General features: G+C 36.2%; 1 protein-coding gene across 1 annotated transcript; it reads left to right on the top strand.

The window, feature by feature from the left end:
• The first annotated feature begins 57,983 nt into the window (after positions 1 to 57,983).
• On the top strand, positions 57,984 to 138,119 carry pnpla8 (patatin-like phospholipase domain containing 8). Its single transcript, XM_039760937.1, has 10 exons — positions 57,984 to 58,117; positions 61,991 to 63,213; positions 70,690 to 70,839; positions 81,307 to 81,458; positions 92,490 to 92,584; positions 94,130 to 94,301; positions 96,540 to 96,597; positions 100,648 to 100,842; positions 132,847 to 133,042; positions 137,015 to 138,119. Exons 2-10 carry the CDS (start codon positions 62,422 to 62,424, stop codon positions 137,287 to 137,289), a joined length of 2,085 nt encoding a protein of 694 aa, XP_039616871.1. The 5' UTR covers positions 57,984 to 58,117; positions 61,991 to 62,421; the 3' UTR covers positions 137,290 to 138,119.
• The last annotated feature ends 6,060 nt before the right edge of the window (positions 138,120 to 144,179 follow it).

Below are 144,179 nucleotides of genomic sequence, written 5' to 3'. Positions count from 1 at the left end.
TCCAATAAATGGCAGAAGTGATTCTACTCCATTGGGCACCTAAACAAGGCCCTTAACCTGCAATTGCTCCACCCAAGGTATGATGTTAATCTGCACAGACCTCTGAAAGCAGGTCATCCAACTTGCAGGGAAAACCTGAGGGTAGGTGGCAGGATTGGCACTCCAGCCACTGTAAAAAAAAACCTCACACTTTTCAGTGTGATGCTGAGGTGTCACCCGTTGCACAGCTACACTGGGATCTCAATCCAGGTGGTTTGCCGTGTGGTGGGTGCAGCAACGCGCTGTAATCAGTGCATGCTCCCTAACTCTTTCTCTCTCTCTCTGTCTATAATTATAAAAAGTAATATAATATTGAAGAGATTCAATTGCACACCTTTATAGTTAATTGCATTTGTCCTTTTATATTATTTTTATAATAGCCCATATTGTACTGTTTTCATTATTGGAACATTAAAAAGACAAAATGTTTCATAATTGAGGATCTGCCAATAAAATAGAAACATTCATTATAAAAATTGGCAAGAATTGCCTGGTACATGCAATGATGATTTGCATACAAATGTTTGTGGTTACACTAAATGCATAAAAAGTTGAAGTTTGCTTTCAACAATGCTGGCGTACCAATTTCTTGAATATCTGATTAATGATGGAACTCTGATTGTTCATAAATAATATTGTTAAAGGACAGCACAGACTCTTTGGTCTTTCCTGTTGACCACAGATTCTCAAAAACAAACATTATATGCAATTAGATAAAGCCATACATTGTGAAGTCAGCATGCCCAAACAAATGCCTGAACTTTGTGCCTCGCTTTACTTTACATCTGGTACAGTGTTCACTGTTGTACATTGTTGATGAGGCAGTGAACATTGCAAAAGGCTTTGGTTTGTCAGAAGGTTTTCTGGCCATCTTACAATGAAAGATGTATATTTACCTGGTAAAATACATTTATCCAACGTTTACCAGTGATTTTTTTGTTTCCCAAAGCACTGCCAAGCACATTCCATTAATATACTGATATACTGTACTGATTTTTAAATAGCACTAATGTATGGCCAGTTGTACTGTGCTATCACTACTCAGGAGTATCATTCTTAGTTAATCCAAAACCAAAGCAGAGGTCGCAGCCTTCTCTTTGAATTTCCAAATTGTACAATATGTATTTGTATGTAAATGTATATTTCAGTATGTTCTTGTATATAATTCTCACTTGCTATGAAATGCTCTTCACTTTGCCAATGAATACATAATTCTTCTAAGTGTTTAAAGTGTGTCATTAACCAAGTCAAAGAAAACTTTTTTTTATTTGAGTAATGCTATTAACATTAATTATCCAATGCAAACATTCACAACAGTAATGTACTTTGTCTGCTATTTAATGTACTTGGTCTGCAATTGATTGTGAATGTCCTCTATCACTTTCTTAATAGCAGATGCATTTCTTTTTTTTTTTGTTATTAATGATCAAGTATTATTTCTAGTTCAGCTGCTGAATTGACTATGTGTTTCTGTGTTTTACTTCAATTAGATAAAACTGTACTTTTCCGGGATATCTCATAATACACCGTACATCCCATCACCTTCACACTTAGAGTCACATGTGCTCAGTTTGCAGATGTTTCACTCTCTTCTGTGCTTTTTGATTTATCATAAATGTTGTCAATGTTTCTCAGAGTAGTTTAAATATCATGAGAGCTCTCATAATTGTGAATTGCACAAGTCTGTCCTGATTACATTAATTTAAATTATACTTTGTGTTCTTGTAAAAGATTGAGCTTCACTTGTAAAATGAGAATTATTCAGCTACAATATATCTTGATTTCATTACTGTGCTTTGCAGAATATCTCCACTGTCTCTGCTTTTCTTTGCATTCTGTCCTGCCAATTTCCAAAAAAGAACAACAACTGAAAATCTGAGAGGCCTCACTTTATGGTATTTTCTGACAAGATTCTCCAGATAAACCCCTGGAATAACAGTGTCATAGTTCAGCCAACCTTTTTGTTGTTGTTTAAATATTATTTTAACTATTATTGTAAAAATAATGATTTTTTTTTTCTTTTTTTAAGTATGATTTGATTCATATAAATTTTGTTTAGTAATATCTTTGTGTTTATGAATAATGTTAGTTTTATGGTGTCTCACAAATGCTGTATCTGAAGAACTTCACCTACTGCAGCAGATAAAATGGATACTTCGGCATTGGTACTGTTCCTCTCTTTTGGTTTGAGTTTATTGAGATTATTGGATAATCTGGTTTTGACCTACGTTATTATTTAAATGTACTATTTTTCATTTATGTTTGTTTTGTTTGGTTTTAGGAAAATGTATTTGTTTTCTTGCCTTAGTTTTTTAATTTCAAACTTTTTGAATTAAAATAAATAATTATTTATCAAAGGAGCCTTTTATTATTTTAGAGCCAGAGGTTTTTTGTAGGGTTTTTTTCCTCTCTTCCCAACTGTGGGCATTTTGTACTTTTAAATCTTTTGCCCCATTCTTGGGCTCATAGAGGCCATTAGCATGACATTTGGGTTTGAGGCCTGAAATGATGAGGCATGTTATTTTGATGCAGACCTGTGGTGAGAGCAGGACTTTATTTTGTATTTTGAGGGCTGCATTCACTTCTGAGCCTTGTGAGTGGCAGGATCATGACTAACAGCAGCTCTCTACCCCAAATGAATTTGAAGTCAGCATCCACCTTTGTCAGATATTACCTTTCTGCTGCCTTCAGTGGCCCCTGGGGCTTCAGCTGTTCACATTTCAGTCTCCAAGGTTTCTCACTTTGCTACCCTGAGGGATTTCACTTTGGGGACATTCCTTACAGTGAGAGGATTTGCAATCTACTATATACTGCAGTCTTACTCTGAAGTGCTATCTATTCATCAGTATGAGTGTCTTTCAAAGTGTAGCCTTTACTGAGCCCAACCACAGAGCGCCACACTCCCATTCATTCTGCACCTTCATTTGCCATCTGTCATAAAGCAAACAACAGAGGGAAAATAATAAAATGTTCTTCTCTGTCTCTCTCAGTAGGAAAAAAAAACGTTGAAGCTTTTTCTTCTGCTCTGTGTCTGCCTGATTTCTAACCAGAATGTTATAGTATTCTTATCTGAAAATATGTAACTAGGCACATCTCTGTACTTGTTTATGACTTCATTAGACAGAAAAGGACACACATTTCATCCTGTTAACAAGCCTCTCAGGATCTTACAGTAAGAACAGACAAATTTCTTTCCGTAAAGCATAAGTGTGAATGACATCAAAGACGGTCAAATTAAAGACACACAGAGCAAAGCTTCAGTGGTACAGAATATCTTCACGGAAAAAGAAAATTCTCCATTTCTATTCCTAATCTATCAAATCTGTCAAAATGAATCTTGTGTTAATAGTAAAGACTTGCCCAAACATAAATAAATGACAAAATAAGGAGACGCTTGTTAAATGAGGGATATGAATCATGTGGAAAGTAGATGTGGTTTTTGAGTTAACTAAACATTGTGGTGGATGGCCGGATTCCATTCCTGGCTGGAACTCCCCTTTGACACTTGGTCTGGTACGGGGGAACAGCCATGGACGGCATACTAATTCCCCTGGAAAGTTTGGTGGCATCCCCCTGGGTTCCATCGGGGCCACAGATATGAGACTCCAGAGCTCAGCCCTGTTGGGCTCCGTGGCCACCGCCAGGGCGAGCTACATGGCTTCCTGAGCCCGTGTGGGCGAGGATGCAGCCACACCCGGAAGTGCAGCCGGATCTAGTTCATCAATCACCTGAAGCACTTCTGGGTGGGCTATGAAAGGGAACCAGCTGCCACCATTGGCAGCCAGAGTCAGGAGGAGGAGGACAACGTTTGCCGGGAGGAGTGGTATTGAAGACCAGTGTGCTTTGTTTTGCTGTATTTAATTTGTGCTTGTAGAACTGTGCTGTGGCTGAGGGACACGGGAAAGATGTGCCCCCCCAGCTGAAGAAAAATAAATTTCTTTTATTTTTATGTGTGCCTCCGGGTCTCTGTGTGGTGGGTCTTTCACAACATATACAAGTATGCTTAATATGCAGTACAGATTCAGTTACTCATTATTGTGGCAAAATCACTTGAGCAAGAAATCTCAATAACTCCACAAAAGAGTACTGGAGTAAAGAAAACTGCTGCACTTGATGATTTACATGTGATATCAGTCTAAAGTCAGAGAGAGGATACCATGGTTAGGTTATAGTGCATCAAACCTTCACTACATGCACAAATTCACTTGGCTGATGAAGTGGAGGAAAATAACAAGCATACATTCTGCATACTAATCAGTTAAAAAGTCTCATAGTTAGATAAGTCATCTTTAATTTTGTCCTTAAGAGGCAGAATAGTATACCCAAAAGAAGTAACGAGGCCTGGATTGTTACTGAGGAGAGGGCAAAAGGATGATAACAGTGTTCTTTGGGAGGGTCAATTCAAGGGCAGAAGAAGAAATCATTAAAGAGGTGTGACATTTACTCTCTTCACTTTTGCAACCTTAAAATTGGTCCACATGAGGTACTCACCAGACTCATGTGTATGACACAATATATAATGAGCAATACTGGGGATACATGTTCACCCAGTTGTGAACCATTTCTGGAAAACTGCATGATAATTAAATTCCCTTCAGTATGCACAGTCAATGAATAGTATGAAGAAAATGTCACAACCCTCCTGTACTGTTACAGTTAGTAGCAGAAACTATACCATGGAAGTCGTTTTATTTTATCATGAAGTCCTAGAGTTCTATTACTATGTTAGTCATTGAGCAGATTACCAACTTTTTGTTCATGGTTCATATCATTTGAACTAGACTTACAGTTCAAATATTATGTCATATTGTCTATAGTAGTACATAGAAAAAATAGCTTTGAAATAACAAAACCCAACATTAGAATGGCGGAGAATTTCAGTGTTGATGGTATTTTAGCCATGGAACACCTGCAGATTTTGTTTTTAAGTGGATTTTTTTTCTGTCCTCACATCCACCTGACTTTATCATTGTACTGTACTCATCTTTAGAGATTTTGAATATGATACAATATATAAGGACTCTGCCCTTTTTCTAATTATACTAGCTGTGCTGCCTGTCTTAAACCTGTTGAAGTCTAAGTAGTTAACCCAGACTTTAGCTTTTTCAGCATTAACCATTTACAGTACACCTTCTTTATTAATGTAATTCGTAATGCATGCAGTAATAAAATGAATTGCATTTGTCATTCCAACAGAAGGTATATCACAAACATTAGAACTCCTCTGCAAATCCCATACCAAATGACATAAAAGACAGACATAGGGACTGGACAGACACAGCCACATACACATATTTGTCCTTTTATTAAGGTAGATATTTACTTTATTGATTTATTTATTGTTATTTATTCATTATTATTTTAACTACAGTAATTCAATTAGTTATCTTTTCTTTGACATGTTGTAAAGCACTTTGACCTACATCCTGTGTATGAAAATGTGTAATAGAAATAAATATCTCTCTGATGGCCCATAGCATTCACTACTGCAGGGCAATTCGGTTTACAGTTTTAATGATCCCCTGCAGGAGTCTGATATAGACTAGTATGTTGCTGTTGCTGTTGCTGTTGCTGCTGTATGCTAGGAGTGGTACTACTTTATGCCAAGTTCTCTATTATTCTTTCTGTCTTCCCATCCAGGGAATGTTCCTGACACCCTCCTAGCCAGAGTTTTGGCATCCTGTCCAGGAATTGTTACTGACACCATCTCAGACCAACCTCTTGCAATTCTTTCTTTTATGTACAGTTGCCTAACAATAATTCCTAGAACTGACTTAAAATACAACATTACCTTTGACAGGTAGATTCATGCAAGCTTTTTCTGTTGTGATCTATGTATTTAAGTTTGCTGGCTGTTAAATAATGATGTTATGTTATGCTTTAGTAGATGTGGTGAAAAAATATTGTGTGGTATGAGAAAGCAAGCACCCATACATTCTATAAAGTGTTGTTTATACTAATTGGAGTAGTGGAGCTTTTCATTTGAATATTTCCTACAAATTTGCTATTAAATTTACCTAGATATTTCTTTTTTTTTTGGTAGTTCTGTTTACATTTATCACTGCTTTTTGGTTTCCAGCAAAATGTTTAAAGCATTAGAAAAGCTGAATTATGTGATTATAGTGCTATTGATACAGTTCCGTACTTATCAGTTCTGCTGTTCAATTTCATATATTTAAATCTTTCTGTTGCTGCTTGTTTCGAAATGATTTCTCTCTGTTTGCTAAAGTTCGAGATGTAATCAAAAATATGGTGAATGCTTAAATAAAAAAAAATGATTAGAGCAAAAGACACATTGCCACTAATCCCCCACAAAATACTCCCCCTCACTTCAAACACACTTATCCCATTGCTCTTGCCACTTTCTGAAGATGTTCTGGAAGTCCTCTTTCATGAGTATCTTTAGTTGCGCTATCGTGGCTGCCTTGATGTCAATGTATCTAATTTAAATCAATGATCAGGCAAGCATTTGCATGTTGGACACAGTGAGCTTAGGCATATCTTTCCTCATGTAACCTTGAGGTGAGGCATTGCCTGCAGTCAGCTGCTCAAGCATTTGTTGTCAACAGAGTAAGGTCATCTCCCCATGGTAGTACGATCCCCACTTTTGCCAATTATGATGACAATCTTGGAGACTGCAATCCTAAAGGGCTGCGGCTTAAGTAGTGAAATTTTCCTGTAAAGAAAACACAGTAATGTATATAATGGTGCGTTTTAGTGTCTTCATGAGAAAAACATATAGCATGTCACGTTTTTAAAAAATGCACTATGCTTCTTTGCAGTGCTATGATCAAGAGGCATAATTTACATCGGAAATGATTTTACTGGTTTGTGACAGATTACATGTACTTCACAGCTGCAGCAAAGAACACAGAAGCATGAACAAGACTTTATGGGGTAATATTCCTTATTTTTCATCCCAAAATGAACACCAGAAAACCATTTTTTAGTGATTTTTTTTTTCATTTTGCAGTTGTGAAATCGCCTGTAAAACCAACTTTAGTGTCATTCTAATAACACTATGCAAATCAAAACTTGCCAGTTACTCTCGTTACTAGAAACATCTATGTACTGTAGTAGAAAGACGTAGTAAGCCAGAACAAAAGATTTTTGTTCATTCTGACATTCATTTCTGTTAATTTCTGATGGTGGATATGCAGTGGAATTGTGGAAAGGCTTAATATTTGTAGAAACAAACACAATTAGTTGAACTAAAGTTGGAATATTACCATTGTGATTTCATTTTGTGCATGCTGTAATTCTGAAACAATTCAAAAAAATCTCATCAGATGAATCAAAGAATGCAAAGGAAAGTTTATATGTTATTACTGAGCCATACTGTAGTTACATACTGTGGGAAATTCCTTTTTCCTTTATAATCTTTATTTTGTTTTTCAAGTAATTGTATTTAAGTTGTAGAAAGAAACAGAAAAAAATGCATTGTGCAAATTGTTATTTGTACTGATTGTGATTGGATGGTCTTAGACATAGTCTGTGTACAGCAAACCTTCCACTTTTTAAATGTGTTCTGCTGATTATTTTATCTGATTATTGGAAGTATAACACAGTATAAAGACAATTTTTTATTCATGTACTCTTCATTTTCAACTTATTATTCTCTAGAGCGCTGTGTTCTCTGTCTCTTAACAAACAATTAGCATGTTTTCAAGCCAGCAGAGACTACAGTCACCTACAAGAGCACAGAATTAGTGCTGGCTCTCCATCACCATCTGCTGGCAGAAAGTTGTTTTGTCATTAATATGGAATGAGGGGAAATGGGTAGCATTAAATAGAACATCTAAAACTGAGACACACCAGTAAATTTCACATATTCTAAAAATAAATTTATTATCAGCATTGTTCAGATCTTTATGTTCTTTAGCAAATGGGTTTGATAGACTGGATGTGCTTGTCTTGTCAGATTTTCTTTCTTCTTAAACTTACACAAAGCACATTATTTTTTCTGCTATTATAGTACTTTTTCAAGGTCTGAATACTTGACTGTTATGCAAAATCATTACAGCTCTATAGGTAAATATTTATTATTGATTACATGATTTAACACTGAAAGAACCAATGCTATTCTGTGCTCTTGATCCATTCCTTAATTTTTCTGAACCTTCTTCTTCTGCACTGGCAAGCAGAAAGCTGGAGCCTCCCCTGACACCAATAGGCACAAGGCACAATCATTCAACATTGGAATGGATAACACTCTATTGCCAGTTTAGAATTGTCAATCAAGCTGACTAGATGCCTTTAGACTGTGTGAATAAACTACATGAATCCAAATAAACCAGTGATAACTGCACACAGGAGCCAAACCAGCTAAGATGTGAACAACAAGTGCTGTGAGATGGAATGGCTCTCTGCTGCTCAAGCATCACACCAAGTTTTATTTTGCTCTTACTAATATATTACTAATAAATCTCAGAAATGTGTGTGCATTAGCCCTGTCATCTTCCAAAATCACTTCGTAGGGTTACTGGAGAAGATGGAGCATCATATAGTTGTAGCTCAGTACAATAAATGTTACATTCAGTGGCAAACCTCAGAAAAGTTTTTCCTTTATTCCTTCAGCCGTGCTCTGGTTCCAATTGTTAATTTTGTCGAGGCTCTAGAGATGTCACCAAAACAATAAGTCTTGTAGGTTGCCTTACACCAGCTCTAACTCTCGCTTCACTTTGCACTGTTTTCTCCATTTCTCCTCCCTGACACTGAATGTTCCATCTTCCACTTCCTGAAGTTTTTCGCACTCAAGCTTAAGGTCGCTGTGGATGAAACAAACTTGACCATTGATTTGTTACCTTCTTAACAACTAAAGCACTACATTAATAATAATATGGCAGATGTAGCCAAGGCAGTCCTGGGGGTAGCAGATGTTGAATAAATAATCTAAATATTCTAAGTTGTAATCATCTGCATAACTTTCTAAAGTTCTCTTAACTATTCCAATTAGGTATTTGTTTCACATTCTGGCTAGAATTACTTGTCGCTGTAATCCTTATATAATCTTTGATGTTCAATGTGAGCAATCTGAAGCTAAAATTCAGTTGCTGGGCACTGTCAAAATGTAGGCATGACAATAAAGAATTTTGAGATCCCTAACATGACTGTGACAATATATTCAGTGACAATTCCCAGCAAAAGTTACTTTTTTACACAGCCTATGCTAAGTGAAATTGCCATCTGTTCTATACCTGCTGAGGACACATTTATATGTTGTGTGACCTGTAGTACGTACAGCTTATGTTTTCCTACCAACAATATGTACAGTTTAGCTTCCTTAGCATTACATTTTTTATGAAATTATATAAAAAGTGTTGCATGTTTTGACTTGATAAATGACATTTTTATTAAATCTCACCTTTCTACTGTAAAATATGAAAAACACTAAAAGTACAAAGTCAGAAGTGTAGAAAGTATAATAATGATAATAATAATAATATGCACATGTATGAGTGATGCAAACGTCACGTTACAATACAATACAATACAATTTATTTTTGTATAGCCCAAAATCACACAAGGAGTGCCGCAATGGGCTTTAACAGGCCCTGCCTCTTGACAGCCCCCAGCCTTGACTCTCTAAGAACACAAGGAAAAACTCCCAAAAAACCTTGTAGGGAAAAATGGAAGAAACCTCGGAAAGGCAGTTCAAAGAGAGACCCCTTTCCAGGTAGGTTGGGCGTGCAGTGGGTGTCAAAAGAAAGGGGGGTCAATACAATACACAGAACAGAACAAATCCTCAAACAGCATAAAAATAAAAATTTTAGAAGTATGGAGCAGAATTTAACAGTAGATGATATCACATAATAGATTTGGATTTTTTAGAGTCCTGGAGACCTCATCCATCAAGCTGCCTCCCCATTTGGCCATTCCACGGCTGAAACAGTGCTCCAGCCAATCCATGAAAGGACCTCTTTTCCCATGATTCCTGTGATCCTCCATCAGGGATGACTTTACCATAGGCAGGCAAACAACTTGGCAGGTGGGCCATGCACCAATGCCACATTTGAGTACCGAGAAAGAAACAGAATAGGTGAGGGTTAGTATTCAAATATAATTATCATGTTACTTATGTTTTAGTGCTAATGACTAACAACAGAGATGCAGTATGTACAGTTAATCAGCAGCTCTAGTCAGGATATGCTAAACTGAAGTAGTGAGTCTTCAGCCGGGATTTAAAGGCTGAGACCGAAGGGGCATCTCTTATGGAAGCAGGAAGACCATTCCACAGTTTAGGGGCCCTGTAACTAAAAGCTCGACCTCCCACTGTTATTTTATTAATCCTTGGAATCCTAAGCAGACCGGCATCTTGAGATCTTAATGTGCGCTCAGGTTTGTAAGTCATGATAAGTTCAGACAAGTAAGCGGACCTTGGCCATTTAATGCTTTATATGTTAAAAGGAGGATTTTGAAATCTGCTCTAAACTTAACTGGGAGCTAGTGTAAGGATTTAAGAACTGGAGTTATGTGTTCATATTTTCTTGTTCTTGTAATAATTCTTGCAGCAGCATTTTGGATTAACTGGAGGCTGTATAGAGAACAGTCTGAACATCACATTGCAGTAGTCAATCCTACTATAAATAAATGCATGAATCCTGTTTATTTAGAAAGCACCTTAATTTCCTAACATTTTTAAGATGGAAGAAACATGATTTGGACAACTTTGTAATATGTGCTTTAAATGACATGCTAGAGTCAAAGATAACTCCTAGATTGGGCTGATTCAGTAAAATTAATTGGGATTCCAACTGAGTTAAATGATGACAAAATATTGCTGTGATCAGCGTCATTCCCTCCAACAATTAACATCTCTGTTTTATCTGTATTTAAAGACAAGTAGTTCTCATCATCCATTCCTTTAATTCACTAACACAACTAATTAAAGACAACATCGGAGAAACTTCATTTGATTTAAATGAAAGGTATAACTGGGTGTCATCTGCATACGAGTGAAAATTAACATTATGTTTCCTAATGAGAGATCCCAGTGGAAGCATGTAAAGTGAAAACAGTAAAGGTCCCAGTACTGAGCCCTGTGGGACACCATATTGAACTTCTGTGTATAATGATGGAGTACTGTCAGCACATTTCTGTACATATTGGAATCGATTTGATAAATAAGAACTAAACCAAGCGAGCACGGGCCTGTAAGCCCAACACCATTTTCTAGCCTGTGCAGTAAAATAGAATGGTCAATGGTGTCAAATGCTGCACTTAAGTCCAACAACATAATTACAGTGGAGTTTCCTTCATCAGAGGATATCAGAATGTCATTTACAACCCGTGTTAGTGCGTTTCTGTACTATGACCAGTGCGAAAGCCAGACTGGAATTTCTCAAATAAATTGTAATGCGTGTGACTGAAGCTGACTGGCGACTACTTTTCTAGTATTTTAGAGAGAAATGGTAAATTTGAAATAGGCCTATAATTATTTAGTATGTGTGGGTCTAGGTCTGACTTTTTAAGTAAAGGTTTAATGACTGACACTTTTAGTGCATCAGGTACTGTGCCATGCAATAATGAACTATTGATAATGTTTAGAATAGGTGCTGCAAGAACATCCATTGCACTTTTTACTAGTTTTGTTGGCACTGGATCTAGGGAACAAGTAGTGGGCTTCATTTTAGAAATTAAAGTTAAGACTTGCTGCTCAGTTACAGGATTAAAATTACTAAAGTGTTGAATGCAATGTGTGGTAGGGTCTGCTAAGCTAGTATTTGGTTTGTACTGTGATGCTGAGATCTGGGATCTTATATTTTTAATTTTCTCATTGAAGAAGTTCATAAAGTCTGTACTGCTAATATCTGTTGGTATTTTGCACTGTTGATCTGAATTCCCATTTGTTAATTTAGCCACTGCTCTAAACAGTACCCCAGAATTTTTATTATTGTCATCTATTATTGTAGAGTAGTATTCTGAGCGAGCATTAAAGAGGGCTTTTTTATATTTATTAACACTCTCTGTCCATGCAATTTGAAAGACATGTAGCTTTGTTGTTCTCCATCTGCGCTCCAGTTTTCACACTCTAATTTAAGAGCTCGAGTGTTTTCATTAAACCAGGGAGAGTTTCTATGTGCTTTGATCACTTTTGTTTTAGGGAGCCACTGTGTCCAGAGCATCTCTCAAGGTCACATTATAATGTGATGTTAGCTGATCTAAATTGTTTTCCACGTTTACATTTGATGTTAACTGATCTAAATGGTTTTCCACAATTACACTCGACTTACTCAAGGTATCTATAAATTTTGAAGCAGAATTACAATCTAAATGTCTCACTGTCTTTGTTTTAATCTGTGAGTGTGTTGGTAAGGTCAGAACTAAATGAAATGTAATTAAGTAGTGATAACTTCATTTAATGGAGTAATATTTAAATTTTGAATTTCAACTTTGTAAGTTATAATTAAATCTAATGTGTGGTTATGATTATGAGTTGGACCTTTGACAATCTGACAAAATCCTACTGAATTTAACAAATAAGTAAAACATTTGCTAAAAGTGTCAGTTTCCACATCAATGTGTACATTAAAATCCCCATCAGAACTACGTGATCATAATTTATAGCCAAATCAGACAGAAGGTTGCTAAATTCAGTCATGAACAATGAATATGGCCCTGGTGGTCTGTAGACTAGCACTATAATTGTGTTGGAATCTGTTTTAATATTTAAAATGAATGCCTCAAAGGATGTAAAGTTGCCTAAATTTTTAGGAGTGATTTGCATTTTGTTACAATGAATTATTCCAAGGCCTCCTCCTCGACCAGAATCTCTAGACTTATGAAGGAACAGTATCCATCTGGTGACGCCTCAGCTAGGGAACAGTGTCACATTTACTAAGCCAGGTTTCAGTAAGAAGACACAGATCAGATTTTGTACTTAATATATATCATTTACCAAAACAGCTTTAGTGCCAAGAGAGTGAATGTTCAATAAACAGCATTTAAAACTGCATGGTTCTTTCTGAACTGCTGATATATTTTTGTTTTAATTTGAATTAAATTTCTATTACAGATGCCCTGGTGGAGGTCTGGTTTTATCCCTTGGTCTAATTATACACCTTATTTTTGGTTATCAATTAATTTATGGTTTGTATCAAGACTAAATTTACTGGATGCCCCACAACAGGGATTATGGGTAACAGCTTCAGGAAAATAACAGGTGGGATAAACAACAGCCTGTGATTTAAGATCACATGACTGCGCCTGGATGGTGCTCTAATCAGTCAACCAGGCAGTTTTGCTGCCATATTTTGGGATAATACATAAGATCCCTCCAGTTAGGATGAAGACCATCTCTTCTGAAAAATCCAGGCCTTTCCCAAAAATCATCCCAATTGTTCACAAATGCTATGCTTTTATTTGCACACCAGGTTTCTAGCCAGCAGTGAAAGGAATGCAATCTGCTATAAATCACATCCCCTCTATATAATCTTGGTAAGGGACCAGATACAATTAAATTCCGACATTTTGTTTTAGCTTTGGTGCATAGAGAGATAAAGTTTTGCTTTAATACCTCAGATTGCTGTAAATAAATATCATTAGTGTCGACATGCAGCAATAAGGTAGATACTTCATCGCCGGCAACACGGTCCAATGGCCTTATGCCAGAAATCTTGGCCCCTGCGAGGCATTTAACATTACTGCTGGTTTAACATAGTTTGGAATTCTAACATTCCGCACTATGGAATCGCCAATTATGAGCACTTTCTTATTCTCATTTTCCACAGGCGCGCTGTGAGTTAGCTGAGAATCTGTTCTGGGTCCAATTGGTGACCTGGGTGCTAGGGGACTAAATTTTGGCTTCTTAGACCCCGTCTTACTGTTACCCACTCGCCTTGTGGCTGAATTGGTGCTGCTGATTTCAGCCGTGCACTGACTACAGTGGGACCTGGAGAGACTGAAGCAATCAGATGTAGGCGAATTGTCTAAACAAACCGAGTCGATCCAATTTTCGGTTTGCCTAATTGCTATCAGGTTCCTAACACGGTCCTCCAATTCGCGTATTTTCCCGACCAACTCTAAATTAACTAAACATTTTGGCAGGTGAAGCTGTCTACACTGTTGGCCGGAAAACCTGAGCTGTACATGCTTCAGGACACACAACATATAAACGTGCCCTTACGGGCAGAGAGCAGATAGAACTTACGTTTAGTGTTGATGTCATCTTCTCCGTTTTTGTAGGTGCTTCGGCGCTTTCCGTGTTCAGCTGAATCACTAAGAGACTGACGGCTTTAACATTCCACCACCTGCTGAGTGATCAACTTTGATTTCTCACTGCCGGTTATTTCTCCTGGTCAGCTGCCAGCTTTACTGCAGTTGAACTTACTCGGGTGTTTGTGAAGGGCTATGTGCCTGTGGGAGACACTGCCACTCTGTGCTGTGCTTCCGCTTACCAGAATCACTTTCAGTTTTATTGTCCATTTCAATTTCCCTGCCTTAAGTTTTATTCACCTTGTCACCACAGCTGATGAGAGGAGTTTCTTAGACACCAATATGAGGCTAGGAGAAGACAGCGTTGCCTGGGTGGCATGTTGGCCTGACAATTATGCAAGACATGACTTTACCGTTCACCGAGTAATGCTTGATACTACTGCTGTTAGCACTTTTACATCCCAAGTAATCTTAATGTTTTATGCAAAACACGTCAATACCATTCCTGAGTGACACTCGGAACTAATGTTTTTAGCACTTCTTTTAAAGCACGAGTGATGCTTGGGTCCAATATGCTAAGAAAGTTAATTTGTCAAAAATATACGGTTAACTAAGAGATGGTGGGAAAATACATCCTATGTAGGAATGCATTAGGTACCAGATAGTGATCAGGAAAACAGAAAAATGGATTGGCTTAGTTTGTCAACCAAACATTTAAAGTAAGGTGCTTTCCAGGTGTCATGGCTCTGACACTGAGGCTAAATTGGACTCCTTAGCTGACAATGAAGTGTCCATCTTACTGCCACTTGTCTGCACTAACAATGTTATTAGGAAGCTATCTGACTTCTTAAGGAGTAACTTCATATCCTCATACACCAACGTTAAAAGAATATGCAAAAAACTTAATTAAGTCTGGTCTCTTATCAAGATTATATAGTGTGGATGTGATCTATAGCAGACAGCATTTCCTTCACTACCGGTAAGAGACCAGAGGCCTCATTTATAAAATTTTACATGGATTTGAGGATGAAAATATGCGTATGACAAAAGAACAGGAAAATGTGTATGTGAAAAAAAAATCTGATTTATAAAACCTGGTATACACACAATTCTACAGAATTGAACCTTTTTAAATCACTTTGTAAATATGCATATATGAATATGCCTTGAGCACTGCCTAGTTGCCACCCTTAAACAATCATACATGGACTTTGCTAATCATCCCTATACATATGCACTTGCAATGCTGCAGAACTTCATTGTCTGGTAGAGCAGCCTCCCTCCTGAGACATCAAAATGTAGCCACTTGTAAGTGAAGAGTTGAATGCTGCACTAAGCAATTGAGCGCGCAAGAGCATACATGACATTGTAATGCCTGTCCTCTGTATTCTGAGGTTTGGGAAAAGGTTTAAGGTACCAGCATCTGAGAGGGTAGCCATTATCCCCTGGCCCATGTAATAGCATGATTGAATAAATTGAATAAATGATTGATTGCTGTTACATTGAATAGTACAAACTGTAGGTGATAGAAATGGCATAAACATGTGGTTCTGGTAAGAAAAGATTATATATCTTCGAATTGTACATTCAAACCTATCCATTTTATACAACATGACAACCTAAAGTATAATAATTCAGGTCAGAAATGAAATCTTATCCAATGGAACAAAGTGTGGTACTCTTAAACTTCAGTATATATATATATATATATATATATATATATATATATATATATATATATATATATAGTGTCAGAGATGTATCGGGGACACTGCCCGCCGGACGCTGGACAGTCCCAAGGGGACAATACTTCTCCTCGCCACGAGGGCAGCCGCCTGGGTCTATTTGGGGGCCACAGAGACGGAGCTGGGATGCCCGTGTGAGGATGTGGCCACCGCCAGGGGGCGCCCGGTCAGTTGGGGAGTCCTGGATGGCAACATTTCCGCCATACCAGGAAGTGCTCCCGAAACAGTTCTAAGACGACCGGAGTGCTTCCAGGGGCTTTCCTGACACTTCCGCCACACCAGGAAGTGACGCCAAGGGGAGCACCTGGGACTCATCCGGTCCTGATAAAGGAGCCGCCTCCTTCCAGACGGAGAGCCAGAGTTGGGAGGAAGGAGACGAAGCTTGTGAGGAGGAGGAGGTCCAAGAGAAAGAGAAAGAGAAAGAGAAAGAGAGAGAGAGAAAGAGCGAAAGAAGAAGAGAAAGAAGAAGAAAGGAAAGAGTTAATGAGAGAAGGCATTGTGGTGCAGTAAATAAAGGAGCGTGTTTCATACATCCTGGTGTCGGTCTGTCTGTGTTGGGGGTTCGGTTTCCACAATATATATATATATATATATATATATAAAAACTTAAGACATTTTGAGCAAAGAAAAAGACTGCAAACCCATTTTTATACTTTTGGAGAATACTGTAATTATAGCATACTTTTCTGAAAATAAACAAAAAAAAACAATTTAGGATCAAACAAATATCTCACATATCAAAAAAAGATCTTAAATTAATTCCAATAATCTGTAGTGATTAAAAACTACATGTCTGTCCACTCTGTAAATGCCTTGAAAAACAGGTGTTTTCAATGTCCCTGAAAATGATATTTAGATTTTAAAATTTAAGGAAGTTATTTGTTATATGAAGTGACAACATTGGATGTTGGTGATGATAAGCCACAACCACAGCAGATCCAGTCCTACCTGTAGAATCACTGGTTAGGAGTTTTCTAGTCTTTCTGGTGAGGCCCACTTGAGCGCATCACTTTTTCCACATTTTGTTGTTACAGCCTTAATCAAAAATGGATTAAATTCATTTTTTTTCTCAGAATTCTACACACAACACTCCATAATGACAACGTGACAAATGTTTACTCGAGGTTTTTGCAAATTTATTAAAAATAAAAAAACTAATAATGGAAAAATCACCTGTGACTGTGCAGAGCTGCTGTTTTTATAGGTTTCCAGCTATATATGATGTAATGTCAGCTCATTCTTTTGGTGATTCATCCCTGGCTGATATAACTTGTCCTAACAATAGACATGTGCGTGCTGTTGACTGCTCCAATTACATTTGGAAAACTGAACATTGGTGTGAATTGCGCTCTTATGTTTGTCAGTTGAACCACAGTGCAAGGAAATCTTATATATCTGGATGACAAGCAGGTAATCCTATATTGCTGGCATGGCGCAACTTAGTGATGATTGTGAAATACCCGATTGGTCTGCAAGTTCAAGTTGAAAAGTTCCTGCGGCCTTCAGCTTGCAAAGAAGCAGCTACAGCACAATTCCTCAAAGTCTGCCTTTGTAATGCCAGCGCCAGTTCAGCACACAGCTCCAAGAGGTATAACTGTTGGAAATCAAAATCAACTTAGAAGCCAGTCGTCATCATCTGTAAATATGCGCTCTCTTCTAATTCTTCTATTTGCAATGTCTAGCAACACTAAAGCAGCCATGGTAGTTGGAATAGTTTGGCAATTCTGTGCAAACAATGATCAAAGCCAAGTACAGTATATCAAATATTGAACAAAAGTTCTAGAAGCTAACTTCGGTTCTAAGGCTTGAGCCTGATTAAACATGATATTTCTTATTTAATTTAACTACTACTTGTGGTTTAATTGTTTTATTAATGTTATTAATGCTGATTGTTTTACCCTGGGAAAGGCTTTTGGGAACACCTCTGTTTTAAACATAATTCCCTTTCTCAAATGAATAGGTTCTTTTCCTGTAGACTCTCAGTTATATGCTACACCTCAGTTGTTACTTTTGTTTTTCTATTCTTACATCTACAAACCTTTATAAATAAACACTTCACAGTTGCAATGCACAGCTCTATCTCAAACTTTATCCAGGTATGACTATCACTGTAGCATATTTCTTAGGAGAGTTCTCACTTCATCACCCTAAATTGATATAACTTTTTTCCAGACCCAGCAGTAAAATACAGAAAAGAGTGCAAGCAGAAAAACAGGATTTTTGAGAATTATGGTTTGTGCTGTAAACAAAACTAAAGAGAATATGGCAATCTAAACCAATTACCTTGTAATTCTCAGAACAGACAATAATTAGCCACACATTGAATAAGTGTATCCACACATCACCTAAATTCATTTTACTTGAAGTCTCAATTTTACTTTCTTCTCTCTCTCCATCCACTTTTCTTTCAGAAATGTTCTCTCTTCCTGAGGTAATTTCTCTGAATTTATATTGTCCTCTTAATCGTGAGGCTCATGGACATACAATACCACAGAGCCTTTGACAATTTTTACGTAATACCTATGGTATGCCTACTGCCAATAGGCTAGTTTTGACACAAAAAAGAGGTTTGGGGTAGCCATCTATATACTTGAATAAGGCTGCAAAATATGAGGTTTGGTAGTACAGAAGTGTACAGGTTGAGTCCAAAACAGAACTGAATTCAAAGTGGAAGCTGTCTTGCTATTAAGGTAGGTCGGCTGAAGTGAGGTCAGCAGGGCTGGAATTGGTAGTGATGTCTTCGGGGTCAGAACCGGAAGTGATGTCATCGGGACCAGGCAGAATTTCCCATGTCTGGTCTGCAGGGATAAAAGAGAAAGGTTTACTGCACCCTGGAACCTCCTGGCCTGGTATGGAATTACCTTCTTTTGGTCCTTCTAACTGCCTCCCATTGTGTGTGACACAATTCAAACCTAACCCTTAAAGACATTGTGTGTACATTTATCACAATATAACACCTGTTACAAAAACACTGCAACAGAGTGAAACAGAAGGCATAGAGCAAGTTTCAGAAAACAATAACATTTTGTGCAGTTCTTATCTCAGTTCTTTTCTTCTTATTCCTGTGCATAATTTTAGTGCTCATTACACTCCAACTCTTGATAATTGGCAATACAATCAAACAGTCTTAATCATTATAATTGTTTTACAAATACTGCCTGAACTTGCAACCTTAGCTTTTTCTTGCTATCAGAATTGGCTGCATCAATTTGTTCAGTACCTCACTGGGTGTTGGTGATCAGTTTTCAAAAACATCTCACCAGTGATCTGTCAATACCTTCCTAATATCAGAGGCTGTCTGAAAGACTTTTGTATACAAATAATGACCTTCTTTCCACTTCAGATTACTTCTGTTTCTACTTCATGTTATTTATCATCAAGTGTGGTAGTTCAAAATGAGTCGTCCATTCCTCCCACTAAACTAGCCTAATCCCACTCTGAATCTTGTGTGAGAAAGTTTTTCTGTCCTTTAGAATCATTTGCCCAACCTATTTTATTTTTCTCTGCATACAGTACATATACAACACTCACTGAATTAGAAAGTAAAAGAGTATTATTAAAAACCTCAGTCACAGTTGCTTTTCTCACTCCTTCCTTCTAACAAATAATAGCAGACCATTAGTGCTCGTACCAGCAGACTCAGGGACAGTTTCTTTCCACAGGTTGTAAGATTACACAACAGATAAACATAATAACAAATATTGTCACGTAAAACACTGTGCATGCATCTATATATGTATGTGTGTATAAATGTACATACAGTGTTTTGTGTAGAAGTATAACTGTCACATTCAACCAATTTCTAACATGTCCCCATTACTTGTTCTATAGTTGCTTGTAACACTGGAACACCTGCTTCCAGAGTTGCATCTATAGCAGGGGTGGGCAGATTCAGTCCTGGAGGGCCGCAGTGGCTGCAGGTTTTTGCTCCAACCCAATTGCTTAATAAGAAGCACTTATTGCTCAAGTAACACTTGTGCTTCACTTTAGTTGTCTCGCTCGTTATGATTCTGAACCCTTATTGCTTGTTTTAGTCTTAAACAGCTGTTCTCTTGGTTATTAATGGCTTTTTATTATCAATAAGATTCAAATGACAAAAGAAAGCAGCTTTTCTCTATTTAGCTTGTTACCATTTACACCTGTGTGTTTTATCATGCACTATTGGCTTTAATTAAATACTTGGAAGGAAAGTGAAGAGAAAAAAGTGAAAGATTGAGTATTACTCCATTTTAGCCTTCAAATCATTTAGATGATATCCTTACAAAGGGGAAGAACATCTAGGATGCGAGACTGGCCTGATATGGCAGAGTTAAAGCACTAACAAGCCATCAAATTAAATTATTGTTTTCTAATTAAGCAACTGGGTTGGAGCAAAAACCTGCAGCCTCTGCGGCCCTCCAGGACTGAATTTGCCCACCCCGGTCTATAGTAAGATGTTTCTTAGAAAGGAAAATTGTTTTATTCCACCGTTTCTGGTATAGCTTTGTGCATGCAGAGCCTTGGCTGTATAGAATGCAATTTCTAGTTCAGTTTGTTGAATTTCTACAGCTAGCAGTCTCATATGGAACTGCCCTCAGTCTTATAAAGGCCGAGTTAACCCACAGTCTTTTGTTGTTCATTCGAATACGCTAGGGAGATGGTGAGTGTTTCCTTGCGATGATGCTGTACTTTTGTGATTTCTGAAATTCTGACGTTTTTGCTTTGTTTTTTGACTATATTACTGTATTATTTCTGTACAGATATAATACTGTACAGATTACTGTATTATCAAGTCAAGTTGGGGAGCATGCACTGGTACAGTGCGTTGCCGCACCCACTATATGAAGAAACAACTCAGGATCCCAGAGACATGAATGTCACTGCCAAGGTAAGTAAACCTCTCGACAAGGTCGACACTCTCTCCGCAAACAGTCACACTGCTGGTGGCAGTGCCCAAGAGGTCATTACAGCCTGGATCTTGGTTTTTATCCAGGACACTCACAAGCCCAGACACTCAGATTCCTCACTCAGTCTCTTGAGCGCCCCGATCACAGTCTCCATTGACTCCGTAAAGATCACAGCATCATCAGCAAAGTTGAAACCCATAAATCTTTCTTCACCAACAGATGCCCCACAGCCGCTGGACCCCACGACCTTTCCCAACACCTAGTCCATACAAGTATTGAACAGAGTAGGAGCAAGAACACAACCCTGACGAACCCCAGAATCAACTGGTAAAAACGCAGAGGTCCTGCTTCCACTCTTCACAGCAATCATAGTACCAGTGTACAGGCCGGCCATGATATCCAGCAACTTCAAGGGGATCCCATGAACCCTCAGGATGTCTCACAGGGCAGCTCGATCAACTGAGTTGAACGCTTTGTGAAAATCGACAAAGGCTGCAAAGAAACTCTGCCGATATTCATGTTTGTGCTCCATGAGAACCCTCAGTGCCAGGATCTGGTCGACTAGACGTCTTAGGCGTAAAACCAGACTGTTCCGGTCACTGATAGTTGAACAAGTGATCACAGATCCTATTGAGGATGACCCTACCAAGGACCTTCCCCGGCTCCAAGAGCAGTGTTATCCCTTTGTAGTTGCTGCAATCCAGGCGATCACCCTTCCCTTTCCAGATAGGGACGACAAGTCCCGTTTTCCAGTCAATTGGAATGATGCCATTCTCCCAAATGGAAGCAAAGCTTGCTTGCAATGCCAGGAGGACAGCCTTATCACCAGCCTGGAGAAGTTCACCCTGGATACCATAGATCCCTGCAGCCTTTCACCCTCTCAGCTGGTTCACCACCTGTGCAGTCTCAGTGAGATTGGGTGGTTCACAGCTAATTGGAGGATCAGCCTCAAGAAACGTGAACTCAGAGATATCCAACGTCCTAGCCGGAGGATCAGCTTTGAACAATTGCTCAAAGTAGCCAGCCCAGCGGGTCACAACTGCAGTGTCATCCGTAAGGACCGTTCCATCAACTGCCCTGACTGCGACTCGCCAAGGAACAGATTTAGATGTGTGTAATTCTTCAATTCCTCTGTAAGCAGGACGTGGGTCGCTAGACCACAGATGGTGTGTCTCACGGATTCCTCTAACAAACGCCTCTTTATCTGTCCTCATAGTCCTTGCAGCTGCTGTCCTTCTCAGTTCCCGGTACACACCAGAGCTGCCACTGAGCCGTGCGCTGCGACTCCTCTCGATAATATCCAGGGTGCCCTGCGAAATGAAACTCTTCCTTCTGGGAACACTGGTAACATATATGTATTATTTCTGCTTCTGAATGTTAATTAGCATAATTAAAGGATACATTTGGTATTTTTTTAAGTCAAAGTTATTTCTTCACCATCATTGTATATATTATTTTTTAACATAAAATTGTGTTCTAAATGTAAGCATTTTTAAATGCATTTTAAAAATACTGTTCTTCCACCTTACATTAGAGCTGAAGATAACCCAGGTCCAAACATGAAAAAAGGCTTAAAATTACCAAGTACTTCCATTTTTTATGGCAAGAATGTTATTGGATAGTAATCTGTGTCTTGAGATTGCACAGATATTGTAAAACAGTGTATCCATGTTACTTTAGAAAGGAATTTGAAAAGTAAACTGTTTTTGAGATTTGGCCATTTTAAAACCAGGAACCAGCTCTGTGCCTCATCTTGGAGAATTTCTCTCCCTCCACGATAACCTTTCACCTCTGAAGAGCTTGATTTCCTCTAGCTGATATTATGTATATTATACACATTTTGAGAATTTACTACTTTTGGGTTGTGGCGGGCGGCCGGGTCCCATGCCTGGCCGGGATGCCTCTTCAATATATGTTCCTGGAGAGCAACCATGGGCTACTCAGTACCTCCCCCGGGATGCTTGGTGGCAGCCTCCCTGGATGACGAAGATGTCTCAGCCTCCCACAGGGCTCCATGGGGGATGGAGTTCTCCACAGCCCTGTTGGGATCTGGAGTGGTCGCCAGGTGGTGCTGCAGCAGGAGCGGCTGGACCTTTTTGGGCACTGGTTTTGTCACACCCGGAAGTACAGCTGTCGGTAATCAACCACCTGGAGCATTTCCAGGTACCCATAAAAGGAGCCAGCAACCACCACTCCACGTCCAGAGTCTAGAGAAGGAAGACTAAGCTTGGTGAGGGGGAGTGGTGGTGGAAGAAGAGAGTGTTTTGGTGGTGTAGTTTTGTGCTTGGGACTGTGTTGTGGCTAAGGGGATTACAGGGAAGACGTGCCCTCCAGCTGAAGAAAAATTAAAACATTCTTTATTTTATATGTGCCTCCGGTGTCAAATCTGTGTCGGGTTGGGCGCAATATAGCACCTTTTGTTACAAGGTATATTTTCCTTCAAAATTTAGACAAATAAGCTATTTAAAACAGCAAAGTTTTCAACTATGAAAATGATGATACATATAGCATTATCACTGAACTGTATTTGTACAAACCAGAATATACTGATGAGGAGACCCAACAGATTGAAAAGGAAAGAACAAAGATGAGAACAGAACTGGGGAGAAAGAGCAAAATACTGTATGGAATTGGAAGTGATACAACAGACAAATGGAGATTGATGGTGCACATGTGGAAAATATAAAGCTATGGCTGCTCATGAAAAGTGCCTCTAGTGTAGGGAGTGCCACTCCCCAAACTCCTCCCAGAATTACGCGTCTTTGAATATGCCAATCAATATAAATAGCCCATAAGCTCAGCATTCTGTGAAAAGGCAATGGAAAAGCACAGGGGGAAACAGAAGAATTTCAGTGAATACCAAGTGGAGGCAAGGAAAACATGCTATTTGTTGGTTTAAATAGTTGTATAAACAACAAAAGGAAGTTGATCGAGTGACATAGAGTGTCGGAAAAACTGGAAAGCTCAAGTTCACAAAGTGGCACAGTGCCCTAAATAAAAAAGAAGTTGTCAGATATCAAAGTCTCCATGAAAAGGTGAGTCATAGCCCACCGTCTGAGTGTCATATGAAAGTTTATTAGGGTTCAGAGAAAAGAAAAAAAAAATATGGAAAAAAGCTTGAAATGTCAACTTTAGTCTTGGAATTTCCACTTTAATCACATAGTTTATTTTGTCATTAAAGTAGAACATCATAAACTTCATCTTAAAATCGTTTAATTTACTAGTTTCTCAAATTCCATTGTAACTAAAGTAGCACGTTAAATGCTTTGTTTTATATGTGTGTGAATCACTACGTGCTTCTTAAACAGGCTTTCTCTTCCTCCAAAAGGACACAGAATCCATTACATCCATGATGTTTCAGCTCTCTGAATAATTTAAATACTGAGATGTATACTTGATATCATTTTCAGGAATGATAGGAATTAAAGCATGTATTAAATAATGACGAGCTGGCACCTTGTCCAGAGATTGTACATGCCTCACGCAAGATGCTTGCTGCGCCATGTGTGGCCTTTGATGAAATAATTTTTTGCAGCAACACTGTCTCTTTCAAACGTACTAACCCCCAATTCTTGTCCTTCCTTTTCTTTCTCCAAATACCCAATCGCCACACAATCATCTCTGTAATAGATGTAAAGCCATCTGTAAGCTGAGAACACCGATTCTTCAAAACTTTTAAGGAACATTGAAATATCTTCGTAATACATGTTTAATTATTCTATGCATCTGTCCTTCCAGTGTCATGCCAGCCCCAGCAATAATACAGTGCAAGGTAGGAACAATCCCTGAACTAGCTAGCGCTGCAACACCGTGTCCTTGCATGTTTAATTATTAACAATACAGATTATTTAAATGAGGTTAAATTTTTATTTGTATAATATAATAAACATATGTTGCTGCATTTCATCTTAAAAATAACATTGTCATCATACGTAAATAAGCTCTAAAGTGGCTCTGGTTGTGCAATATTTTAATTGTATTGCAAGTTTACAGTGAGGTAACTGTACTTATAAGTGCAAACAATTCTACAAGGAGCACTTGATGGACTGATTGAGTGTGTTTATAGTTCTTGGGATTAAACTGTCCGTACAGGAAAGGCTCTGAAGCGTCTGCGAGCAGTTCAATAGACAGCATGGCTGAAGCAGCGTGTGCTTGATGCTGTATCCCGATAATTCTCTTTCCAATCAGCTGCTGAGCTATAATTCCCCACTCAAATACAGTGATATAAATACTCTGAGTGGTGCAGTGAGAATAATTTGGAAAAAGATGATCGGCTATGGCAACCCCTAACGGGAGCAGTTGAAAGAAGAAGAAGAAGGTGCAGTGAGAGTAACAACGCTAATGCAGCTATGGTATTTGGAATAGTTTGGCCATTCCGTGGACCATTATATTGTTACAGGTTAATTACAATTAGATGCCTTAAACTAATAAATAATATGCGATTAATTTCAGTGTATTTGATAAAGCCGTGTCAGGGATGTGGATCTAAAAAGGAAAGGGAAACCACAATGGAACAAAAGCACTGCTTTGACGCTGGGTGCCGCCAGTTTGTAAAACCAAGCGGAGAACTTACGTATGCCAAGCATTTAGCTGGCGTGAAAATGTGCGTGGCTTTACACCAAGTTTAGGTTTTACACATCACGATTTGAGCGTGGAAACTGGAATATGCAACATTTTTGTGTGTACACACCGTTTATACATGAGGCCCCAAGATTTGTTCCTATCTTCTGCCTGATGCTGCTGGAATAGGCTTCACCCCACCTTGATTCTGTATTTAAATAATGGTAGACAGCCAGAAAAAGGATTAACTGAATGAATATAAAACAATGTCTGTCCTCCATATACTTGATTTATTCCAAATCGTCTCTGCTTCTTTGTGAATATGTATCTCTCATTTAAAACATGCTCCAGGATCAGTGTTTAGTTTGGTGAACTAACTCTATAGATGATAGAGTATATCATTTATTTCATTGTTGTTATCCACAAATTACTACAGTGACATACCAGTATATTTTTTCCTGCTAACATAAACTAGTCATGTACTGTTAGATTCTCTGTGGCTTAGCTGTTCATTTGAATTTTTTTACATTTAAATGGTTCAATTACACATTTGTCATTTCATTCAAGCTTATGCATTGCTCCACATTCCCCTATTATGTTGGTAATTTTTTTAACAATTGTTAAGTTAGAGTTGAATGTGTCTACTTATGGAGTTATACTATTATACTTTTCAGTTGTGATAATTTAGTAAATATTAATGTGCTGATGTCATTAATTTTCTGATATGTTATTTTCTAGTTGGATATCATCTACATGACAACATGTACATAATAAACAGGGAAGAACTGAGCTACAAATCTTGAGGCACACAACAGAGAGAGGCTGCAGGGATAACTTACTGCATATACCCAGGAGTAGCAAGCACAGCACAGTTCTTTAGAGCTGCCATTATTTTGTAACAGTAGGGTGTAGCCACATTAAAGGCCAAGAAGAAACAGTGAAGAGGGAGATTCCTCATCTGCAGCAAAGAGGAAGCAGTTAACTGATTTTAAGAGTTCTCTCTGAGCCATAGCCGAGTCAAAATCCAATTGGGTTGATTTAGACAGATACTTGTCAATTAATGGCTGGGCAAGTGGAGCATAAGCAAAGCATTTTCAGGTTTAAACAGAGATGGAAGATTTGAAATTCAGTGGAAGTTTGTCAGACACAAATTGTAAAAGAATAAGTGTCTGTGGCTAAATGTTACATTATTTTGTCATAAAACAAAAAAAAAGAGAAATATATCACTCAAATCACCAGGGGCCTCATGTATAAATGGTGCATATGCACAAAAATGTTGTGTACGCCCATTTCAACACTCACATCTCAATGAATTAAATCTAAACTTGTTGTAAAGCCACACACATTCTCATGGCATCCTCACGTACACACTTTTATGCTTGGTTTTGCAAACTGGCGACACCCAGTACCAGAGCAGTGCTACGGTTTTTGTGTTGTCTCCCTTTTTTCAGACACACATCATTGACACGAGATTTATCAAATACACCAAAATTAATTGCATATTGTTTACAAATTTATTTCACTTGATTGTAATCATTCTGTAACAATGTAATAGTGCACGGAATGAACAAACTATTCCAAAAACTATAGCTGCTTTAGTGTTGTTACTCTCAGTGCACCGCTCAGAGTATTTTAACCTATTGTATGTGTGTGTGGTATCATAGCTGCACAGCAGCTGATCAGAAATCTCTATAGTGAGTTGTGTCAAGAGTGCAGAGGATTATCGGGATACAGCTTCCAGCCCTGGAGGACATTTATAGCACACGATGTCTCTGGAAAACCACCAGCATCTGCATAGAATCCACTAAGCCATGCCACAGCCTGTTTGTACTTCTCCAATCCGGCAAACGCTTCAGAGCCTTTCCTGCATGGACTTCGAGGCTCAGAAACAGTTTCATCCTAAACTCACTCAATCAATCAATTCATCAAGTGCTCCTGGTAGAATTGCTTGTACTTATAAATATAATTACTCCACTGTAAACTTGCACTACAACTGTAACATTGCACAACCTGAGCCACATTATGAACCATTTGCATCTGCATTGTATGTAAGTGTTTATTGTTCTTTTGTTTTCATATGGTATATTTTTAATTGTTTTTTATTGTATTATTGTTATTTTATCATTTTATAGGAAGATTTATGAAAGTTTATGGATGATTTGCAAATTGAATCTCATTGTACCATACAATGTCAATAAATACATTCAGTTAAATTCAATAGAAGAGAGCGTGTATTTACAGATGATTTACAGATTACGATGACTTTCTTCTAAGTCAGTTTAGATTTCCAAATGCTATCCTCTTGGAGCTGTGTACTGTTAGAATACTAGGATGTATGCTTGATATCATTTTTATGATGAAATCCATTAAAGTGTGCATATTTCATTTTACTGCAGTGGTGCAGCAGTAGCGACGAGCTGTATTACAAAGATTTTTCAATTTTCCATAAAAGTTTTGAAGAATCAGTGTTCTAAGGTTACAGCTGGTTTTACATTTATTGCAGAACTTATTGTGTGGTGATTGGTTATGTGGAGAAAGAAAACGGAAGGACAGGAATTGATGGTTGGTACATTTGACAGAGATAATACTGTTGCATTAAATGATTCCATTCAGGGTCATGGTTGTCCCAGCAAGCATTTTGCGGGAGGCAGGGGCAATCCTTGAAGGGGGAGGCAAGAACAGTCCCTGGATGGGGTGCCAGCTCATTCCTACCACTGTGCCACCATGCTCCCACATGTTTAATACATGCTTTAATGCATTTAATCATGAAAATGATATCAAGTATACATCTTACTATTCTAAAATGTTCAGAGAGCTGTGAGATCTTGAATGTAATGTATTCTGTGTGGCGATCAATGCCTGCATGCTCCTGTCTACGAAAGAGAAAACCTGTTTAACAAGCACGTACTACTTTAGTTACAATGGGATCTGAGAAACTCTAGTAAATTAAACAACAATTTTAACACAAAGTTTACAACATTCTACTTTAATGACAAAATAAACTACAAAATTAAAGTGTAAATTTCGAGATAGATTTTTTCTTTTCTCTGTGCCCTAATATACTCCTGTATGACACTCTGAACTTTTGAGTGCCATTCCATCAATTTCCTTCTGTTGCTCATACCACTGCCTAACCCACCAAAAAGTAGCTTTTTCCTTGGCTCCAACTGAGTAGGACCTCCACTTCACATTCACTGAAGTCTTTTTTTCTCTGTGCTTTTGCCATTGTCTTTTTACTGAACAATGAATGTAACAGGCTATTTATATTAATTTCCATATTCAAAGGGGAATAATTCTGGGAGGAGTCAGGATGGGGTGGCAGGTGTGTTCACATGTGTTACATTTCCCGCTGACCGGGATTTATGGAGCATAAGTGAGTAGAAATTGACTTACACACAGTTTTGTGCATCTGAATTTTTTTTGTGCGTACACACATTTCCACTTTTTTCCGTACACCATGTTTTAGTGTGAATTCTATGCACTGCGTTATATATGAGGCCTCAGGTCTTTGATGCATGCTGTTTTAAACCCTTATTCATCTGATCATATCCCTAACACTTATTCTTCTCTGTTATGCCAAATAACACATTTCAATTTTTCCACTTCAAAGGGCAGATAATGAATTAAAATGACACAATACCTAATTGAACACAAATACATTAAATTGAACAGCAAATAAACAGACTGGATATTTTCAATGTTACTGAAAGTGTCCATGTGGAATTTTCAATGATTAAAAGAAAAATGTTGCCATTTTTCTATGTTAATTGGTTTTTGCTATTTTCAAATTATATATAAAAATTTGTAAATAAGCAATTAGGTAGGTGCTAAAATGATATATTGTTGCTATGATCATCCCAGAGTACACTTTCTCTCTCCCAATTAAAGTGTATTGAATGATTTCTGTGACAGATATAAAGTTATTAATACTGATGTTGAAAACAGTAGTGCTTATGTTTTATGAGTTGTTAGGGGCTGAAAGCAAAACAAGAAAAACAAAAGCATCATAGAAAGTGTGTTGGAAGTGCATAAAAAGCAGAGAAAATACCCAATAATGGCTAACTCAAAGCTTTTATAGGAGTGTTCTTTCATTCTTGTCACAGAATATTGCACATTCATCCTGGCTTTGATCCTATTGCTATAGGAAGTGTTGAATTGAATTGCCAGTATAATCCAACACACAGAGGTCCTTCATATAATTCATTTTCAGAAATGTTTGTCAGTGAAGAAAGCTTCACTGTGTTTTGTAGCATTTCTCATGTACAATTTTTATGTGAATATGGATTTTATATTTATGCAAATTATACTGTTTACCAGTTTTTGGTTAAAAACCTTGTGTTCTCAATGAAGTGCATTTTTTCCAAAATATTTTTGATCTAAAGCACACTACAAATATATAATTTCCTACCCTGTTAATAGTATATTAAAGTGTAAAACTATACTTTAAAAAAAATTATTTAATGTTAGACTTTTTAGCAAAAGTCGAATATTGTTACCTTCTTTATTTCCAGGAATTGAGTTTACGCAAGAACATTTATTACTTGTCTCCAAGAAACACAGCAAGAAGGAACTCAAATTCTAATAATTTAAATTCTAATTGTACATTGGAGAGTGAGAAAAAAATAAACAAGATGAGGTTTAAAATGTATTATTATATTATTATTATCCCTGATAGGACAAAAGAATGTAGGCATCCTCAGGGCTGGCCAGATGTTTATCCCTTTAAATCATTCTTTTTCAAACTATAGTCTCCTGTATGCTGAATTTCAAATTCACAGAATTTAGTATAGAAGTCGGATATATGATATGTAAAGAACAACTTTAAAACACATAAGAACAGTTCAAACAAATATGCAGACATAGTATGCAATATCTTGAGGCAAATTAGGATCATGGAATAAGGCTCCGTTCCATTCAAGTACAGTATTCTGCGATTAAAAAAAAAAAGAAAAAAAAAGCACATCATGAAAGGACAGAATTGAAGACAATCTAAAAGCCTATCAAGAGAATCACAGCGGGTTTAAGCATCTGCCTATAAGAGATGCAGAGTTTACAACCTGTGGGCTTGCATTCGAGACCTACAGTGGCAAAGATATGCATTGCCTTGAACCTTACAAATAATTTGTGGATTTGTTTTCCTATCTTCTTAGTGAGTTTTTTTTGTCTTATTAGTGAGTAAAGCTTGAGCAGATGTCAAAAACAGGGTCTGTTAAAGCTCATTGAGGCATTCCTTGTATGATTTTGGGCTATACAACAAATACATTGTTGTTGTTTTGTTCCTTTTGTGGTTCTCCAATGATTATAACAAAAATGTTTCCTTCTTCTGGTGCCGTGGGCAGTGATGTCATGGAATTCAGGTCAAAAGGCACACTGAATAGCATAATGGTAGAATTGCTGCCTCAGAACCAGATCATAAAGGTTTATGCACAAGTCCTGCCACATGCAGCCCAAATCACCCAAAAGTCACCGTCAAGCCACCATCAGCAAAGTATACTGCATCACATGGCAGCCAAGCCAACTGGCAACCAGGAAATCATACACGCGATCTGAACAAAGGCCACAAAGAGCATGGATACGTTACAAGAAGGAAAAAATTGCATGACCAGCATCCCACAGCCAGCAATGCCAACTACTCCTGACTAATCCACACACCGTGCAGTATGCCCTACAAGGAAAGATCATTTATAGGCCAAGAGAATGTAAGCATCCTCAGAGTTGGCCATATTTATTCCTTTAAATCATTCTTTTTCAAACTAAATCCTCCTGTGTGCTGAATTTCAGATTCACACAATTACAGCAGAATAGAAAACAGAAAAAATCGGGAGTGGACTCCCCTCGACTTTCTCGTATAGTCAGATATCGGGATGGGCATTTGAGGAGTAAACCACAAGACAATCATTATATTTTTATATTATGTACATTAAAGAACCATAAACAAAGAATCAAATCAGATTAATAATATTTTGAACAATTGTTATGAAAGTAAAGTTGAATAAATCATACTCTGCAGCTGCATTAATAAAATGAAAAGTACCAGTTGATAAAAATCTACATTTTATACCTAATACTTGTATGTAAACTTGGTTAACCTAAGTGAAAGCATACTCAAGTTTTGTGTTTACATACACACACACATAGACAGACTCACTGACATAATTCCAAAAATGGTATTTTTGGATTCAGGGATGTCTAAAACATCGAGATTCATCAAAATGTCGAAATGGAATTTTTGGAGGATTCCAATACTTTCCCTATACTTTGTATACAAGAAAGTAAAAATGTACACCATGTAAGGTCAGAATTCAAGGCAATGTAAAACTTCACACTGATCACAATAGCACATTCAAGTAGCTGCCTCAGGCGGCACTGTGGTTACAGCCTGTGGGGTTGCAGTTGAGACCTATAGTAGTAGGAAGCTGAGTTGCCTTGAACCTTTCAAATAATTTGTTGAATATGGAGGATTCAAGATGGCTTCCTGCGTGGACATGCATATGGGGCTTCTGAGTAGCTTTTATTACTTTTCTGCAACAAAAAATTGAGAAAGAATGATAAAAGCCTTCTAACTCATCAGTGACTTCATCTCAGAGTTTGAAAGTTAGTTTATTAACTTTTTATGCAGTTTAATGTACAATAGTTGTACATTAACACAGTCTTCCTCAGCCGAGGCTAGTGTATTACCTGTCGGTGGCCATGACTACAATAGAGACATGAGTGAGGAAGACTCTATTTGCACAGCTGAGGAGGACTCTCCATTACTGCCTGCCACGTTGAGTAAATCCCCTGCTGTGAAGAAGAAATCATTAGAAGTCGGCTCTCAATTAGATGACATAGAACAAGATGGTGGAAACTGTCATTGCTGACCTCAAGACTGTTAATGTGAATGTTTGCAGTGGTGAGATGAAGGAATGGAGCAGCCTGTGAAATTCAAATGGAGAAGATTTTTATTACACATTTTATTGTTTATTAGATTTTTTCTGTTATTTTGTTAAATGCCACAATGTCCTGATATATTATAAAACATAACACATTGTTTTTATTTACCAGACAATTTAAAACTGATTTTGTCATTTTCCAAGAAACACATCCTACTGTCAGTTAATTTTTGAAGATTTCAATGAAGTGGTGGTGCCTGGCTGTCTCATGGGTCAGAGCATTCTTGAAAAATAATTTTTAAGGAAATGTTCTAAACACTCATTATGACCTTCACTGTCATTGTATTTGTTCAGTCTTCAGATTTAATAATATAATATGGGTTAATAATATGGGTTAACTCTAACACTGGTAATGAACAATTACTTAGTGTGTTGGAGGCTAGACTTGTGCATTGGCTATCTTCTGATCCTGATGATTATTTGTTGATAGGGTGACTTTAATGTTGTTTTGAGTAGGGTTATTGACAGATCACCTCCAGGTCAGCCCTTTCATTTAAATTCTATATTAAAGTTACTCCTGACCAAGTTTGACATTGTAGATATTTGGAGGGAGACGTATTTAAATAATACAGTATATACATGGAGCAATAGTAAAGGCTCTAGATAACCACTTATAGATGCTTGGCTTGTTTCTCATCTTTAGACAAAAATAGTATTACAGTTAACATTTTGTCAACTCCTCTGACTAATCATAAAGTTTCTAACAGTATTTTTTTCTTAATATGACTAATAACAGATTATTTTGTTATTGGAAGAAGAATAGTTCTTTACTCGGTCAAAACTGTGTAAAAGTTTAATGTTTACTGGGCTAAAGCCCAAAGGGAAGGATTCTTTTCTTGTAATTGGAAGCTCTCTAAATTTGAAATAGGCAAACACTTAAGAAAATATAGTAGCTCACTTGTCAAATCTAGACATGCTCTGGAGGAAAAGCTTATTTCAGATATTACATCCTTTTCCAATTTATCACCAGGGAGTTTGTCAGATGAGCAGAAGTTAAAGTTAAAAGTGTTACAAAGCAAATTAAATGATTCACATAAAAGAAGAGCAAACACCATTTATAAAAGGTCTAGACATAAATGGATGGAGCATGGGATCAAATCTCATCTCTGGTTACTTACATCTCTATTTTGAAAAATCCTATGCAAAACTTAATTGTGCAATGGAATATTGAAGGGACTGTTACTGATAATGTAGTGAAAATTTTCAATTTCTGTTGTAACTATTACCACACTTTGTACAAATCTAAATTAAATGATGATAAAATTGCATTTTTTTTCAAAGTTTCACACTAATTTGCATTCTCTTATTCAGGAAGAAAAAAAAAATATGTGTGACTCTCCAGTTACTGCAGGGGAAATAACAGAGGCAATTAATAGCCTTATTCACCAGGGAATGTTATAAACGTTTTGCTGAGTTGCTAGTGCCTTTTGTTTTTGAAGTTTACTCTGAGCGTATTGCACTAGGCTCACTTCTCACTAACATGACACGAGGCATAATTTGTCTAATAACTAAAACAAAAAAAGATTTGTTGTTCATTGATAACTGCAGGCCTGTCACTTTTCTTAATAATGATTATAAAGAGTTTGCTGTGGTATTTGCTAACAGAACTAAATATTATAGACACAGACATTGATTGTCTTGTTTTATTAGTAATAGGTACATATTTAATTATTATTTTATTATTATTATTAAAATTAGATTAGGTTTTGATCTTATTGATTATTATGATTTTGTTTTGGATGACACCTACCTGTATATACTTTTCTTGGATTTCATTAAAGCTTTTGATGCTATTGAATATCCCTTTATTTTGTACTGTTTACAGAAATTTGGCTTTGGTAATTATTTAATGTAATATTATGAAAATCTCATATGCAAATGGACATAGTTCAGTTAAATTAAGGTATGATACTCCCTAGACGTTCTACTTGAAAAAAGGAATTAGTCAAGGATGTCCGATTTTCGCTTAGCTTTTTTTTCTTGTGACTCAAGTTTTTTGCCACTTCATTCAATCAAATCATTTGAAAGTAATTTCTGTTGCTGGAAGAATTGTCATTATAAGTCTGCTGACAGATGATACAACATTACTTTAAAAAACTCTGCATAGATACAACCAGCTATAGACATAATGAATGTGTTCTCGAAAGCTTCATGTATGTTTATAAATCTTAATGAACGTGAGTTATTTGCCTTGAAAAATTGTGATATAGTAGCTGTTAGTGACATCTCAGCTAAGGAGCAAATAAATTAATTTGGTATCTTGATAACCAAAGAACAACAAGACAGGATTGCTTTTAACACCAATCCAGTGATTGATAAAGCAAAAAACAAATTCAGTCACCGACTGCAAAGGGATCTGTTTTTAATAGGATATGTCATATTTGTCAAAGGCAGAAGGTATTTCTAGGTGTATTTATGTTGCCTCTTCTTTACATATAAATAACAAAACTGTTAAAAGGATAAACCAAATAGCTTTTCATTTTCTGTAGAATTGTGTAAATTACATTATTAAAATCTGTGGTTATTAACTCTTATAAAAATGGAGGACTTGATGTTTTGGATTTTTCATCTGTTTTTTTAACATTTAAAATGGTTAAATTGTTTCATAAATAGTTCATCCTCTTTTTTGGAATTTTATTCCCAAATTTGTTATGGATCAGCTTGGGAGACTCTCCTACCTTTTGACATGCAATTATAAAAAGGAAAAAAAAATACCTATCAAGCTATCAGAATATCATAAACAGGTATTATTTGCATGGACGTTTATCTACAAGCACACTTTTTCATTTCAGTATTGTTAAATATAGAATAACAGTTATATTTTGTGCAAAAATAAGTATATTTTCCTAAAGAGTATCCTTTAGGTAGGTCAGTTGTTGAGCACATGGGGTAATCTCTTGAGTTTTAGTAAGTTTATCTCTTATTTTAATTTTCCTGTTACAGCTAATAATTTACTCTTGGGGACTATACCTGATGGTTAAGTGTTAGGAGTTTCTTGAGCTAATGTCACTTCTTTAGTTAGCTCTGTTACAGCTTGTGGAAGAATTTGTTTTTCACAGTCCTTTAAGAACAACAATAGCTACCCATTCTTTGTTTCAACATGAGGTGGTTTCTGTACATTATGTAACTACATATTGGAGCAACTTTGTTAATATTGAAGAAAAAAACTGGTTATTCCCTCATAAATGTTTTATTATAAATAAAGTAAGAGAAATTTCTTATAATATTACACATAAAACATACCCTTTGAAGCACTTTCTACAGAAATTCAAAAGAGATGTGGATGTTAACTGGGCCTTTGGCAGAATACAACCAGAAACGTTACCTCATCTCTTATAGCATTCTGAGTACACTAGAAAGATATGTCAGGATATCTCAGTTAATTAATGATAAAATGTATTGTATTATATGTACTGTTTGGATTTTTGAATTTCAACAGAAGTATTAAAAAGCAGGCATTTGTTGTTAATTAAATATTAACACTGACCAAATATTTTGTTATAAAAGTGTACATTTTCCAAAAAGAAATGTATGTGAAAACAATTAGATTCTCTGCCAGCAAACAAAGCCATGAAAATCTGTCCATGTTTATAGGGGATTCCAGGCTTTTGTATAATTTTTAAAGCTATTTGAAATTAGTATCTTTTTAATTATGTTAACTATTTACCCTCTGGCAAATCCATGTGAATGTGCTTATGTCACTTCTCTAACCATTATAATGTTGGTGATCCTTTCTACTAGTACAGGTGTAGTAACATCATGAAATTCTGCTCAAAGGGCACATCTGTATAGGGCAGTGTTTCTCAAATAGTGGGGCGCGCCGTGGCTCCGTCAAGGGGGGCGCGTTTGACCTCGGGGAACATGCTTTTTTATTTTTATTTTAAATTTTTTTTTGAATTTAGAATGCACTTTAAATCTTTTCTGTTACATTTAATAAAGCTATTCTTTGTTGTAAATTGGTCCATATTTCTTTCTTTTTTTATTCTCTTATACGTTAATAAGGATACAGTGTTATGCAGAGGTGTACTTATAACAATTTTATAGACAAATGATACTATTTATAGTCGCACGGGGGGCGCGAGATGTTTTCTTCTTCCTAGGGGGGGCATGACAGAAAATAATTGAGAAGCACTGGTATAGGGTAAGGTGGTGGTGGCTAAATTTGTAACCTAAAAATGGAAACATTTTATGTTAAGTCTAAATAAAAGTCTTCCCTTTGGCTAGTAGTTTAAAGTAGATTGTATCATCTGTAAACTGATAGTGTTGATATTTAAATTGCAATTTATTACAACTGTCTGGAATATTTAATTTCATGTGTCTCTGCACCAATTTCTATAAGCACTTCATCTTGACTGGAGTAAGTGCCACTGGTCTATAGTCACTATTGTTTTCTTAAGCATAGGGGTAATTGTTATGCTTTTGAATCAATCAGGGATCACATATTCTCTTAGATTCAATAAAGAAGGCACTTAAGATGTCATCTAATTGATTGCTATAGGTTTTTAATGCATGCCTGAAATTTCATCCGGAGTGGAGGCCTTGTGGAGATTAACCTGTTTAAAAGCCCTCCTTAGGTCAGTTGCAGAAACAAAAAAATGGTAAATTATGTGGCAATGTAGTCATTTGAGTGGTCAGTTGCTTTTCATCTCAATGAAAAAAAAAGTGTGTGCAGAAGGAAATAAATGTATCTAGATGGGAAAATATAAATATAAAAGGTGATGTTGGATTATGTTTAACTTTGTACTTCATAAGCATCCCTAACCAAAGCCAAAGTTTGTACAAATTGTTACAGCTGTTAATTCCTGTCTCTAACTACCTTCTGTACTGATGTTTAGCCAATCTGATTTCTTTCCTGTGTTCGTAACTGCATTTCTTGTATGTTTCCATAATACCATTTTGAAATGCATTGCAGTGTTTCTTCAGTATGTTTGAAATAAATCTTTGAGACAGATTTAAAGAAATTCAATGACAGCATTGAGAAAGCATTGAGAAAGCACACAAACTCCAAATAGTCTGTAATAAAATGCTGAATCTGTGAAGTGTCAGCACTAATCATTGTACTATACTGCTTTAGCTCATATTTTCTTTTCAGTTCTGACTCTTGTCACAAACTCCACAAAGAGCCATAGCAAGGTTTGGAGCAACCACCCGTATATAATTTTCCTGGCTGCAAATTGCGAATAAATGGTAGCACTAATGTGCACAAACAGGAGTCCAAAACAGAACTGAGGAAATAGGGGAAGGTGGAGGCTTTTAAAGGTCAGGATAGGAAGGGTCTTCAACCATAGGCTCGAGCCCGGATATGACATCAAGGGGGCCGGAACCGGAGAGGTCTTCATCTATAGGTTCGGACCCGGAAGTGACGTCAACAGCGCCAAGTGGAATTTCCCATGAATGGTCTGCAGGAAAGTGAGAAAAAGAATCACTGCACTCTGCCACATCCCGGTCTGATTCAGAATTGCCCTCTTTCAAGCCCTTTAGCTTCCTCCCATGCGCATTTACTAAAACAAGCTCCACCCATTAAGTTTAAAAATTTGTTTCCTTTGTATAATATCGTGTAGTAGTAATGTTCTCACATGCAGTTAGTACAGTGAAATTCAGTCAGTCAGTCATTCTCCAACACGCTAAATCCTAACACAGGGTCACGGGGGTCCGCTAAAGCAAATCCCAGCCAGCAGAGGGTGCAAAGCAGGAACAAAGCCTGGGCAGGGTGCCAGCCCACTGCAGGGCACACACACACACACACGAGGGACAATTTAGGATTGCCAATGCGCCTAACTAACTTGCATGTCTTTGGACTGTGGGAGGAAACTGGAGCACCCAGAGAAAACTCACGCAGACACGGGGGGAACATGCAAACTCCATGCATGGAGGACCCGGGAAGTAAACCCAGGTCTCCTTACTGCGAGGCAGCAGCACTACCACTGCGCCACTGTGCCTGTTTACAGTGAAAGTATATCTGAAAAAACAATAAAGTCACCAAACAAGTCACCACACTCTTTGGTGCCTTGATAAACAAATGGTATTAAAATACATACCTACATCTTAATTGACAAAAACACACACCAGAACACTTGATGTATTCCGTGTTTCTGTTTGTATGCTCCCACTATCTGAAACGTGGTGAAAGAAACACCTGAGAAAGTCTCACATATGTTATGAAAATAACTATCAAATTTGTACGCCACAGCTCAAAACTGACGGTAGCTATCATTTTCTTCTTACTTGCCTGAATGGGATGCTTTGTAATGTGGATGGGCTTTCATTAACACTTAAATATATATGTATATTTATACATTTTTTTAAATATATATAAATAGATAATATACTGTAGCTGCAAATCAGGCTTGGGATATTAACACAATCAGTTGTGGTATCATTTGTGATACAACTTGTGGTGCAAGGCATTACATAAAATCCATCCATCCATCCATTTTCTAACCCGCTGAATCCGAACACAGGGTCACGGGGGTCTGCTGGAGCCAATCCCAGCCAACACAGGGCACAAGGCAGGAACCAATCCTGGGTAGGGTGCCAACCCACCACAGATTACATAAAATAAAAATTAATTAATACTTCTGTAGTATTGTGGTGTACTTAAGGAAAATGTTAATTGCCTTAGGTTATTTTTTTAGTTTTTGTGTTACTGCTGTAGAAAATATTGGACTGTTTTAGTTTCAGATGCTATATTTAAGAAAATAAACAGTGTACTGAACAAGTACTTCATCTCATTTGTTTTTATGTCACAGAGTTTTAAGGATTACTGTTTTTTTAGCATACTTCAGTCGTCAAAAGGGAAAAAAGAGGTGTGTAAATGGATGTTCATGCCTCAGATTTGTATTCACAGTTTTCAATTTCAGCTTAATCACTTAGGAGATCAGTGCATTAGAAAGTTAAATATGAGTAAAAAGAAATGCAACATCACTTCACTTATAGTAACTTTTAAGTGCTTATCCTGTAACATATCTTGAACAACTTATTCTAACTGTTTTTGAGGAATTTCCTGACACTTCTAGGCCTTCATGTGATATAATCTTTTCAGTATATTATATATAATCTTTTCATTAGAGCTTCTGCCAGTGTGGTGTGTGTTATAAACCTAACAAAAGAGGTGCCCGGGGTGCATCCTAATTCCTTGCCTAGACAACCTAAACTGGATCCTCAAGATCCAGAGAGTCTCACCCTATAACTGAGAGTGAGTTTTATAACACTGTGCAGAAACCTTAGTGCACTTACCTACTCTTTTAGTCATTATCTAATATTCATGACCATAGGCATAGTGGAGGATAAACAAAGAGCTGCTGCCACTACACTGATTTGTTGCCACTACAGTCTTACTGCCATTTCTAGCACCAAGGTACTTGAGCTCATTTCATTTGAGCTCTTCTTTCAGCCTTGAAGAAAATACGGCATTCTTTTTCAAGGGAGGACTATGACCTCTGTGGTAGGCTGGCACCCTGCCCAGGGTTTGTTTCCTGCCTTGCGCCCTGTGTTGGCTGGGATTGGCTCCAGCAGACCCCCGTGACCCTGTAGTTAGGATATAGCGGGTTGGATAATGGATGGATGGATGGACTATGACCTCATATTTGAAGGTGTTAATTTTCATCACAACTACATGGAACACTCACTGAAAACTGTTCCAGTGCACACTGAAAATAAAGAAGAGACGAGAATAACATCATGAACAAAGAAAACAGATTCAACTCTAAATTTTCCAAACTTGATACACTCCAAGACTCTCTGTTTTGTTCTGATATCTGGTCTATGAAAATCATGAACAGGCTATGGGACAAGACATCCTCTCAATGGACTCCACGTTCCACTGAACAAAGTGAACTTAATGCTGAGTATAAAACACAACTATGATTTTTCCATTATAGGGATTGATTTGCGCAAAGCAGTGACACCAATATACCACCTCACTTTGAATCACTTGTCACAAGGACTCACCACAGTCTTAAAGCATATCTAGACAGGATTGGCAAGTTTCAATGACCACTACAACATCTGCAAGGACAAAGAGTTGTTCCAGTACTCTATAGCCAAGATTCTTACTGCTCTTTCTGTATCTGAGTTTACATTATTGGATGGAATTTTTTTTTAGCACCTTGGCATAGGCTTTCCTAGGGCTGCTGAAGAGTGAAATCCCCTCTTTCCCCTTTTTAAAATATGTGAACCACCATTCTATTCTGCCAGTTCCAAGACATTGTTCCCACCCTCCACGCACCAACAGTGGGATCTCGTCCATCTGGTGGATATTTAATCACTGCAGTGGGCTTAATCACATAGATAAGTCCATTCCAAGCAGTGCTTATGGCACTTCTCTAATGAGCTTTGAGGATGAGGGCATCCCCACTTGCAGTTCTTCAAAGTGTTGCTTCCACCTCTTGAGAATATTCTCAGCTGAAGTAAATGTTTCCTCATTCTTACTATGAAGAGCCTGTTTAGCACCCCATCTGTTCTTTATGAGTCATTAAATAGTTTACCTGAACCTCTTCAAGGGCACCTGACATTATTCTTCATGGCCCCGCCAACTCTAGTTTTACAGAGCCTCTCTTTTTGGCCACCACAGTAGCTGCTGCCATATTGCCCTGCCAGTAACTTACAGTTAAATATAGAGACTCTGCTTCTAACATAGCACAAAGGCCTTTTCCTTCAAGTTGATAGGTTTCTTTACCACAAGTGTCCACCAGCAGGGCATTGGTGTGCCACTATGACAGGTACCAACAACCTTCTGCTCATAGCTGCTTGAATCCCTGCACTACTGAGGTCTTGAACAGGGTCAATTCAGCCTCTTAAATCCCTGCTCTGAAGACATACCTCTCTAGGACTGCTGGCTGAAAAGAACCATTCACTAGTTGCTTCCAACACATTCTCAATACCTATTTGGATTTCACAAGTAAGCAATGGACTATACTATATCTTTGAGTCTGCTCACCAGCAACTAGCCATCAGCTGACAACACAACTGTTTTCCTGAGTCTCCACAACATATAGCCTCAGCTCAGGTGACACAACTGCAAAGTCAATCATTGATTTTAGTTTACATGTCAAAGTGTTCTTTATCTTAAACAATACATAACTAACAAAGTAGTCTAACAACAGTTTACCACTTCTAATTCATTTAAGCAGGCCACTTCTGCCAGTCATGTACTTTCTGTGTCATTCCTCAGATGAGCACTGAAATCTCCCAGATGGACATCAAAGTAAGTAGATAATATGCATTCAAGCACTGCATACAATGTCTTTAAAAAACCTGAATATTCTTAATATTTATTTGTTTCATGCATGCAAACAATAGTAAAAGTTTTTCCTCTCAGAAAGTCAGAGATACATTGAAGCAACCTTCTCATCCACTGGTGCATACTCTAACTGCATGGAACCAGGTTGAGGGCCTATATATATTCCACAACTACCTAAAGGCTTTCTTGTTGAGCATCTCCAAAGGTGAACAGAGCTGATCTAAGAGGTTGGGTTGCAAAGCCAGTGCTGCTTGTATTAGAGAGTCTGACTTTATCTAACCAGTACTTTTCAACCTCCTGCTGTAGCTCTGATTCCTTCACTGAAACAGAAGTTGCATTGTACATCTCAAGAGTCAGCTTCCATTGCCATTGTCTGTTGTGCACAGATCCATCCCATTATTGTCTGAATGGCTTTGCATCCAACTCAAGTTCTTCACCTTGGTGATGATAACACTTACGTGTAAGCAGTGCATATACTCGCTATGGGTGCCAGGTTCACATCTCTGTCTCTTAGTCTTGTTTTGCTTTATTTTTGCTTTACTTTCAGTTTCTCTTTTTCTTTACTTGTTCTTGGCAGCTTGCATTTGAATTTAGTGTCTTTCTGGAATTTAGTTATTTTTACAATAATTGTAATTTTTTTAGTTAATTATCTTATAATTACTGCACCCATATTTTATTATCATTTCATCATGCTGAACTGTCTCCTATTTGTATCTTTAGATATGGTGCCCAAGGGAGTAGGTGTGTTACCATTGGCCAGCCATCTTGGGACGTTTAATTTAAGGACTCTTGAACTCTACTCTCATGGCTGGGCATTGAGAGTCTTCCCTTTGTCTTTGGCTCCCATTTTCTGTCTTGGTTTTGATGCTGTTAGTAAAGGAATATTTTTTTTATAGTTGGTCATTCTCTTTTTAGAGAATTATTGTTTTGATTGAAATACAGTAGTAGGCTTTTGAGGTCTTCTTTCCCTATTTAGGAGTAAGACTTTGATTTCTCTTGAAAGCCTTTTGGAAAAAGTAATTAGGTTGGCCATAGCATCTGGTTCTTTTCTTGTTTTCTGAGTTTCAATTATCATAAAAATCTTTTTTTAAAAGTATTTTTCATACTTTTCTTTTTTGTAAAATAGTATATTTTACTTGATTTTTTTGGCTGTTTAATCCAGTCCTTAATCGATAATTGATTTTTAATAAATAACATCTCATTAACTTAATTTTTTTGTTGGTCGCAGTGCCCTTGTGATATCCCATGCCTGTAACCTTGGGAACAACCTCCCAAATCTGGGACATCAGTAGTCATAACTAAGATGGTCCAGGGCAAGTGAGCAGAGCAAGACATATTTAATACAATAATAGCAGAGTTAAATTAAACCAATTAGAATGAAAGTGTGTAAAATTTCAATAAATAGTGCAGTCAATAAATAAATTCAAATAAATACTGTAAATCCATAAAATCTGTGCCATAAAACCAAATGCCCTTGGGTGCAAAATGAATAACTAAGTCCAATAAATATGTTTAAAATGATCCAGCCTGAGAGGTAAATCCTTTACATTCTCTCACTCTTTCTGTTTCTCGTGACATTGGGTTCTCAACCACACAGCTTGCCACATCCTGGTCCACCACACAGATATGAACTCCCACCTCTGTCACTTCTCTGCATTTCCCAGGATACCTTGCCCTTTTCTCAGTGCATCCACATCTTGATCCTTCCGCCTTCTGCCAGTTCCTGTGGTCTCTCTCTAACACATCTGCTATGCTGCTCGGAAGATGTGAATACTGAGATGATAAAGAACCTCCACAACAGCCCTCATTCTTATTTTCTTTGACTCACCAGCAATGGCCGATGCTGCCTATCTTATCCTCTCTCTTGGATGCCTCTCTACCAAGTGAACGCTTTCTCCCCTTTCATCTCTCTAACAAAAAACCTCTTTTAAAAAGACAAAAAAAACCTCTTTCACCCCTTTCTGCACAGACCTTTAAACCAGCATATGCTTGTCATTACCAAGCCTTCTCTGGCCAAACAGTAATTACTATTAACCAAGCATACACACAAACCTCACCAACAACAACAACAACAGCAACATTTATTTCTATAGCGCATTTTCATACAACTGCGGTGGGCTGGCACCTTGCCTAAGGTTTGTTTACTGCCTAGCGCCCTGTGTTGGCTGGGATTGGCTCCAGCAGACCCCCGTGACCCTGTAGTTAGGATATAGCAGGTTGGATAATGGATGGATTTTCATACAAACAATGTAGCTCAAAGTGCTTTACATGATGAAGAAAGAGAAAAAAGACAAAATAAATAATTAAAATTAGGGAACACTAATTAACATAGAATAAAAGTAAGGTCCGATGGCCAGGGAGGACAGAAAAAATAAGAAAAAAACTCCAGACGGCTAGAGAAAATATTAAAATCTGCAGAAAACCAAAAACAGCATGTTCTAAAATTAATTAACAGCAATAATAAATGAATCCGCTGAAACAACAGCCCCCCCTATCACTCCTGTTCATCACACCACAGGCATCTGGTAACCCATGAGGTCATTTTATTCAAAACAACGTGTTAGAAGGACCAATACTATAAAAACTGTATGGAACTTGCAGTGTTCATAAAGTCTAAGGAAATGTGTGTTGCCTCAAAGTGTGATAATTACATAAACCAACTGGGAACATCCCAGTGTCAGGATCTCTGTACACACAAAAGGCATATTCAACAATTATTCCGAGAAAGTTAAAAAAAGAGCAGGAGATGTTTGGCCAAATATTAATTGTACTTAGGCGAAGCAAGGAGTTGAAACTGAGAGATCTGAAAAAGACAGAAGTCAGAAGTAAGGAGCAAATGGAAGTTAAATCCAGGAGAGAGAAACCTAGCACCAAGCACTTGAATTAGAAACTAACTATAGTACTGAAGAATTTTATCTACTAAAGGACAGTGTACAGGGTGCCGTTGCATTTATACATAGTTACTTCTATGACATCATCAGTGTGATGATTGTGGTCACATGAGCAAATGGTGTTGCATAATTACAAAATAAATTTTAATAAATCAAGTCAACGTAGAATATATGTTATATTTCAGCCAGGGTTCCTCCCCACCTCACTGAGGTTCAAAATTTTGTTTATGTTAATATTGTGAATTTTGTTAGAAATTTGATATTACTCATGTATTTTAATAGTTTGAGATATTGTTTGATTTATGTGTGTATACACTACCCTTGTTACATGCTTAAGTTTTTGTTGGTGGTTTCCCAAAAGGCAGAACCACCTGCCCATCACTGCCAGGGACTACTCTCCACTCTATAAAGGCAAGGGAGTGTTTGGTGAGTTACTGTGATTTTTCTATGCTTGTGATTTTTTTTTTTTTGGATATTTTGAATCTGTTCACCTTGGATTCTATACTTTGACTGGACTTGGTTCACTTGGTTTGCCTTGTGTTGTTGGCAACTCCTTCATGTCTTTTGTGCTCTTTGGAGCTTCACACTGTAAGAGAGCATTTTGTGAGAGTACATCTTTTGTTTTATAAGGAGTCTACATGGTTCCTTTAGTATCTAGCTGGGGTTTTTGATGGGATTTCCCCCTCTAGTCAGCATTTTTGGATATCTTCTTGGAACTATTTAGTGTTTTGGGACTCTCTGTCATAATAAAATGAATTACAGAAATGGAATCTTAGAATGAAATTTTGAAAAAAAAATTAAATACATAAAAATACAAGCATAACAATGTGTTAACATAACAATCTAATTTAAGAATGTTTTATTTCATGTTTCTGTCACTATTATAAAATGTTGCTGTTATTTTTCACAAGCTTTGCTATATTTACATGCCGATTAGCACATGCAAGAAACAATTTTCACTGTACTCTGCACAAATGACAATGTTGAACCTATGACCTTTGATCTATAGCCTTATTAATGGCAGCAGTGCCAAATACTAGCCACAACATCTGACTGCTGTCTTATATAATGCCTGAACTAAACAAGCAGGCTTGTCTTTAAAAGGTCAAAAATGATTCATAGTCATACAGAGCAAGGAGCTGAAACAGGGAAATCAGAAAAAGACAGGAATCAGAAATAAGGAGGAAAGTCAAATTCAGAAGAGAAACTCAAAAGTACAATACCAAGTGTGAACGATAGGGGGCGCCCTCGCTCCCTTGAACCCCTGTCCACGACTCCAGACACCAGGTAAAAGTCCAAATGTTGACTTTATTTTCTTGCCACAGTGTACAAAGCACACTCTCCTCCACAATACTCATAAATCACCAATAAATCACAATAATACACAATAAACCAATCCTCCAGCTCCCAGACGCGTTGCCACCCTTCCACCCAGCTCAGCTCATTGTCTGTGAGTTCCCAAAGTCCTTTTATAATCCCTAACCCGGAAGTGTTTCTACCCAATAGTCCATGAGTCCTTTTCCCTTCCGGGTCAGGGTAAATAGTCCCTTTCTTCAACCCGGAAGTCCGTCGCTCTTCTTGTGACGAACCTCCGGGTCACAGGGCACGAAGAAGCCCTCGGTCCTCCCTGCAGCTCCCTCCTGTGGCCCCCACGGCATCCAGCAGGGCTTTGCATAAAAACTCCAATGTCCATGATGCCCTGCTGGTCTTCTGGGGACCTCCTCGCTGCAAGGAGGGCTCCACCTGGCGGCTTGGGGGTATTGGCCAGGATAAATGGCCGGCCATTCATTACACAAGTTATTACCAGAAGTTCAGACAATCACCATTAACAAACCCAAAATGTCAGGCAAAAATCAAATTTAAAAATATACAAAAGCAAAAGATCAAAAAGCCAAAAAAATCACATTGAAAATGAAGCAGGCAAGTCACAGTTTTTATTCTTACCACAATACCAGGATAATATTAGCAACCTACTGCTGTGCTTTATACAGTAACCAGGTAATGATGATGTCACAAGCAAGGTGACATTAGGTACGTGGCCATGGAAATGGTAAACAAGATGGTGGCCCCCTGTAAGCCACATAAAATACTCAGAAAACCATTGACACCCAAAATGTGACATCAGTATACAGCCCCACTAAAAGATGGTGACATATATACACAGGGCCGTTCTTAGGACGTTGGGGGCCCTGGGCATAATTAGACTGTGGGGGCCCTAATGCATGTAGTATTAGCTACAGTTCAGCCAGATTTGACCTGTTTCCACTGGGCACCGCGTGGAGGTATGTAGCTAAGCCCAGCGTGTGCAAAATGTGCAGTGAAGTGGTGCATATTTTTTATAAATTTTCGAGCATTTTATTTATTTTTTTGTCACAATTAAAAAGTGTGTTTTTTATACCGTTTTTTCTACCAAATTAAAACTTGGGCTAAAGAACATTCCAGAATAAAGCTCAAGAAGCAAAATCAAATTTTCACGCTTTAACACTTGTGAAATCTTTAATTAATGCCGAGTAATCAAGCGATTGGAAAATGTCTTGCTCAATGGACATTAATGCTAAAGCATTCAATCATTCTTGTAACATGGTTGACCTGAAGTAATTCTTGATTATCTTTAGCTTAGAAAAACTGCGTTCCCCAGCAGCGACAGTAACTGGTATGTTGCTTGTTGCTTACTGCTGGTCAGTTTTGAAAGGAATCAGTAGGAGAATGCACCTTTTCGGCCATGACAAATTTCAGCAAAGCTCCTTTTTGTGTCTCAATAAAGGCTACATCATCTGCCTTTTTCTTTCGTTTAGCAGCACCGGATGGATAACTGCGTTTCATATTAATATGGTACGTGAGAAACTGCTAACGTGAATAAGACGCAGTTATGAATGGAGTACAATAAGGCCAATGCCAAGGCGAAAAAGGGAAGAAAACGTTATACGCGACAGAAAAACACGGGAAGAAGTCTGTGGCCACGCTCACGATGCAACCATGGTCTGGAACGGAGTGGTCTCCGACGAGAGCACTCTATTTATTGACTTTTGTGGGGGCGTGTCGTAACAGGGCTCCACCTGCGCCTGCACAGGGCCCTGGCCATAGCGAACGCCCCAAGCTTCAGTTCCCTGTTGCAGTGTCCCTGCCCCGGGAAAGGGCAGTAAGCTTAGCATTAATCTTCGTAGTACAGATATGTAGCTTGCATTGATCTTAAAGAAAAAAAAAAAAACCTCAAATGATGGGCCCCTTTTGTTTCATGGCCTAAGAACGGCCCTGATATACATATGTCATATACAAATAGCATCTGAAGTTTGGATTGTCCAGGCAAAAACTTACAATATTGTGGTGCTGGAGATTTGAAAAAAATATATACTTAATCAGTTTATAGCTTAATCTAATTTTTGGTTAAGAAGTTTCCATTGGTAAAAAGCTCTTTATATTAATGTGTGTCTCACCTGAGACATCTTACCTCATCTTTCCTTCACTGGTGTCACCATAATCATGGCATCCAGGGCACTAAGCACACCTAGAGCATTTGCTGTTCTTCTGCATTCCACTGGCCTGAACAGATTCTCTCTCTATCCTGTAACACCTTGGTGCCATCTCTGTACCTGGCAATGTCTTAACTACCATATGACCTTCTATACTATACACCTTTTATTTAATATTATTGGTGTGGTAGGTGGGGAACCCAAGGCCTGTCTCTAAAATTGTTTTAGAAATGCTATACTCTTTATCTAAAATAAAAGACATTTTACTTTAACAAATAATATACTCAGTATAAGGATGTTAAGCAATAAAATGTGCACATTATTATTTGAATGAAAACAAATTTACAGCATATTTTAGATTTTATATTTTGCAGAAATCTATTCATTTACTTTTTATTTTGAAAAAAAAAAAAGATTCATTTTTAAATAGATTTAAGTTTAATTTTATTTTTTTTTTAATTTTGAATAAACTCGTTTAAAATATGCAGGACATATAGCTATAGCTGCAGTTATCCCAATATTGGGAGACTGCATTCACCTTTATTTCTTTGTAAAGAAAGATGGAGATTTACAAGAACAACAGCTCAGTACTGAGAAGTGCCAGCTCAATAGCAGCCCTAGTCAACTGTATTTGTGCTGGAGAGAATGGCACTGAAGTGGCATGTGAAAAGTGTTGTAAGTGTGCCAGGTAAACACATACTAGACAATAATATAAAGGGCGTCCCAAAGGAGAATTTCACATGATGTTCAAGGACACCATCTAGCTGTTTGTGCTACAATGTTGAAAAGAGAGTAATTATACTGTATATTAAAACATTGGAATAAAATACTAATGGTGGAGAGTTATACAATGTTTGAAAAGTTCTCTTTTAGAAGTAATGTCATTGGATAACGCAAAGATTGCTACCAAAAATATAATATCTTTCAGTCTAGTAATACACTGAAAAATGATGTGGGTCTGCTATCTGATAATTTAATAATGTTTAGTATATATTCTTCATACTGTTTAGTTTTATGCAAAACTGAGGCAAATTAATACTCTTCAAGGCACTACTCTTTTTATACCCACCAACATGGATAAATGAAACAAGCAAAGTTCTTTTTATAAGTCAGAAACCAAGGAGACCTCTACTTGGTGTTAAAGATTGCAGGTCCTCTGCTGAATGAATTCAGCTTTCTTTTCAATGTTTTAGTATCCCAGATGCCTTGGGATGTTAAACACGCAGACATTCATTCGGCTCAATCGTGGTATTTGTATTTATCAGCCTTTAAAACACAATTTTTTTTTCTTTTTTCAATTATTGTGGACTCAGCCTACATAAATGTAACGGAAATATCCTGCTAATATAATGCAGGAATTATAAGTTTGATCAAATCCCTCTTGATCCACTCTTCTGGTTTAATACTGAGAACTCTATTCCATGGAGATTCTAAATATGGATTATCCGCATCACCCTTCTTTGAACATTTTCTAATTCTTTATTATCCTTCTTATTAAGTTAAGCCTACAAATGAATGAATGGGTGAACTTGAATTTTTAAATTATTGCTTCTCTGCATTGTGTCTTACACAGGAAACAATATATATGTTGTAGCACTTATTTGTATTACATGGCACATGACTTAGAAAGGAATTTCTTTTTATGCTTTCCTTTAGGTCCATTGCTAGCAATGGAATTTATTATATGGTAAAATAAAATGACTGATCAAGATGGGTAAAAATTTGAAACCCTTTAAGCTATTGCACTGTCTATCTAAATAAATTGTGTATGATTGAATAGTACTCCCTTTTTCATAATCAATTTATATGTAAAACAGAACAAAGACCATGTTAGCTGATGTAGTTATTGCAGTGTAATAAACCTTACTGAAGTTTCCTTTTTTGTAAAACGGTATCTTTTGCTTGATTTTTTGGGCCATTTAATCCAGTGCTTAAACGAGAATTGATTTTTAATAAATAATTTCTCACTAACTTAAATTTCTTGTTGTTCACAGTGCCCAATATATGAATACTAATTTCTGTTACTGTGTGCATATCTGTGTCTGTCCATGCCTTCCTATTGATCTGTTCATTTGCTTCTGTTACATTTTGACTACAATGCACAGTGTATAATACGATAATAAAACATTTTTCCATATTCAGCAGTTAAACAACAGGAAAATGAACTGGCAATCATTTAACTATTATAAAATTATTAGTATGATTGGCTACTGTACTGTTGATTTCAGTAAAATTATTAAAGTTCAACCATCATTAACATTACATAGAACTATTTCAAATTAAGACCAGTATTTGGGTAAGCTGGTTAAACTGGCATAGTAGTCAGTGAATTTAGCCTAATAAAAATAATGAAAACCAATTTACATATAATTGTGTTATTATTTATAGATTTATTAATGAAAATATCACACACTGTTTAGTATTACAATTTTGTATTTTTGGAATATAACATGAGAAAAAAAGATAAGGTGGATCACAAATTCTTTCATATTACATGCAATATTTTTACAGACATTCAGTGTTTTAATGCAGCATCATCAGGAGACTATATGGCAATACAGCAATTTAGCATAAAACATTTTTTCACACTGAAACAGCTAATTATTATTGGCACATAAAACACTACTTAAATGTGAATATACATGAATTTTTGTTTTAAATTATTTTAGCTTTTAATTGTACATTTTATAATCATTAAAATAAACTGTTAGTTTAATGTGTTGAATGGGTTGTGACACATGAGTCCCTGTCTTGAACCCCAAAACATGAGGCTGAGTCTCAGCAAAACCATTGTCTTATACACAGACACAGCAGTCAGGCAGGATTGTGGCCAGGTTAGTGGCCAAGTAATATTGTTCTGTGCATTTATAATGTTCCTTGCATCACCCGTTGACGACAGGCACTCATAGCGAGATCGCGATCAGCTCAGATTTCCCTCTGCGGCAAGCCGCAGCAGTGCTATGAACCAGCAGTTTCCCTGGCAACAGATAAGCAGTCTTCCACAAACGTGGCGATGACGTTTCGTGACACTGTTTTTGTACAGTGTATTATATAGTCAGGTATGTAATTACAAGTGTGAATGAATATTTTAATTATCATTGTGTAGGACTTGTTTCTTAACAATCTTATACTCTGTGATACACATTGTGACCACAAGGTGGTGCCAGGGAGCCCCAAACCACAGACATTGTAATAATCCACACAAATGATGAATAAAATAAAGGTCTTTTATTCTTGCCAAGCATTTCTTCCCAAAGCCTCTTAAAGCAATCAGCAACAATAGGCATACAAATCTCTGAAATCAATAAATTCTTCTCCTTCCATCCTCCGATGAGTTTTGACACTTTTTATGTTGGACGCAGGAATGCTTCTGGTGCCATGCCATGTCTTCAGGGAAGCACTTCCGGGCCATAGAAAAAGTAGAGAAGTCCTCCCCCGACAGTGCCCTCTGTTGATGTTCAGGGACTCCGACAGGACTGCACTTCCAGACTCCAAGTCCCAAGCACCCCTGTGGGTGTCCCAATTGGGTTACGATATGAGGACCACTAGCACCTAGTGTGTGGGGGATGGAACCAATCACGATCCTCAGCGTTTCCTAGCTCATCCATTATGTCAACCTGGCAATTTTATTTCTTCATCCTGCTGGTCAATTTGTTTGCTCTGTCGCACTGGACTCCTGTCTGGGTAATGGCATGTCCTCTGAATTGACCAGGATTCCTGTTCTCCTCCTACAAAACAGAGAAGAATTAAACATGGTACACACCTTTTATTTCTTTTGCACAAAACTTTCATAAATTACTTCTTCAAAACATATTTTGCAGTGTAGTATTCTGATTGCTGGAATCACTGAACTTGATTAATATTTGAGAGTTTTAGCAAAAAGTAATTAATTTTTGACTGTTATACTATAAGTGCAGTAAACAACACTTTGCAAGTTGGATTTGGTAATGGTAATGGGCCCCCTCATATTTTATGTCAACATGACATAACATATGTCAACTGAAAGATGAAGCTTTTGTTTCAGTATGTGCTTCTATGACATGGCTCATCATTATGGAGGACTATTTTGGACAAAATTAAATAAATAAAAAAATGCTCAAAGAAATACAAGTATGGTGAAATAAAAATTAATAAATAACAACATGAAATGTAAGTATAAATAAATAATTAAATGTGTCACAATATATATTTTTCTTGCTTGTTTTTTGTGTATTTATGTTCTTATTTATTTATTACAGTGATACACACACAACATGAAATAAGCTGTGAAATAAAAACTGGGTCACTTTTACTCATGAAAGCTGAGAAAGCAAGGACTGTTTGTCCTTGTGAATGTAAACCTTCAGCCAACAAGTGCCACATTTACAGCAGACACGTCAGATGAAAACACCTTAAAGATTAATTTAGATTTTTTTTTTATTGAAGTAGCTGTTTTGCATAGTAATTCTGGGGACTTATTCTTGCGCTTCTATCTGAAGTGCACAGTCACAACTTTGAGTATGTGCATGAACCCCAGGATACCCTAATTAAGCAAAGTGCATACATCCACTCTGTGGACGATTCATCAATCAAAAAAACAGTACTCGGTAGAACTCACCCTCTCAACTTTGACAAGTAAAAGTGATATTTTTCGTTTCAGGGCTTATTTCAGCCTTGTGTGGTGTCAATAATAAATGAAGAAACAATTAAATAAGTTCTTAACAAAATAAGCAATAAGGAGTATACTTTGTGCTGCATTGTTTATTTTATTCACATTTCATGTTGTTATTATTTATTATCACATTTCAGTGTATTTCTTTTGCATATTTATTTATTTATTTTGTCTGAAATATTCCTATATACCCCAGATGTTTTCTGGTGAAAAATCACACAAAAAATGTCTGTGTTCTTTTTCTGTTTTTCATTTGGAAATGGATACCTTGGGTTGACTGAAACCTTGGGTTTACTGTGATTCCACAGCAGTGGAGTACCTTTTATCCTCCAGACTGATGCCTTGGACACTGGTCTTGAAATCGTGTTGAGTCAAGACGTCAACAGAGCAGAACACCCCTTCATGTACCTGAACCAGAAACCACTGGACCAGGAGACGAGGTATACAGTGATTGAATGGGAGGCCCTTGTCATAAAGTGGGCCATCATCCAATTCCACTATTACTTGCTGGGCCATGAGTTCACCCTCATTAGAGACCAATCCTCCCTTACAGCGGCTCTATTCCCAACGTGATTCATACCCCTGCATTACCCGCTGGTTCCTGAGTCTCCAGTCCTATAAATTCAAGGTGCTGCACACCAACACTGATGCCCTCTCCTGGGCCTACGACCTCACAGCTGGATTTGCTTGCCCTGCTAGGTTTTGAGCTAAGGGGGAGGTCCGTGTAATGCATGTGCTTCGGAGGACTCCCTCACTGGCTGTGCAGGGGTATGTAACAAGTCGCCGGGGAGGGAGGGAGGGAGTGCTGCTACTAAGGAGGTGTCACTTTTGGCCTGAGCAAGCCACAGGACGGAGCTCTCTAAAACCCAGGCCCTCATGAGTAGCCTTTACACAAATTCCCGTTACAGGACTTGTGCGAAAATGCACTCTTTAAGTTACTTCTCAACTTATTTTTTTCTCTCATCCTTGGACGAATAAAGAGGATGACTCGGTTGGTGTCCTAAAAATTCTTTGCTCTCAACTTTGTCATTGCTGCACCCAACCACAATATTATAAAAGCTTACCTGTATATTTTACACCTGAAATACAGGCAGGTTAAGTGAGTCAAAAAGGAATTAAAACATAAGGTTTAATGTCCAATATCTTAACCACTAGACCATACTTCCTTTTTGCAATGTTGAAGGTGCAGCTTCCTGTATAAGCTATGGTGAGGTGTTTCAGTGTAGCAGACCTAGTATGTAACCCTAATATAAAAAGAAAAATGTTTTAAGATGTTAAAAATCAGTTATTACTGATAACATGATACCAGAACATGTAATTAAATCTTTTTTAACAATAGTGCATTTCTAAACAAGTGCATGTGTTACACTATACAATTCATTATGAAAAAGCACAATTTATATGTTATTTATATATCCAGTAAAGAATAGTTGCCTTTTTCAACATAGTGAACTAGATGAATTTACTTCTGCTCTAAAATAACAAGACTGATGCACTCTATAAGAAAGGTCAGAGCCAACTATACTTCCTTAGAAGGTTGGCATTCTTCAACATCTGCAATAAGATGCTGCAGATGTTCTACCAGACGGTTGTGGCGAGTGCCCTCTTCTACGCAGTGGTGTGCTGGGAAGGCAGCGTAAAGATGAAGGACACCTCACACCTGGACAAACTTGATAGGAAGGCAGGCTCTATTGTAGAAATGAAGCTGGACAGTTTAACATCTGTGGCAGAGTGACGGGCACTAAGCAAGCTCCAGTCAATCATGGAGAATCCACTGCATCCACTGAACAGTGTCATCTCCAGGCAGAGGAGTAGCTTCAGTGACAGACTGCTGTCACTGTCCTGCTCCACTGACAGACTGAGGTGTTTGTTCCTTTCCCACACTATGCAACTCTTCAATTCCACCCGGGGGAGTAAAACTAACATTATTCAAAGTTATTGTCTGTTTTTACAAGCATTTTTATTACTCTTTAATTTAATATTTTTTTTTTGTATCAGTACAGGTGCCGGTCATAAAATTAGAATATCATGACAAAGTTGATTTATTTCAGTAATTCCATTCAAAAAGTGAAACTTGTATATTAGATTCATTCATTACACACAGACTGATGTATTTCAACTGTTTATTTCTTTTAATTTTGATGATTATAACTGACAACTAATGAAAGTTCCAAATTCAGTACTGTATCTCGGAAAATTAGAAATTGTGAAAAGGTTCAATATTGAAGACACCTGGTGCCACAATCTAATCAGCTAATTAACTCAAATACCTGCAAAAGCCTTTAAATGGTCTCTCAGTCTAGTTCTGTAGGCTACACAATCATGGGGAAGACTGCTGACTTGACAGTTGTCCAAAAGACGACCATTGACACCTTGCACAAGGAGGGCAAGACACAAAAGGTCATTGCTTCACAGAGCTCTGTGTCCAAGCACATTAATAGAGAGGCGAAGGGAAGGACAACATGTGGTAGAAAAAAGTGTACAAGCAATAGGGATAACTGCACCCTGGAGATGATTGTGAAACAAAACCCATTCAAAACTGTGGGGGAGATTCACAAAGAGTGTACTGCACCTGGAGTCAGTGCTTCAAGAACAAGAGACAGACTGCATCAGAAGCATCTCGACTGGACTGCTGCTCTGTGGTCCAAAGCTATGTTCTCTGATGAAAGTAAATTTTGCATTTCCTTTGGAAATCAAGGTCCCAGAGTCTGGAGGAAAAGAGGAGAGGCACAGAATCCATGTTGCTTGAAGTCCAGTGTAAAGTTTCCACAGTCAGTGATGGTTTGCGGTGCCATGTCATCTGCTGGTGTTGGTCCATTGTGTTTTCTGAGGTCCAAGGTCAATGCAGCCGTCTACCAGGAAGTTTTAGAGTACTTCATGCTTCCTGCTGCTGACGAACTTTATGGAGATGCAGATTTCATTTTCCAACAGGACCTGGCACCTGCACAAAGTGCCAAAACTACCAGTACCTGGTTTAAGTACCATGCTATCCCTGTTCTTGATTGGCCAGCAAACTCGCCTGACCTTAACACCATAGAAAATCTATGGGCTATTGTGAAGAGGAAGATGTAATAAATACGCCAGACCCAACAATTCAGAAGAGCTGAAGGCCACTATCAGAGCAACATGGGCTCTCATAACACCTGAGCAGTGCCACAGACTGATCAACTCCATGCCATGCTGCATTGCTGCAGTAATCCACGCCAAAGGAGCCCCAACTAAATATTGAGTGCTGTACATGCTCATACTTTTCATGTTCATACCTTTCAGTTGGCCAACATTTCTAAAAATCCTTTCTTTGCATTGGTCTTAATTTATATTCTAATTTTCCGAGATACTGAATTTGGGACTTTCATTAGTTGTCAGTTATAATCATCAAAATTAAAAGAAATAAACATTTGAAATACACCAGTCTATCTATCTATCTATCTATCTATCTATCTATCTATCTATCTATCTATCTGATCACAATGCTTTCCACACCTTCATGTGAGGCAGCAGTCTTACCATCTGTGTTATCATCACATCTTAACTTCTTTATACATTTAGGTACTAATATTATCAAGTAAGCTGTAAATGAATTGTACTGGTTGTAAGTTAACTCCTTGTGTATCTCCTTTTTAATTATGGATGTAGGTTGCAGATTATATACAGTAATGTCATTGTCTCAGTTAAGAGCTTACTTGTATTGTGACATTTAGTTGTTTATTCATGGTGATGCATTTGATTTCCAAAACTGCAGTTTGTCTCTACATGGCTGCTACATTTTTTATTGGCTTCAGAGCCGTCACCCTGCTTTGAATATATGGAAAATGGATTGATGAATAGGTCAGACTCAGTACTGAAGTAACAGGAAGAAGAATTAAATATATTTTTTGCAGGATGCATCATTTGTATTGTTTTTTTTTTTAGTATTGTATACCTATTGAAAAACTAATACTTTCTAGTAGACAGAGGTAATAATAGCAGTATCATCATATGTGCAAATCATTTTTCAACCAGTTCTGAAATTTTTCCTTATTATCTGATACAGAACCCTCTAGCAATAAACCTTGACATTGTACAACACAGCATCACTCTTTACCCTATTAAACTTTGTTACACATAGAAAATATTCTGAAAACGGATGTCTTGCTAAACCCTGCCACTCAGCCTTCACCATGCTAATTCTGTTTTGTGCTCTCTGCTCTTTGTAAATCTCTTCCACTACAGTAATGTTTGAGAAACAATGTTGATTGTAATATTGACGTTATGCCAGAAAATACATATTTTCTTTTGCTTTTTTACGTTATTCTTTCTCTTGAGTTTTTTTTTTTGTGTAATCTTTCAGTCTTTTAAACCTTCTTTTACATTTCATTTTCACTCCATGCAAAGTCTCTGTTTTTCGTAGAATTCTCTTACCTTGTTTTGTATTGTATTCCTCCTCACATTATATACTCATTTACCTAACATGAACTCGCATTGGTCTGTTGGTATTGCTTACACAGAGAGTCTGCATAAAATAAAGACTAATTGGCTAATTAAAAGCTGGGTTTCACAGTGAAGTAGCAGTCCTCTGGGAGAGTGTCTTTCATCTGGTTCTGCTGAGATGGGTTAAAGCAACTAGAGAATCTGTATTTGATTAGTAGTTTGGATGAATGAATGGATAGATGAATGGATTGACAATTCTCTAAGAAGTATGTGCAGTTTACCGATCTGTGAGAAGACAGACAGACAAACAGATAAATAGATAGAACTTTATTTTGTCTTTTTACAGACGCTCATTAAATAAATAAATAATACACACACACTATGGTCTGAAAACAAACAAAAATGACTGAAAAGCAAGTAAATTGAAAATAGTAACTTCTGACTTGGCTGTCCAGTCACAATGAGACATTATGCAGGCGCACTGATGTTTCAATGGCAAATATAAACAGTGATATCTTTGCAAAATTCTTTCTGCTGCCAAACCTACTGGTTCTAAAACTTCCTCGAGTTAGTTGTGGGGGAGAAGGGACCTGTTTCAAACAGGAACAGGTGCAATTCAGGTACCAGTCCTGGGCGGAATGCCTGTCTTTCTGCCATGTACTTTCTGGTTGGTAATACAGCAAGCGTGTCCTGTCTCCTGGAAAACCTTCCTTAAACAGTAAGGCCAATCCTATCTATAAGTACGTACATCTTGTCCTAAAACCCGCCTGTCGGTACTTTCTGACACAGTTTCTGCTGACGGCCAGACGCCTTTGTTGTCAATGACGTAAACAAAATGAAAAAAGGGCGTGATACCGTTAGCGACAAGGCCACTGGTCAGTCTGTTTATCAGGCTGTCAAAATGAACCATTCAAGATGGAGAATCTAGAACAGGGATGCAGCATTCTCCTATCACTAACGGCTTATTGATCACATGACTCAGTTTTCCCCGAAGAGGGCGGTGATTTCAGTTTTGAGGCAATTCATCAGCGACGGAAAAATAATATTGGAAGACAGTGTATGTAGAAAATGTATAACGATGTGCAAAAATGAAGCGTGATATCAAAAATCTTGGAAATGAACGCCAGGATGACCTGCGGTAGGCGTAATATTTTTGTGATTGTCTTTAATTGGCGGTAGTATAGCTTTGACAACTCAGCTGTGAATGCCAATAAACAACTTTATATACTTCAAAACGACTTAAGCTTTATGAACTCGAAGAATTAAGAGAGAATTGTGTAGACCGAGTAAATAAATATATTACAACTCTTATCTTTCTCGGCTCGTATTCTTTTATCTGAGTACAGTTTTTCAGGTCGTTACTGACAACGATACAAATGTTATTATATTTTAACAATGAACTTGCATTTTGTCGTAAGAGATCGAAACCTAGCAGTCACGTCCTTTGCCCGTCATCGATGTGGAACCTTTCGAATGCTTCAGGAAGCGTCCTGTTTTTATTCGAAAAATATTTTACATAGTATACCCAATGTCACGTTATAGAGTTTTCAGTTGACGTTTAATACGACACACTTGGATTCCTCTTTAAAACAACTCAAGAAAATAACCATTATAATAACCATTATATTCTGTGTCACCCTCAGTTTTGAATTAGGGTCACATACCTCAGTAAATATCTGACGTACATAATAAGTTTTTCTTATACCTATTGAAAAATAATACACATTTTCAGTGACAGACCTGCTACAATTAATCCTCTATTCTGGAAACGGTTCAAGCCTGCGATAAGCTGTCATTTCATTTATTTATTTATTTTTTTGGTAAGAAGTAACATTTTGAACCTGTCAGTACAATATACCTAAATCGTATGAGTTAAGTAATATAAAAATGATAGGCAGAGTTTAGCGTAGTTTGTTCAGAATATTACTAAACGTTGAAGGTAATACTATCTGCTTGCTATTTTATAATGCTTAAGCACAATCGCATTTTAGATATACACAGCTTGGTAATAAACAGTGTAAGAGTTTGCATGTTTTCCTGGTGGTTTTGTGGAAATTCTTTGGAATCCTTCCACATCCCAAAAGCTCTGGTACTTAGTGTTTTTGGAATGATAAAATAGCCCATTCTGAGCGAGGGTGGGCCACGGTTTGAATGATTATGGCATAATTATTGTTCAGGGGTGGTTCATGCTTTGCACCCGCTGTTAAAATAAAGTCAAACCAATTTCCAAGCACCCACAGAACCTGTATTCGAATAGAAGTTCTTAAACTTACACTTCTTCCTTGAATAACACACCAAATGCATATTATAAATGTGTTGATAAACGCATACTATATTTTTATCTTGTATTTTTTATGTGGGCAGAGAAATAAAATTCACATTGTCATTTAAAAGTATATTATCGCCATTTTCTTAGAGGTGGAAATGCTTATTTAATTCCTAAAGTGAGAAAGCATTCAGCTCCCCTTTGGTATTAAATACAATATTTAGTGCTGACTCTTGCTATTACGGACTGGTGACATACTTGCATTAAATGTCTATTTTATATGCATTTCACATACTGTAGTTGACTTCCCAAATTAAACAACATTACATCATATTAAGGAAAAAGGTTGCTATAATAACTGTTGCTAATGCACAGAAAAATAAATCTCTCATAAAGATACAAGCTTGCAAGCAGCTGTGATCAAGGAGTGGTCAAAGAGAAAAACAAATGCTCCGAAATATTTCAAAATTAAAACCTCAAAAAATGTAATAGATGAGCTTACACCTGCATGAGTTAGTGGAAACACAATTTGTTTGCATTATGTGCTTAATTCTGGTTCTGTAAATTGGTATGAACGTGTTTCCTGCCTTGTGCCCTGTGTTGGCTGGGATTGGCTCCAGCAGACCCCGTGACCCTGTGATTGGATTCAGCGGGTTGGAAAATGGATGGATGGATAACACACCTAGATCTATAAATATTTTACATTTTCTTGTTTGGTTGAGGTCAGTGAAATTACAAGGTTTATATTGATGAAGTGCACTCTTTGTGTCATTCCTGGGATTAATAGTTTATTCGTCTCCAGACTTTCAAGAAAATGTGCTTTTTAAAAAAAACAATACAATCGTGCTTGTTCTGTTTAAAATCATATTGTTATTTGAAAATTTTAATTCATTTTTAATCAGGCCACCCATTATGGTCTAGAATGGTCCTCAGAGGGGTTTCTTTTTGGAACAGTTTAGAAGTTTGGAGAATACTTGGACACAACAATCATTTCCTGTGTTTCCATTAGTGGAAGTGTTTTGACCTTGTTCTCAGTTTGGAATTAGTCTACATCATGAATAGGAAGCAGCTAGTGAAAATGGTATACATCTCTTTCAAAATCTCTGGTAAAGCAATAAACTGAAGATCATTTCTTCATGTATAATTTATGCGTAGCTGATCAGAAGAGGGGTAGTACCTCATGTTTGGTGGCATAAAGCTGCTCATTTCCAAGAACACAACATGCATCTAGGATTTTTATCATGTGGGGTGAAAGAGAGGATGGGAAAGGGAAGTGATGAATTCATCATAAAACAGTAGTGTGTATAAGTCTTCGATGATTTTTTGCAGTACTTGGTAATCTGAATTTTTCCACACTTGGAAATCTTTTATGAATCCCCCTCAAAATTGCAACCTTTACCTTGCTAGTCATTTGAAAGTAAATTGTTGCCGTCTGTCATTCCGGGCCTTTTCGTGTATATATCTTGCCTGGGGACAACACATTCATACCTGTATTCTCTATTTGGGTTGGTGTAGGAAGAAGTTTGGTTATAACATAAATCATTTTATCTTGAATAGACTTGGCACAGTCATTATTTGTTTTTTCTCATGTCAGCAATTTCATGATGTCCCCTAACTTTGTTTGGCTGTTAATTTTGCCTGTCACAGGTGTTCATTAAAAACACATATAATTATGGGATTTTTGGCCATTATAATGTTAAGTACTCTCTTGATACACATTCTAGTGACCTTCTGTAGTGTACAGTAGTATGTAGGGTGATACATTGCAATTTGTGTAAGTTGTTGCTGGTTCAGCCTGCATTTTACATCCATATAATCCTATGGGTATATGCTACAGTTCTCTTTATAGCCAGGTGATATATTTAAAGCCATCCACTTTGTTTCATTATATAAGTCACCATTGGAAAAAAAGTGTTTTTAAAGGTTAAGGGACTATGGTGACAAAGATTTGTTCTTGCCATGTTATTTAGATAAGTAATACTTAGGCATACAGAGAGTTCTTTCTTTCTTTCTTTCTTTCTTTCTTTCTTCTCTGGATGGATAAAGGATAAGTGAAATTGTATATTGTAAATGAAATGTAATATTATATAAAGTTATTATTTACTCAGTGTAATGTAACTTTATGAAAATAATTTATTAAAATAAATACAATCATGTATTTTCATAATTGTCAGCCTCTTTGCTTTGTACTATTTTTTCTGTGTTTGTGTTTGGGAACTAGAAAGAATCCAACAAATAAGACTGCATTCTGAGTCTGTGTAGAATTATAACAGACAACAGCGTTAATAATTAATAATTTCATTATTTGAAAGTTTTTGTAATCACTTTCATTGTTTCCTGTATGCTGTGAAACTGCCCTGCATTGTCTACCTACTAGAATACAGAGTTTCAATTAATGGCATTAGATATTTCAGTTTCTTCTTTCAGGTTTGTTTCATGCATTAAGTTGATTAAAACTGAATTGATATTTTCCTTGAGTAAAACTTAAATAGGAAATTATTCAGTAATTAAGAGCAAGGTTACATATAGTTTAAATCAGAATTTGTAAAGAATAGGGTTAAAAAATATCTTGATGTACTTTTCCATAATGAATCAATTAAGCTGTCAAATAATAAAAATAGCTAAAAAATCCATATTACTCTATCATGTTTATTGGCCAAATGTAATCCTAAATCCTATATAAAGCAATAGAATAATCATTGTTTAGATTTTTAAGTTAATTTTATTTATTTATTTTTTTTATAGGATATTGTTGAAGACAGGAATGATATCTGTACACTGAAAAGAATAAAATGGTGACGCTGAAACAGCATATCTTCAGTACTTAAAGGATTTTCATTGTCTTAGGAAATGTCTTTAATTTTAGATATATATTCATACGTCGTGTGCAAGGCAAAGAATCTGTGGCTAAACAAAAGTCAAAGCAACTTGCTTCCACAGTGTTCAAAGTCAATCCAATACTATCAAACACTAATCTGTCCAATAGCATTTATGTTTATGCAACTCATTATGCTAAAGGCAGCTTTTACAAATTAATAGCAAATCCATGCCCAAAAAGGAAATGTGTAAAGTATTTTCTTAGAAGGTCCTGCTACTGACACAATTTTGGATCATGCGGTAATGTTTCTCAGTTCAGCACCTCTTTTCCTTATGGATTGCCTGGACTAAGCTGTCGCATGTCGCGAATCAGAAACACATTTGATTCTGTTACCAAGGCAGTCAGTGGCAGCCATACTGAACTGCTTAACAAAATAGTGCGTTTGAAACCAAATGCACTTGTAGTGGAAAAGCCATCTGATCCTCAAGCTGGAATCAAGGAATTGAACAAATGTGTTTCTTTGAATACAAAAGATGATAACTGTGAAAAAAGTGCAGATGTAAAACCCTTGTTGGAAAATGGGACCTCTGGCTCTGCTTCAAAATCTATAGCAGCCAGCACCTTTCAAAAGAAATTGGAGAGCAGTCCAGTTTCTAAAGACATAAAAACAGATCTTTTCCACCCTAGCTACATTTCTACTAATTTTGGAGAAACATATAATTTTGTATCTAATCATATTAATGGTTATTTTACAAGGAAAACTGGAATGGAGGAAGAAAAGAATGAGAAACAAAATGACAGCAAGTGCGTGCAATCTGAAACCAGTCAAATAGCCAGAAATGATGTGGATGGGGCAGCAACAGACACCGAGCTTCCTGAGTCTACCTCCTCTTTTGGGACTTCCATTTCACCGAAGAAAAAAATTGCTCAGTTCCTTTTATATCCGTCCAATAGTGTTCAGGCATTTGTTGATAATTATCTTGGTACATTTGTACCAAAATTCCGTCAGGATACAAAAGATATAGCAGAAGTAAAAGACATATCTTCAGCAGATGTTGAAGTTGTTTCAAAAAAAGGAGATCATTCAAATGGCAAAGACCCCAAGAGTGCTGAGGAAAAAGCCAAACGACTCTCACTACAGCGGGAAAAGGTACACTATTCGCAAAACAAATTGCTTTTATAATGATGATTTTAATGCAGCTTTTGAAAGTAGTTGTGGTTTCCATGACAGCAAGGTATAGTAATACTTAGCACCACATGGTTCTTGATTAAGTTCCCAGCATGGAATCAGGCTGCGTTTATGTTCTCCCATTTGTCTGTGGGGTTTCTCTTCTTTTACCTCTTTTACCTTTTGCGAGTTTGTAGCTCTAATTTTGCACTGTTTCAGTGAGTATGGTGAAGAACGTATGCCCTTTTAGGACCTCATGTTCCTTCAAGAATTGGCTTCTCTCTTGAATTACATCCTGCTGGAATGACTGGTTTTAGAAAATAAATGGATGATAGTTATTGCCATTGCTGCCATAATGAATATACCTTATCCTGATAGCCATACATTATGCATCACCTTTATTTTATCTATTTCATCATAGTACATTGAACCTATTTTACGTATAGTATATCGCTCATTTTGAAAATGATAATTAAATGTCTGATTATTCTTAGTACAGATACCGAAAATAAGCCACGTCTTTGAATAATTTACAGTATGATGGTTTGCCTGCTTGGTTAACAATAAGTTCATTCATTAGAGTGTTTAGTCTACAGGATATACAAGTTGATGCATTCCTTGCATTTGTTCCTGGCTCCAAGGGCATGTGTTTTTCCCTAAGACATACAGCTTACTTTCTTTGAGGTATGCACATCATCTAAATCAAGAGTTCTCAAACTTTTTTCGGCCGCAGACCCCTAACCCAAAAACATTTAAAACCGTCGACCCCCTAGTCATTTACTTTACTTATTCAATTTAATAAATTTGTGCAGTACTCAATATTAAATATTTCACTAGATATCAAACTTTTCATTTTAATCACTTGTAATTAATGATTAAAAACGATAAAAGGAGTACGGAATATGGAATTATCTTGTGCAACATTTAATATCGAAACCTGCACTAACAAAAATTAAAGAAAAAAAATACGAGCTGTGTTTTTTTACATTTTTGACATTTCTGAAATACATATGTAAATTCAAAATAAGTAAAAATAGTCCAAGCTGTACTGTCTGCATTTCTTTTTTGGTTCAGTCATATTATTATCTGAAGAAATAAAAACTTTTATTAACAAGTAATTTTGACAGCCCCTGTAATAAAAAAAAAAAAAACAATAAAGTATGTACTTATTTGAAACAGATTTTTGTTCAAACTTGAATAAATAAACTGTGTTCTCTGATTTTCTTTTTCGTAGTACTGCACCTCAATAAAAAATTAAATTCAAAGTTCAAATCACAAATAAGTACATTTCACATCAAATGAACCAATTTGTAGTGTTTTATGAAAGCATGACCATACAAGACTGATAGATTCTGCTAATATCGAATATCCGTTGTTTCGTCCCACCGCGAGCAAGTGCGGACGTGCAATGGTTTTCCATGTCCGCACTTGCTTTGATACGTTCGATAAGACATGTTTGTGCTACATGTATTTTCATGCATTCTTATGTGTGACTCTTTTAATGATACATTTTACCTTTTCGTTTGCAAGTTTGGTATGTAATGTGTTTTTATCAAAAAAGTGTTTTTTTGAAATATTTTACTTAATTAGGTACCTGTTGGAATTATAGATATTTTGAAGTAACAAGCAAATAGCAGTAGTAAGGGGGTCTATTTTTGCTGTCGTCGACCCCCAAATTTTTTTATTGAAAGCATCGACCCCTAGAAAGTTTAAATCGACCCCAGGGGGTCGATATCGACCACTTTGGGAACTCATGATCTAAATAGTAATTTATGAAAACAATATATATTTAGAATGCAGTAGTTTACCTATGCTCCACTAATAATATCACATATGTCTGACTGGCATGTCATGTTTTCTTGCTTTGTCCATTTTATGTGTCCCTTTTATTGAGTTTAATTGAATTTAGCTGTGTAACATTAAATCTTGTTTTGAGTTTAGCATGGTATACACTATTGCAAAGATTATATAGTTTGATTAAAAATAGAAAATGCCACAAAAACACAAACAGAATGTTGAAAGTTTAAAACACTTTGCAATATATACTTAGAAACCTACATATATGTACATTTTTGTTTTAATCCATCATTTTAAATGAATAAATAATCTAGTCCCAGATTCAGATTGTCCTAGCTCAGCTGACCTCAAACTGATTATGGACACACTGCTGTACTTCATGGCGCAGGTCAGTGATGATTATTCCAGCAGACTAACACAAGGTTAGACAACTGGTCCGTCACTGTTGGTGACACATTTGCTGGGAGGTACAACCATAGAACACCAAGAGCAGAAATAGAATGGTTTAGACTTAGTCATTTTCAGTCTAATCAATTGCTAATGTTAAATTCCAAACAGGCAAAGAGTTGGCTTTAAAAGGAGTACCCTGCACAAAAGAAAAGAACCTTCTTTTTTGATTTAAATCATGAGAACAATGGAGCAGCTCTAATGTTGGAAGGTAGATCATTGCTGAGTTTTCAACCACCTTTAGCTAAAGACCTTATCTGGAGCAGGTTTATTTATCTTACAAAATGTAGACGTCTCCATGTTAGTAGAGTGCTGTGTATTTTAAAATAAAGGCATTAATAAGTTCTGTAAGGTAAGTTGGAGGGGAAAAGTGTAAAGCAATCTGATGCTCTAGCTGGAATCAGGGAATTGAACAAATGTGTTTCTTTGAATACAAAAGATAACTGTGAAAAGAGTGCAGATGTAAAACCCTTGTTGGAAAATGGGACCTCTAGGCTTGCTTCATAAACTATAGCAGCCATTTACATTACCTTATGTAGAAAAGTACATTTTAAACTTTTAAGTAATCAGGTCATCTTGATATGAACAATCAACATTCTGCATTAACATGAAATCACCTTAATTTTGCAATATTTCTTAGGATGCGAGATCATTTTTAAACTATGTGTAAATGTGATAGCTAAATATTAAACCTTGTTAAAGGTAATGCCTACAGTTTGATTTGATTCAGCTAAACTAAAGTTCATATCTTTCACATTAAGAGTTGTGGTCAGCACTGTTTTCTTTAATTTCTGGGATTCTTCCCAAACTAGTGATTTAGTTCATTAGTGCTAATTGTTTAGAAAATTAATTTCTGTAGAAATTGGTATTTTCTTAGATTCCAATGTTTCCCAAATAATTTCTGTTGGAAGAGTCTGGGAAATTCTGAAAACAGCTTTAGGAAAAAAATGATGTATGTTTCATCTATATCTATCGATCCATATATAAAAAATATTAATGGCTGTCTGTTTGTCACTGAAAAACCTGCAAACCGCTGAGTGTTAAACCTTGGCCTTGGTCTTAATCAAATGCTTATGGCATGATACGTGTAACACAACCCATGAATTAAAGGTGCGGGATTCCTCAGCCATGTAATTGGGCTTCTACCTCATTTTATGGCAAGCGGTGGCATAGCCATGTGTAGCTGACAAGATAAGAACAGTGGCTCAGGTATACTGCATTGCTGACAGGAAGTAATTGTAGTGACAAATACTTACAGTAAAACACATTGCTAAATCTGACTCATTTGTTTTCATTGGAAACACATGTCATACACTACATGTGCAACAGACACTGATACATGATCAAAGAATTGTAGGTGCAGTCTACTTCCACCCTGTAATTGGGCTTTGGGTCCTTCTTATGGCACAGGCCAATTGACTGTTTTCATTGCAAACACAATCATACACACTGTTGAGTTATGAAGAAGGTGGTGGCACCCTCACCAGAGTAACCTGGCATGCTGTGCTTTGTAAAAAGTCATGAACCACTTTTCTTTGAAGGCCAGAGGCCCAAGTGTTTCTTGGTGTAAAATTAATCTGCAGAATAGGATGACAATGAGCTGATTACCACAGTGTTTTTGACTGATTAGAAGTATGCCAGACTGCCTAATAAGATGCTGTATAGTAAAATAAAAAACAGCACTTCATCTTTAAGTTACACCATGAATATTATGAACACAGAGTAAAGGACAACAAAATTTTAGCACAACAATAACAAACAGAAAGTTTGGAATGCTATTATAGAGATCAGCATTGCAGAGGAGAATAAAAATACACAAAGAATTAACTAAGAAGTAATTAACATTTTTAAAAAATGTCTTTATATTCATCACATTTTAATCACGATGAGGCTCAAACCAGGGACTTAATTGATAAAATAGAAGTTCCACAACTCAGTGTTCTTCATATAAGAGAGCTTGGTAAATCTCTGAAATTCAAGATATCGTAAACTCATTGCAAAGTAGGAAAGTTGCAGGTCCACAAAGCTGTCCAGTGGAATTTTATAAAAAGTTTTCAACTCTGTCATTAACATTATTGTTAGCAATATTTACTGAAGACAGGCAAAATAAAATTCTAGTTCTGTAGCTAAATTTTCTACACAGTAGATCATATATAGGCTATTTTCATTCCTGAATAACATCATTATTCTTACTTCTGACGATCAAGATCAAAGAGAATCCATTAAAGGCAGATAGTATGTACTCTTCAGTGATGGTTTAACATAAAATATTCTCCTGCAAAATCTAAATCTACAGAGGTTTCACTATCTTTGGGTGCAGAAAAAGCCCTTGACAGACTTAAATTGGGAAATCTATTTAACATATTGCATATGTGTTGGTTTGACCATAATATATTTACATTGATTAGATATCTTAGTGTAGAAGCAACAGTCCATGTAAATAATGCGAGCAGGAACCAGACAAGGGTGTTCATTATCACTAATGCTTTTTGCAATTGTTATTTAACCCCTGGGTATTCATCTCTGAAAGCATTCAGTGATTTTAAAAAGACCTTGAATAGGAAATATCTCTTTATTCTAATGATATTATGCTTTACATTTCAGACCCACTGTCTTTATCGTCAGCAATAAATTTATTGATATGCTGTCTGGAATGAAGTAATTATTACAAAACGTAATAATGTAATGTAATCTCAAATTGGAAAACTAAAATTGTCATTATTAAGATTGTTTTCTTTATCTGCATTAGCAATTATTATACCAATTTTTTCAAACCTAATGTTTTGTTCTGTTATGTAAATGCAAAAAAGGACTGCTTCAGTAGGTTACTGACTTAAAGTTCCAAAGTTCAGTGTCACCAGCTCGAGTTCAGACTACATAAACACAATTTACAACAGTTGCTCTCTGCAATTTTAGGCAACTGCTGACTTTAGAATACAAAATTTTCAATCATATTATTAGTTAAGTATTAACTTTTAAATGCACAATTAGCAGCCCATGTCTAGCAGTTTTGCTAACAATACAAATGAATCACTATGTGAGTCAAAGGCATTGTCAGTAAATACTATTTTTTGGACTGTTTTTTCATGCATATGTTATTATTCAACATTGAGTGCCCAGTAGTGAGTTAACATTCTGTGTCTATGCTTATAGATATTTTCTCCGGCAGTGGGGTGCTCACAGAATTGGTACCAGTCAGTTTAAACTGACTGTCAGACTGTGAGGTGAAAATTTGGTAATTGTAAAACACTTGTGTTCAATGCTTTTCATTTTTTGCAAAGTATAGTGAAAGAATATTAGTTGTCAATATTGATATACCATTTGCAGAACTACCTACTGGTGCTCCTTCATTGTTGGATTAAGCTAAGTTGATTGAGGATGGATGGATGGATAGATGGCTAAATTAATTGTTTAAATGTAAAGTAAAATGATTTACATATCAAAGTAGATATCTTAGTTTATAGTTAAGAAAGTCATTCAATATTATTTATTTTAGATTTGCTGAACTCTAAATCTGGAGCCATAACTCTATGTAACAGTTTGGCCATGAACAAAACAGGCAACCACTATAAGAAAGTCACAATAAATACCTTGATACTTTTTTCATCATCATGTTAGCATTATTTTCACTTTTACTTATCCTGATGAGGATCACTGCAGCAGCATACTGAGCTGGGAAGCACAGGCCACCCATACTTAAAAAAATTATGTTCCTAGGCTACTGAAGAGATATAATTCCCTCTTTTCTTCAAGTGGGCTGAGCCTTGTATACCTCCTGTGGAATGCACACATGAGGTATTCTGACTGCATGCCTGACCACCATAAAATAGCTCTTCTTGATCTGAAAAAGCAACAGTTCTACCCCAAGGATCCCCTGTATTGTTGAGATCCTCACACAGTGATGGAAAGTGAGTCTAGCAACTCAAAAAAAAAAATTTTGACCCTTTAACCCCTCATTTGGTGGTCAAGGGTTCTGTCTTCCATCATTTTTTTGAGTGAAGTGTTCCTTTAACTTCTGCCTCACTACCATGGTACAGTGCAATGTATGAGAAACCGCTGCCATAGCACTTATTAGTTGGTGTTAGAAGTATGCAAATAATGCTACATTTTGTTTTACTAGTTAGTATTTTTACTTTTATATCAGTGAAATAATTATTTACCATTTACTTAGAATATTTCGTAATATGTGCTGACATTTTTTATGTCAAGTTGCTATAATGTTACGTAGTGGTTAGACAAGCAATGTGATTGAAATTATTTCTATTGCAAAGTTGCATTTTCCCTGTGGCTGACAGCTCATGGCTTCTTTACAATTATGGATATATCATGTATTGCACAAAATTTATTATCCATATTAATCCGTCTCTGTCAAATCAATAACAAGTTTTTTGTTGTCCAGGGTTTCCAAAACATGCAGCCTTTCCCCAGAAGAACGCCAACTTCTGGCAGCTCTTTGCAAGTTAAGACTGTTCACAAGCTCTCCTAAATCCTGGTGAATTTAGGAGTAGTTTCTCAAAGATAGAAAAAATGATAAAATGCTTTTACTCTTAGTCCTAAGAGTTGGACCAAATTTGCATCATTCTGAGAAATTTGAGTCAGTTAGGACCGTTTTCCTTCTCTAAGACAGTTGATAAATACAGGCACAGATGTGACAATTTTTGAAACTTTTGAAATAACAAAGTTTGGAAAAAGGCTTAAAAATGATTTAAATTAAATTTGTTTTGTTAAATTTAAAATGTAACTGTTTCATATTTTAGTGCAATCTGTACAATTATATTTTCTCTAAGTATTTATCTCTGCTTTGCAAGTGCATTTAAGCAGCTATCTATATAGGCTTCTGTAACATGTACTAGTTGTAATGTTTCTATGTTATCTAGAGTCTTATCCTGACATTCATTACTCAGCTCTGCACTATTGCATAACAAGACTTTAGTCTAAGTTTTATTTGCCTTGGATTACCATCAGTTTGGAATTTTTACTCAGTATTTATTTCTCAGTAAATGAAAATGGGAAAAAGGGAAATTATTAGAGTAGAAAAAGAAGCTGCAATTGTACAGTGCTGTTGCCAAAATACTGAAAAGTTATACTGCATTAAGAAATGTAAGAATATTGGGCCTGTACAATGCACTCTTGAATTGAGGACATTGTTCTAATTGTATAGCTTTAAACTTTCAATGAAGTCATGAGTATGTCATTTGTTTATATTTTATTTAGATTATTGCAAGAGTAAGTGTGGATAACAGAACAAGAGCATTAGTTCAAGCACTAAAGAGGACATCAGATATTCAAATCTACATCAACAGGGTGGAGGAGCTGAGTTATCATCTTTTGGAGTTTCCTGAAACTAGAGGTGTAGCTGTAAAGGCAAGTATCAATCATTTATTTATTTGATCTTTTGAGTATAACTTCAATACATGCAATATGAAGAGGGAGTTGTCAGATTATCTTCTAATATATTTTGAGTATCACAGGTGTATAAAATGCATCAAACAATCATTGATTATTAACCAATAGATGTTTAGCTTCATCAAATCCAATTTGATTTTGTGATATTATGGAATGGAGCATTCTCTTCTCTGTTCTCTTACCTAAAGTGTTAAATAGGATCTTAATGTCATTAGCCAGTACAGTAGATCAATCTGTCTGTACACCCCAAGGGTCTTTATTCTTCTTTGAAATGTATAGTGACTTATGCTTGCAATGTTTTTTTGATAAAAAATTTGCCAACTGTAGTTTCTACAAACATTAACATAGCTAACATTATAATGGTAAATTAACCAGGTTGATTTTTAAAAAAATTCTGTTGAGCAGTCTTCTGAACCTGTGACTTTTTTCCTTTCTAAGTGAATTTTAGCATCTTGGTTTATCCAGCTTTTGTTCAAGTGATGTATTTATTGTACTGCAACAGTTGCATTTTATCAGAGTTCATTCACATAAACTTCTCCTTTATTGTTCTATGACCAGAATCATTACGTAGTGGTGCATGGGACACATTTCTCTGCCCCTAAGCCAGGCCCAGCACCTTAGGACAAAAGAAACATTTTCACTAGTGATGACATTACCTGTTTGAAATCACATCATTATTTAATTATTGTACCTCATTACTGGCCCCAACTCTTTTTGGGATGTATTGCAGGTCTGAAATGCAGTAATGGATGTATGCTAACAAATGAAATTAAGTTGATCTGACAAAACATGAAATACCATACTGTCTACAATGAAATAAAAGTCAACGCAAATTTAAGAATCACTGCATTATTTTTATTTACATTTTCCATACCATCCCACCTATCCAATCTAAATCTGACTATTTTCACTACAAAAGACTAGATCAGTTGGTAAAATGGCCAATATTGAAAAATGATATTTTTCAGCATGTGCTTTTTAAAGCTTTATGATAGTTCAGTTGCAGTGCTCCATCATGTATGGTATTCCTGTAGTTAAGCCTGTGCACGTGTCTTTTTTTGCTAAGAGTACTTCATGTAAACCTTGAACAACAAGACATACTTCAGCAGAGAGAGTAGTCTAGAATATTGGCTTTTACATTAAAGAAAGTGAAGTAATAAATTTGAGAAAACATAATTGGAGGATTCGTTCTGTGAAATTAGACAAAATGGAAAGAAAAGCTGCTTTAATGAATTCAGACCTTTTTATCTTGTTCTCTAACACTGGAATTACCAGAGTCTACGAAAAAACTCGTAGATCTGGCCCACCATAAAATCGTTTGCACCTCTTCGCCAGCGTCCTTTGTCGTGTAAATGCGCTGATAAAGACAAGCTGCAAGCAGCCGGCTATTCCATCCCCCCACCGACTTAGAATGTGCACAAACTTCTCCCAGCTCATGCATTGATTGATTATCTGGGAGTGAAGTGGAGTTTTAGAGTGGAAAAAATAGATTGTTATTTGGAACACATGCATTTCATGTGTGTTCCGTTTCTACAGTAATCTGTGTAAATGTATTGTTAAAACAGAAACTTTTTCATATTTTAGTAATAATGTTAGAAAAAGTAGGCATAAACTATAAAATGTGTGAAGCCTGAAGTCCAAAGATCAAATAAAAACTTTGACAGAAGGTTCAAGAATGATACAACAGCTTCTGTGGTGTACCGGTAAGATTTGCTGACTCACAGCGCAGGGGGCTTGTCATGTCTCAGAGACCCGAGTTCGATTCCCAGTTTGGGAGAAAGTGTTTTTTCTTTTTAACCTCAAACGGACATAAAATTTATAAATTGGTATGCACTGGCAGTTAATGAGGTCGTTATATTTTCATGTGGGATGCTCCTTTTAAAATATTTTTTAACAATTGAGGCTGCAATTAACATGAACTAGTGTCCTTATAACTGTTATTTTTAAGATCCATAGCACACAGTCAGACAGAGCACTGCGTAATAGAGAGACAGGCAGGCAGAGATGTCACTAGATATATAAATAAACAGGGAAGGCACATGTACTTGGGCTGTTACTTAGAGTCAGATGGGGGATTAGACCGCGTGAGCTTATTCAGTGCAGCAAGAGCAACGCACATATTGATCTTTTTTTCTTTCAATACATGTGCCTTCCCTGTTTATTTATATATCTAGTGACTTCTCTGCCTGTCTGTCTCCCTATTACACAGTGCTCTGTCTGTCTGTGAGCAAGACAGTGAGCTAGCACATGTTTAGTACAACAGCTCACATTTTCAATTAGGAAAAGAAGAAAAGGTAAAGACAAATTTGATATTACTGCATAGTAATCAACAGCAAAAAACTGTAGTGCAATTATATTTACATTTGTTTAACTGCCAATATCAATTAATTGAATCAATGTGTGAGAATATATATATTTTTGTTGCTGCTTTAGACTACTTGAAAACTACCTTTTGTTAATTATGCTTTGTTTCAGATAAGTATCACAGAAGTTAAATAATATGACAGCTTGTAATTATGAGAAGTGTTTTTTTTGCTTTTATGTCATATGCAATAATAATAAATAATAGTAATAATACATTTTATTTATATAGCACAGGCTCAAGGTGCTTAAAACAAAATAATACAAATAGTTTATGCATAGAACAATAAGCAAATAAACACAGGATATACAATACAATACAATACAATACAATACAATACAATACAATACAGTTTATTTTTGTATAGCCCAAAATCACACAGGAAGTGCCACAATGGGCTTTAACAGGCCCTGCCTTTTGACAGGCCCCCAGCCTTGACTCTCTAAGAAGACAAGGAAAAACTCCCAATAAAACCTTGTAGGGAAAAATGGAAGAAACCTCGGGAAAGGCAGTTCAAAGAGAGACCCCTTTCCAGGTAGGTTGGGCGTGCAGTGGGTGTCAAAAGTAGGGGGTCAATACAATACACAGAACAGAACAATTCCTTAATACAGCATAATAATAAAAATTTTAGAAGTATGGTTTAACAGTAGATGATATGACATAATTAGGTTTGGATATTTTTAGAGTCCTGGAGACCTCATCCATCTAGCTGCCTCCCAATTTGGCCATGCCACGGCTGAAACGTTGCTCCGATGAAAGGACCCTCTTTCCCATGATTCCTGTGATCCTCCATCAGGGATGACTTTACCATAGGCAGGCAAACAACTTGGCAGGTGGGCCGTGGCACCAATTGCCACATTTGGATACCGAGAAAAGAAACAGAATAGGTGAGGGTTAGTATTCAAATATAATTATCATGTTACTTATGTTATAGTGCTAATGACTAACAACAGAGATGCAGTATGTACAGTTAATCAGCAGCTCTAGTCAGGATATGCTAAACTGAAGTAGTGAGTCTTCAGCCGGGATTTAAAGGCTGAGACTGAAGGGGCATCTCTTATGGAAGCAGGAAGACCATTCCACAGTTTAGGGGCCCTGTAACTAAAAGCTCGACCTCCCACTGTTATTTTATTAATCCTTGGAATCCTAAGCAGACCGGCATCTTGAGATCTTAATGTGCTCAGGTTTGTAAGTCATGATAAGTTCAGACAAGTAAGCGGACCTTGGCCATTTAATGCTTTATATGTTAAAAGGAGGATTTTGAAATCTGCCCTAAACTTAACTGGGAGCCAGTGTAAAGATTTAAGAACTGGAGTTATGTGTTCATATTTTCTTGTTCTTGTAATAATTCTTGCAGCGCATTTTGGATTAACTGGAGGCTGTATAAAGAACAGTTTGAACAGCCAGTGAACACCGCATTGCAGTAGTCAATCCTACTAGAGATAAATGCATGAATTAATTTCTCACAATCCTGTTTATTTAGAAAGCACCTTAATTTCCTAACATTTTTAAGATGGAAAAAACATGTTTTGGAAGACTTTGTAATATGTGCTTTAAATGACATGCTAGAATCAAAGATAACTCCTAGATTGCGGGCTGATTCAGTAAAATTAATTGGGATTCCAACTGAGTTAAATGACGACAAAATATTGCTGTGATCAGCGTCATTCCCTCCAACAATTAACATCTCTGTTTTATCTGTATTTAAAGACAAGTAGTTCTCATTCATCCATTCCTTTAATTCACTAACACAACTAATTAAAGACAACATCGGAGAAACTTCATTTGATTTAAATGAAAGGTATAACTAGGTGTCATCTGCATACAGTGAAAATTAACATTATGTTTCCTAATGAGAGATCCCAGTGGAAGCATGTAAAGTGAAAACAGTAAAGGTCCCAGTACTGAGCCCTGCGGGACACCATATTGAACTTCTGTGTATAATGATGGAGTACTGTCTGCACATTTCTGTACATACTGGAATCGATTTGATAAATAAAACTGAACCAAGCGAGCACGGGCCTGTAAGCCCAACATCGTTTTCTAGCCTGTGCAGTAAAATAGAATGGTCAATGGTGTCAAATGCTGCACTTAAGTCCAACAACATAATTACAGTGGAATTTCCTTCATCAGAGGATATCAGAATGTCATTTACAACCCGTGTTAGTGCCGTTTCTGTACTATGACCAGTGCGAAAGCCAGACTGGAATTTCTCAAATAAATTGTAATGCGTAAGGTGTGACTGAAGCTGACTGATGACTACTTTTTCTAGTATTTTAGAGAGAAATGGTAAATTTGAAATAGGCCTATAGTTATTTAGTATGTGTGGGTCTAGGTCTGACTTTTTAAGTAAAGGTTTAATGACTGACACTTTTAGTGCATCAGGTACGGTGCCATGCAGTAATGAACTATTGATAACCGTTAGAATAGGCGCTGCAAGAACATCCATTGCACTTTTTACTAGTTTTGTTGGCACTGGATCTAGGGAACAAGTAGTGGGCTTCATTTTAGTAATTAAAGTTAAGACTTCCTGGTGAGTTACAGGATTAAAATTACTAAAGTGCTGAATGCAATGTGCGCAGGGTCTGCTAAGCTAGTATTTGGTTTGTACTGTGATGCTGAGATCTGGGATCTTATATTTTTAATTTTCTCATTGAAGAAGTTCATAAAGTCTGTACTGCTAATATCTGATGGTATTTTGCACTGTTGATCTGAATTGCCATTTGTTAATTTAGCCACTGTTCTAAACAGTACCCAAGGATTTTTATTATTGCTATCTATTAATGTAGAATAGTATTCTGAGCGAGCTTTAAAGAGGGCTTTTACTAGAGGGATAGAGGGATATACTAAAGCATTAAATAAAATAAAAGAAAGAATTAACCAAAAGTATAATACTAAATTTAAGGCTAAAAGAAATGCCTTAACAAATCATGTAATTTATGATAAATCACACACATAAATTAACCTTAGCATCTGGACAGAGGTATACACCTTAATTAAACACTATGAAGGATAACACTTTAATGTAGAACAGAAGGGTTCTACACATCTGGTTATGTAAGTGTAAAAAAGGTTTAAAGGGATACAGAAGAAAATTCAGAATTAGTATTGGAATCGGACAATTCTAGTAGCATTAAAACGTCGATCACAATTGTTTGTAAAACACCTGATTGCAGCATCCCTACTTTTCACTTACTTAAACAACGTGAACTCAGTGTATTTAGCACTTATCTAACAAATTCATGACAACACTGTAGGTAGGAATAAAATTAATAGGTTTCATAGATTTGGAAAAACTTTTGCGTATCAGTGACTCTTATTTGGATTGTTTCATAGCACTGAATCTCTTAAGAAGGTAAATGTTGGAGGAAGTCACAGATACAATTATATTACTGTATGTGTTGTTTTGGCAAAGATTATGAACAGCATAATGACATATCAATTAATTAAATAAAGAACCTGACTGATTTAATAATACCAAATTGTAGAAGTGAGTGTTCATTATTACTACACAGTTTATTATGACTGAAAGTGAAAATGAAGTTTTCTTTTGGTAGTTGTAACTGCTCTCTTCATTTGAAATGTGACCATACCCTCCTCAGAATTTCAGACATGACTACAGAGTTTGTCATCCTGGCACTGGCACCCTGACCAATGCCATTTTCCAGCACACATCTTTTAGTTATAATAAAATTATGTAAAGTCTATAAAGATTAAACATTTATAAAATCAGATAAGGCGGCACGGTGGCGCAGTGGTATCACTGCTGCCTCGCAGTAAGGAGACCTGGGTCCTCCCTGCTTGGAGTTTGCATGTTCTCCCTGTTGCGTGGGTTTTCTCCGGGTGCTCCGGTTACAGTCCAAAGACATGCAGGTTAGGTGCATTGGCGATCCTAAATTGTCCCTAGTGTGTGCTTGGTGTGTGGGTGTGTGCGTGTGTGTGTGTGTGTGTGTGACCTGCGGTGGGTTTGCGCCCAGCCTGGGGTTTGTTTCCGGCCTTGCCTACTGTGTTGGCTGGGATTTGCTCCAGCAGACCCCCATGACCCTGTAGTTAGGATGTAGCGGGTTGGATAATGGATGGTTGGATGACTAAAATCAGGGACATGAAGAGAATCTTAAAGGGACAGGTACTGAAATTATGTTAACAAGGCATGCAAGACATGGGAGGGAATTATTGGAAGATGAAATAATTTATTACACTTTTTCACACTTCAGTTATAAAGTCAGCACCAACTGGGGCTTTAGAGCTTCCATTTAAAAGCAAGGGAAATAAGTGGCTGAAAACTGGCTTTTACAGCCTTTGGGGTAGGTGCTTTGTACTAAAATTCTAATGAATGAATCATTCTGACCATAGAATGCTGGTGCCTTAAACAGAGGGACATTGAAATGTACAAACTTCAAATAGCATGTTCGATTTGTGGACACAACAAGCTGGCCTTGATCTATTCTAATGTCAGTGTCTCTAAATAAATACCTGCAATACAGCTGCACAGATCTGACCACATCTGATTCTCACATAAAAGCCTGTCTGTCTGCCTGTCAATGGAAAGGAGTGAAACTCAGCTATCTGATGGTCTGAGTTTTTTTTTCTGTATGTGGCATATTTACTCAGCTATGACACACTGCTCACCTTGGTATATACATTGTGCAAATTACATATGAAAGAGAGCAGGTAACATGGAAACATATGATTTATTTGAAAGCAGACATTCTTAGTAAAGTAAAAATTCTATTATTATTTTTGAGTACTTGTGGGTTTATTGTAACATACACAAGCAACTTTGAAATTTGGCTGGTATGAAATAATATATATTTTTTCCTTGATGTTTATTAAATGTAATTTTGAAAATTCAAAGATAACATTTCACAGGTTTCAACCTTCAGGTTATCCAGTATATTGAATTACAACATGAATTTCAAAGAATTTTTAAGATCAAAATCCTCTGAAATTTCCAAAAACTCCAAACATATTTTCATTTTGTTTTTCTTTTGAGTCTGACCCCATTATTTGAAAGACTTTACATTGGTTTTTTAAGGTTATCATCCTTTCAATAGTAGTGTTTTGTACAGGATGAGTCAAAATTATATTAACACTAATGGTACTGCTATGTATATACTGTACTTATATACAATTTTTCTGGACAGTTTATGTGCCACATATGGTACATGTGTTAAACATGATGGTGAACAGGTTGAGACATTCCTGTAAATCATCTTGCACATATAAAGTATGTTTTGTGAATATTTTTTTCCATCATTCAAATGTTAAAATAATTTTGACTCATCCTGTATATAATTATAACTACAGTATAATAACTGTACAGTACACAGTGTTAGCATATTTTTGACTACATCAAGTTAGGTACCAAACTTATTCACTACACATTTAAATTTTATTCATTTTACTCAACTTTTATTCTCAAATTTCTCTTACATAAGTGAATAAGCTGCAAGTATTATTCTTCATCCATCATGTCCAGCTGAGTGTCATTCAGACTCTGTCTTTTTTAATAATTTTTTTATATCTGTCCCCACTGTAATTGTTGGCTTTTTAAATTGGAAGCATTTTTTGTATTTTTTTTTTTTTGCATGTGACTCAGCGTTTGTTTTATAGACTGTGACTGTGAAAAATCTTCATTGCTAGTATTGCTTTCCTTGGTTTTGGCATCAATGCCAAAGGACCTCGGAGCTTAGCTATTGCAAGATTTAGTGCATGGTAAATGGTTACTTAAACAACTGCAGTACGTTTTGGATCATTCCTTGTGCACTGGATCATTGAATGTCTCTTCTTCACCCACAACAGCTAATAGCAAACAAAACTGAACCATGTGCTTTTTTTTCTGTGGTTCTTATGAATGACTTGTAAGATATTTAAAAATAAAGTTGTTGTCATAACAAATATGTACTACCTAGAATACAATCCGCCTAATGAAGAAAAACTCCCTCCATTTTACTAATTGGACAAAATAAAAAATATTCACTTACAATTTTTTACTCATCATTATACTATTTAAGAACATGAGGTACAATACCGTATCTTGGTTTAGTTAATTGTTTCCGGTAATCAAAGTTGCTATACACAGATGAAACAGACATAAATGATGGGCTGAAATGATAATTGGACGTTTTAAAATTAGTTATTCAAATTTAAGTCTCCCTATTTTTTCATACAGCTTTCAAATTATTTGGAAAGCAAAATTAACACAGGAAATGCTTAGGAAGCACACACCTGGAAGTTCACTTCAATTCAGTTAATTTTATTTTTGTGTAGTGCTCTCCACTGAGTGCAGGCTCATAGCACTATAACAACTTCACAGGCAAAACACAATCGCAGACTTTACAAAGTACTAATTACATAATGCACATACATAAAGATACACATTTGTTAAAATACATAGTAATATACAGCAATTTCAAACTGAATGAAAGGATCCTAACAGTATATGTCCATGAATATTATTTTTGAGATATGGACATGTTAACAATGGAGGAAAGAAAGCAAAAAAATCCAGTAAGCAGCATCCCTGGAGAGAATAAACATCTGGGAGTTTACAGTCAGTTATAAGTAACAGGAAAGGATTGTCTCTGTCTCTGAAAGGATCCAGCAGCATACAGATAATCTTATGCTCATTATTCCAGGGGGGTCCCCTGCACGGGTACAGTTCCAGAAAAAGGCTGACCTTGCATATTAGGGTTCTGTGAGACAGTAGGAGTGAATAGTGAGATGTTGACTCTATCCTCAGCAGTGTAGTGTACACGTTTACATAAAATTATACTTTATTAACTTGCCTTAGGTGTGCCACAGCCTTATTTACAACTATGGAAGAGAGCTGAAGAACTTTATTTTTCTATTAAAAAACATTTTAAATTAATTTAAGTGGATGATAATGGGTTACAGATAGTCCATAATAATAATTAGCATAATATGCCAAATGTGATTAACAAATTATAACAGAGGCAGTGTTTGTAAGCCTCCAAAGAGCATTTGGGTAGTGGTGTGAGATGTCACCACAAACCATCAGGCAGATTTTCAACTCCTAAATGTAACAATTTCCAGGCAAAAGAAAGAGAAGCCAACGAAATTCATTGGCTTAGAAATAAAAGACAGAGATTATGAATGTATGGCAATGAGATAAGTTACTTCCTATTGGTAGACATTGTAGTAGTTCCATGTATTAAGACACCAGGGAGCAGAAAAGCTGTTATTGCTTTAATTTTTTCATATACTAGGAGGCTTTGCCCCCTGCTCGCATCACTCGCCCACCCTCAACCCTCGGGCATGCTATGCTCCAGCCTCTTCGCATCTCTGCTGTCTTCAATTTTTGAGCAAGCCAGTTCTATTAGTGACTGTTTTTTAACAACAATGCATCCTGTGATATTTTACAAGTGTCTGGCCGGATTGTAGAGTTCTGTCCTGAACAAGGACAGGCATCTTCAGAGTTTGGCAAGGCAGGTAGAAAAAAAATGTAGAGATACAGGAACTTTGTGTTACTCACACCTTTATGTCATGATGTCCTGAGAGCATGAGTACATCTTGATAAGCCTTATGATCCTGGTGGGTGTAAGACGAATGTAAACCCTTAAGGAGTATAGCCAATTCTTAATTTATCTGACAATCTGATGTCATCATTTTGTTCCTGTTTTGCTGAGTATTGGTGGTTAATACCAACAAACTAATCTGAATCCATTTTCAGAAACATTTTTGTTGTGCTTTATGACACTGGTCAAGTGGAGGAAAAAGAAAATTTATAAATTTCAGCTCAACTAAATAAAGAAACCAATACATTTTAATTGTAGAAGTAAATCTCCAAAACTGAAAAGGGGTTAAAAAACTTTGGAGCTGTTTCAGGCAGCATTAGCAAATGGTTTAAATGCAGTTTAAGAGAACTTTTCTTTCTTTTGTTTTTGTATATTTTCTTTCTTATTTTACCTTTCCAAAATTAGATTTGATTTTGTCAAATTAGGATGGACGAATTAAGTTGTTACTGATGGCAGAAACCTGCATCATTCAGTTAAGACTTTTAATCCTGGAATCATTTTAATTATTGTGATTTCTTTTCATAGGAGAAAATAATACCGTGCTTGCTACGTCTGAGACAAAATGCAGATGAAAGTCTTCAAGCTGCAGTCAGAGAAGCCCTTTCATTGGTAGGATATGCGGACCCAGTGAAGGGCAATGGCATTCGAGTGCTTTCTATTGATGGGGGAGGAACAAGGTATTGTTTCTTAAATTTTGAGTTGAATTAGGTTTTTATTGGTTATATGTAAAATATTAAATGATTTATTAGTCTTAATTTCATGGGGAAAATTCCATATTTTATGTTACCCTTTTGATTTGTTGCGCCTTCACACATTCAATTTTCACATTAACAGGTTCATCATAATTTTCAATATCTTACTCTGTTTCTGTCCTTCTATCTTTAATTGTTTTACTGGAATTTTAATCTAAAGTATAGGCTTTTATCAGTACCATTTCTTAACACATGTCGGGAGAATTATGTAGTGATCATTGCATATAGTGAAAAATATGAGATGCTTCATCATGTGGCCATCTTTATATTAATAAATGTTAATAGCTTATTGTTTTTTCATTATTTTTTTACTTTGTTTATATACTACATTGTGTATATTTCAAAGATGAGAGGGAAAGATGTTCTTAGGAGCCTTTCTGCAACATATTTGTTTCTAGAATAAAATGATAAGTAGGTTTTTGTATACAGTGGATACATATATAGATATTTTATGAAAATCGGAAGGGGTATTTGTCATTTCTAGGTGCAGAATGCAGACAGATCTGAGGTACTATAATAGTAAATTCTTAATTGGTAGTTTTGTGCATAAAAGATAAGTTTGGCATTTTTCAAGTCAATATAACTTCTTCACATTTCTTCATGCTATATACTCACTGGCCAATCTATTAGGTACACTTGTTCAACTGTTTGTTAATGCAAATCTCTAATCAGCGAATGACATGGCAGAAACTCAATGCATTTAGGCATATAGACATTGTCAAGACATCCTTCTGAAGTTCAAACTGAGCCTAATAATGGGGAGTTAAGGTTACTTTAAGTGACTTTGAACATTGCATGGTTTTTGGTGCTGGATGAGCTGGTCTGAGTATTTCAGAAACTGCTTATCTACCGTGAATTATATGCACAACAATCTCTAGGGTTTACAGAGAATGTTCCAAAACAGGGGAAATATCCAGTGAGCTGTAGTTCTGTGGGTGAAAATCCCTTGTTGATGCCAAAGGTCAGACAAGAATGGCCAGACTAGTTCAAGCTGATAGCAATGGCAACAGTAACTCATGCAGAAGAGCATCTCTGAATGCACAACATGTCTGAACCTTGAAGCAGATTGCCTACAGAAGAAGGAGACCACACTGAGTGCCACTCATGTCAACTAAGAACAGGCAACTGAAATTACAATTTGCACAGGTTCACCAAAATTGAACAATTGGAAAAACGTTGCCTGGTCTGATGAGTCTTGATTTCTGCTGCAACATTTGGATGGTAGGGTCTGAATTTGGCATCAATAGCACGAAGTATAGATCCATCCTGCCTTGTATCAATGGTTCAGGCTGGTGGTAGTGGTGTAATGGTGTGGGGGATATTTTCCTCGCACACTTTGAGCCCCTTAGTACCAAGTGAGCATCATTTAAGTGCCACAGCCTACCCTGAATATTGTTGCCGACCAAGTCAATCTGTTTATGACCGCAGTGTACCCATCTTCTGATGACTACTTCCAGCAGGATAACACACCATGTCACAAAGTTCAGATCATCTCAATCTGGTTTCTTAAACATGGCAGTGAGTTCAATGCACCCAAATAGCTTTCACAGTCACTAGATCTCAATCCAAATAGAGCACCTTTGGGATGTGGTGGAACAGGAGATTCACATCATGGATGTGATGCCAACAAATCTCCAGCAACTGCATAATGTTATAATGTCAATATGGACCTATTGAATCTATGCCACAAAGAATTATGGCAGTTCTGAAGACAAAAGGGTTCCCACCTGGTACTAGCAAGGTGTAAAGTGGCCAGTGAGTGTATATGCATTTATCATGCAAACCTGTGTTCTAAAGTTTAGTGCTTTCCATAGATTTTAAAAAAGTACATAGCCAGTCCTGCTGTTTTATGGAGCACAGTGCTTCAACAGAGAATAAAAGCATAAAAGTGTACCAAATATGTCATCACTGAATTTCAATAAAAGAAAACAAGCCTTCTTGTGTTTACAAAGGATGTTTGTGACAACAAAAGGGATCACAAAATAATCTTTTCATTGCATATTCCTAGTACCATGTTTTTGAGGCAAGAATCTGTTTTTTTTTGTGTGTTCTCACATAAATACCAAAATCAAAACACAACCAACCATGCTACATGAACACTTTACTGTCACTGTGAAAAGAGCTGAACTAGCATGCACAATTGGTCTTCATTTAACATAACTGAATCTGATAATACTGGTGTTTGTTGTTCACAAATGACGTGTATAAGTTATTTTACAGTATGTATGTAATTACAAAACATGGATTAATACTTGAAACTGTTTTAGCTTGAAAAATGAATGTATTTGGTAAGTCTTCTGTACCCCATAAAGCTATAAAACACTTGAATGGAATATATATATTTATTTAATTTGTAGGAAACGATAACTTTAGAACACAATTTCAAATGGCAAATGTGTATATATAACATGTGGTTAAAGAACTATGACTGAACTAAAAATTCTAAACTAACCCTATACATGACAATTAAATGTTTTAAAAAGTAAATCAAAACAATCTGTTTATTGTCATTTTCAGTTTTTAGAGACAAGCTTTACGCGAGAAAAATAATAAATGAATCATTAATAATTCTGCTTTAAGTCAGTTGTGAACTGTTAGCAGCTATCCAAACTTCAGCATTATTCCTGCCAAATATTTATCACAGACATTCACACCAAAAAAAAGAAAAACTGTGATACTGAAGAATGTAGTATTAATCTTTCGTGAAAATGGTCTGGTGGACACATACTTGAAAAATCAATGGTAGAAACTCTCCATTCTAAGATGGTGTGCGGTGTATATTTTCTTGTGTATGCCCTATGTCTCCTTTCCCTTTCGTGGTTGAAGAGAAAAATGACAGATGCACAATGACTGAAATACAAGTTTAGATAGGTAATGGTGTTAAATAATTTGATAATGTTATAATGTTGTGTTTGTTGAATAAATTGCTTTATATTGTTTATACTGCTAACCAGTATCAGCAAACTGTAAGATGTATACCTTCATGAATTGGTATAATGTGTCAGCAGATGAGAGTTAATTAAAATACTACTTTTACTTCTAATTTTTTTCTTTGAGTGCCACTCTAGAGCTGTTCAGGATTGTTTTGTAGTTTTATCCCCTTTAGAAGGTTTTTTTTTTTCCTTTTTTATTGCCCACACAGCAACAAAGGTAGCTAAGTACTTGAAAAAGGTAATTGTGTTTAAATCTGTAGTTGTATGGGACAAAGAGCAGAGAAAGCAGCTGCAGAAGGTGGTAAGTCAATGAGTAAATGACCTGTGATGTAGTGTAAGAGTTGTAAAGAGTAACTGCAATTCCATAGTGGAAGGAAATTAAGATATATAAAGAATAATTGGATAGAGCAGTGTATGGCACTCATATTAGAAATGGAGAAGGGAGTATTCATACACTGATGCTGAAGGGAGATTATTACAGGAGCTTAAGGATCATACTTATGTTAAACAACTGCAGTAGGTACTTAAACAGATATTAATTTCTTAAGTTTGATAATTTATTTTAAAGGAGTTGAGCAGTTAAGTTGTTCAAATCCAAACTCTAAAAATAAGGCCAGTACAAAGCAAGCCCTTTGATATTGGATCCTTTTTGGAGGGTGTCTATGTCTGCAGTAGATGGCAGCTGATCCAATGCTTCAAGCTCAGCGTTACTGAACTGGAGGAGTAGATGACTGGCCTGCATTGTAGTAGTGAATTTGTGGACCTGGCCCAAATGTGGTTATGGAGATGGAGTACTCCCCTAGGATGGTACAAAAGGAGACTCTAAACCAAAGTGACATAGATAATTGGGTCACAGTTGGATGTAGGCACAAGGAAAAGAGTGCACACTGTCCAGGGGTATCAACCCTAGAATTTCAAGTATTATTCTATTTTCAGGACGTGGCAGAGAGAGATTATGATGCTGATAATTCTGAGGTGGTAGGCAGGTATAAGAAACCCCAACGGGTCAACTCAAAACTAGTCATTAGAAAGAGAGAGGTTGTGATAGTGAGTGAATACAGTCTTTACGCGGCAGAAGTTTGCTCCAGAAGGATAGTTCAGTTTCTTGTCTGAACTGGTGTGGACTTAGTTGTCATTGCCAATGTTGGAACAAATGACATCTATAAGGACAGGCTGTCATCGTTGCAGTCCAAATTTAAATAATTAGCTGAGGAGCAGAACTAAAGATAGTCCTTTCACAGCTCTACCTGAGGCATGTGCCAGTCCAGGTGAGAATGAGGAAATTAAATAGTTTAATATGTGGCTCAAACCTTTGTGTCAAATAGAAATGTATTAGATTATAGGGCATTGGGATTCCTTTTAAAACAAACAAGACCTGTTCCTCCATGACAGATTACATGTGAACTGGAGTGGCAACAATATACTGTGGATGCATATTAGTAGGTTAATCATGGATTGTTTAAACTAGGGAATGGGGGACCATGGAGTTTAGGATGAGCCAGGTTTAGTTCTTTACATGATGAGTTGAACAGCAGTAACATAGAAAATATGTACAGCAAATTAATTTCTAGACTAGTGGTCTCAAACTCTGGTCCTAGAGGGCCGCAGTCGCTGCAGGTTTTCATTCTAACCCTTTTCTTAATTGGTGACCCGCTTTTGTTTCTAATGAACTCCATTTTCTTTCATTTTAATTAACTTGTTTTTTGAGATTTGTTCTCTAGAATTGCTCCGTTTCTTTCCTTAAATGGCACCCAAACAGAAATAAAGTGAGAAGTGAGTGAGCCAACAGAAGACCAACTAAGTCAGGGCCTCAAAGTCCAACCAATTGCACTTCAACCAGTTGCTTAATTAGGCACCAGGGGCCTCATGTATAACGTCGTGCGTAGAATTCGCACTATAACATGGCGTAAGCACAAAAGCCGAAATGTGCTTACGCACAGAAAAATCCAGATGCAGGAATCTGTGCGTCTCAACTTCCACGTTCTTCCGCTACATAAATCCCGGTCAGCGTGAAAAGTAACGCTCGTGCACGCTTTATGTAACGTCCCAACTCCTCCTACAATTATGCCCTTTTTGAATATGCAAATCAATATAAATTGCCCTTAAGCTCAGCCTTCTGTGAAAAGACAATGGGAAAAGCACGGGGGGAAAATATAAGAATTTCAGCGAATACCAAGTGGAGGCAAAGAAAAAACATACTATTTGTTTAATTAAACCATGGTATAGTTAGTTGATCGAGTGACATAGTGTGTTGGAGAAACTTGAAAGCTCACGTTCAAAAAGTCGCACAGTGCCGGAAATAAAAAAGAAGTCACATATCAAAGTCGCCGTGAAAAGGCGAGTTGTAGCCCACTGTCTGAGTGTTATATGAAAGCTTATTAGGGTACAGAGAAAAAAAGGCACACAGTGGGGAAAAAGCACGAAATGTCAACTTCAATCTCGAAATTTCCACTTTAATCATGTAGTTTATTTTGTCATTAAAGTAGAACATCATAAGCTTCATCTTAAAATCGTTTAATTAACCAGTGTCTCAAATCACATCGTAATTAAAGTAGCACGTTAAATGCTTTGTTTTGTATATGATCTTCTATGTGCTCTATGTGTGTGAATCACTACTTGCTTCTTAAACCGGCTCTCTTCCTCCGACTGGACACAGAATCTATTACATTCATGATATTACAGCTCTGAATAACTAAAATACTGAGATGTATACGTGAACTTGCATACAACAAGGTATGAGATACCGTGGAAAAGTGCGTGGCTTTACGCCAAGTGTAGGTTTTATACATTGCGATTTGAATGTGGAAAAGTTCTTACGCAACATTTCTGTTCGTACGCACCGTTTATACATGAGGCCCCAGGTCTTGTTGTTAATTAAACTTTACTTTAATTCCATGGTTTGTTGCTACTCTCATTGTGCAATAGCAGACATTTTGATTTTCCATTTTCTAAGAGCACTGCTAAAATGTTTTAGAGACCTGAGAAGATCAGCAATCCTGAGACCTCCACCTTTCTTTATTTTCAGATATTGTATGAGGGATACAGTTTACTGGTCATGTTTTGGCTCATTTTGTATCTCATTGCTGTTTTGCTGCTAATTAAGGAAAAAGAAATAAGGGGTGTGAGTCTGCAAGAGCAAGTCAATTAAAATAAATTCAAAAGAAGTTAATTAGAAGCAAAACCAGTTCACCATTTAAGAAAAGGTTTAGAATAAAAACCTGCAGCCACTGAGGCCCTCCAGGACTGGAGTTTGAGACCACTGTTCTATACCAAAGGTAAACTACCAAAGTAAATTAAGTAACACATTAAACATTGCTTGCTTTCCTTCTCTTTCTCTGTACATTTAGCATTCGTTTGCTCAGACGTTGATGCATTTGCTGCTTCCTGGGCTTCTTCTCTTCTTTCGTTGGCATCTTTTTGTGTTAATTAAAACTGATTAAGTCAGATTTTGTGTTGCAATTACTTAGTACGTTTTCCTTAATTTTTCACTTAAGCTCACACTTAAGTCTTAAATCTGGCTCAAGAATGATTTAAGATATGAAGAGGAAGGGATGAGAATGGCGCCTGTATGCATGCACCGCACGGCCGGCCAGCCGGCCACTGCTGAGAGTCGATAATATAATAAAATAAAATAAAAAGAGGAATAACCTTGGAGGTCAATCATCAACCCCGAAAGCGGATAGTAGATGTCATGTAGTACATACCATACGTACCAAATTTCAGGTCAATAGTTCAAATGGTTTGCGAGCTACAGGTGATTTAAAATCCTGGACAGACAAACAAACAGCCACGGTAGCGTATTATACAAGAAGATTATAATATATATGTAGCTTAATGACAAAGATGGGGATTTTTTTGTCTGTCAGTGTATCATTTTTTTTTATCATGGAGAATCTATTTCTAGGGGTCTTGAACCATTTTTATCTACTTTTTTGACACAATGAACAGAGACATGTTACAAAACTACGGTCACCGCCTAGGTGATGTCAGCAGAAGTTCACTATAAATATGCAAATGGTGCATAGGTAGCATTATTCCTCAGTCGTATAAATGACAAATCTTTTGTCATAATTAGATTTGATCAAATTAGGTCAAGTTAACTCATTTTTGACTTTGATTTTTGGTTTGCCCTGCACTTTCTTTGTTCTTCCAGTTTTGACCTTTGACTGACCTTCACTACAAATTTAGTCTGGATTTTTTATGTCCCAGTCTATATATATATTCACAGTAATCCCCAGAGATACCGTCTCAAAACAGAGAGGAATACAGCATAGATGAATAAACATTTTTAGGAAGGATTGACTGAAAAGAAATGGGGGGTTGGTATTTATATAAAAGCTTTTAGGTGTGTTGAGAGACAGGGAGCAGTGGAACAGTTTTAAAAATGTTTTACATATTGAATCAACCCACAACCCCAGACATACTATCCTCCAACTCAACCCTAGGTTTAAGTGCAAAAAGCCACAAATCCCCCAATTATAAACAAATAAATGGTCTCCTTCACCTCCTTCCATTCCTCTAGTTGACTCCCTGGGGTGAGCTCTTTTTTAATGTCAGATCAGGAAATGCTTCCAGTGTCACTTTACTGCCTGTTGGGAGCACTTCTGGGTCATGTGGAAACCAGTATTATCCTCCCCTGGCAGTACACTCTGGAGGCAACAACACTCCAATTCCTATGCAACCCTGCAGGTGTCCTAACTAGAATAAGCCTAGAGGAACATTGCCACCTTCTGTGCAGCGGAATAAACCACTTTCAGCATCCACTTTCACCCAGTCCATCCATTATTCCTCGTTCCCAGTAAGGATGAAGATTGCCAAGTGTTTTGACCCAGATGTGTCTAGTCATGCAGTCCTTTCATAATGGCCACCTGGCTGGGCAAGAAGTAGGAGGTGAAAATAGGAGGTGAAGTGCATCAGGAACAGTAAAGGGGGAATTATATAGAATATACAGACAGTGAAATGGGAAATCCCTCCAAAGTTGCACTTTTGTGAAGTTTCTACATGTAAGCAAGTGGATAATCTTCCAGCAGTTACATGGACTACTAAGTAGATGCATAGTGTTTTGGAAATTGTAGAGGTAGAAAAACTGCTTAGAAGAAATCACCAGAACTAGGCAACATTCATCATTGAGTGCTTAAGGAGGTTATTAAGTATTGTTACAGTTTAGGATTTTCTCGCACCCTTGTACCCTCAGACACCAGATAAAAAGTCCAATTATTATTTATTATAATAATAATGTGCACAAAGCACGCTCCTCTCCACAATTCTCAAATAAACAAACAATACTCAAATAACCAATCCTCCACTCCCAGACGCTTAGCCACCCTGCCTCCCAACTCAGCTCGTCCGTCTGGGATTTCCCACAGTTCTTTATACTCCTCGACCCGGAAGCGTTTCACCCTCTCTGTCCATGTGACCTGGAACACTTCCGGGTCAGACAAAAAATCCTTTTTTCTTCACCCAGGAAGCACATCGTTCTCTTTGTCCATGTGACTATGACGTGCTTCCTGGGCGTAAGGCAAATAGTCTCTGGGCCTCCCTGCAGTGACTCCTGGCGGACCCCATGATATCCAGCAGGGCTTTGAATAAAGACTCCAATGTCCATAATGCCCTGCTGGTCTTCGGGGCACCTCCATACTGCAGGGAGGACTCCACCTGGCGGCGTGGGGGTATTGGCCGGGATGAACAGCCGGCCATACATCACAGTACATATATAAACCTTTGACACATTTTGAAAATAGTTAGGACATATTTTGAAAGATATTGTCCACTGAAGAACTTCCTAAGTACTGGAAAGTTGCAAATATTGTATTATATAAAAAACGGTTTTCAGGCATATCCAAGCGACTATAGGCCAGTAAGCGTAATGTGTGTCACTGGTAAATTAAAGAAAGGAATTATTAAGGAGAAGATTGAGCAGCACATGGCAAGAAAAGTGTTTGAGGGAACATTCATCATGCAGGAGGTTGTGTTTTACTAATATGCTGGAATTTTTAAATGAAGCAACAGATTGGTGCATATGATACTATTTTTCTGGATTTTCAGAAAGCATTTGACAAGGTCCTATAAGAGAGGTTGGACGTTAAACAAAAGTGGGATTTCAAGGTGTAGTGCATAGATGGGTACAGGAATTTTGAAAATACAGAAAGCAGAGGATTATGGTGGTAGGAACCTTATTATAATTGGATAATGTTAAGAGTGGCGTACCTCAGGGATCCATGCTACCACTGCAGCATTTTTATACATTTAAATGATCTGAATACAGACAATAAGCTGGTTAAGTTTATGGATGATACAAAACAAGGTGGATTGTCAGATAATCCAGAATACATTGAATTATTATTGAGGAACATGGATAGCATACTGGCTTGGACAGGTTTATGGTAGGTGAAATTTATTGTAAGAACTGCTTATAAGAATGACTTGAAGTGGACTCATCACTATCACCTTCTAGACAGTGTTCAGAAGCCATTAAGAAGGCTAACAGAAAGTTAGGATATATAACATGATATGTATAGTACAAGTTAAAAGAGGTTATGGTTAAACTTTGTAATCCCACACGTGAGGCCTCATCTGGAGTACTGCATACAATTTTGGTCTCCAGGGTACCAAAAATACATAGCAGCACTAGAACAATCTCACAGCGAGCTGATTCCATGACTGCAGAGTATGACTTGTGGAAAGTTTAAAGGAGTTGAACATTTTAAGTTTAAACAAACAAAGATTAAGAGGTGACATGATTGAAGTGTTTAAAATTATAAGAGAAATTAGTACATTGGATCCATGTTATTATATTCAAATAAGTTCAACAATAATTTAGGGATACAGTTGGAAACTTGTTAACAGTAAAATGTTGTGAAGTTTTTCTTCACACAGAGAACCATCGACACATAAAATAAGTTACCAAGTAGTGTGGTAGAAAGTAGCACTTTAGGGACATTCAAAACTCAACTTGATATTATTTTAGAGGAGTTAATTGGATAGAATTGGTAAGTCTTGTTGGACTAAATGGCCTATTCTCATCAAACATTTTATAATATTCTAGTATTAAATGCTACTCAGTCAGTTGGATGTTTACATTTAAATTTTACTTACTGCCAATCGTAGCTAAAAGAGGACTTCACACGCACACTAATGTGTGCCCCAGCATGCTCTACAAACTCTCTGATATTTATTTTCACTCCCTAATTTACTTTTGGTGAAAACAGATGTGTAAAAATGAAAAATTCCCCTTTATAAATATCTGGAAATACTAGAACAACAAAAAAGGTAAAATTTTAAATATTGTTTTTAGCTGCTGTATTGAGTTTTTGTTGTTCCCGGGCAACACTGGATACTTCCACTTATATAAAATGAAAATCTAATCTCCCTTCTGAATTACACTTTAAATTTAAGCAGATCTTTCAGATTTAAAATGCCCTCTTTTTGCTCAAATTACCTGTGTGTGTTAGGAAGAGGATGGTGGTCTTCATGTATGTATCTATAAAATATTCATCTATCTTCTAAACCCACTTATCCAGATCAGGGTTTCAGAAAAGCTGGAGCCCATCCCAGTAAGAATTAGAGAGAAGGCAGTAATAGTCCCTGGACGGGATACAAGTTAATCACAGGGTTAAGAAACACATGTGCCAATTTCGCATCACCAGTCCACCTAACCTACACGACTGATGATGGAAGCCAGAGCACCTGGGGAAAAATTCATGAGACGTGGTAGAACGTTCAAGCTCCATTCAGGGTGCATCCAGGATAGGAACTCTGCCTTCCTTGCCATGAGGCAGTAGTGCTACGACTGTACCAGCATGTCACTCCCTCTAAAACCTCTTCCTCTAATTCTGTGTTCACTGCTCATCACTTTCCCTATTGCTTATATCTATAAAAGTTACTACAGAATGCAACTTTAGTGTTAGTAAAAGATCCAGCTTCTCAGAATACCCCCTGTTACTACTTAATCTCCAATAAAAATGAAATGCCAGCACACCAAATACTTGCCATTTTTACATTTCTTTCTTTTCATTTTTCACAGAGGTTTAGTTGCGCTGCAGACTTTGTATAAATTGGAGGAGCTAACAGGAAAGCCTGTTTACCAGCTGTTTGACTATATTTGTGGTGTTAGTACAGGTAAGTGTAGAAATTATCATGCACTTGCACCTTTATGTTTTTACTGGAAGGCCAGTTAACCATTTTAACTTTATTTGATTACAGTTCATGTTTTACTTCCATAAATGTTAATGTAATCATTTAAGTTGAACTTAAAATTATATTTCACAAACTTTAAAAATTGTTCACGTCCTTAAACTTCATTAATAGGTTATAGAATAGGATATTAAAGTATTTATGATTTTTTGTCATTAATTGACATAAAAAATCAAGTGAATAAAATGCTGCAGGTCCTTCTAATTAACAATGAATATAAAGACTGATTCCATATACATTAAGCCTGTTACTGTGCACAGCTAGATAAATTAGGGTTAAACAGAATGCCTTTAAAGGATGCATGATTAGTTAAATAGTGCCATTGTAGTCTTCATCTATCGTCTTCATCGTTTATTTCATGTTGAACATAACCTGTTTTTCTTCTCCATTCTCTAAGATATACTGGTTAGGTTAATTGACATATCTGAAAATCTCCTGGTTTCAGTATATGGTCTAATGTCAAGTTCAAAAACATTTTAAATCACATGCATCTCCCTCTCTCTTTTGACTTAGACTACCCAAAAAGTAGTTGGTTTAAGACCCTACTTGCTGGAGACATGTTGTTAGGCACCTGCCTCACTGGGTTTAGGAATGCCCTCAGCTTGGACCTTATTGCAACAAACCATTGCACATTTATTAGACAGTCTTCGGTTTGCAGTAATTCCTAATTCTCCAATAGTGGTCTGCGTGGCAATAGTCAATGGAATGCTACTTGTTAATAAACAATCTTTTGAGGTAATTTACTCAATACTGCTAGCATGTTGTCTGTTCAAATAGAATAATCCTGACCTACGTATGCATTGTAATAAAATCCTTAAAAACAATCAATAAAAATAAATACTTATGTAAACAAGAATCTGGTTTACAATTTACAACACCTCATTTAGTTATGGAATTCTGTCAATTAATCATTTTATTGCACATTCTAAAATACAGTATATTTGATATCTTAATCCAAGTGTTGCAGTGAATTCTGGACCATTTATTAACATGAAGCATTGATGTCCATGATGGAGTTAACAGTAATCTTACATATTAGGATGTCATGAGTGTTTTAATATGAGTTAAAATTGTTTCATAATCTACCATATATATTGAGTCTAATTTTTGAAATCTACTTGATTAACTCCTTCAGCACTGAACTTGGCAAGTGGTTAGAAAACTTATGGATAAATGGATAGTTCATGATATATTTTTATCATTTTTGTATATTAGAACTACATTTACTAATAGTAATAAAAATGAACAGGTTATTATGTTGCAGTACCATTTGTTATCACAAGATGGTAGCACGGTAGTGTTTTTATATATATATAATATTATATATTATATATATAATATGTGTATACATATATACAGTATATACAGTATATAGTATATGTATATATAATATGCGTATGTATATATATATATATATATAATGCCACATAAATTGTCCTATTTTGTCCAATTTATTGATTTACTTTGCAGGAGCCATATTAGCTTTCATGTTGGGAGTGTTCCAGATTCCACTTAATGAATGTGAAGAGATGTACAGAAGACTGGGATCAGATGTATTCAAACAGAATGTTATTGTTGGCACAATGAAGATGGGGTGGAGTCATGCCTTTTATGACAGTGAAACTTGGGAAAATATTCTGAAGTAAGCCATAAAAGTATATATAAAAGCATGAATAATTTTAGGGACGGAACAACAGATTTGCACTAGAGATATTTTATGATACCTATAATATTGACAGTAAATGTTGTAGAGAAAAGCCAAGCAAAATGACACCTTTTATTGGCTAACTAAAAAGATTACATTATGCAAGCTTTCAAGGCAACTTAGGTCCCTTCTTACATCTTGCCTGACAAAGGGGCCTGATTTGCCTTGAAAGCTTGCATATTGTAATTTTTTTAGTTAGCCAATAAAAGGTGTCATTTTGCTTGGCTTTTCTCTACATTCATAATGGCTAACACGGTACAACACCCTAGTACTACAGTAAATGTTGGAAACACTGGGACTATTATGCCTTACTGTACTGTATATTTAAATACACGAAAGATGATGTGATGTCCATTGCAGCTTTGTATAACATTGTCTGTTGGTTCCAAAAGATAACCAATTATATTGGTTTGTGATATAACCTGCCTCATAGAATGTCTAATTAGTTTAGAAGGGAACTGAAAATAATATTTCATTTTTATAATGAGAATAAGCATGTGTTTATTATGTGTTATTTAGTAACTAGTATTTGTGTGAAATGCCTGAATAGTATACTTTTAGCAGTTTTCCACAATAGTTATAAAGAGGTAGTTTCAGAAATATGTAATTATTCAATAAAGTAATCATTTAAATTGTTAAGATTTCTTTTCATTTCATAATAACAACTATTCATATACATAATACTTAGTTGTTCTATGAAATAATGGTATCAATTCCTTTAACTTACATGCTTAATTTTCAGTATAATGTGTTCCGAATACCATTACTTAAAATGTTCAATTGCATGTTGTGTCACCTAAGCCGATGTTACATTATGTAAGTTCAATTTAGAGAGCTTTGCCAACTGTAACTGCTGATCTTGTCACCAGACCATGTAATTTTACACGTGATAATTACTGGCCAAGTCAAATTTAGCAACTGCAGACAACTGTCCAGCACAATCATTCTTGAACCTTTTTCTGACAGCCAGTACCAAGAAGCTGGTACCGTATGAAGAGTTAACAGGTACACCGAGTTCAGCCACAATCTGTTCTATTTTCTAGTCTGTTGTGGTACACAAAATATGAAGCATCAGATAGTCTTTTCTTACTCGTTCTTCTGATTATAAATCCTGCAGGTCATATGAGCCCAATCACTTAAAGGAATGGACCCTGCTACCACTTAAAGGAATGTTCCAAAACTATTTCTCAATTCAGTTACATCTCCCTTTTGCTGTATGAACAAAATGCTAGTACTCAGAGTAGAAGCCCTTGTCCTTGGTCACCTGATACTTTAGTAGCGCTTCAATGGATGTGTCTCCATGGCAGCTCTTCAGCTTTTTGTTCCCTTAAAGGGATAACATGGCCTCACTCCTTTACATTAGGGACTTTGTGCTGTCCCTTAATGATTTGGAGCATCTCCTGATAGGGTGCCCTTTGCTTCCACATGTCAGTCAGCAAGCCTTTTTTCCTCATGCCAGCCCCACATGTCTTAGGTGTGAGGCACTACAATATCTGTAAGCCTGAGTAAATCTTTTCAAACTTTTAACTAGCTGTCACTGTTTCTCAGTTTTACTGGTACCTTCCTCTTTTCACTTCCAGGGCACCACATATGAGAGGCCTGAGTGTTGCACTCCATGCCAATGAGAGTCTCTTTGAGGAGGCTTCTCATGGAAACTTCAGTTAGCCAACTACCACCTTCGTAGTACCTTAGCTACTAACAATATCTTACCAGCTAGTCATTCTTTGATACTACTATGTTTTCAGTGACTTTAGAAAGAAAAAAAGGTACGTTTGAAATTGGTCCATAATCATAAATATGTGAATGCAGTGCTTTCTTGCTTGGTTTATTGTTCCTTTTACACCATCATCCTCCTCTCATTCTTTGGTAAAACTATTTATTTGGAAGATTATTAATCAAAAATAACTTTTGCACATATTCTGCAGTACAGCTTGGAGTAGGCTGATTATATAAATAAATGTCTAAAAGTAAGTTTTGAAATAGTGGTAAGTTTATAAAATGTTATTTATATGCATATGATCTTCATCTGAAAAACATGAAATTTTTCAAGCTTTTATCCTTTGTTTTATGTACTTGTATGTATTGTTATAACACAAACTAGAGAAAAGGATAATACTCAGTAGTACTTATATCTTAACTTGCTACATTTACTTGTTTCCTTCTATTTCTTTACAGAGAGAGATTAGGTTCAGGTCTTCTGATAGAAACGTCCAGAAGTCCACAATGCCCAAAGGTGAGAGTGGAATCTTCAATAAAACATACTTCATTTAGCAATAATTAAAAAAATCAAATATTGATACTGAATCTTTGACCATTTTGTCTCAGTGTTATGTTTCAGCTGGAAAAATGACAGATCTCAATATCGGAAGTAAACATCTGGTAGCATAAATAAAAATAAATAAATAAAATGTATTATTATTGTTATAAATCATTAGTCACAAATGTGTCAGACATTTGAAGCATTAATAAGAATTCTAGAGATGCTGTAATAAAAAAAGAGATTTTTTTTGCCTCTGCGAGCTAATATTTTAATGAACTAAAATATTGCTTTTAATTGACTATAAAGCTGATGTTAAAAAATAAGGTATGCAGTATAGCAGTTAGTAACTTTTTCTGTGTTTAAGAAAGTTTAGTTTACAATTTGTTTTATTGTTTCTCCAATGAAAAAGTTAATTAGTTAAAGGAGCATATTTTAGTGTCCATGTACTAAAACACAATTTAAAAAAATAAATTTTAAACTCTGTGAAAATGTTTAATAAAGCCCTTTGTGTAGATGTAGCATTTTATTGCTTCTTCCCAGTCTCATTTAGTTGGTAAACAGCATTTAGCCATTTGCTAAATAATTAATTACACAGTAATTTTCTAACCTACTCAAAGCACTTTATATAGACACAAAGGAACCACTTCATCCACCCGAGTTATGCAACGACAGCCATTTTTGAACCAGTGTGCTCACCACATATCAAGAGGTGAAGGGTTGAGAGTGATAATTCGCGAGAAAGGGACAGGAAATGATTAGGGGGCCAGATTGACCAGGCCATAGTGTGGAATTTAGCCATGACATAGGGAAACACCCTACTATTTTTCAATGGATGCTCATGGATCTTTGATGACCACAGAGAGTTAGGACCACAGTTTTACATCTCATTTAAAGGACAATGCCAATTTTTATAGCACAGTGTCCCCGTTTCTGCAGTGGGAATTGGGATTCACACACATACCACATCTTTTTTCTAGCAGCAACCCAAGCTTATACAGGATGGTCTCCCAAATAAGTACTGGTTAAGCCCAAACATGCTTAGTTTCAGGTAGACTACCTCTTCTGAAGTGGAAATTAATTCCGCATCTCCAAAGTTAAGTCTGTTTTTTATAAACATTTTTTAAGGTTCCCTTGCAAGGTTTTTTCTGAAAATGTAGTTTTTTTTTCATTGAGGAAGTTGCAATGTTTTCTAGTCCACTGTAGAAGGTTTTCCAAAACTAGAAAAACTAGCAGATGGGAGGTAGTGTATAATGAGTATGGATACATTTATTTCCTGAGGAACACAGGCTACTGTATAGACTCTGAGGATGCATGACTGTGTTGTCTTCCATTGTATAACAAACCTTCATCATTTATTAAAATACAATTCAGTGAAGCTAACATGTGTAAGCATTGATACTGCTAAGCAGAATTTAAACCTTATTAATAAATTAGAACAAAAGATTCTGAAATAACATGCAGTATAGCTACAGATTTATATTTACAGATTTATAGTATTAAGAGTTTTACATATTTGCAGATTTACAGTTATAATTAAAATGTTGCTGCAAATTAATTTTTATTCTTAATTCATATACTTTTTTACTACCTAAATATGGAAAGATTGTAAAATTTTTAAATACCTGCTTGGCTCTTTGAAGTATTTCGTCCAATATGGAACATATACTTATTTAAATAATAAGCAATTAAGTAATAAACCACTGATTTTCTTTTTAATTCATGTGTTTCTAATTATAACGTAATAAACATACATTTTTAAAATTAAGTAGTGGCAGGAACACTAAAATGAGGAAAACACCACATTACCAAGCAAAAAAAAAATACAGAAGTCCCTAAAATCATCTTCAGCTGCTTCCTAAAAAAGAGAGCTAACATGGCTATCCTGACCACAACTCAGAAGAGCTTATTTCATCCCCTGATTTTGTCTACCCAAAATGCAAGAAATATAGCACTGTCATAAATTTGTTTTATCCCATCAGCACTCTGACTCTGTTCACCGACTTGTTCCTGAAAGTAACCTTCCTTAGTTACCTTTTACAACAAGCATAGACACAGTAAACCTCTCCATGCTCCATTACCTTGGTGCATATAATTAATGCTAATGGTTTCACCACTGTTTTCATGTATGATTTTTGTATTTAGATGGTAAAAAATTTGATAAGTTGCAATACTTACTCGCTGAACATGGAATACCTGTATAAGTATCTAATATCTCACTGTAGATGCATGATACTGGCCAGCACATACCATGCATACTGCCATTCTTGAATGCTTTTCTCAGGTAAAATAGTCTATGAATCTTTCACTCTATAAATCACTGAAATGTCATTTTTTATATTATCTGAATTTGTATTTTTTGTAATGTTGTGTGTGTGTGTATATATATATATATACAGTGTGTATATATATATATATATATATATATATATATATGTATATATATGTATATATATATAAAACATTTTTATTCCATGTGACTATTTTTTCTGTTTATGCCTACTTTATGAAAAATCTCCTGCAACTAAATAGGATATTATTCATTTCTACCTGTACAATAGAAGACACCTCACTCATTTTGCCATGTGTGTGCAGTCCTGGAATTGGGATCCAGACATCCTTACACAGTTAAAAAATATCTGCTCCACAGCATAAGCAGCCAAGCTGACCTAATTGCATACTGCAGAGGAATCTTTAGCACCATAAAATGAACTAAGTCCAGAAATGCAGAGAAACATTGTGCTTTGTTATCATCAAAGTGCATTAAATTTCTGCTCACCTTTCCTGGAAGATTGTGAGATAGAGGCTCACTGCTGTCCTGGTACAACAATTAAGTAATTAATTTGCTGCTAGCCCTTTGTACTTACCTTTGTTAGGCTGAATTGATGAAGTGGAAAATGATGGGCAAAGAAGAAGAATTTCAGTTCACATACCATTTTACAAAATTGTCTCTAAAATTAATTTTGCATGTAATTTTTTTGAAATGCATAATGCACTAAAATAGAATTTTGCAGATTTTCAGTTTTTTTTTTGAGCAGAAAGCAAGAAATAATTCTTCTAAAGAGTTATTATATTTCCAAACTGATGTCTCTTTCCTTGGCCGCTTACCTCCACCGCCATGAAGTTCCATGGCTATTTCCATGCCACTCCGTGTAATATTATTTCCCTGCTTGTCTGCATATCCATACCAGTTTCACCTCTCAGTTATCATACTGTTGATAACATCATCTATACTCAGTTTACCTAACACTAAGCCAAGCCAACCCAAAATACTCCTGGAGGCCACAAACCCAGTCCAGTGGAATTTAGCATCTGTGAAGTACTTGTAGCTACGTTTTCTCTAGCCCCACCACCTTTCCATAAAAAAAAAAAATAAAAATCATCCTTACCCTAAACAGGACAATTGAGATCTATTTTTGGTACTCATGCTTGTAGATCGTGTTTGCCTGTAAATGCCTAATGACTCAATGAATGTTGTAGCCTTGTTAATCTAAGTACAAACAGTTGACCTTAGTAGTGTAGTTTTCTCATTTGAACTATTAAGAAATGTTTGCTATTTTTTTTTTAGAAAAATGGTATGTATTCAGAAGCGGCACGGTGGCGCAGTGGTAGCACTGCTGCCTCGCAGTTAGGAGACCTGGGTTTGTTTCCCTGCGTGGAGTTTGCATGTTCTCCCCGTGTCTGTGTGGGTTTCCTCCGGGTACTCCGATTTCCTCCCACAGTCCAAAGACATGCAGGTTAGGTGCATTGACGATTCTAAATTGTCCCTAGTATGTGTGTGTGCGCCCTGCGGTGGGCTGGTGCCCTGCCCAGGGTTTGTTTCCTGCCTTGCACCCTGTGTTGGCTGGGATTGGCTCTAGCAGACCCCCGTGACCCTGTCGTTAGGATATACCGGGTTGGATAATGGATAGATGGATGGATGGTATGTATTCAGCATCCTTCTGTTTCGCTGTGGTAAGAAAGAAAATTAATATGTGATTTATTTGAAATTTTAATAAAATCTAAAATATTTTTTCCTTCCACAAGGTGGCAGCAGTAAGCACAATTGTAAATAGAGGGACACCTTTAAAAGCATATATCTTCAGGAACTACAATCTTCTCCCTGGCACAAAATCACATTATTTAGGTGGCTGTCAGCATAAACTTTGGCAAGCTCTAAGAGCATCATCTGCGGCTCCAGGCTACTTTCAAGAATATTCTCTAGGCAGCTATCTTCATCAGGTAAATTTTGAAACAATCTGTTGTATTAAAAAGGCAAGATGGACTAATTAGGGCAGTTTATCATTTTCTCTTCCTTTTCGTAGGCTTTGACATTGATTTACTATAATGGTATTGGTACAGTATAATCTATGCATGATTGTGCTAAATTTATGAACTGCATGATGACTGAAATAAGACAAATAAAAATAGCCTTTAAACATAATCTGTAAAAAAATCTACACAGCAAATGTTGACCTTTCTGAATTGTATAATGAATGTCACACATTTCAATAAAAAATTGAACACTGTACAGTATGTTACATCAGTGTGATGCACCTAAAAATGCACATGGGACGCTGTACAATCACTGACCATGTGCTCTAACCCCCAAGGCCATGTAGAAGACAATTTCCCCTTAATAAAGTATAGTAAATCAAGCAAATCAAATCAGAATTATTCTTGATAATATAAACCACACCAAAGCAGGTGTTTGCTGTGCACACATGTTTTTTAATTCATTCTAATAGTTTGTACAGGCATGATGGTAAGTATACAAGTATAGAAAGAGTTTATTTGGAGAAATTCTCTTTGGTGAGTGTTTCTGGAGTCTTTGTGCTAAATTGCTGCTCAGGTTGTGCTGTATCTTTCTTTACACCACAGCAAAAAACTCTCATGATTTAAAATCTATACATTTTTTGCAAAATGTATTATTTGTTTTGTTGCACTCAATTTAGTTGCTGTTTGCTGAACATTCTCTAGTGTTGTTTTGTCTTTTTTGTAATACAGAGACCAAAACTGCATACAGTACTCCAGATGAAGCCTCTCTAATTTCCCTTCACTTTTACTTCACAAGTCTGGCTATATAACCTTGCATCGTATTAACCTTTATAACCTTCTGCACTTACCTGGATGAAGACAGTGAAGAGTCTACCACTACCCCTTGGTCCTCATTAATTCTACATCTAAGTTTCAAACCACCCACTGTGTACTCAAGTCTAACATTTTTACTTTTTGGATGTAAACATTTACATTTTTTTTACAATAAATTCTGTCACAAATCAGCTGAAGCATGTAATCTGTACAAGCCCTTCTTTAATGATTAGACTGGTTCTATATTATTTGCTGTTCCATCAAGTTTAGTATTACCTGCAAACGTAACCAGTCTGTTATTAATATTCTTATTAGGATCATTAATGGATATTTAAAAGAGCAATGGTCCCAGCGCTAAACTACCTTACATTATAACTCTTTATTCCTGGTGTTTAAGCCAATTTTGCATGACACTTCTTTTGGTTTATTCCTAAGCCTTTCACCTTATTAAAACCTTTCTGAAAACTAACAGCCTTAGTAACTGCTGGCATGTTTTTAGCTTCTCCACATAACACTCCACATTTTAGAAAATTTGTGATTTTACTGTTTGTACATTTTAGTGTGCCCTTACTGTTCCTAATATACTTTACTTCCTCCTCATGTCTTCCTTTATTACTGAAATCCTGAAAGAATGTCTTTGAGTCATCTTTGATCTTTTCTGCAACATTTTTCTTTAATTCCCTTTTATTATTCCTAATAACGTTATTAACTGTTACTCTGGTGCTATCATAAACCCAGTGGTTAGTGCTGGAGTTAGTGTTCTTGTACACATTATACTTTATATTTATACTTAAAATATTGTGACCACCAGGGAGAGTAGGAGCACCCCAAACCCCCCAGGCACAACACGGTTCTGGGTTCAAATGCAGTATCTTCTTTAATTTTGTCCTCTACCATTCTTCAAATTCTCTTTCACATTAACACAATTACCTGAACAAATTTCTTTCCTTTTTCCAGTCTCTGACTGCCCTTACAGGAAACTCTGCTTCTTTTATGCCAGACTAGGGAGTACTTTGGTACCACAGAATTGCACATTGGAAGTACTTCTGGGTCAGAAGGAAGTCTATTAAAGACATCATATTGATCCCTTGTAGCTCCTCACTACAGCCAAGTACCCAGGCATGGCTGTCCAATAGAAACACAATTTCCATCCTGCCCTGTGAATATTCTTATGGGTGTTCCACCAGTGGGATGCTGTAACCTTAGGGAAAATATAACTTTGGGCGGTAGACACCTCTTGTCTTTCTGTTCCAGCTTCCTTTTCCAGCTGGAAATCAACCTCCCTCCCGGCCAGGACACCCGTCTGCCCCACACTCCCACTCAATATTTATATATGTAATATTTTTCTTTTTTCTTTTTAGTTATTTATTTAACTACCATGTAGTTGTCTGCATTTAGGGGGAGAAATGTCCAGAAGCAGGAGGAGAGGAGGAAGGTAAAGAGAGTGGAACTGAGGATAGGAACTTTAATTGTTGGCAGTATGACTGGTAAGGGGAGAGAGATAGCAGATATGATGGATAGAAGGAAGGTTGATATATTGTGCGTGCAAGAGACTAAATGGAAGGGGAGTAAGGCCAGGTGGATCAGAGGTGGATTCAAATTGTTCTATCATGGTGTGGATGGGAGGAAAATTGGGGTAGGGGTTATTCTGAAGGAACAGTATGTCAAGAGTGTTCTGGAGGTGAAAAGAGTGTCAGACAGAGTAATGATTACGAAGCTGGAATTTGGAGGTGTGATTTTAGTGCATATGCCCCACAACTTGGGTGTGCGATGGATGAGAAAGAAGACTTTTGGAGTGAGTTGGATGAAGTGATGAACAGTTTACCCAAGGCACAGAAAGTGGTGATTTTAGTGGAAGAGCAGATTTTAGTGGATATGTTGGTGAAGGGAACAGAGGAGACAAGGAGGTGATGGATAGGTATGGTGTCAAGGAGAGAAATGAAGAATTTCTGATGATAGTGGAATTTGCCAAAAGGACGGACATGGCTGTGGTGAATACATATTTTAAGAAGAGGGAGGAACATAGGGTGACGTACAAGAGTGGAGTACGATGTACGCAGATAGATTACATCTTTTGCAGAAGAGTCAGTCTGAAGGAGTTTAAAGACTGCAAAGTGGTGGCAGGGGAAAGTGTAGTTAAGCAGCATAGGATGGTGGTCTTTAGGATGACACTAGCAAAATACCCGTGCTTCGCAGTGGAGAAGTATTGTGTTAAAGAAGTAATGAAAAAGAAAAGGAAACATTTTAATAATAACGTAACATGATTGACATTGTAATTGTTTTGTCATTGTGATGAGTGTTGCTGGCATATATATATATATATATATATATATACACACACAAATATATATACATATACACACATATATATACACAGATATATACTGTAAATATACATATATACACATATACATATATATATACATACAGTATATATGCACATATATACATATATATATATATATATATATATATATACATTTATATTTATAGTAAAATACCCGTGCTTCACAGCAGAGAAGTAGTGTGTTAAAGAAGTAAAGAAAAAGAAAAGGAAACATTTTGAAAATAACGTAACATGATTGTCAAAGTAATTGTTTTGTGTATTTGGCCGCAGCATCACGAAGTTGTTTTTGTCTAGCTGCATCAGAAAATGTACCACGACGTCTGACACGCCTCCTTTTTAGTGTTTTCTCACAGCTTGGATTGCTGCTGTTATAATCGGTTTGAGTCTATATACATATCTACATATACACATACATATATATACACACATACCTATCTACATCATATATACACATACATACATACATACACACACACAAATTATATATATATATATATATATATACACATACATACATACATACATACATACATACACACAGGTATATATATGTGTATATATATATATATATGTATGTGTCTATATGTGTGTGTATAGCTTTGGTCACTGAGTGCAAGGGACAAATAATAAAATGTAGTCTATAAGTTATTAAACAGTAAAACATTAACATTTTAAGAAGGACAGGTACATTGAGCATTACTGGAGTGGTTTCGGGTAAACTACATTTTAAAGATGGTGTAACACAACAGGTAAGTAGTACTAACAGCAGCTAAAATGTATATAGATGATCTCTCGGTAGTAGATCCCTTTTGAAAGGCGCTACACGACGGCTGTGGTATAGAAGTTACATTTTCTATGTGAACGTCCAAATTTCTGCCTCTGGTAATGTGCCTTACCGGCATTACCAGCAATTAAAGAAAATTACTTTTGTGTCCTCTGCGGTATTGAGAGAGAAAGGCTTTGTTTTGGGATAAAAGGAAAAAAGGTGTAAAGAAAGGAAAGTTGCCTTTTTCTTTTATATAGTGTAGAGAGATGTCTTCGCTGACAATATGAGCGCCTTTTGGGGACAGTCGCGGTGGGTCTTGTGTAGACTGGTGAGACGTCCCTGCCATTAATCGGCTGTGATGGCACTGTTGGTCCTCCACTCCTGTGCTTTCTTCATAATCCGAGCTGACGACCTCATAATCGTATACGTGCAAAAGAAAGTGCGAAGCACCTTAATATTAGTTTGCAGCGGTGTAGAAAAGGGATCCCGTGTTTGCACTTGTCTGGGCTACAGCTCAGGGGGAGGAGGAAAAAAATTAAAAGTGCTCACTTTGACTTAAGGCAGAAGCGCAGTCAGCGTCTCAAAGGCCGGCACAGCTATGTGCGCGCGCCGGCTGCTCAAGTTTTGCAGGGCAGGAGGCGCCACTTTTTGCAGACACATTCACGTGATCAAAAGTCTCTGCGCTCTTTGGAGGTCATTCACACATATATATATATATATATATATATATATCAAAATACCCGCGCTTCGCAGCGGAGAAGTAGTGTGATAAAGAAGTAATGAAAAGGAAACATTGTAATAATAACGTAAGATGATTGACATTTTCATTGTCATAAGTGTTGCTGTCATATATATATATATATATATACACACACACACACACATATATATACAGTATATATACATATACATCCACATATATATACATATATATATATATATGTGCACAAAACCACGCTTTTATCAAGGCTTCCGTCGGGTAGTCTTTTGAAATGAAATTTTCCTCCAATCAGTCGTAGCAACGCACTTTCTTCCGACTGTTACATTTTTGTAGCTCTGATGTGTGAATCAGTGTAATCGGTGTACCAGGAAATCATGCATTGATAGAAGTTCCCCTTTGCTTGGAATGCAAAGTGTGGTTAAATACGTTATTTTTTAACGCGTTATGGAGCACATGCATCAAAGCTTCTCAGCTGTGCTTGTGGTAAGAAAAGGAAACATTTTAAAAATAACGTAACACAATTGTCAATGTAACCTTTTGTAAGTAGTGCCTGGTGGATTCAGAGTGTGGAGAAACTCTAGAGACAGCATGTATATTAACTTGTGGATTTTTCTGTGAGTATTTGGTGGCAGCGTCACAAAGTTGGTTCCGCAAGACTGCGTTAGCTGCGGAGCTCAGCTCAGAGCGAAATGAGGTGAATGGGAGGGGAGATGATGACGTGACTCCCCCACCCGCCTTAACTGTCAATCCCCACACAAAGACAGTCTCTCGGAATTTGCATAAGCACAGCCCTTCACCAGCAATTTTAACTTAGTTACAAAGTGATCAAAACTCGCTTATATCCTCGCCCTCTCATTAAACTTGTATCCCGCATTAGCCGTGGGCATGACAAACGCCAGCGGCAGCCTGTCTATGAACTTAATTTAAACTTTAGGTTTACATCGTGCTTTGTTTCCGAAGTAGCTGCACTCATGAATATGGTTGTATGTGTCAGTCGCTTGGTTCTTATTGTCTCGCTGCCTTCTCAATTGTATAATGCATGTTTTCTTCAGCACTTTTTGGAGCTCTTCCTTGTTTTCTACGTACTGCGTTGACAGTCAGTTCACGTGATTACGTGGGAGGCGTGATGATATCACACAAAACTCCGCCCCCCACAGCCATCGAGCTCAACACCATTACAGTATATGGAGAAAAATAGCTTCAGTTATGACCATTACGCGTAGAATTTCGAAATGAAACCTGCCCAACTTTTGTAAGTAAGCTGTAAGGAGCCTGCCAAATTTCAGCCTTCTGCCTACACGGGAAGTTGGAGAATTAGTGATGAGTGAGTCAGTGAGGGCTTTGCCTTTTATTATTATAGATTGGAGATCAAGAAGAGGAAGAGAGTGAGGGCAGAGCCAAGGATCAAATGGTGGAATTTGAAAAAGGAAGACTGCAAGGTTGGGTTTAGGGAGGAGGTGAGACAGGCACTGGGCGGCAGTGTAGAGTTATCAGACACTTGGGCAACTACAGCAGATGTAGTAAGGGTGACAGCAAGAAGGGTGCTTGGGGTGACATCTGGACAGAGGATGGAGGAAAAGGAAACCTGGTTGTGGAATGGGGAAATACAGAAGAGTATACAAAGGAAGAAGATGGAGAAGAAGAAGTGGGATAGTCAGAGAGATGCAGAAAGTAGACAAGAGTACAAGGAGATAAGGTGCAAGGTGAAGAGAGAGGTGGCGAAGGCTAAAGAAAAGGCGTATGAGTTGTATTAGAGGTTGGACACTAAGGAGTGAGAAAGGACCTGTACTGATAAACAGAGGGACCGAGCTGGGAAAGATGTGCAGCAGGTTTGGGTGATAAAGGATAAAGATGAAAACGTACTCACAAGCAAGGAGAGTGTGTTGAGTAGATGGAAAGAGTAATTTGAGAGGCTGATGAATGAAGAGAACGAGAGAGAGACGGTTGGATTATGTGGTAGTGAATCAGGAATTGCAACAGATTAGCAAGGAGGAAGTAAGGACAGCTATGAAGAGGATGAAAAATGGAAAGGCTGTTGGTCCAGATGACATACCTGTGGAAGCATGGAGGTGTTTAGGAGAGATGGCAGTGGAGATTTTAACCAGATTGTTTATTTGAATCTTGAAAAGTGAGAGGATGCCTGAGGAGTGGAGAAGAAGTGTATTTGTGTCGATATTTAAGAATAAGGGGGATGTGCAGGACTGTAGTAACTACAGGGGGGTAAAATTGATGAGCTACAGCACGAAGTTATGGGAAAAAGTAGTGGAAGCTAGGTTAAGAAGTGAAGTGATGATTAGTGAGCAGCAGTATTGTTTCATGCCAAGAAAGAGCTCCACAGATGCAATATTTACTCTGAGGATGTTGATGGAGAGGTATAGAGAAGGCCAGAAGGAGTTGCATCCTGTCTTTTTGGACCTGGAGAAAGCATATGACAGGGTGCCTCGAGAGGAGTTGTGTTATTGTATGAAGAAGTCGGGAGTGGCAGAGAATTACGTAAGAGTTGTACAGGATGTGTATGAGGGAAGTGGTGAGGTTCTACGGAAGGAGTGACAGATGCATTCAAGGTGGAGGTGGGATTACATTAGGGATCGGCTCTGAGCCCTTTCTTATTTATGACGTATATATAATGACGTATTGTATGATCAGAAAGATCAGAATCAGAGCGGTAAATAATTACTGAAATGTTATAGAATAGTTTGAGAAACTTGGTTCCATTTTTTTAAATTGAATGCGGTGAAATATCAGTGCTACACCACAAATCAGCTGATTTGGATCCCATTGTTTTCTCTGAAATGGCCCACTGGAGTTATGACTACAAAGGGTATTTACTTGAAATTTTACATTGGGAAGCTCTTATTTCATATCTATCCTCTAGCATGTGAACAAAGTATAAATTTTCTTGACAGGTTCATCTCATTTAGTTTTTAAAGTTCAGGTGTCACATATATAAAACTTGCATATGCACAAAAAGAGGCTGGAAATGTGTGTATGCAACATTTCACACAAAAGTTGGTATTTATAAAAGAAAACCTAATGGGATAGCCTTTATATATTTATGTCAACTCTGAGCCATTTGTACATGACATTTCAGAGTAAGTGGGAAATGACACTCTTGATAAAATATGTAAATGCAGCCAAACGAGCTAAATAACAACTTACACACATAATAATTCATGTCACTGAGACATTATTATTATGTGTGTTGATGTAACAAACACATGAAAGCTTTTCTACAGTTTATGCTATCTGTTGTAACTTCTCAGCATTAGAAAAAAATATAATACACAAGTGTTATTCAATCCCTGAGAACAAACAGCTCTCCATATTATACCCTGCAGCAAAATCATAGCCTAATGGTTTGATACAATATGGCTTGTTTGGCGGTGCTTGAAAACTTTGCAAATGGCCATATAGGAAAGGAATGAGACTTTACAGACAAGCAGAATTTTTTTTTGACCATGATGGTGACTGCCTTATACAGTAAGTCAATTTAGGCTCCCAAGAGCCAGTCAAGTTATGGCATTTGACAGTACTCAGAGCAATAAACGCACATAGTGAAAATGATGCTACTTTTGTTAACCATAGGCAGTGACAATTAATTAGCACAAAAGGTATCTGCGATGCCAAGATGAGACTGACAAACATTGTGGTTCGGTGTTCTGACTCAACCCATGATTCATTTGTTTTGAAGCAAAGTAGCATCGGCAGATGACTTGCTTATGTTTCTGCTATGTATGACGGCTGGCTTGTTGGTAAGGTAATTGGCTGAATGCTCAGTTTTTCATATGGCCTATACTATTCATAGTAACAGCACCTGACCTGGTGCTTTAACGCTATGCAGGTTTCTCTAGTGCAGGCCAGATGTAGGTCACAGTGTCTGGATGCATCAGATGAGAAGCTGGTCTCCCAGACAATCAAGGTCTGCAGCATTATGATTGTATATATATATGAACTTAATTAGCATAGTCCATAAATGATTATTTCAGGGTGGCAACTGGGCATTCACATCTACACATTAAAAGGTAATTGTAATTTATAAATGGTATATTGCATACAAATGTGAGTGCACCAAGTTTTATAAATCAGATTTTTTTTGTCCATATATTTTCACATTCAAATCCACGCAAAGTTCTTCAAATGAAACTCCAGGTCTGGGAGAAATCCACTGAGCTTTGGTGGCAGATATACATGTGCTGAAGTACAGTAACTCTGTGATGTAGATCAAGAAGCTCCCAATCTGAAGTCTCTAGTCCATTGGAGAAGCCTAACCATAAGTAGTGGTTCATTTCTGAATATGCTGGTGGAATTAATGTAGATGGATTATTCAAAGGCATGATGCAATTTGAAGTAGATTTCTCTTGTCTTTTCATTCAGCCGAGTTTTCAATATGTGCTTTGTTCTGCCCACCTCTAAATATCTATTAATTAAACAAAAGTTTTTCTAAAACATTTTTTGTTTGTTTTGTCATGACACAATTTTGCTATATAGTTTAGCACTTATTCAAATTTTATCCTCAGATGCATATAGGATATATGATATTTATAAGGATATATGATTTTTATAAGGTATATAGAAAAATAACAGAGGCTTAAATTAAGGCAAAAATCCAGTGACATGGAAACTGAGGACATTTTCCCATCAGTATGATATACAGTGATCCCTCGCTGTATCGTGCTTCGACTTTCACGGCTTCACTCCATCAGCGATTTTATATGTAAGCATATCTAAATATATATATCACGGATTTTTCGCTGATTCGCAGATTTCTGCGGACAATGGGTCTTTTAATTTATGGTACATGCTTCCTCAGTTGGTTTGCCCAGTTGATTTCATACAAGGGACGCTATTGGTGGATGGCTGAGAAGCTACCCATTCAGAGCACATATTATGTATTAAGTAAAACTCCTCAATGATATACGATATGCTTCCCACGGGGTGCTTCACATAGTAAAAGCCCAAACAGCACCTATTAATTTTTGATTGTTTGCTTTTCTCTCTCTCTCTCTCTGACATTCTCTGCTCCTGACGGAGGGGGTGTGAGCAGAGGGGCTGTTCGCACACTGGCCTAGAGGATATCGACTCTCCTCTAAAAAATGCTGAACGACTACCTTCACATTGCTCCCTTCCCTGCGGGTGCTTTGTCGGATGGTGCTTCGCATACTTAAAAGCCCAAACAGCACCTATTGATCTTTGATTGTTTGCATTTCTCTCTGTCTTTCTCACTCTCCGACATTCTCTGCTCCTGACACGCACTCCTTTGAAGAGGAAGATATGTTTGCATTCTTTTAATTGTGAGACGGAACTGTCATGTCTGTCTTGTCATGGAGCACAGTTTAAACTTTTGAAAAAGAGACAAATGTTTGTTTGCAGTGTTTTAAAGTCCCTGTCTCTACAACCTCATGTGTTTCTGGGCAAATCTGTGACCCAAGCGTGACAATATAAAAATAACAATATAAACGTATGGTTTTTACTTCACGGATTTTCACCTTTCTGTGGGGGGGTTCTGCAACACCACCCCCGCGACTGAGGAGGGATCACTGTACCTATTATCAATATTATATTAATATAAACCAGGGTATGCATAAAAAAATTCTCAAGTACCCTATTTTTGCGATTGCATCAAAGAAATGTACTATTTTAAGATATTAATGAAATTTTATTGTATAGTGTTGTATTTTAAAATATTTTTAAAAGAAAGCCGAATAAGAAGAATAACAAAGCAGTGGGAAGTTTCTTTTAGCAGTTTCCAACAATTGTATCAGATTAAATGACAATTTAAGATTGCCCTGGTATGAGGCTTGGTTTTGCTGTACTACTTTGAACAATACAATAGAACGACATTCTACACAGGATGGGTACCATCTATTGCTTGTAATGGCAAGACTAGATTCCATCTTCCTGCCACATTCATTAGAATTCATTTTGAAATAAATTGATGGATAAATGGTGATTAATTATTTGGTGTAGCTAAATCGTTTACTGTCAAAAGATATTTATATTCTTTTAACTGGATGTTGCATATATTAGCAGATTGTTCTAATAGCCTAATGACATAGAAGTTATCAAAATGCACTTATTATGAGTGTAGCTGCATTTACCCAAAATTACCAAAGATCTGCAGCTTTAGTTTGATTCATGGGATTCTGGCAAAAGTGTGACACGTTAAAGTGATTCCACAGACAAAATATCTTTGTTTTTAAAAGCTTTAGTACAAATTCTAAGTAAAACAGTTCACACAAAAATAGAGAAAAGGTTGGTATTGCAAAGTAAAGAAAAGTCCTTGCTTAAAGAAAATTCAGTTTTATGGCTTTTATCTTGTTTCATTTCTTTAAGTTTGCTCATACAGCTAAACCATTTCTAAATGGTCAGAAAAATGTATGCCTATCCCATTTACAAACTGCAAAAGGGTCTATCATTCCATGCTAGCAATGAGACTAATTCCAAACTGACTTAATTAACAACCAAGAAGGTTCTTTTTCATGTTAAACTACAAGGGGTAAAGGCTATACCATAATCTGTACCTATGAAAGAAAATTATATTCTGTTCAAATTAAGCAAACATTAATATGAGTTTAATTTAAAACATCTCTCTAAGATTGGCTGTTACAATGATTCATATTTTTGTTAAAATTTCTTTTGCCAGAATTCCCTGACACTGCCATTTAGCAGCTTATTACTGTGAAAAAGAGTCAATTTTCACATTTACTCCACTTAAGATCTGAATGACAAAAATGTATAAGCATGGCATTTTCTTAATTAGGCATTGTTTTAAGAAGTACTGCCTTTAGACAGTTTTTGATTTTTATGTTTTATATGTGTCTTGTTAGTGCCACAGTGTTGCAGTGGTTAATGCATGCGCATCATCGATCCAGAGTGCATGTTAGGTGAATTGCGGACTCCAAAATGCCTCCATATTAGTTAATACACATGTGTGTGTCAATGTGCCCTTCTTTGTGTTGGACTTGTGCCGCAAACTCACAATGTGCCCAGTGATTCCAGGATAAGCATCAGACGCTTGTAACTCTGAACTAGAAAAGTAGGTCAGAAAATGTTTAATAGTATCATTGTTATTTACAAAAACATAACCCATACTTCAAATTGAACTTTTTTAGGAACATTAACAACATAAACTATGCATTATCATTCACTCTTGTCATAAGAGTGAAACCAACATTTCTTACTGTTTATTTTCAGAAATGCATAACAATTTATATAAGTTAAAAAATAATGCTTAAGCCAAGTTTATAAGTGAGTAGCTTTTGTTGATATGAAACGTATCTGCAGTGACAAATTCTGTATGTTGCTAATTACTGGTTATTATTTATCCTTAAAAATGCCAAGTCATTTTATGTTATAATTAAGAAATTCAAGCACTTGTGAAATAACATTTATTTCATAAAAACACAGACTATTTTTGAAATGGCTTCCTAATTTTGTATTATTCATAAAGAAATACAAGAAAATACACTATACATCCATCCATCCATTATCCAACCCGCCATATCCAAACTACAGGGTCACGGGGGTCTGCTGGAGCCAATCCCAGCCAACACAGGGCGTAAGACAGAAAATAAACCTTGGGCAGGGCACCAGCCCACTGCAGAATACACTATGCACTAGCAGCAAATACAATTTTAAAAAATAATTGTAAGTTCAAAAACTAGCATCCTTGTCAAGATTGCAGCATAAGCACAAGAGGGTGAATATCATGTAGTGGGGGCCTCACTTATTCACTTGATTACCTGCGGGACCTTGGAGTAATAATGGTTGAGAACCACTGTGCTAGAGCTTTTTTAAAATGGAAAAGCTTCAGATTTTAATAATCTGGTTATACTATAGTAATGTGTTTCTTTTTGTAAAAAAGTGGTTTTCTTTTTATTGCATTCTTGCAGTGGGTATGGTAATATATATTCACAGTATTAATCTAAATCCAAATAATACATTTAAAAATAGCTTCTCTTCTTGGAAGATTTTTGTAGGATTATCAAGATGTTGGACAGATTGATTAAAGAATTTGAATTGGCCTTTATATATTACCATCTGTAATAAGGAAAAATCAAATACAAACACCAGAATTTGCCAATTCTAACTTCCTCTGTGTACCATTCGATTCATACATACTTGTGCAGTTTTTTTTTTTCTTACATTAAAAAAATAATATTAATGATTGCCATTATCACAAAAGCAAGGACATATACAGTGAAACATTCATTTTTGTATCACTGGAGCTTACTATCTATCTATCTACACAGCCACTTGATGATTAATGCTAAGCATGTCCTCAGAATCAATGAGGGAAAGAGGTTACTATGGATTCTACTAAGTCATTATTCAAGTTTTAGACTGGTGATTCTCTCAGTTTGCTATATGTAGGGTTTTAGTAATCACATAAGCAAAATGATGCCCTCAAAATTAGATAGCACTTATTTAGCACTTCTCTGCATATACTGCTGTGTTTGAAAGTAGTATTTGACATTTTTGTTATTGCTCCTGTGGACAGTAGTCACCTTATTCATGTTTCTTTGCATTGCAGCTATTGAAACACATGCTTTTTAAGCTTGTACTGGGTAAATGCTACACAAAGAGTTCAGCTAATAGTAAAATGTCGATTTTGTTTTTTGTTTGTGTTTTATTTCTTGCATGGGAGCACATTATTGACCATATTTAGATTATCTTGCAAGTTAATACATTATTAAATATGAGCAATTACAATTAAGTTTGCGTAACACGGTTAAAAACCGTATGCCTCTATACCTTACACAAGGCAAGGCTAGACACTAACTGGAGAACATTGTTCACTCAAAGCTGTTAGAAAATGACAGGAAAATACCAACACAATTCTGTTCACGGGGTTTGTAGGAACCTCCCATATTTTATGCATTATCATCTAGTAAAATATTCATGAGTTTTATAAAACTAGGAAAATGGCTTTTACAATAACATTTAATTAATTTTGCATAATTTGCAATATGAACGTTTTATTTTAAGTAATTAACTGTATCGGTGGAAGAAGGCTGCCTCTCATATACTTTTTCAACCTCTGTAAGAGTGTTATCAAAATAACTAGAAGCTAACTTTGATTTGGCAGCTAGTAATGATCAAATACATGAGTAGAAATTTGTTATATTCCACACAGTGAAAAATGCTGTGTTATTACTTATCAAAGAAACTAGGATTCATCCATGTGTCATTCTCCTTGATGCAGGGCACGACCTGCTGTTAATAGAAGAATGTCACAAATACTCATAATCTTATCAAGTCTCAGTTGATGAACCATGACAACCATCTGGCAACAGAATCTGTTGTTGGTTTATTTATATTTACAGTGTGAACAAATGTAGATACTACTGCTAAAAGAGTAGCTTTATGTTGTAAGTGTTGTTTGAATGCATGTCATGTGAAAAAGTAAGTACGCCCCCATGAAATGTTTTTTTTTTTCTTTTATGTGGACATATTAAGATGTAATGATAATTTAAACAGCATTTTTAGATAAAGATGATGTAATTAGTGAAAAACTAATGAAAATTTTACTTTGCAATAATTTATTTAGCGCAAAATGATAAATGATTTCCACCTGTGGATAAAGTAAGTACACCCTTGGCTCTAATAGCTGATATTGCCCCTTTTGATTGAAATACTGTAACCTCAAGTATGTGTTTCCTTTAACTGTCTACCAGCCTCTGACACTGCCTGAGTGAAAGTTGTTCCTCAAACTTTCAGGTAGAATTCTTTCAGCTGTGTGATGTTCATGAGGTATTTTACATTCACACCCCATTTTAATTCTCCCTTCAGCATCTCAATGGAATTTACATCTGGGACTTGACTTGGCCATTCCAGAACCTTGCATTTCTTTCATTTTAGCCAATCCTTGGTTGATTTACTAGTATGTTCAGGATCATTGTCATGTTGCATGGTCTAATCTATGCTGAGTTTCAAACATTTATAACAAATGGTCTCACATTATCCTCAAGCACCCTCTAGTACAATGAAGAATTCAAAGTAGATTCTGTTATGGTGAGCAGCTCATGCCTGGATACAGCAAAGCAGCACCAAACCATAACATTTGCACCACCATACTTTATAGCTGGTATCAGATTCTTCTGGTCAAATGTTGTCTTTGCTTTTCACCACATGTTTTTTGGTACTGTAGCCATATAAATTTATATTTGCCCTATCTGTCCAGAGCACATTGTTCCAGAAGTTCTTGTTTTTGCTGAATTGTTTTTTGGACAAAAGTTACTCTTTTTCTGATTATATTTTCTGGACATCAAAGGTTTCCTCCTGGCATATCTCCCATGTACATCTAACTTGTGCAACCTCTTTCTAATGGTAGGCTAGGAAATCAACAGTAACTGCCATTTAGGTCCCTTAATGAAATTTTGTGGTTCTTTTGAAGCTTCTTGCAGCATCTTACAATTTGCTGTCTGGTTGATCTTGCTGGGTTGGCCTCACCTGGACAAGTTGGCAGTTATTTGAAATCTTCTCCACTTGTAGATGATCTTGTGGACAGTAAAATGGTTAATTTCCAATTGTAGATCTTTTTAAACCCTTCTCAAACCCATTGGCATCTATAACCTTTTTCCTGAAGGCCTCAGAGAGTTCTTTCGATCTAGACATTGTAGAAACAGTCTTTCAAAGGAATTCAAGTCTGTTTTTGACCTCCTGCAATTAAAGAATAAAGGCATCCTCTTGACAGCAGCTGTCTCTCTGCAAAGGGGTGGGGATGGAAATTGCTCTACAAGTGGCAAGCCCCTCAGATGGGTTAAAGCTGTTTGCATGAGGAAATCAACCACTTATGAAGGTTTTTATGACTATGAGTTATGAGACTATTGCGTGAAGGCTGTTGGCATGCTTTTGTTTGATTAGTGTTTGTGTATTTCTGTAAATAAACTGGCTTTAGAAAAGAAGGTGCCGCATTTACTGCCCATATGTATACAAATGTAAACCTACTTTTATCCACCCATCTATATATACATATATACAGTATATATATTAATGCTGGGCACCGATTAAAATTTTTAATTGCGATTAACGCAGAAAATACATTTTTATGTGTTAATTCCGTGATTCTCTCCATGTTTTCCATATCGCTAAAATAATAGGGCTATGCAGTGCATCCGGAAAGTATTCACAGCGCATCACTTTTTCCACATTTTGTTATGTTACAGCCTTATTCCAAAATGGATTAAATGCATTTTTTACCTCAGAATTCTACGCACAACACCCCATAATGACAACATGAAAAAAGTTTACTTGAGATTTTTGCAAATTTATTAAAAATAAAAAAATTGAGAAAGCACATGTACATAAGTATTCACAGCCTTTGCTATGAAGCTCAAAATTGAGCTCAGGTGCATCCTGTTTCCCCTGATCATCCTTGAGATGTTTCTGCAGCTTAATTGGAGTCCACCTGTGATAAATTAAGTTGATTGGACATGATTTGGAAAGGCACACACATGTCTATATACGGTCCCACAGTTGACAGTTCATGTCAGAGCACAAACCAAGCATGAAGTCAAAGGAATTGTCTGTAGACCTCTGAGACAGGATTGTCTCGAGGCACAAATCTGAAGAAGGTTACAGAAACATTTCTGCTGCTTTGAAGGTCCCAGTGAGCACAGTGGCCTTCATCATCCATAAGTGGAAGAAGTTCGAAACCACCAGGACTCTTCCTAGAGCTGGCCGGCCATCTAAACTGAGTGATCGGGGGAGAAGGACCTTAGTCAGGAAGGTGACCATGAACCTGTGGAGAGAGGACAACCTTCCAGAAGGTCTCTGCAGCAATCCACAAATCAGGACTGTATGGTAGAGTGGCCAGACGGAAGCCACTCCTTAGTAAAAGGCACATGGCAGCCCACCTGGAGTTTGCCAAATGGCACCTGAAGGACTTTCAGATCATGAGAAACAAAATTCTCTGGTCTGATCAGACAAAGATTGAACTCTTTGGTGTGAATGCCAGGCGTCATGTTTGGAGGAAACCAGGCACTGCTCATCACCAGGCCAATACCATCCCTACAGTGAAGTATGGTGGTGGCAGCATCATGCTGTGGGGATGTTTTTCAGCGGCAGGAACTGGGAGACTAGTCAGGATAAATGGAAAGATGACTGCAGCAATGTACAAAGACATCCTGGATGAAAACCTGCTCCAGAGTGCTCTTGACCTCAAGCTGAGGCACGAGTTCATCTTTCAGCAGGACAACGACCCTAAGCACACAGCCAAGATACCAAAGGAGTGGATTCAGGAAAACTCTGTGAATGTCCTTGAGTGGCCCAGCCAGAGCCCAGACATGAATCCGATTGAACATCTCTGGAGAGATCTTAAAATGGCCGTGCACCGATGCTTCCCATCCAACCTGATGGAGCTTGAGAGGTGCTGTAAAGAGGAATGGGCAAAACTGGCCAAGGATAGTTGTGCCAAGCTTGCGGCATCATATTCAAAAAGACTTGAGGCTGTAATTGCTGCCAAAGGTGCATCGACAAAGTATTGAGCAAAGGCTGTGAATACTTATGTACATGTGATTTCTCAGTTTTTTTATTTTAATAAATTTGCAAAAACCTCAAGTAAACTTTTTTCATGTTGTCATTATGGGGTGTTGTGTGTAGAATTCTGAGGGAAAAAATGAATTTAATCAATTTTGGAATAAGGCTGTAACATCACAAAATGTGGAAAAAGTGATGTGCTATGAATACTTTCCGGATGCACTGTATAGTCTCGCTAGCGATCAGTAGAGATCAGTGATCTTCTTGTTACTGCGCGTTTCAATACGCTTTTGCTAGAAGAAAAGTTAGCTTTGTTGATTTGACCTCGATTCCCTGCATGTGCATGAGTAGCGAAGAGCAAACAGCTTCTAAAATGGCATGTGGAGAGATATCAAAGTGAATGCTGAAAACAAAATAATCTGTGGATTACTTTTTTCATATTATCGCTGAATCAGACTCCAATTTTGATGCAAGTGATCTGGAGATGTAGATCGAAAACAAAAGTGAGGTACCGGTATCAGCTGATCGGTCCCCAGCTGATCATGGTGCTGAACATGTTCGTGTAGCTGATGCACCTATGGCAACATTCGCCTTGGAGGACAGACACTTACGATGACAGGAGGTACAAACCATATTGCGTCTCACTGCAACTAAAACCCCCGTGCACCTGTCTCACAAAGACAGCCAGACAGCCAGCCAACCATGCATTCCTAATGGCCGTTGAGCAGGAATGTGACTGCTGGCCCCATGCAGCCGCTGCTGCCACAAACTGCAAACAGGCGCTGACAGCAGGCACAACAAGCAGCAACAGATGTTTTATATTCATTTATGTGTGAAACCATTGCTTTGTGCGCTTTTCAGAAAACGGAGTTTTTTGGAAAATATTAGCCCTCAAAGAGTTGCTTCTGAACATAGGCTGTTTATGCTGCTTCCTGATGAAAGAAAAATGTTTCTGCTGGTATCTGTTCAGATAAAAAAGAAAACAGATTTAGAAATGTTAACTTGCTGTAGCTCGAAAGGTACCTGTTATAAATTTGTGATTGTGGCTGTGGATTCTGAGGGTAACTTGTTTTTCTGTAACAAACTAGACAAAACATTAAACAGCTTTGGTTTTATATTTGATTTGATTACATTAATATTTAAGTTGAGATTTACAAGAAATATTTTAACTGCTACTATGTAAAGGGAATACTACTGTTAAAATGCACCTTATTTGTTTAAAGTGTTTGCAAGCCAAATATACGGAATACACTATTTTTGAGTTCATTATTGAATTTTGCAAATAACAATGTGATTGTTGTGATTGTATACGATTAATCGCAATTAAAATTTTTAATTGCTGCCCAGCACTAATATATATACACATACACACACAACACATACTCACTGTATACTGTATATACACAACAGCTAACAACCGCTGGAAAATATAATGAAAATATATGCAACTCACAAATAGTAACTGATGTTATAGGGAAATTTTGCATTAAAGAATATTAATTTACATTTTTGATTTGCAGGGAGCTTTACAGTGTAATACTATATATATTTAAGTTTTAATCATAGTTTTTAGAGCTATGATACAAACATATTTCTAAATTGATGGGACACAGTGGGTTTTTGTTCATTTCATTGCCTAAGGGTGCTGCAGATACTTTCTTTCATACAAAATTATCTGACAATATGTCATTTCCGTCCTGCATTTCCAGCCATGGTCAAGAACTTGAACTAATGACCTTATGTCAAAGGGCAGTGATTGAGTGATTACATTTTGTTATGGTGCGTGAGAGCTAAAGACCTTACTAACTATAAGCACACACTGAGTTTAAAAAATGAAATAAATAAAAAATTCTTTCTCATTTCCCCTTTGCCTTATTATTATGGAGGAAATAAAACCTGAACCCAATTCACCTTAGCTGAGATGAATATATTCCTTACAGATTAAACTAAATCAGGAAGTTCAAGATGTCTTATGGGGAAATAAACCATTGGAGTTTTGGTATTAACAAACCCTGCTGATGAGCTTTATTTTATATGAATAGCTATAAATGGAAGTGATTGAATGTTCAAAGGCATGAAAATCCTCAAGCCTTTCTTTAGAGTAGGTACACAAGACTTCTACATCTTAGTGTGTGGAATTGTCTTTCCTGTAATAATATAGTAAAGCAGCCTGAAGCTTGCTAAGTTTAATTTAAGATCACGTAGAACTTTTGTATAATTTCATAAAATCCCACTTCCCGATACTTATAACTTGAATGGTCACAGCCGTTCTGACTGTCCTAGGTAGTTTGATTCTCAGGAGAGTGAAAGTTTGCTTCTTTTTCAACCACCAAACCTGTTGTGTTTATAAAGTCTAATGCCAACCCCTTTTGTATGATTTTTACAACCTGGGCAAGCGATTGCTCAATTACTGCAGATGGACTGTACAGATGTTCTTGACAGATCTAAAACAATTCTCAATAGTGCAATAGCTAAGATTTTTAATGCTCAGATTTATCAGAAATAAAATACATTAGGCTGTAGCTAGGAATGTCTGCAGTATTGCAAAGTTCCTCCCAGTTCTAGAGTGGTTTAATATATCAAATTTTGGTAGTTGCTGTGTCCAACCTGCCATGACCCATGTGGTGTTGTTTGGACTGGATGAAGTACAAGTTCACTGTTAGAAACAAATTTTAGTCATGTTATCGGCAATGTAAGTAAATATGTCAGGCTTTTGGAGAGATAAACACGTCTCTTTTGAACAACAAGAAGAGCCTGTTTTCCAAGCCATGCCAATGCTAAGTTGCTTTGTTAATTTAACTTCTACTGGTGATAAGGTGTGGGAAACATGGACTTGTGCTAAAAGTGTGGCAAGAATCTCTGTGAAATATGTCCACAGGTCTGAATTCCTAATAACAAAGTGCCAACATGGTAGTATATTTTGCTTTATTTTTTAATTTAATTTTAGACTTGAGAATTTATGTATGGTAAATGTTTATTCAATTCTCCATTTCTCAGAACTATTTTTAGTCTGTTCCTCCTTAATTATCTTCTCCTACCTCACGCAAGAGGAGAACAATGGACCTGTCTTCTCTGCTGGTTTAGCTTTAGCAACTGATGCTGGATGGTTAGGAGCTGCCTTTGTGTTCAGGTCTAGCAAGTTATATATTTTTGAATGATCTGATTTTCCAGTGTACTTTAACATTGATTCATGTTTTTGCCTTTTCCAATTTTAACACATTTAGCAGTCTGTGCTGCACATGTTTGTCTGGCAATAATTTTTTTAGACTTCTATAGCCCCAGTCAACATTATTTTGGTTTCTCAGGAAAAACACAGATTTTTATTTCTGTACTTAAGTACAACATGGTAATGAGACTAGTTAAGCATTCTGCACCAACAACAAAGAGTAATTCAGAAACACAATCAAAGATTACTGTTTTCTTTCATCCAACATAAAGTTTAATGTCTACATTCTACAATGTATCAAAGTCTTAAGTTGACTTCCTCTGCTAACAAAGTTTTTCCCTCTCCTTTTTCAAAATTGCTGTCTGCCTCACTTTACATGTTTAATAAGTGAAATTTGTCGCAAGCCCCTTTAACCTTTCTGAGTTTTTTTTTTTTTATTCTTGTAGCTGGTAACACTCAGTCAAAGTGAAAGTAAACATTTCTTTTTAATTGATCTGAAATAATACATAGGTCATTTTATCCTTTTGATACATTCACCCCACACCCATGTTTTAGCAAGTGGATTGGTTGGTTGAGGTATTTTCTGGAAAGTTTCAGGCTTCTTTGAATACATTTATTTTTAGTATTAAACTCACATATGCTAGATAAATGTCTTAGAGATGAGAGTTTCAGCTTTAAAATGTGCATTAATTTATTATGCCAACACTTTCGTTGAAAATTATTCAAGCAAGCTGTGTGAGCTTGTGGTAACGTAAAAGATTGTATTCATGATTAGCAATTTAAAGCTCTGCTGTCAAAGATTTAATGTATTGTACACTGATTTATTTAAAGAAATATTTCTTCCTGACGGGAAACCTTCTACATGCAGTGTATTTTTCCATGAATGGATGTATCGCATGAATAAACAACCTGTACTTTCCCTTATTTGCTCAGGCTATTATACAGTATTATGGACAGGACTACTATATATTTTCCTCCTTGAGTCTTTCAAACTAAATCCATCCGCCTTGCAGTCATATTTGATTTTCTGAATCCACTGGCAACATATTTGTAATGTTGATTTTTTGGCAAATGAATATCAGGCACAACAAAAAAATGTACCATTTCTTAAGCACTGTTGTTGTTTATAAGGTTAGAAAACAGATGCATTAACAGTGTGTTCTTTTAGTATTTCTCTGTTAAACACATCTGTTCAGTTGTTATTTGTATTAACTCATTCTACTGCTTTATTTTTAATAACTTCCTTTAAGATATTTTTATAGTGACACCTCTTCAAAAATCTGACTTTTATTCGATGAAAGCCATTTATGATTCAAGAGTATTATTATATAATTACATACTACATCACTCAGTGTTTCACATTCTCTCCATGTCCATTGGGGAATCGGGGGGAAGGAGAGTTCTCTGGGTGCTATGCTTTTCCTACCAAGTACATGTTTTGTTATGTTAGTGCCATTTCTTAATTAGTACACTTTTTGTAGATGTATGCAAAAGTAAGTCCTGTGGTGGATTTGCAGGGTTAGCCCTTGCCTGATGTTGGTGGACCAGGCTTAGGATTAAGCAGGCTTTGAATACATTTTGTTTAGTGTGTAATGGTGTTTTCATATATTGCATCCTGAAGAATTTGTGTCCTGAAGTTTCTTTTTTCTGTTTTATTTAAGTAATTTTATTCTAGGGGGACTGTTTTGATCCTCCTGACAGGTACCTGAACCTCTTTTAAGATAGTGTAACTTGGACTTGTAGATACAGACCACCAAGCAGTTTTATCTTTATTATTTTTAGGTTTTTTGTGGGACTTTTTGTTGGTTGCAACACTTTGTGAATTTGTTGAAACATGGTTGAGAGAATTTTACTCTTTATCCATTGTAATTTTTTCTGGACTTCATGCCTTCTTGTTGTCTGATACACACACACACAACTAAGGCAGGATTTCAAACTATAAACATAAAGAGACTTTCAAGTTCATTGTGCTGGAAATCCTTTATGTGATATATAGTTTTAACAGTAAAATACTTTTCATTTTTGGACTTGTCAGTGCACAGTATGCTAAAAGAACATTACAAACCAACTGGTAATTGTGTTTGACTCCACATACTTTTGAAATTTATTTTGAAGACATTTTGATGTCACATTTCCTCATTTTTAGGCTCTTTTTAGAATAATAAAAACAGCAGTTTGTCTTTCATGCCTTGATGTGAAAAGATTTTCCTGCATTGGAAGTTTCTAAGTGTGGTGTTTCAAGTTGATGTTTTAATGAGATCCTTAATATAAAAAAAAAAATCACACCGTGACACCACATTAGAAAAACAATTCAGTTCTTTTTATTACGTGGGTATGTCTGTTGGTTTATTATAATCTGGCTAAAATCGGATCACAAAAGACGTGGAGGGATAAATAAAATTGAACATTTTTAATGCTGCAGTGGAGGACTGTAATTGCAGACTGTTTAGGTCTAATTAGGTCTCGCATCAAGCCTCAGAAAGCTGAAAAATACTCCAGATAAAAAATAACACTTAAATAAAATTTCACAGATAGATAGAGAGTTTAAAGACATTTAATTAGTGCAAACTAAAATCAAAACATTTTGTTAAAATGAAATGTTATGTTTCTTGTAACTTCCATGTAGATAGTCTAAAGGCACATTACATTTTTCCTGTTGCACATAAGATGAAATGAGGAATGTGAACATAATCATGGTGAATTATTATCAGAAAACAGTTAATCTTTTATACAAATGAGTGGTTAAATATCTGTGTTAATTGAAGCATGACAAAAGATGTATTACTGTACCATATGGTATGGTCATGGTTATTAAATGTGTACTAAGCCCCTTCTGTAGTCACTTTTTGTGTTGAATAGGATATTGTTTTGCTCAAGACACACTGATTTGAGCTGTTATCCAGTTGGGAGAGTGTAGTATTTTATACTTTAAAAACATTTTACATAAATGAAACATGTCATCAGTGATGAGACTTTTTGTTATTAACTAAAAGAACCTAAAGAGGCTGGCTGAACCTTATAGCATTTAATACCTCAACAAACAGGTGTCTCATCTTCACTTATTATAGTATTTGTTACATTCTTCATCAAATGTTTAGTTGAGCCGAGAAAGTTCTGTTTAATTTTCTTTCTCTTTGTACTTGTGCACTCTTCTCCCAGAGAGAATTGGCACACCATCAAGGTTTGGGTTCTGCTTTGTGCCCAGCGATGCAGGAATATTCACTTGTTTCCAGTGTCTGTAAAATTACAATAGGCTGGTTTGGTAAAATGATTAATTAAGTTACAATATAATGAAAAAGAATGTGCTCCAAGTCTGCATTGTTTAGTATATTTCACAATTAAAATTAAGCCAGTCTTTCTCTGCAATGTATTATAGTATATAGAAAGAGTGCTTTAGTGTGTAAGGTATTCAAACAATGTTCATGTCTGAAAAATGTTTTTGCCCCAAGCTATTTTGTAACTGCAGTGCCAGCAACCCACAGTCAGAGCATTACTGACCAAATGGAGACAAACTGTCAAACTTCCATGGGGTAGATATTTTGAAACTATCCCTTCCAAATCAAAACGTTAAATTTTAATTAAGTTGTAAAGCAGCTTAGAACAGCATATGTAGATTTACATCATCTCCTGGGTTTGACTAAGGTCAGTCAGTGTTTATAAGTCTACTATAATAAACAAAAATGTGGACAAAAATGTTATACATGAGAAAGTAGTAACACCACAACCACTACTTATTATAAATACATGAGTACTCCTGTAAAGTTTGCCACAATATAGCTGGATAACCACCCAAGGTTCTAAGATAACTTTCAACGAATAAATCAAAAGTGTAATATTCTGACTAACACAAGTATCATTGTGACTGAACAAAAAATCCTAAGCCTGTATAACACAATAAGAACGTTTGGTTCTGCCTATTTGTGGTAACTCCATAGTTTAAAAATGCTTTGCTGGATCAGGATCTGAAAAATGTATAGACATTAGAGGAACTATTTATTATGACCTGTACCTGAGGATTTTTTAAGAGAATGTCAGGCCATCTGTCCATCAGCTGAAACATATACTACCCTAGCCATTGTACATTTAAAAACATTTGATATCACTTGCCTTACATCTTCCTTCATTGCCTTATCCTTGATATCCTTGTATGTCTGAACCTCTCTTAACTTGAGCAAATTTCTGTATGAAATGTCAGACACTGACATTTTAAGATGTCTCTATAAGAGTCTAATCAAATGGTACAGGAAATCTCTGGTTGCACTTTTTGCTGCTGAAGGTGGCCTAACCTGTTTTATAATCCATTGGGGTAATTTTTCACAGGGAGAGCTATTGGGTTTTAAATCAGTCCACCCATTTTCAACCCCAATTTAGTACCATTTATGCTCAAGGAATTCTCTAGTAATAAACCACCCAAAACTGAAGTTTGTGTCAATTGTACCCTTTTCTCCTAATCTAAAGATTCTGTTAAAGATCTCACAGCACATTTTGTAATATACTGTACATTAATTAACAAAATATTCTTATTGTATGATATGCAGGAATATAATATTTTTAGTTGGTGGTACAAAACAGATTGATTAATTGGACTGAAAATGTTGATGTAGACCTGGAGAGAACAAAATTTGATTTGATGCAAAATTGACCTTAATGTATTTGATTTCTGTCAATAATATATAGTTTACATTCATTTCAAAAACCTTAATTCTCCAAAAGCGTTCCATTAGCCACTTTTGGATCTATGACAGTACTTCTGCCTTCTTTTAAAATGCAGTTTTTTGCCTTTGTCTCCAACAGCTGTAATCAGAAAATGAGAGCTAATGTTAGTGTGCACTGAATAATTTATAATGTTGAGTACACAAATGCATCTTTGCATTTGTCCTTGAGTTAAAACATCTAATTTAATGAGGAAGGAAGTCCCTATCTTTCTTTTTTTTTTTGTTAACTTTATTTCTTTACTTTATCTTTGCTTCTGGCAGATGCTGTTTCGCATACACTGGTTCTGTTTGTGCCTCAAGTTGGCTCAATATGAATTCTCTTTTTGGCCAATGACTTACATTAGCAGGTGCAATTTAGTTTTAAAACAGTATAATGAATGTCTGTGAACAAATGTAGCACTTACACACTGCCAGGATAAAGAAAATCATTAGATTGTTTTAAATCCAAATTAAAAAAATTGATTGTGATATTTTAGATATGAACACTGTGTCTGTTTGGATTACACAATCAAGATAACAAATTTTTGTTTCTAGCATGTCTATTTATTTTTTGATGAAGTTGCATTTCTTCAGACTGTACAGTATACACAGCACTCTAAAGTTCATTTAATTCATACTTTAATATTGTGGATATATACCATAGGTAACATTTGTTAATCCATGAGCTATAACCAAAAAATGGCAAAACATGTCATATGTGTATGTTTCCTGACACCTTTTATCACTTAGAGTTAAGTTAGCCTTCATCAAAATATTTTTGCAATCATTTTACCTTAAAACCTGAATGACAGAGATTTGACATCTCCAATGTTTTCCAATAAATTATTTTCAAAGCACCTAATTTCTCATTGAGCAGTTTGATGCATGAACCAAAGTCCAAAGTGAACTTGTTACTTTTGTTGCCCGTAAAAGTCTGGGGTACAAGTACACTGTGCAAAATAGCTTTTCTGAAAGTTTCCTTCAGCTTTCTTTCCTGTTTCTACATGACTCCCCTTGAGTTATTTGATTTGCTAATATGAGGAAAGTAAATTAAGGCATTTTACAAATGCAAGAAGGTACAGTAGATATACATGTTTGAATGATATCCCAATATCTCATCCACACACTTTTTAATAAAAGACATTCTGACTTTTAACAATATAACTGAGCAGTTTGTTCTTGAAATTTCCACTTTTATGAAAATGAGGTTCATGTCCTCTAAAATTATACTGGTATCCTGATGCATTTAATTTAGTTTTAAAGTGAAAGTATTCTGCTAAATCAGCTTTCTTAACTTCTTTGAAAAGTTGATGCCAGCATTCAGTTCCTTTTCATTACTGATGAGTTTCCTTTGCCAGTCGCTTTAGTTCAAAGATAGGGATACACATACTTAGCCTTATCTGTACAAATTGTACTACTATTATGTCATTCATTCTGTATGCTGACTGGAAATGTGCAGAGTGATCAAATAGTCTCACTTAGCACACAGTTCATATATAACCTCCTTTCATTTATATTCATTAATTTTTATAATTTTATTCAACTTTTTATATTTGCTTATGCACATGTTTCTACTTTAACCACTTCTTAATCATTTTGAAGAGTTTCCTTGAGAGAAATGTCTTCCTCTGCATTATTTGTTTTGAAATTGTTTTAACAACAAGCTGGACAAATTGTAATGCTATTTCATAGCCAAAACTCAATTTTGCACAACAGAGTCATCTGCAAAATGTATTTCAGAAATGTATACAATTACCTAGATTTCATGATTTATAAAGTTTCTCTTACTCTTTTCTTTCTTATATGATTATTCAATGCTTTACTAATATATCATACAATAAATCAATACTTTAGTTAGTGTTACATTTGGCAAACATCACCGTTGCCTTCTGTAGTATCAAGTGCATTGAGTACAGCATAGTGAGGAAAATTAACTGTGTAGAAATTCTTTGACTGGGGAAAAATAATATTGTTTTAGCATACACAGTTAACATTAGCTGATCACATGGAACCAAGTAATATCATATACATTTTTAAGCAATTATGTACCATTCTCATCAATTCAGAAGCAAAGACAATTTACTTAGAGGTTGACAATGTATTTAGTTCCATCCAATGTGAAAATCGACAGGCTCAAAGCATGCACATATTATACAGTGAATGACCAGTCTTCTTTGAATATAGTGAATGGTATTTTAAGGCAGAAAATTGCAGAATTGGTGGGCTCTCATAGCAAAATGGTTAATTAGTTTTAGTAAGGGGTGACTTATCTTTGAATAATATGTTGGAAACACAGGTCTGCCGGCAAGAATGCTTTTCAAACTATGAACCTCAGATATGGAAGAGAGGTGATTATGCTGAAAAAGTAAAGAGGACTAGAAGAGTGGAAAGGTGCATAGCAACTCTTAAACCACAGACCAAACAGGCATTATTTCTTTAAATCTCAGATGAGCAATTAGACATGCATTTGTTCAACCACAAATTCTAAACATCAAACCATAACAGTGCTAACTACAAATTGCTTAAAATAATCACTATTGTTGTTAACTGCTTTGGGACTAATATATTGTAGTTAGTTGCCCATGTGTAGGATTAAAATAAAAGTAAATGAATTAAGTAATTATTAATATGGATGCTGTAAGTATACCAACCCTGAATATGATGCCAGTACATTGCACTGCACGGCTAAAACCTGTCAGCAACATGCCCTAAAAGGTGATCAGTAGATTAATTGTGGTAACATTAAAGGTTTGTGTACTTTTGGCATTTTATTGCTTGGATCTGTACAAGTTTAGGAAATTCCTCCATGTTATTTAAGCATAGACAGCACAAAGGCATAACTGACAGACAGAACAGATCAAATAAATAAATTATAAAAATGACTGCATTTAAAAAGAAAATGTTTAAGCTCCCTGTCTCCTCCCACCAATGGAATGAAAACAAAAACAACTACAAAAAAAAATTTCTATACCACATTTTAATACAAAGCATATAACAAGAGGTTAAAGAAAAGATTACAAGGTAAATAATATACTTAAATAAGTATTTGAATGCATAAATGCCAAAAATAGTTAAATAAGAATAAATCGATATGCAGATAAATAATACAGATATACAAGATATAGATAAAGTCCGTAATTATGGATTCGTTTTTAAGTCACTTATGATTCTAATGATGTCTAATGTTATTGTCAGATGTTCAGAGGACACAAAAAGATGCTGTAGAAAACGAAAATCTATGGGCCAAAAGTCTGACCAGTCCTGTCTGGGCATTCTATGCAACATAAATGTGCTTAAGTAGTTCCTATTGTTTTAATGCTTTGTCCTCAAAGAGTTGATGCAATGGGTCTGGGCACCAACATTTTTTACAACATCACAGGTAGTTGCAGAGTACTTTAATTAGATGGTTGCATTTTCAGAAACTAGAAGAGAAAAAAGAAGAGGTTAAGAATATTGCAATTCCAAGGAGTTTATGATATTTCAATACACGTATAATTTATTAGAAGTGGAACTAAGATGCAGCTATGAAAAAGCCATATGAAAAATTGGTTGACTTTATTAAATTTTGTAATGTACACAGGTGATGCATATGAAAAAATAACGGCAATAGTTTATATATTGATCTTCGTCTTCTTTTTTCGGCTACTCCCTTTAGGGGTTGCCACAGAGGATCATCTTCTTTCATATCTTTCTGTCCTCTGCATCTTGTTCTGTTACACCCATCATCTGCATGTCCTCTCCCACCACATCCATAAACTTCCTCTTAGGCTTTCCTCTTTTCCTCTTCCCAGGCAGCTCTATCCTTGGCATCCTTCTCCCAGTATAATCAGCATCTCTCCTCTGCACATGTCCAAACCAACGCAATCTCGCCTCTCTGACTTTGTCTCCCAACCGTCCAACCTGAGCTGACATTCTAATTATACCACCATCAACAATTTCAAGCTCATAATAATGTAATATTGTAATAATCTGAAGATTGGAATGGTTTGTTTTAAGGCATGTGTTAAGAACTATGAAACTTGTGCATAGTTAGATTTCAGTGAACAATTATTAATCAGAACTCACCTTGCTTAGCACTGAGACATTTAAGTTTTGATATTTAGCAGTTAAATTGAACATGCCTGTATGCCAGCAACATAAGGCACAAAACAGAAAATGGCTTAGGATAAAATGCCAGTCCGTTGCAGGTTTATTTATTATTATTTAAGTTTGTTTTTTAGTTAGTTAAAAATCTGTAATGGATTTATTATCTTTTATGTTCTATTATTGAAATTACATGAAAGGGGAAGAAGGCTTATGTGACATAACCATTTAAAAGCCCCAAGATAGTCACATGCTGTGCTGCAGATATACAGTAAGCCAATTTAAACAGTTAACCTCTCTAATTATTCTTGATGTCATTTTTGACACTCTAAAATTTGAATTTGAAATGGCATTGGTTTAGATGGAAATTTGGTAAGGAAATTTGGTGAGTTTGTCATTGGTACGGTGATTGTCATAGCTTGTTAATATTTTTTAGCGATCCTGATCGTCAGTACTTGACCTCTGCATGTTTTTTATAAGGTCTACGTGTTTTTGTCTTTTCGTCGCATGGGTTTTATCAGGGTTCTCTGTTTTTTTGTGTGTTATTTTTTAGTTCGGGGCTGGTAATGCCATTTAGCTCTCAATTAAACACTAAATTAGTCATAGATGGTTGTATATGGCACTGCCCAGCTATACACTAGCAGTGAGTACAGGGATGATAAAGCCTATCCAGATAAAATTTGTTGGGTCATTTCTGACCCCATTCTGTAATGCTGCTTTGAAATAGAAAGGTTATGGATATCTGTAAATGTTAATAAAGTAATGATTGAATTCTATATTTTATTTTTTCTCTTTCTATTTCACATATTTAGGGCATTTTGAGTCTTAATCCATTTTACTATAGTTTAAAAAAATCAGCTTTCCGAGTCAGATTTTTCTCTAAAGAGCTGTTGTTATTTATTTTATTTATTAATGCAATTAGGGAGGACATAGAAATTACATTCCAGGTCCACTATTAGGATTATAGTCTGAACCATGGACATGGGACGATAATAAAAAGACTTTGACCTTTGGTTTTCTCCATGATTATATGACATTGTCATAGTTTTTATTTTTAATGTGTTGGAGGTGCTATAACTTTCCTATGCTGGACTTGTACATAGCCCACACAACGTTATCAAGAATGCAGGGAAACAATCGCAAAAGCTGGCACTCCATGGAGAGAGAGCGAGTGGTTTGTACAGCACTACTTAAGATCTAAAACATATTTAAAACCAAAGTTATATAAACTGTCCAAAATGTGGCCAGTATTATCCATGTCTTGACTTACAAGCAGGATCTTAGACTGTGATTCCTGTGTCCCACTTATCAGTGGTCCAGACCAGAACTATAATTTAAATTTGAAAAGCAGCAGTGTTTACACACATCAAGACCATGGATCACTCAATACTATTACACTTTTACAAGAATACTGACAATCACTTCATGTCTTAAACTTGCAAACTGAATTTACTTGGTGCCTTGGTGTAACAGAAAGATATTAAAAAAGAATTGAAACTTCAACAGTTTATTAAAGGACAGATATTGCTGGGCTCCATTTATGTTAATCAGTTTCAAACCTCCTCGTTTTTCTGTCTTTTTAAACAAATACGTGTTTTAATGGGTACTCATTATGTAATTATATTATTTAATAATAGTTTGTAAAGTTTGTGTTGGTGTCTCCCTGTGAGCTTGTCACTCCAAGAGCACTACACAGAAATAAACTGAACTGATTTGAATTTCCTCCATCCTTTTGGCATCTGCTTTGTGAATGTTCACATTTTAACATTAATCTTCATGCTATCTTTGAATAGCATATGTTGAGGGAGAATCTCCAATTTCAATAGTGGACATGTTCATTCTTTTGAACTAAGTGTTTGGAATGCAAATAGAATTAATTGTATTAATTTTAAACAGCAGTTAATTATACCTACAAAAATTATAATGCTGTATGCAAAATATTTCTGATATTTTTATTAATTTGAGTCCATAAAGATGTTTATTATTTTTACTTCTAAACTGTAATTTATTAATTGTTTTGATATAATTACATATACAGTATAATTAAAAATGATTTGTGCCCATATTCTCTTTCCAGTACTCAAATATTTACTGCTTTCAGTTAAAAACTTTGCTTGTTTAAAGTAACTAGTGATTTGTACTCTGGAATTTGATTTATCTAAAATTTCTAAGAAATCTTGACTTAGTTTGCATGTTACCTACTGAAAGCAAGTCTTTATTGCAGATTCAGAACCTTGAAATATACTATGACCCTCACACAGAGAGTGTTGTTTCTTTTGTTGCTTCATCGTGTGTCAGAAATTGCATATCACCTTTAAACAGCTAAGGATCACACCTTCTGGATGCCTAGACCAAGAGAAAGGTGGCTATCCAGCTGTTTGAAGTTTTTCATTTACCAGACTGAGTATGGACTTTTCTGTCTTCATCACTTAGTGTACTTAGTGTTTTTCAGAGTTTTCTTCATTTAAGCTGCTTTTCTCCCATATCTGATAGAAGTGCCAGTTCTCTTTGTTAGGGGTTATAGATCTGTCTCGGGGATTCATACCTTATTTTCATTTATTTTCTGACAAGTCCCAGTTCTCTCTTATCTAAAATGTGAAATGCTAGTTCAGAAAATGAATGGATAGATGAAAAATGTGAAGTCTCAGTACTGTGAACACAATTATTTGCTTTTTTGCTTGTATAAAACTGGACAAAGAGGGAAGTGACACGATTGATGAACACATTTGCATAGTAATAGTGACTGAAGTTAAGTGTCCATGGTGTATTTCAATAATGTGTGAATATTTTCTAGAAAATATATATTCTGTTTTTGTGAATTGTTGTACATAAACTATACATATTGGTTATTTATGTAAATGGTTGAAATATAATCATGTCTTTTTTGAATTCCTACAGGATGGAGGTTTATTGATCAACAATCCTTCTGCTCTGGCTCTTCATGAGTGTAAATGTCTATGGCCAGACACCCCTGTCCAGTGTCTAATATCTTTAGGAACTGGACGTTATGAGTCACTAGGTCAGAACAACGTCACATATACAAGTCTGAAGACAAAGCTTACCAATGTTATCAGCAGTGCGACAGATACTGAAGGTTAGTAAACCTAATGCAACTACTGTTGCATTAAACAATTTTGTGTAGGTGTACTTCACATTACTGTATTGTTACTGCTTTGTGTACTATACATAATAGCAAGGTGCATTTTGAAAAAAGCAAGTATATTTTTAACTGTGTTTCGAAATGTTTATGTACAGTAGTATGAAAAAGAAATCAGAACACAACCAAAAATCTATTAGTCCTTACCAAGACATAAAATTAAATAAATACAGCCTTAGGTAGCAGAAACAGACTTAACAGATTTAGCTTTACTATTACAAATATAACAAAAGTTATTATAACACAAATGCCACAGTGCTTCCATATTCAATTAAAAAGGTTATCCGAGATAGTTGCTACTAATCAAATATAATTGATGGTTGGGAAGTTTTTTTTTTTTAGTTAATATGTGAAAAATAACATTTCTTCCTTTTATGATTTGTCTGCTTTTCAAGGTAAATTTAATCAGCATTTTTATATTCCACTAATGTGATTTTTGTTTATTTTCAATTTCCAAACTCTCAGCAGCTAATGTGTGTTTGAAAATGTTTTATGATTTCTCTTCAACACTATATCATTAAGTACTGTTTTCTATCGAATTTACTAACAATATATTTTCAATTAGATGTTTGAGCTGCACTGTTATTCTCGACATAGCAAATATGTGCTATGTCAGCTGCATTGACATGGTAATAAACTTGCCAATGATGTAAAAGTTGAGATAGCATGTGTCAGCAATAATATTTTAATGAGACTTCTATGTGGACCTTTTTTTGGAATATGGCATAACTATATTCATGTAATTTCTGTTTAGCATTAATGCTAGCTTCAAAGACTTGATCAATTCTTACTGCTATAAAAAGTTTTTTTATTTTCTCATTAGAATATCAGTAATTTTGTATTTTTTCCTCAAAGTTCTATTAACTCTTTTACAGCTAATTATTTTTTTCCTTTTGACCCAGGGCTAAATATTTTTCCAAAAGCACACAAAGCAATGGTTTCACACATAAATTAACATAAAATACTTATTTATAACAAATGTCACTCTGTTTTATGTTCCATGAGCCTCTGCAATATGTACATTCACTTCCTAAATTACATACCTGTTTGTCTCATTACTCATAAGCTGAAAGGCAGTTTCTGGAAAAAACAGCTTGAAGTAGTCAAGTAGCTGGTAATCCGAAATGTCCACTAGCATGCTGAGTTACTAGCTGAAGTCAAGAAGCCAGCTTGCCTCCCACAGATCTATGTCTGTGTAATCCTCCAAGGGTAAATGTTGTTGTAGGCACATCAGCTACATGAACATGTTCAGCACTATGATCAGCTGGGAACCGACCAGCTCATGCAAGTACCTGTCTTTCGTTTTTGATTGCCAGATCATTTGCATCAAAATCGGAGTTCGATAAGTCAGAGTTCGATCTATCAATAATAAGCAAAAAATAAATAGCTAACATGCACTGAATATTTTGGTTTGCGCATTCACTTTGCTCTCTCAATCAATGTCACTGCCATTCTAAATGTTTCAACACTACTCACGCACATGCAGGGATTCAATGTCAAGTCAATGATTCTAATAGTCCTCCTAGCAAAGAGGGTCTACATAACGCTTTTATCACCCTTTACCTGACTTTAGTTGACATCTGCCTTCAACCCCTTCTGTCGACAAAAGTCGATATCCACCCTTAAAAAATTAAGACTGATAATTTAAAGGCTTTCACATCAGTTTTCTGTAGTGATGTTTTAGGTGATTTTTTGCACATACTCTTAATACAGCTTTACTTCTTGAAATATCACAGAATATATTTTTTACATTATAAACAGTACAGTATAACAAGTGTTGTTTAAACTAATACAGCCTGACAGTAAGCTACCAGGCAGCTTGCTGTCTTAGTGATTATTCTGTTCTCTGGCCTGGTCCAGTGCAAACCTTGATCCAGTATGGCCTTTGAATGGAGTGTCAGAAAAAGGCAGCATGGCATGTCTGAATATGGCTGCCGGGAGAGGTGGTCTCCTTCTCCTCCATGGATGAAAAATGGCATGGAGAGAGAGCATGTAGCCTACAGTCTCCTCTTTTTATTGCTCTGTAGCTCCTGACACACCTTCTGAATCATAGCCCTCATTCTAGTCCATTTGCATTGTGTTCTGTTCGTGTCTTAGCCAACTGTATCCCCCAAGCTAATTGGCCTGACTAGTAAATTCCCATTTTGGAATTTCATCTAGGGCTGCCTGCATTCGAAAATCTTATCTGATGAATTGACTGGATTAAAAAATAAAGTAAAAATATGGTAGATGTTTTTTTTCTCTCTCTACCACACCAGTGATTCTCAAAGTTAGTCCTGTAGGCCCAGTTTGGTTGAAGGTTTTCGTTACCACCAGTTTCACCATCACTGAGTCATTTTACCTTTGATTGATCTCATTGTGTAATTAACTGGTCATTTTTATTAGGTTACATTTAGAAAAGTGCAGTAGTATGAAATTTAGAGAGGATTTAGGAATATTTCTGTTTTACCCAAAGCTTCTCTTTAGTTATATTCTAATTAATTCAATTTTGATTGTATGTTAATGACATGTAACAAGGAGCAAAGCCAACACAGGGCAAATGGTTCTGAATTTTGAAAGGCTGCAGCTACTTGGATGTCATACACTAGTACAGCTTACATAATCATAGTACCAGGAAAAGAGAAATAAAAATCAAGACGATGATAGTGATGGCAACCTTTAAAATTAGCTCACTGAAGCATACGTAAATGGCTGGTACATTACATTAGAAAAATAGTAAACCAGTTTGTGTAACTTCTGGATTGATACCAAAATACAAACTGGGAAATAAGATCTTTCCTAATTTAACTAGAAGTCCAAATTAAATTTGAAATTGTTTGGGTCAAAAGCTTGAAGCCACATCTGGTATCAGGACTAAATTTGGGAACCACTGGCTTAAGCAAAGCACCCTCTGATTGTAATGCTAAATTTTTCATTTGTGTTTTGGGAGAGAAAAAGGACATGACCTAAATGGGATGCCTGTTACATCATTGTTTGTAAATGCTGTGTCCACGTTTGCTTTAAAACAGTGTTTTCAAATTCTAGTCTTGGGGGAGCCCTCTGACTCAATGGTAATTTAAGAATTAAAGAGAAAAAATTAAGCTATTGTTTTATGCAGAGCCTTAATAGTTAACAGTTGGATGATTATATAAAATACTTTCAGTTAAAATAGTTAATTAGCACAGTAGAGGGAATTCTAGTAGGGTGAGCATATGAGTCAGTCACAAAATAAATTCAAACACAAGTCAATCAAAAGGTAAAAGAGTTTGTAGGTTAAATATGAATGTTAAAATTCATCACACCTCGTAGGCAGATCTTAAGAGAAATAATTCTAGACATTTTGAGGGACAAAGCTACTCTAATGGAGGACTCACATAATGGTATCTTGAGATATAAAGAATGCTGGTATCTCTTAGTTTTGCACATCCAGTACTTAATTTCTGTCATTATTTTATGAATTATTATTGTACATAATGGTGTTGATCATTTTTATTGTTGTTTCTGTGATGTCCTTTTGTAGTTTGATTTCGGCCTTATCTGCCCCCATTATGGGAGTGCTGACTTTGATATGGCCAATCACATGACATTGCAGACAGAAGATGAATACTGTATTACAGTTCATCATCAGTACATCATCGTAAGACCTTTATTGTTTAATATAACCTCAAATAAAAAAGTAAATTTTAAATTAGCTCCCATTCAAATCAATTTTACCACTGATAAAATGCTTAAGAAAGGTGAGCATGTCTTAAGAGGGACCATCGACTTTACTTCATACAAGAGGCCTAGAAATGTGAAGTCTAAAAATATCAGATTCCATTTCATGAGTTAATTATATTTGTACATCATGTTAGCCTGTTTTTTCATTTTATACATGCAAGACATTTTTGTTTATATTTGTAAATCGACTTTTGTTTGGCATTGTTCCAGAGGTACACACAATGCTCGATGCTTTGCTGCTTCCAGACACCTACTTTCGCTTCAATCCAGTGATGAATGAGGACATACCGCTTGATGAAAATCGGAAAGAAAAACTAAATCAACTGCAAATGGATGGTATTCGTTACTTGGAGAGAAATGAAAACAAACTCAAAAAAGCAGCCAAAATACTAATGAAGGAAAAGACAACATCTCAGAAAGTAGCTGATTGGATTAAATTAAAAGCAGCAATGTATGATGGTATCCCACCTTTTTCAAAATTATAAGGTTTAAAATGGTAAATATTTGATCTACTGTACAATCTGAATAAAAATAATTTATCTTACCTTTCTTGGGAAAAGTCAGAAGTAACAGCACTCATTTGTGCTTTAGGAAATGAAACTTGCTTAAAGGTACTTGTCAAGTAATTTGCTTTTTGCCTTTTGGAAGAGCTAATCACTTAATGGTACTTGAAGGTAAATTCTTACTAATAGCGAAAACCCATTACTGGTTTGACCTTGTGTGCTTTTATTAATGATTACTTATTTAAAACAAAACACTTAAACCATTTTGGAGTGCCAGACAGAATATTTCACTGATTATTGCATGCAGAAATGTGAGGAACGTTATATTGTAAGATAAACATTTTTGGTGTGTCTTTTTTTTTTGTTGATAATATCGAATAATGAATTGCACCTCACAAGATGCTGTTTTCCACTAGGCTTTTAATTATGTCAATTAGTTCTTCACATGTAATGTTTTTGTTTGTCGATTACCAAATAATTGCATAGTCTGATATCATGTTAAATTTGAAGTTTATGCATGTGTCTCTTTATTAAAAAAAGTATGTGTAGTCCATTGCACTGCTATTTGAATACATTTTGTGGTGAAATCTGGGATATTGCGGACACAGAAGTGTTCCTTGCTAATTGTTTAAATAATGTGTGTAGCATTTTCAGCTTAGAGTGCTTTCATGTTTTTTTTTTTTGCTTATCTTTTGTATTTCCCACATTTGATGAAAACAGTTAGCCCAGGTGATGGAGTAATAGAAATATTTCATTGTATCTAGGCACCTAGGATCTACCCAGCACTGGAGGGTGTGTAGATCTCTAACATATTGTACATTACCTCGGCCAACGTAAGAGCAAATAACCTTAAGTAAGCTTTGAATTAATTGTGCCTTCATAGTTAACTTAGTCAACTTACAATCTTCATAATACCTTTAACACATACTCTAACATTCCTGGTAAGACATGCATCATCTCAAGGTAAACATGATTCTTTTTCCAGCCTAACATCAATCTTCTGAGTCCTCAATTCATTTAGAATGCTGCTAGATTCCACATATGCCAGAGATTACAATGGCACAAATGTCACAGCATTGCAGTGACTTGCATCAAAACGCGTGAGCACTTGTGGTTAAATGTTAACTAAAATCAAATGAGAAATGTACTGTATAGTAATGAAATTGAATTTTGCCCAGTATGCCCATGTTCAAGGGTTGCCATAAGATTCACAGGGTGTGCTTTGTTTAGTCTAAAAGATCGGAACCCCCAACTAAAGCCCCCACTTTGCACTAACCTTTGTAACATGCATAAAGTGAGAGAAGCTGCATTCAGGATTGAATACTGGTGCAGTATTGTGGAGAGACAAAAATGTTTATAAAAACCAACATATCTAAAGAAAACGATAAAATATTAGTAATATTACTTCTGTGCAAGGCTCCCTTTTGATATTTATATAGTGTACTGTAAAGGGGTGTCCAACTCCGGTCCTGGAGGGCACAGTGGTTGCAGATTTTCATTCTAACCATCTTCTTAATTAGTGAGCCATTTTTGCTGCTTGTTTTGCCTTAGTTTTAATTGACGTGACTTAGACCCCTTAGTTGTTTCTTTTTCCTTAATGAACAGCCAAACAATAATGAGGCACAAAACAAGATGTCAAATGACTAGCTAACCCGAAAATAAAGACAGTTGAAGGTCTCGTCATGTTGTTCTGCTCAGGTAACCCAAACATCTTGACAGTGGTCTTAGAACAAACAGAAAATCAGCAGTCTGCTGTGGCAGTATGATAGCAGCAACAAGTCATGATATTCAGTAACAGCTTTAATTAACAGCAAGAATTGGCTTCTCATTAAGAAACTGGCTAGAGTGAAATTGGCTGTGGAGTTTGACGCTCTAATTTAGCTGGTCACCTGTTGGCTCGTTTCACATCTCATTTCTGTTTGGCTGACATTTAATGAAGAAACAAATCAATTCTGAGGACTGAATCCTTAAAAACAGGGTTATTAAAATGATGATGAAGGGAATTAATTAGCAGTTAAAACTAGGAAAAGGGTTAGAAAGAAAACCTGCAGCTACTGTGGCCCTCTAGGACCGGAGTTGGACACCCCTGGTATACTGTATGCTAGAGCACTTAAATATTTCTTGAGTGGACAGAGTAAATTTTAATTATTTTACATGTACAGTTTATGGGTAAGTTAATGTTGCAGTTGCTTGAAATCAAATGTGTTGTGTTTATATATTTTTAACTTGTAGATTGACTGAATAGACTGAATTTAGTTTAATTTTTTAATTAGTTTTTATTACAATGAATAACAGGCCACAGTTTATACATTCAATTTAAGGAAAAGAATTGTTAAATTAGTGATGCACCAAAATGAAAATTCTTGGTCAAAGCCAAAGTTCAGTTTCAGAAAACATTAAGCCCAATTCCTGAACACCTTTTTTCTTTCGTTTATTCACTTATTAGGCCTAAAATTAGTCCATTTTACTTTTGATTTAAAGCTTTCAATGAAGTTGAAATTCAGTACTGCAAGTTATTGAAAAATGATTTAATTGTTGAAGCTAAATGATGAATAAATATATAAATGAAAATACTAATACAGCTGGGTAAATAATAAATTATGAGTTACAATATACAGTATTTGTTTATTATTCAATGTACTTTTTCCCTTCATGCTGAAATATTTAAAAAAAAAAAAACATTTTAACCAGCTTAAAAAATAGTAGATGAAATACCAACACCTTAACCAGTTTACTTTGGCTAGAATGACTACACACTTGCACTTTGCTAGCTTGTACATTTCAAGATCTTGCACCCAGCCATTAATAAATTGGGTGCCTCCAGTGAATTATAATGTTTTACACTAAGGCCCTGTCCACACAGACGTCTGAACTGAGTGTTTTTCTGCTGTCTGTAGCATTAGGTGAGTGCGGATTAAATGCCGAGTGTTTTTTTGCTAATTGCAGCCAGTCAGACCGCCCACTTGGGCTTTCACCATTTGTGTTCGGTCAGATGCTTGTTTGGATAGCATCAAAAAAACATTGATGCGGCTTTTTCTTAGCCTCAATTTCTGCCAAAATCCTGATGAGAGTGAAGAAAATATCTGTATTGTGTTCACATGTCATTCATTTCAGTTCTGGAGGACCGGATATGTACCATGATTACATGTGTACACTCACACAAACATTTACACATATTATCATCTAATGATAATAATGGAGAATTTGAAACAGTTTGTAGGTTTGTGCTAATGTTGTAACTTTAGGTGCCGGTGGGTGAGTAAGTGCATACGCGAATGCTGTTTGTATATTTACTTACTTCAAGGTGACAAGTAGCAGCACTTCAAGGCTAACACTGAATACCATATTAATTGACCAGCGTGTAATATGGTGTCGTACCATCTTTTCTTTTTCGCATTTCTTCATAGATTACACATACGTTGTGCAGTCAGAGGATGAACTCAGTAATCATCAGAACATCACTGTATCAGGAGGATGTTTAACACAAGTAGGTCAATGTTCAAGTCTAATAAAGCCAACTGATCCATATTTCGTGAATCCAATGAAGGATGAAACTTGAAAAACACTATGGACTGCCTGATAACTACCCTCCACAGGAAACACACAAAACTACAATCTGGGCTGCAGGTTGGCGCAAACAAACACAAATGTAACATCATATTGAAGTCAAATAAGCGCCACTACAAAACGTAATTTAAACGACTAGTTCACTCAGAGCGCATTCATTTAAACAAGATCTGAATACCCATGTGGACAGGGCCTTAGGCACTGAGTCCAAACACATAGTAATTCACATTATCAATATACATGAGTTAGTTTGTCAGGATGACTTGTCCATTCCTTTGCTAAATCCATATTGTTTATTAAGTTCTTGTTTAAACAGTGTTGCTTTGCATTCTGTGGTGATCCCATGTTTTGGCCATTTGCTTTTGCTTTCATAAAAGTGTTGCAGGTTCGTCCTTGTAAACAAATACAGTCATCTACACATAGCATCCAGACCTCACAATGCAATGCAGTTTGACATAGTGCTCAGTCCCTAAAGAATAGAAGGCGCCGTTTGAAAAAGTAATCCAGAACTAGAACAGGTTGGCAACACAAACATTGTCTATAGTGTATTTGGCCAAAAAAAAAAAAAACAGCATTTTAATGAGTTAGCCAAATACCAAATGTGCCATTTTTGCTGGATATTTCCAGTGGCTGAAATTGGTGCATCCCTAATTTAGACTGTAACTATTTGGTTGATTTTATATTTTTCAATTGCTTGAAGTAATTCTGGTGATTTCCAACTTGTTTTGGTTTAACAGTAATACAAGTAAATGGGAACAAAACATGCCTGCAATTAAATACCAAGTTAGTTTTTTACTTTTATATGTCATGAAAACAAACTTTTCATTAGAAACCAAAGCAAGAATAATGTTTTTAGCATAAACAACAATGTATGGTTTAATTTCATGGATGTGTAATGGCACTAATATCTCACATTGGGTTAATGAAATATGAAATAAGTTAAAAATGTAATATTTGTATTGAACATGTTAAATTGGACTTTTGCATTTTCTGGACAGAACTCATTGTTTAAAAAAAAAATCCATCCTTCTAAGAATTAACAAATTACTATATGTAAATGCATTGTGATCCGTTTTTATACAACTTACCGTCTTGTGATGTGTTGTTGTTGTCATACATAACCTAAAGAACCACTTTAGACAGCATTCAACAAGGGACTCCAGTTAACTGGTAATAGTTGAGTGTATCTGAATTGACCGTGCAATAGAGTTCTTTATAAACTTGAAGGGAAATAAATGCTCTACAGTGAAGAAAATAAACAGAAAAGAAGCAGTAGTCCTAAAAAAGGTGATGGTATATAAAGGGTTACAAGAAATCACTTTGTAGCCAGCGCAAAATTATAATAAATAAAATAAATTGAACCGTTTTTCCTGTCATTATTTACATTCCAGGATCTGATTGATCTGTTTTTAAATTGTGAATCTTTAAAAAAAACTATACTGTCAATGCATTTTTTTTCCTTGAGATAGATAATTAGAAAGAATAAATGGAGTCTGCAATATGAACAAAGCATCCTTTGATTTCTGCAATACTCTAATATCAAATGTGCTGGCACTTCAGCATTATATTAGAATTTCCGTTTACTCAGATTGAATAGGGAAATGAATGGCACTCAGCTTGAATGTTTGCCCTGCTGTTGTTGTTTCACTTGTTCCAGTGGCCACATATGAAATGATTAATGGGGCATTGCAAGAAACAAAAATGAAGTAAGTTTTGTGGTTTGAATGGGAACATGCTGGGGAAAACCATGCAATGAAAAGGACTGTGTGCCTTGGCTGTAAAAATGGCTTGCAAAGTCTGCATTCATAGTATTTCGGGCAATTGTACTCATGATTACCAAGGATAGTTAAATATGAAAACCTCAAAAACTTGAATGAGATGAAGCAATGTGATTTGTTGAAATAACAAGAATATGATGTAACAAAAAGAAGAGCATCAGCTTATAATAATGTGGTCATTTCAATTTTACTCAAAATATTTGAAAATGCAAATTATTTAAGGTTTTGTATAAGCTAGTGCCCTGTCTGCCGCTGTATTTTCGCATGAAACCTTTGAAATGGTGTAAGTAATATTACCAATAATGTGTATTCCATGTAGGCAAATTATAAAACACTTGCTTCCCCAATAATAAGACACCAACTAAGGGCAGGGTTTAGACAGAAAATTAGGTTTACTGTACAGTGTTTAGTGAGCAAATAACAACCAAATATAAGGAGGTTCTCGGACCTTCTTGAGTCTTTATATGATAACACTGGACAGCAATTCTTTTCAAGAAGTGTTGCTTCACAAGAAAATTTGATTAGGATACAGTTTCAAGTTGAACACAAATCTAGTTTCAGAATGACTGTATCACATGAAAATTTGGAGAAACATGACAGTAGTACTAGGGTGTTGTACCATGTTAGCCATTATTGATATAATGAGAAGTCAATCAAAATTATACCTTTTATTAGTTAACTAATAAAATTACAATATCCAAGCTTTTGAGGCAACTCAGGCCCCTTCTTCAGGCAGGATGTAATACAGAGACTGGAATTCCCTGTGTTTATACAAATTGGAAAACCTTTAAGACAGACCTCTTAGATGTAAAAAATGAATAGACCTCTCCAGGCTAAGATTCATTTAGCAAGAGAGAAGAACAATGTATAATCAAGATCTTTTAATAAGGTAACTTTCCAACAAAGTCTTTTGAAGATTTTGATTAATTTTCCATACAATGTGGTCTGTAGTCAAGTTGTTATAAAACTCTTGTCTGTTTAAATCATGTTATAATGTGTTAAATTTTAGCATGAGTTTAACTTCCCATTCTTTTCCCTCTTGCTGTGTTTTGAAGTTGCCCATAAGCACTCCCTCTCACAGTGTCCATGGCTGTTGAAGTGGGCTGCTACAGGAACATCTCTGTTGCCATGATTAATGTGGAACCTATGTAAGTTTATTCTTCGGTGAAGTGTTTGTCCAGTTTCTCCCACATAGAGTGCAGTGTTAAGACATTTCATACTGAGAATTAGGTAGACCACATTAGATGATCTGCTGGAAAATTATCCCTTTATTTGATGTTCTAGTCGGCAGTGTGGTATAATTACACAACCTGTATCATAAGTATAAGAACACATATTGCCTATTTTCTGTAGGCAGGGAGATGTGCCATTTTCTGTTGGTTCACTTAAAGAGCTACGGACAGTTAGTTTCTGCAGGTTTGGTAGCTGTCTTTATGCCAAGAGTGGTGGTCCTGGAAATACAACTGTCAGCGTTTCATCATTATTTAGTATTGGCCAAAGTTCTTTTATAATTTTTCGAAGTGCTTC

This window comes from Polypterus senegalus, chromosome 8, assembly GCF_016835505.1.
Source record: "Polypterus senegalus isolate Bchr_013 chromosome 8, ASM1683550v1, whole genome shotgun sequence".
In the NCBI taxonomy this organism is placed as follows: Eukaryota; Metazoa; Chordata; class Cladistia; order Polypteriformes; family Polypteridae; genus Polypterus; species Polypterus senegalus.
This window is presented reverse-complemented; position numbering and strand designations above follow the sequence as displayed.

Bases quoted from the DNA above. Each gene is read 5' to 3' on its own strand.
- pnpla8 (XM_039760937.1), top strand. From the start codon at position 62,422: ATGTCGCGAATCAGAAACACATTTGATTCTGTTACCAAGGCAGTCAGT. The intron at 63,214-70,689 runs GTACACTATTCG...TATTTTATTTAG, and splicing joins TCTCACTACAGCGGGAAAAG to ATTATTGCAAGAGTAAGTGT. The intron at 100,843-132,846 runs GTAAATTTTGAA...GAATTCCTACAG, and splicing joins TAGGCAGCTATCTTCATCAG to GATGGAGGTTTATTGATCAA.